Source organism: Seriola dumerili, unplaced genomic scaffold, assembly GCF_002260705.1.
Source record: "Seriola dumerili isolate Sdu_G_001 unplaced genomic scaffold, Sdu_1.0 BDQW01000216.1, whole genome shotgun sequence".
In the NCBI taxonomy this organism is placed as follows: domain Eukaryota; kingdom Metazoa; phylum Chordata; class Actinopteri; order Carangiformes; family Carangidae; genus Seriola; species Seriola dumerili.
In genome coordinates, this window is record NW_019174471.1 from 5,377,789 (window position 1) to 5,521,063 (window position 143,275).

At 40.1% G+C, this 143,275-nt stretch overlaps 8 protein-coding genes across 11 annotated transcripts; 3 read left to right on the forward strand and 5 right to left on the reverse strand.

The window, feature by feature from the left end:
• Positions 1–4,378: 4,378 nt before the first annotated feature.
• Positions 4,379–9,651, reverse strand: nrros (negative regulator of reactive oxygen species). The gene is made up of 3 exons (XM_022754059.1): positions 9,420–9,651; positions 7,580–7,694; positions 4,379–6,443 (listed from the first exon to the last, which is right to left on the reverse strand). Exons 2-3 carry the CDS (start codon positions 7,679–7,681, stop codon positions 4,485–4,487), a joined length of 2,061 nt encoding a protein of 686 aa, XP_022609780.1. The 5' UTR covers positions 7,682–7,694; positions 9,420–9,651; the 3' UTR covers positions 4,379–4,484.
• Positions 9,652–14,084: 4,433 nt separating this feature from the next.
• fbxo45 (F-box protein 45) lies at positions 14,085–17,247 on the reverse strand. Its single transcript, XM_022754127.1, has 3 exons — positions 16,711–17,247; positions 15,504–15,860; positions 14,085–15,342 (listed from the first exon to the last, which is right to left on the reverse strand). The coding sequence occupies exons 1-3, from the start codon at positions 17,035–17,037 to the stop codon at positions 15,157–15,159; spliced, it is 870 nt and encodes a 289-aa protein (XP_022609848.1). The 5' UTR covers positions 17,038–17,247; the 3' UTR covers positions 14,085–15,156.
• Positions 17,248–17,803: 556 nt separating this feature from the next.
• fam168b (family with sequence similarity 168 member B) lies at positions 17,804–24,428 on the forward strand. Of its 2 annotated transcripts, none has more exons than XM_022754128.1 (7): positions 17,804–17,883; positions 21,029–21,120; positions 21,236–21,322; positions 21,775–21,917; positions 22,100–22,301; positions 23,230–23,354; positions 23,442–24,428. In XM_022754128.1, exons 2-6 carry the CDS (start codon positions 21,051–21,053, stop codon positions 23,340–23,342), a joined length of 615 nt encoding a protein of 204 aa, XP_022609849.1. In that variant the 5' UTR covers positions 17,804–17,883; positions 21,029–21,050; the 3' UTR covers positions 23,343–23,354; positions 23,442–24,428. The 2 variants fall into 2 exon arrangements, with proteins under 2 accessions (XP_022609849.1, XP_022609850.1); XM_022754129.1 differs by having other exon boundaries at positions 21,239–21,322.
• Positions 24,429–25,676: 1,248 nt separating this feature from the next.
• Positions 25,677–33,209, forward strand: rbbp8 (RB binding protein 8, endonuclease). The gene is made up of 19 exons (XM_022754114.1): positions 25,677–25,766; positions 26,886–27,021; positions 27,145–27,187; positions 27,716–27,811; positions 27,887–27,978; positions 28,839–28,911; positions 29,226–29,407; positions 29,531–29,626; positions 30,118–30,191; positions 30,299–30,366; positions 30,553–30,814; positions 31,099–31,270; positions 31,400–31,482; positions 31,886–31,985; positions 32,129–32,296; positions 32,415–32,457; positions 32,648–32,735; positions 32,818–32,959; positions 33,054–33,209. The coding sequence occupies exons 2-19, from the start codon at positions 26,922–26,924 to the stop codon at positions 33,152–33,154; spliced, it is 1,983 nt and encodes a 660-aa protein (XP_022609835.1). The 5' UTR covers positions 25,677–25,766; positions 26,886–26,921; the 3' UTR covers positions 33,155–33,209.
• A 409-nt stretch (positions 33,210–33,618) lies between these two features.
• On the reverse strand, positions 33,619–39,359 carry tmem241 (transmembrane protein 241). The gene is made up of 15 exons (XM_022754108.1): positions 39,138–39,359; positions 38,467–38,513; positions 37,898–37,975; positions 37,721–37,802; positions 37,500–37,577; positions 37,327–37,352; positions 37,015–37,066; positions 36,824–36,872; positions 36,524–36,569; positions 36,357–36,392; positions 35,651–35,685; positions 35,408–35,477; positions 34,460–34,553; positions 34,174–34,238; positions 33,619–33,773 (listed from the first exon to the last, which is right to left on the reverse strand). Exons 1-15 carry the CDS (start codon positions 39,207–39,209, stop codon positions 33,710–33,712), a joined length of 894 nt encoding a protein of 297 aa, XP_022609829.1. The 5' UTR covers positions 39,210–39,359; the 3' UTR covers positions 33,619–33,709.
• A 1,448-nt stretch (positions 39,360–40,807) lies between these two features.
• Positions 40,808–58,789, forward strand: nsmaf (neutral sphingomyelinase activation associated factor). Of its 3 annotated transcripts, none has more exons than XM_022754046.1 (31): positions 40,808–40,889; positions 43,998–44,084; positions 44,894–44,972; positions 45,322–45,383; positions 45,646–45,682; positions 45,886–45,936; positions 46,358–46,429; positions 46,559–46,606; positions 46,735–46,787; positions 46,953–47,082; positions 47,217–47,288; positions 47,378–47,486; positions 48,743–48,919; positions 49,043–49,122; positions 49,217–49,307; positions 50,131–50,194; positions 50,533–50,584; positions 51,242–51,362; positions 51,570–51,701; positions 51,782–51,824; positions 51,909–52,075; positions 52,325–52,460; positions 52,809–52,867; positions 53,103–53,170; positions 53,247–53,314; positions 53,412–53,535; positions 53,962–54,045; positions 54,961–55,111; positions 55,759–55,861; positions 56,103–56,212; positions 57,257–58,789. In XM_022754046.1, exons 1-31 carry the CDS (start codon positions 40,852–40,854, stop codon positions 57,349–57,351), a joined length of 2,763 nt encoding a protein of 920 aa, XP_022609767.1. In that variant the 5' UTR covers positions 40,808–40,851; the 3' UTR covers positions 57,352–58,789. The 3 variants fall into 3 exon arrangements, with proteins under 3 accessions (XP_022609767.1, XP_022609768.1, XP_022609769.1); XM_022754047.1 differs by having other exon boundaries at positions 52,349–52,460; XM_022754048.1 differs by lacking the exon at positions 40,808–40,889 and adding an exon at positions 43,749–43,796.
• An 85-nt stretch (positions 58,790–58,874) lies between these two features.
• On the reverse strand, positions 58,875–72,614 carry LOC111228208 (cyclic nucleotide-gated cation channel beta-3-like). Its single transcript, XM_022754023.1, has 17 exons — positions 72,608–72,614; positions 70,833–70,932; positions 67,868–68,019; positions 67,468–67,767; positions 67,164–67,372; positions 66,974–67,024; positions 66,241–66,327; positions 66,080–66,144; positions 65,089–65,211; positions 63,337–63,478; positions 62,998–63,157; positions 62,828–62,925; positions 61,294–61,377; positions 61,037–61,155; positions 59,584–59,736; positions 59,268–59,397; positions 58,875–59,136 (listed from the first exon to the last, which is right to left on the reverse strand). Exons 1-17 carry the CDS (start codon positions 72,612–72,614, stop codon positions 59,113–59,115), a joined length of 2,004 nt encoding a protein of 667 aa, XP_022609744.1. The 3' UTR covers positions 58,875–59,112.
• Positions 72,615–74,627: 2,013 nt separating this feature from the next.
• On the reverse strand, positions 74,628–86,824 carry LOC111228209 (cyclic nucleotide-gated cation channel beta-3-like). Its single transcript, XM_022754025.1, has 16 exons — positions 86,714–86,824; positions 85,230–85,396; positions 81,144–81,304; positions 80,475–81,004; positions 79,314–79,364; positions 79,147–79,233; positions 78,984–79,048; positions 78,397–78,519; positions 77,064–77,205; positions 76,516–76,675; positions 76,251–76,348; positions 76,080–76,163; positions 75,632–75,750; positions 75,314–75,466; positions 74,821–74,971; positions 74,628–74,648 (listed from the first exon to the last, which is right to left on the reverse strand). The coding sequence occupies exons 1-16, from the start codon at positions 86,822–86,824 to the stop codon at positions 74,628–74,630; spliced, it is 2,223 nt and encodes a 740-aa protein (XP_022609746.1).
• Positions 86,825–143,275: the final 56,451 nt, after the last annotated feature.

Here is a 143,275-nt window from a genome sequence, read left to right on the forward strand (position 1 = left end):
GGACAGGTCAACTAAATTAATACAATAACTAACTTACTTACTCATAGTGCCCACCATGCTCTAAAGCCCAAGTAATTGTGCAGTTCTTTTGTTTAATATGTAACCTAGGTGCGTAAAAGAAAGCAACATACAGTGCTGCTAAATGAAAGCTTTTTTTTTTTTTTCTGAACCACGCCTTTCTAGATTTGTTGGTTGTGAACACGTCAACTTCAGACTGATCTTCACTGATTCTGAACAATTTTATTCAAAACTGTTTCTGAAATGTTTTACAAATTCAGTTAGAAAGTCTTCTGAGCACAAGCAAAGAGTAGATTCCTGCTCCCCTGGTGTTACTTTGGCTTCTCTCCTGACCCATTCCACAGTGACTTCCAGAGGAACTTGTAGGCATATTGGCCTTACTTGACCTTACGTGTCACAAGGTTCTCCTCTCTGAGCAGTTTCATAAAATGAGCCTTTAAAACCTTCAGTAAAATTTCAGTTGTCACTTTTAGTCAGTTAACTGATACAAAGAGCTCCCTGGTTGATTGGTAAGTCCAGTTCTAAGCGCCCCATCATTGCCTGTCATAAGAGCAGGAAGGGTTAAGAGGAAGTGGAGTTTTGCAAACTGACTGTTGACATACAGAAAAGCTGCTTGTACAGTATATCATTGGGCAATGATTTCATTTTCCAGTTTCCATTAACAAAACTTCACCGACCTAACTGCTAACCTCTGATCTTTGCAGCCTGTGATACAATCCTAAGAACAAAAAAACAAATGGACAGTTAACTAAAGCATCACCACAGCTGGGTGAGATCTCAAAAACCAGTCCTCATGAAACCACAGGAGCAAGCTTAACTTTCCAGCAGAACAGTTTTCTACGTTCACAAACCTGATAGTTCTCTAATCTTTCACGTCTTTATCTCTCTGAATGCAACCCCACCCGGGTGGATAAAGTAAGCCCTAACCAATTCACACATCAGATGAGTGATAGCATGCCTGAGAAAAAACACTTCCTCTTTCATCAGTCCTTATTTTCTTTCATATGTTGCACAGAAAACAGAAAATACTTGTTGACATCTGCCATTTGAGGCCTCCATAAAGTTCGTTTTAAGCACAGGGATTCTAAATAAAAGCAAAAGTTCACCTTTTGCAGTGTATCTTCAGCTGATGTGTCACTACTGTGGATGGTCCACAAAATAATGTGTGACACTTTTTTAATCAGCTTCACATCAGGCGGCTCCACTTTCCTTCTGACAGAATGTGACAAGCCTGTTCAAGTTTGTCTGAGTTTGAAAACAAATGTAAGTTTGATCAGCTGTCATCAAAAAAGTCAAAGCAGGAAAAAACAGGGTGAAAAAGATATGATAACCTGAAATCAAGAACTGCTGCTTATCTGATTGCTGAAGAGGCTTGTTCACTCTGTGACAGGCAGCCACCAAATTATCAGATCGCCACAAAGTAAGCTGTGTGTTTATTTAGCCATGCTACTGTGTCGGCCAGTCAGTTGGTCCATCAGTCAGCCTGAACATTCATGGTCCCCAATCGATGTAACCTACTGGTATCTCCTGACTTTTCCTCTAGTGACACCATGAGTTCAACGTTTGTGGCTTTTAGTGATAAATCTTGGCAGCTACTGGATAAAATTTCATCCATATCAGCCGCGGATATATATACACACACACCTGTTCAGAGTGTATTGTACATGTTAAACATCAGCTGGCAGTTATCATTGTCACTGTGAGTAGGTTAGCATGCTGATGTGAGCATTTACAGTGACTTCAGGAAGTATTCAGTCACCTATATTCCCACACTTTATTCAGTTGTAGATTTAATTGTAAGTGGATAAAACTGCCATTTCTGCCCATGAAATAACCCATTGTGACAAAGCGAAAACATGTTTTTGGAAATGTTTGCATATGCATTAAAAATGAAATACTGAAATCTCTCATGAACAATTCAGACTCTTTGCTGTTGGTCCAAACTGTGGTAAGGTGCTTCCTTACCACAGCTCAATTATCCTTGAGCTGTGTGTAGAACTTGACTGGAGTTTACCTGTGGCAAACTGAACTGATTGGACATAGACAAAGGCACACACCTGTATAAGGTCTCACAATTCACACTGCACACCAGGACAAAAAAACAAGCAGGGAACTCTAGTTATCTCTGTTGTCCTTTATTTCATTGTGACATTCATGTTGAAACACTCAGTTGTGCATATTCAGCTGAGACAGCTGGCTCCAAGTCATATCCACACATCACCTCTTTCTCTACAGACCACACTCCACCAGGCAACTCAAGATGCACACCCCACTCAAGATGTTCCACTGGATCATAATAAAGTTTGTAATCAACAGACTTTCAGACATCGCAGTCAACACTAATTACAGTTTTTGATTTTTTTCATCTTATTCTGTACAGCCTTTTGGTCAACTTGCATTGTTTTTAAATGTGCTTCATGAAAAAATGTGACATGACTTGTTCTTTTCACAAATATTCACTGTCACCACAGACTAATTTACATTCATGCATAGTACACATGATCATGGCAACTTCTGGTATAATGTATCCACATATCTCGATTTTAACACGCACACACATACACACACACACACACACACACACAACTGCTGTCAGAATGCAACTCAAATGAATCTTGTTTGACCGCTTGAAGCCAGATTTCACTTCTCCATTCAAATTTGCATTTATCTGTGAGAAAATGTGACCACTACTTGAAAGAAAAAAACATTATTTCACTCAGCCACACCACTTGTAGAAAGTATTGTGGTGCATATTTGGTAAGTCACCTCAAGTACAGACCCCATAACCACAGCTGAGCTGTTTTATGAAGACAAATAAACTGCATCACTGTGTGTTTGCTGTATCATATACTTTATATATGATATGTAAGTGGTCACTTGTGTCCCTGACCACCACTGAATATGGCTTGTGCAATTGCACTTAGTGCATTCACACATCCTGTTAAGTACTGTGCAAAGTTATGAAGGTTTGGCCGCCATGTTGTGTGAATGCCCTCTAACCCATTTTATTTGGCTTTCTTCTGACTCCTGACCTAATATAGCTGAGTAATCAAATGACATTCTTCTTGGTCAACAATCTGTGACCTGTGTCAAAGTGCCTTCTGCACATGATGGTTTCTGGGCTGCAAGTCTTTCCCAATCCTTTCCCAATCCTTTCCCAGTGTGATCAGGCTCTTAAGCCTTTGGTTGGGCCAGTAGCAGTATTTCATCACTCCATGTCCATCTTTTAATTTTATATAACCTGCTGCTCATTTCCTGACAGACACTGAAAACCTGGGTTTGCACCTTTAAACTTAATATCTGCAAGTAGTGGTGGTTTCCAGATTCATAATGAATCCAGAAGTGCAGGATGAGTCATAGTACACATTACTTATTGATAACTGAATTGTGGTAGAAAATGAAAATCCTTCAGCCTTCGTATCAACTGCTGCCCTGAGTTGACTGGATTTCTTTTTTTCTTTTTTTTTTAACCCGTGCTTAGATCTAATCCTGCCTGTCCTGCAGAAGAGTAACAAAAACTTGCTCTAATTTATGTTGACTCTAACTAATTGACTGGCAATTTTGTATTGCGAAAGATGTGTAAAAGTTATGGTGCTTCAAGGCTTTAAGAAAGCTCCAGTTTCTCTTTTTTATGTTCCAACCACCATGACCCTGAGCATCACCACAGCGGTATTTTGGTTACTCTCTGGTTAGGCCTCCAGCACTCTGCACAGCTATACACTGATCTATCAGCCCTCTCACTCCTGAGTAACTACACACATGCACTCAAAAGGAAAGACATGCATTGTCATTCCTCTCTCTGCAACACACTGCTGATACTGTTCCCTGTTTAGTACGGTCTGTTTATGATGGTCTCTGTACACATTTGTTTAAACACAGTGGCCTGTCACTATTTTTCTGCCAATTTTTCACAGCAAAATAGACAAGGAAGTCTCAATATATGTGTCCAAACCAGCCTACTGATACACTGGAATTTCATGTTGATGTTGCATCTGAGTCTCACGGATGGGAAGGAAACCTCAAACCCCTCCTCTTCAAGATACAGAACTGGGCAGTTGCTGCACATCTTAGCAAAACAGGAAATTTCATGTTTCCTCTGCTGCTTATAGCAACAGCTTGCTTCACATTACTTCTGCATATGTTGACACACACACATACACCCACACACAAGCTCTCTCTCTCTCACACACACACACACACACACACATACACACACACACCCACAAGAACGCAGCCACATTTTTACATCAGGTTGTCAGGATTAGGGCCTGGTTTTGAACCGCACTTCAATGAACCAAACAGAGGTATGAAAGACTGAATACCGTGTTGTTTACATACCAATCATACAATTGTTCCTTCATCAAGGGGTACAGTTTTACAATTAATTAAATTTATTTCCAAAATACATTCAATTACAGTTCTCAATAATACACTGTACAGACTACAGTTGTGTGGCTTATAAAGTATCAGTAAGAAGTAGGCTTCAAACACCTTTTTTTAATTGATTTTTGTAGCATTTTGGGCTTGAAGGTGAGGAGAACGATAATTGAAATGCCCACAAATGAAAGACATATGGGTACAAAAAGCAGAATGTACCAGAATATAGATTCCCCACCTTCTTCCCAACACACAGATGGCTGTAAGTGCTGTACTGTGTGTATGATTTGAACAGGATCTTCACATTCAATTTCTGACTGTCCAACCATACTGATTGTCTTTGTTGTTACAAATGTCCTGAACCACTCTGTTTGGCAGCAGTTGAACGGATTTCCTGTGAGGAAAACAATGTGAAGTTTTGGAGCTAATGTGTTAGCCAGACCTGAGGGGATAGTGGACAGTCTGTTGTCCCTCAAGTCGAGCACTTTCAGGTCAAGATCTAGGAGTGATGGGGGAAGATGGTCAAGAGAGTTCCTTGAAATGTTTAAAAACTTCAGATGTTTGTAATGGGAGAAGTCAAAGTCTTGTAGGTGAGTGTTTCCTAAACCTAGATGCTGTAAAGTTCTGCTGAGACTTTGTATTGATTGTTGGACAATGAGTCCTGGATTATCGGACAGTTCCAGGTGCGTTAGTGACAACCCTGTGAATGCAGACGATGGGATTATTTCAATGTTGCATCCTTTAAGATAGAGCTGCCCAAGGGAGACAACATTTCTCCAATCCACACAAGATGAGATAGTTTCTGTTTTGATCTCATCTTCTTCAGAAGGACAAACGTCAATGTTGTTATAGCTGAGATCCACTGACCTGAGGCTTGGCAGTGAGGAAAATAATTTCAAGGGTAACCACTCAAGATCATTCAGGCTCAGGTTAAAGTAAGTCAGATTGCCAAGAGTGGTCAGCGTGTATTCATCTGCTACAATCTGATTCAGCCTGTTGTTGCTGAGGTCCAATTCATACAAGCTGCCAGAGAACTGTTCTGAAGTTAGATTTAAGGTTTCCAGACAGTTTGTGCACATTCCAAGTCTGGACAGCATAGGCATTTTCTGAATGAATCCTCGGGGGAAATACCCCACCTGGTTTCCTCTTAGATCCAAAATCTCAAGAGAGGAGATGTCACCGTGAAGACTGTCATCCCACAACTTAGCAGTCGTATTGCTTGTGTACTTTTTCAGATTGTAGAACTCAACAGTTGTTGTTGAGTTTGGGAATGTGGAGTTGTCTGCCAAGTGTTCGTAGAACCGAATGCTGTTGTGGGACAGGTAAAGGTTCCGTAAATGACTATGGCTGGGCAAAAAAGGAAAGAAGAGCAGTTTGTTATGTGATAGATCAAGTGTCTCTAGCTGGAAAGTGTCATTGAGGTCTTGTCTGGAGATGAACCACTCAATGAAGTTGTGGCTGGTGTTGAGTACCACCATCTGAGTCATGTGGAAGTCAGTTAGGCAAGGGAGATAGTTGAAGGCCAAGTTAAGCCTCTGGAGTTTGGGATTGCTGTCAAAGGCACCATCAATCTCGAACATGATGTTCCTCTGCAGGTCGAGTTCTTTGAGCAGGTGAAGGTCCCTGAACGAGGTCTCGTCAAGTCTCTGCAAGAGGTTTCCGGAAAGATTGAGATACTCCAACGACGTCAGATTTTGGAGAAGAGTGGCAGCCATTTCATCATCAAGTTTATTCTCAGACAGATCTAGAGCTCTAAGACCTGGTATCTTCTTTAATGCATAACTGGTTTCTGGGTCGCCAATATAAAGATTGTTATTTGCTAAATTGAGGCTTTCTAACAACTTTGAGTGTTGAAAAGTGTTTGATTCTAATTTCTCCAAACTGTTGCAAGCTAAGCTCAGGCTGTTTAGTGAGGGGTAATGGAGGAGAGAGTCATCTTGTAGTGTTTGCATGTGATTGTAGTTGAGCTGAAGCTCCTCTATGTTGCTTGGTAGTCCTGAAGGCACAGAGGAGAGCTTGGCATTGTTGCAGAGAGCCGTTGTTTGTATCTGCAGAGAAAAGGAGAGCACATAACTCAAATTTGTGTGTTACTGTATTTGTATGTCTTTTTGTGGGAGAGAAATGTTTGAGCTTTTTAGAAATCCTACAGAAACTGGATTTCTTTCAGGAACAACTCTAAAAGGTAGAAATTTGACTTTACATGCATTATATGTTTTACCTCAGGGCATTTTTATTCCTCAAGAATTGTTAATCTTGTCAGCTGATTATTTTACTAGGTTCAGGTAGAAAAATCACATGTCTGAAAGCAGCACTGTGACTGAGTGCAGCCTCACAGAGCAGTTAGTGAGGCTGTTGTCCTTATGATGTTTGACTATTTATCAGATTCAGTTGTTCAGTTCAGTTTTGATAAACCAGTTGATGAATTTTTCCTGGCTGACAGGTTGCGAAATTAAGAATGGTGTTTTTGATATACGTTATTTTATATATGTGTGTGTAAGTGTGTGTAAGTGTGTGTGTGTGTGTGTACAATTAACATAATATTAATGTATTAGTAGTAAATCATCGATTAGAAAATCTGGGGGTTGTGAGATTGTGAAAACTTTGCTTTGTCTTTTGAGATGGTGCTTCATTCAGTAGGAGGACTGTCAAACACCTATGTACCGAGCTTTCAAACCAAACCTTAATTATTAAGGACTTAATAATTGTTAACTGCTGATTTGACAGTCCGCCATTGTAAACGTTAATAATTTGTTAAATGGATTTGGTCTGGGTGGATATGGGTCTTCCTGATAATATGAAGATCTTTATCTTAAAATGATAAACCCTACACCTCATTAGAGATTGGGCTATACTAGTGGGAAGATGACTAATAATTATTTGGTAAATTAATCAAATTGCCAGTGGGAAATATCAGACCGTATATAATGATTTAATTTCCTGCAGGATGTTCGCATGAAAAGGTTTAGTCAACTTGTCTTTTACTGAAATTGTCCATCTGAGTTTGTCCGTGTGAAGACGCTTTTCTTAGTAACACTAGACTCACACTCTTATGTGTTTAAACATGTTTTAAACATTCATAAAAACCACATATAAATTGTATTCTGTATCCTGTTCCTCACACCTTACTCAGATAATTTCATGTCCAGCTTTTATTAAGCAGAGCTGAAAAAAAGAAATATCTTACCAGCTGGCATGGGCTGCGTTGTGGATGACTTGAGACTGCTGTCAGGATTATCCACACGGGTAACAAGCAAAGCAGGATGGGAGTGAATCCGTGGGCTGGCATTTTAACATCTTTACTGTTGACAAGATGACAGAAGGGGAGAGAAATAACGCTTTGAATGATGGCTTATTTTAGATTAGATATTTTTAACATATTATTTTTGAAACTTGAGAATACCTGCTGTTATAATTTAGTGTCATGAAAGGAGCAACATGTCCTCTGTGCATGAGAAGCTGGGGAAATCAATTGCTCCACCATAACTGGATTATTAAACGAGCAGAAGCGGCTTAACACTGAAGTGTGGAGGTCAAAGTGGTGGATGGGCACAGACATTTACATTCAACCCTGACAAACCTGGGCTCAGTTCTAGACTTTTCAGTCAACTTTTCAGATAAGTTTTTTATGACCTAGTCATAGATGACACATTTCTGCAGCTTTGAGCAAATTATTTGTGCCATATCCTAAACTTTACTTGTCAAACGTGAGAATGTTGCGTTCAGTTCATGTCTCTAATGGCGGCGGTATGTCGTCCTTATAGCGTCCACAACGTGTAATCTGTGGTTCATTTGGGTTGTATGTGGATGATATAAAGTTAGAGATAAATAATTTGAAAAAATGTTTTATATGTACAGTATATTTTTTATTTATTTAGACTTTTGATCCGGTCCCAGCCTGTGGAAATTGGTTAATGTTTTCTCTATAATATCAACTTTTATCCTGAAAACAGCTGCTGGACAATTTGGTAGAATCTCCCTAATTTCAGTTCAAACCACTGGGTGACGCACACTGAATGTGAAGGCCTTGTGTTCCTTTTTTTACTTGCGCACATTTGTAATCTTTGTATTGTAGTGGCCTGAAGAAAAATTCTGTTTTACGGGGTATCATTTAAACCCCCCACAGTGTTTTCTCTTTCATGTGAACAATTTTGTTCCCTTTTCTGTTTTCTATGATGACATTTTATCTCTGTGTTCTTGTCATTTTTTTGCTGTGTTTTACCACAGTTCAAATAAATACTTTATCCCAGCCAATTAATCTGCACGGCTAACAGTAATGAACAACACAGAGACAATAACACTATTCACTTTCTTAACTATGTTATCTGTTGTGGAGAAGAGTTACACACTGAAAAGACATTTTGCAGAATACCACTTTTTCTTTTTTCAGTGTTACTGGACTTTATAAAGGTCGTTTGAAAGAAAACTATCATCTATAATAATGACATACAAACTGTGATGACATATTCTCCTCTTATATTGTAAAAGTACACAGCATATGGTTCCATTCATCTGAATAATGATAAAAAAAATGTGATATGTTCATATGATATTGAGAGATATAAACTGAAACTAAAAATCAACATTATTAGACTGAAATGACATTGTGTCATTTGGATTTTTAAACTTTAGATGTTTAATAGTTTGCAATCCATAATTCATGGGACATTATTCAAATGCAATTGAGAGCCATTTAAGATTAATGAAGATTAATTATGCAACTTTTATTTCAGTATAGTCTGTAATGCTGGTTTAAGATTAAATTGATCTACATGCCAGAAAATGCTGTGCAAAAACTAAATGACATAAACATATTTTCCTATTGTTTTTGTTGACATTTGTTTTAGAGTCTTTATGACATCCTATATGACACTGGCAGGTTTTACTGTATGTTCCAAAGCAGGTGGTTAAATACACCAAAAACAAAACTTTTCAGCATTCATAATTTAGACAAAGCATGGGTTTCTTTTAGCTGTCATAGCATCTGTGCATACTGCATTAGTAGAGTGCACAGTGCATTTACTTACACTGGTGGTTAGGTGTAGATTTCCCAAGCCACTGATGGTTGATCTCCTGACCATATCGCTGGTTGACCCGCTGTTGCAGTGTGTGTTCTCACAGCTGCCTTCCTCTGCTCTCACTTGAGCAGTAATGCCTCTTTTTACTATTCACGGAAGCAGGCAGTCAACGGAAACCAAGTCACATGGACAAGCTGCAATCAGAAAGAGGTTCTCAAGCCCGGGGCCACAGGAAGGCGAGTGCAGGCTGAGCAGCTTTCAACCAACACTGCAGTTTTTTTTTTCTTCTCAACGCCACGACAGTAATTTTGTTATACTGTCAACTAAGGTTGGTAGCAGAACTGCCACCACAAAAACCCAATGAGAACACACCCTTCACACCCTCAGCTCATGCTGATCAGTCAACCAAGTAGAGAGGAAACCACTCAATGCACACACCCTTCCTGCCTGATTTTCTGGCCTTTCACTGCAACAGTCATCACAAAGCACACACATACACACAAAAACAAAATCATCTCTATGTATATATAGCAATGTACTGCAGGGTAACAACGCTCCTGTACCTAATAACAAAAGACAGGGAATCAAGAAGATGAGCGATGGATAACACAACTCATACCACAGCAATGTGATCTAGGGGAGAAATGGAGAAGTCCTCTAATATTTTATTTTCAACATTAGTTACAACATGGCTACTTCAAGTACCTTCAGTCATCACTATGTGTCACCCTTTCAGCTACTGAATGGACCTGAAGCTCTATTTTGTCATTTGGTTAAGTCCATTTATGAACTTGTTTTTAGTTGCCCATGGGTGCAAGAATGGGGAATTAGGAAACAGGAAGTGATGGTCCCGTCCTTGGAGAGCTGATTGCTTAGTGATCCCTTCCTGTTTTCACACTGGACATCTCTAGCTCTCACTTCTGACTCTGTTGTAAGTTTGAGAATTAACAAGATTTTCTTAGCGATAAGAATCCATGTTGAGGAGGATTTACTCTGCTTAAGTAAAACCAGAGAGAGAGCACATGAGCTGGTTGTACAAAGTGAAAAAACACAACAATAAGATGACCTGTGTTCACTGTCACTGTGTCCAGCCTCCACTGCTCATGTACAGCTAATCTCATATATTGCAAACATGAGGTTCACTGTGGGCCCACTAACATTAAGTTTCATACATAGGCTACACTTTGTCCCTACCAACCCTTGCAGTTTCTCCAGTGACCAGGAGTGACAGCAATACTGCAGAACAGTGGCAAGGACACCACAGAAGAAGAATGTTGGGGGCATTCTTGTGAAAGAGAGTTGAAGTTGTCATTCATGACCTTTGCTGCATGACCTTCTTCTATTATTCCATGTCATCTCTCTCCTGTCACTATCAAATAAATTAAAAAAAAACTGTAACTTAAAAATAAAAGAATAAACATTCTTTACGAGGTTCCTTGTGGAGTTTTTGACCATTAGTAGTGCTATCGAGCAGTTTAATGAGTTTTTGTTTGTTCTTGCGCACAGACATTAAGACGCAAATGCACGTGGGTAACGTGATACATGAAGAAGGAAAACACTGCTAGGAAGTGATCATGAATGTAATCAAACTTTTGAACTGCTCAGCTTTGTTTTGTGAGAAAGAAAAATCATTCTGCAGTATGATAGACCTGTCACTGTTAACCGCCCTGCCTTACATCTCTGGTCAGTCTCAGTCTGACTTGAAATAATATCTTCACAGTGGACATAAACTGTTACACGGGCATGGTCTACTGGCTTCAGATGTTACATGTACATGGTTTAAGTAGCTGTGTAAATCAGTATGTTCACTTCCACCTGTGGACTTGTGCAGTAGTGTGAACATGTGCAGCAGACGCGTGAATACCGAGAACTATTCTTTATCTGTTTCAGGACTTGAGGCCTCATCAACACATAGAATGAAAATTTGCATTCTATTTCTGAGAGCTGAGAGGATAATGTGGCAGTTGGGGTGTAAAGTCCCATGGGTGAGGGCGGGTGAGGGCGGGTGAGGGCGGGTGTGGGCAACTCATACCCAGCAGCAACAATGACAACTGCAAACAAGGATGAATTCTTAGTCTCTCAGGTTTAGTGTTTTTCTTTTAATTTCCTGTTTCACTTTCTTTCCTAACAGCAGATAGAGACATAATTCACATCTTCCACCTAATATCTTTCAAACATACATCACTTGTTTTTCAATATTATAAGCTTTAAATTTTACTGCTCTGCTGCAGATCAATGACAACAGATCCAGTTTTCGAAAACCTACTTGATACCAGATTTATTATTAAGCATAAGGTGGAAACCTCTATCTTCTTGAGACTTCCCTCTGCACATGACCGGGCTTTTCTGTGGTGCAAGGCACATATTTGTGTAATCATCTTGTCAAGTTGATCACTGTCCTCTTGTGGAAACAGGATGTATTACATTTTATAGGACCCCTCAAAAAAAATTAAGGTTCCTGAAAGTTTCAAGTCAGTCTTACACTGTTTGTGTTCTCAGAAGGATTTAAGATGAAGGAATAAATTATTTATGATGTAAAGATATTTCTAAAATTATATATAAACAAGTGCAAAAGCTCAAGTGTGACCTATAACACGGACCGTGGGACTGTGGTTTCTGATCTGACTGTCTCTCTCATCAGATCACTAGCTTCTCAGTTTTAAAGTGATACTAGCCTTTCCTAATGTTGTTAGAGGCCTGTTTGTTTTGCTCTGAAAAGCTGGATGTCAAAAACATGCTCCTAAATCCAGATAAAACTGAGATACTGTTCATTGGCCCAGCCCGACACAGATACCAGTTTTACCAAGTAACTTGACAACTGTTTGATTCCTCAAAGTCTGACAGTAAAGAATCTTTTGATCAGCACATTAAAGACATCTCTAAGATCACCTTTTGAGTCATATTTCACTACCAACCACCAACGTCAACCTCATGGTGGAGCTAGAGAAAAAAATCATCAATAGGATTCACATCGATGCAGGGATGTAATGGATTAATGTATGGGAACAAGGTCAATCTAAGGCATGTGTAACAGGTTTGATGGTGCTCTAAAGGAAACAGGTAGTGACACTGCAATTAGAAACACAGCCCGGAGGAAATCAGACTGACTGACAGACAGGCAGCGTTAAAACAAGTAAAGGTGAAGAGACTGACACTGATAAACAGTCTGAACAGCACAGAATGACAGGAAAGTGGAGAGACTGCTCTGTATTAGGAGACACTCAGACAGAGAAATTCAAAGACAAAGGGACCATATAAGGCAGCCACGCTCTTAGCATTGGACACACATATTCAATAAATCATTATCTTCTCCTATACACCGCAGCAGAACAGTGTGTCCACTGTGGTGTCTTTTGTCTCCTGCTGATGGAGACTGAGTGTCTGTGAGTGTGGCACTTTGGTTTTGTCTGTTTATCCTTAGTTATGATTCATGATTTCAAAACAAAAAGATGCTGCCTGAAATTTGTAAAATGCATCTCACAACAGACATACCAGACACATATTGAGAGCAGTAAAATGTTCCAGTCACCTGAATATAGCTTGAGTCCGGTGTTGCACCACCTTTATAAATCATTTTCTAAATGGTTAGATGAATAAAATATAGTAGCAATTTAGTGGGAGACTCCAGATAAAAATACCACCAATGTGAAACTTAAACTGTTTTGTTTGTCAGAGGAGGTGATTCAGGTTATTTTTAGGTCTTGTCTGTGAAAATATCTTGATGCAGTCTTTAAATTAGTATTGCTGAAGGCTGACTTTTGCTCTGCTAATGCAGGTTTCCTATTTTTGGCATATGTTCTTATATTTGTGAGGTCTTCCTGTTTACAGTTTAGTAGTGTTACTACAGCAGGTCAGGCATATGTGTGGCAGATACCAGCTTCCTGTCTTGAATAATAAGAGGCTCTAGGATTATTTTAGATATAAAAATAGGCTTTCTAACTGTTTATTCAGCCAACAGAAATATACTTATGATCCTAGCAATGTAAAATTTCAATATTTTTAGCTGTTGCTAAAAATATTGAAATTTAACAGCACATACATTATACATTGAAAGAGAACTTAAAACATTAAAACTAGAAAAATAATATACTCATTTAGTGAGATAATGTATATTATGATTTGGCGCTATACAAATAAAATTGAATCAAATTGAATTAAAAAAAGTGTTAATGACTAGATTCAAAATGGTGTCTGACAGTGAAGCTTAGCCTTATAACTTCCTGTTCTCTATAGTGGAGATCAGATGTATTTATATTCTTCTGTCTTCTGTGGAAACAGGTAAAAGATGAGAGCTGTGGACAGACTTCCTCTTGGTATAGTATATAGTAAATAGAGTAGTATATAATATAGACCATTACCTGACATACTTTTCATGCAGACTCACTCTCAGGCTGATGTGTGAACTGCCTGTGTTGCGCAGTTTCTTTTCATGCTGGAGGAACTAATGTATCTGAAGTGGTTCGTCTTGCATATTGCATAATTTGTCTCCATTCTTTACAGTAAATCAATGTCCTAAAGTAGCTCCTGCAGTTACTGTATAAGCATGTCATCACTAGCCTACACAATCCATGTATCTGCAAAACCTTTCATGGGCTAAGAAAAACAGTCCTGTTTTTCACCTTTGTGACAATGTATTTTTCACATAAATCAGTGGGATTTTGCATGATTCATTTATTTTAAGATTTAGGAATATTTCTCAACACGTAAAAGAACAATTTATCTGAACAATTCGAAATCACAAAATGTGGAGATACATGGTTTTTACCAGACCTTGACAATATGCAGTTTATAGGCTTGAGCTCTTTAGCTCTGAGTCTTCCTTCCAAAGTTCAGGGGACAGATTTGTGTAGCATGGGCTGGAAACATGTAGTGTAACTGGACAGCTGTGACTGCGCAGATAAATCGACAGGCTGTGGTATACAACCATCTGTGCTGCAAACACAAGCATCAAACCATCTTTGTTCTAAGAGTGGCACCTTATAGACTTTATTTTCAAACCCTATAACCATACAGTATCTATAGTACCATAGATAAAACCAATAAATAGTGTGTAATACTACAGTAGCACATTAAAAAGGACACACATTAACATGATACGGATATAGTTTCCACCATTACTGGCTGAGTATTTTAAAAGGGCAAATGATTCAGTCCATACACCAGTGTCCATGCACATGTGTGACAGTTGGTCCTTAAGTCCTCTGTTTGCCTTTATCAAAATACAACATTAGGTCACATTTGGCATAAAACCATTATAATCCAGTCACTGATTATAGTTCACCTGTGTTAACTCATACAACAGATAGCTATTCATAACAACGACTGTGTCACTTATTAAAATTATGTCTTAAAGTATTTGCCACAGTTTAGAAGAGTTTTGGCCTCATTCAAGCGGACAAAATATCAAGTAAATGTTCAGCACTGAATCACATGAAATTAAATTATGTTCCCCTGGTCTGTACATAAAAGGTCCAGCAGCTAAACTGTAAAAGTGGACACTTCCACGTGTATATGACTGTCCCCACACCCTTTTCCCTGTAGTCCAAAAACTGACTGGGTTCATGTGCCGCTGTAGTAGAAATGCCAACAGTCCTCTCTACGTATGTGAATAGAGTTATTTTGCTTGGAGGAAACATGACCACTTTTGACATGGTGCAACACACATGGTTGGCACTGTGTTGACAGTCAAAGTCCTGCACTCACCAGTGGCTTGATAATTTGAATGGTGGCACATGTTATTCTGCTTCTAGCCGTCCAGAGGTTTTCCCAAGTACACCATGGTGACCTCAGTGTTTCCGTATACTGCTGAGACAGCAGGGAATAGGCAGGCTTTGGGGAGTCCACGAAATGCTACTCCAAGAAACTCAAATCCTCTCTCGAAGGCTAACGTCTTGTCATCCATGTCTAGGATCACCCGAATTCTCTCACCAATCTGTGGACACATGATGACATGTTTGTGTTAGATTAAACGGACACCAGTACCACAGCAAACTATTTGGATCAATCAGTGCAAACGTTTCATCGTCATTTTAACAGAAGAATAATAGCCTGATGAGGATATGAATGACATGCAGACACAACTCCAGCTCCCACCTGATATTTTGGTGCATTGTTACACTGTGGGAAATTTCCATTAACCTCCCCATTATGAAGCAGGTTGTTGTCGACCAGGTTCCAGCCCCAGCTTTGGTCATCACTGCCCAGTAGAGCAACGTAGCCCTGGCACTGCATTGCTGCCCGCTTTGTGGCGATGCCTATCACAGCCACGGTGCCAAGGGGGCCTTCCCACCAGATCTCCCAGGCATGCCGTCCTTCCGAAAAGCCAATCTTGCCACGCGCACCATCCGTGCTCTGGGCAATAGGGTTGCGGTGCAGGGTAAAGCCGTTCTTCTTCACGTAAACATTGCGAGAGCAGTCATGGGAGCTCAAAGCATGTTGAAAGGCCTTGAGCTATAGAGGACAAGAAATGGATCAGTTAATTTACTGCTGTTATGGTTTGCAGAATCTCAGCTACAGTAATTGCATTTATTGGTGAATTCTAGAGATTTGGAAAACATCTGTTACTAGATATGGAGTCCTGCATATCCAAGTTGAGACACGGTCATGGATTTTGGTATTTCCACCATTGAGGACACAATGTGTTCCAACAGTCAGGGCTTTGGAGTTGAAAGTTTTTGTATGGGTGTTTCACAATGATCAACACAGGACTAACTGTTAATAAGAAAGAGCAGGTGTGCAAGGTTTCAATTTAAACTGGATTTTGGCATTTTAAAGTGTAGAGTCTGATCTATAACTGGATCAAAGTGAGGTCTAAGGACTTCCAAGATTCCTTGAGGCAATTGTACACGGTCCCGTGGAAAATAAAGAAATGTGTGCGACTGACAGTTCCATTCAGAGACTGCTCTAAATATAGGTTTAATTTTTCTATCATTTACCTGCATATGATGCAAAAGCTGTGATCTGATAAAATATGGGTCTATGGGCTAATGTGTGCTTCTGACAGCACCTTGTTCAGCCTGTTCCATCTTATCCTCAGTACTTTGACTCAAAACAACCTTGCACCAAACCCCATTTAAGAATCTGCCAATTTAATTCTTATGTCTTCATTTCATTCTTAAGGCTCTTTTGGCGTACGATGTTGTAGCATATTTATTTGTCCTGACGACGGTGTGCAGTTTGACTCACGCTGTAAGTGTTTGCAGAGCAAAGGTAACACTAAACGGGGAAATGTTCAAATGGATGTTGTGAACACTCACAGCCCTACCAACCGGACACAACAGTGGTACATTGGTAAACCTACTTTCCCCTTGTAGGTGGGCAGGTTACACAGGATGTCAGACCGCAGAGCCTCATCGCTCAGGGACCGGGTGCAGAGGCTGCGCCACACCTCGCTGTTTTCATCCGCGAGGATATTGTTCCAGTGCCAGCAGACCAGCGAACACCGCATCAAGTCAGACATCTCCAGATAGGAGAAAACATGCTCCAGGACCCGGGCTGGCAGCCTCCCGGCTATCCCCGCGCCTCCTCCGGCTGCGGCAGTGTAGGGAGAGCCGGCGGAGCTGCAACTAGCTGCCGCTGCTGCACCCAGACAGGAGGAGCCTCCTCCTCCACCGACGGCTCCAGACATTATAGTCCTGCTCCTCACCGACGACACCAGCCGACAGAATAGTTTGAGCTTACACCGAAGAATGATTACTAATTATGAGTTACATAGCAACATTTCCATGAAAACACACATAAGTCGCACTGGAACCACAACAGTACGGACCCTGCTCCCCCCACTTCAATGGCTGAATGGAAGTGATGCGTCAAGGTCTTGGAAGAGCAACTACACTCACTGTAATGTTAAAGAAATGAAACATATAGATTAATTAACAAAATTAGTAGTTGGTATAGATGTTACTTATAGTGGGTTATATCCTGGTGGGTTGATTTATCAGATGAAGAGAAACTCCTGCTCGAGTCAAATAAATGTTATGTCCTGTCAGGACCCCAGGGCAGCGCCGCCGTGGAGCTGACACGGTGTTGCAGTGACAGGATCCCGGACGGTACAGTATAGCAGTGTGACATTGTACCGACCATGGTACCGACCCTGTCAGACTAACAGCACAGAGGAACTGGACTTAACACAAATACCGGGGTTTCTAATAAACTCCAATTTCTGGCCTGTTACGTTCTTTTAATTTGATCCACAGTGCTTTTACTGACTGTGCTTATATTTAGAACTTAAAAATAAGGTTTAAATTTTATAAAAACATACAAACAACACATTAGAAGAAGAAAACAAAAATCAAATGATCACCTGAAAAAGCAAAGAGTAATATTAAATATTGGCAAACCACGTGACACTACTCGGAAGTGACGCGGGGTGCTCAAAAGAGTTCAGCAAAGCATCTGAGATCAAACCAGCATCAGCTACGTCTCATCTGACGGCAGAGGACCAGAGGGGGGGACAGACGGCCGGCCGGGACAGGTACACTAACTCACTTTTAGTTATTGTCCACATAAGAAGGTGTGTGTGTGTGTGTGTGTGTGTGTGTGTGTGTGTGTTTGTGTGTGTGTGCGCGCGTGCATTACCTGTGGTACTGGGACAAGCGGAGCTGCGGGACACAACTGTCTGTGTGCTCTGCGGCCTGTGGACAAGCTGCCCCCATTTATCCGCTGTCCGGGGCCGGTCCGGTGTTTTCCTGCGGTCAGACAGGTGAGCAGCAGGTCATTGTGGACGCAGGAACGTACCTGCAGCGACAGACACGCTCAACTAACCGCAGGCTGAGAGCTGAGCGAGACCATATTAACAAAGCCCCGTACGTACCTCTCCAGTTGTTCTGCTGACAGGTTGCCATCTTTATTTCTACAGGAACATAACGTCACCTGTAAATAAAACGCTGTGTGTGGTCGCGTGTGTCCTGAGGCTTGAGCTCTGCTCTCTGCTCTGTTGCTGCTTGTACGTCGCTGTGTGTTTGTTGTTATCAGTTTTGTGTTAGGAGCGAGATGACACAGCTTGTGTTGTTTGTCCTGATACGAGCTATTAGAGATTTGAATACACATGAACACCTTGTGGACAGCACGCAGTTACTGCTGCTCACTGTTCTGATGTAGAGCTATCAAATTGAGCTGCAACGTTTAGTCGATTAATTGAGTGGTTGATCAACAGATAATTAATCAACAACTAGAATTGAACCGCTGTAGTCATTTTATAAATTAAAATGCCAAACATATGCCCTTTCTAGCTCCTCAGATGTGACGATTTGCTGCTTTTCTCTGTGCTACATGATAATAAAGTGAATGTGTTAGAAACAAACAACATCTGAAGACATCGCCTTGGGCTCATGAAATCTGTATAACAGGTATTCTCAGTACTTTCTGAGGTTTTTATAGACAAAACATGTTGATTCATGGAGAAAACCATCAGCAGATTAATCGATAATGAAAACATTCCTTTGTTGCAGCTCTAATGTAAGTGGTTTCCATAAAAAGACTATAAAGTAGACTTGAGTTTGTGCTCACTCCATAACTGCCTAAGATACTAATATTCTGGTCACTAGACAAGAGTGGTGCATTTCATTTACTGTTTAAATTTTCTTTGTAAAGTGACGTAATGGTGTTTGGTGCACCGCTTGAGGACAGAATAGAGACAAAACTCTCCCCAAGTGTTTTTCAACTAATGAGCATCATGTGGAGTAGAAGTCAGGATCTAAGAAAGTCGTGTTATGCAACTTGAAACACAAATCTGACGTTATTGAATAAATGTATGAAACTGTTTTAGGAAACTGTTGAAATATCCATGAGAGTCAAAAGGTGTTGATTTCAGCTTTACTATACATTGTATTGTATACATTGTCAGATTACAGTAAAAGTCAAGTTAAGTGAACAGTAAGATGTTCTCTATGAGATGGAAGAGCTCATACCTTAAACATAAACTCAGCTGCGCAGTGACAGCTGAGTTTAAGGCATGTTTAAGGCAGCATCACAGTGCTTGCACTGAGTTAAATTAGGCGTACTGTGTAAAATATGAGACCAGCTCTGACTAAATGTTGGATTTGCAGTTATGAATATGTGTGGACAGCACATGAAAGATAAAGGAACAAAAGTGAATATCTGTTGTGACTGTGACCTGGCAAGGTCATCCCATATAAGCCGCTGGTATTCCTCACTGTTCTCCTCACTACATAATTATCTCATGTCCTCAGTACAACACGTTTGTTGCTTCACATCATTCTGATCACTGAAATGAAAGACTGATCTGTCTAAGTGCTGTCATGATGCATTCTTTACGCCATATACATTTAGTAGGTTTTTTGTGCATAAGTGATAATGATATACTCTCTCCTGTCCACTAGAGAGAGCTACACTAATGATGGCTACAGCTTCACTGTGAAAAGGGCAAACAAACCAAGCTACATTATTGAGATTAGTGTGACGGTTTTGATGGAATTAATCAAGAGCCTGTTATGGAACAATGAGTAACCATTGCTGACCACCAGCAGAGTTGGGGGAACATCTACACTTCATCATGCTTTGCTCTGTTCCATGTGTCTGCGTGGTCTGATTGGAAGATGTCAGGTCCATTTATACAATAGATAAATAATTGTAAACGACTTCTGTTCTTCTGTATTTGACTTGCTGAGGCTAAGCAGCTTTTGATTGCAGAAGGTTTAATTAGGATCAATAATGACTGCAGTCTGCTCTGTCTTCTGGTTAAATGTGACACAAGCTGACTGTGCTTGTTAGTTCATTTAGTTGTAGCAGTGAGGTCTCGGCATTGACTCTGTTTATCATGCTAGTGAGGTGTGTTTTAGATATTTTGTTACCACTTCTTTTTGTGTCTGACGAAGAAAGTTTCTCACTGACTGTGGAGAGCTGCTCATGGATCTGTGATAGATTTACCCAGTTGATCTTTACTTTAACAATGGGGGAATGAAGTCTGATGAAGCCTCTTTTCTGTTTGTTCCTGAAAACGATTCGTAGCTTCAGGGCTTCAAAGCAAGTACAGCAACATCTGGTTAGCAGCTTTTAAAGACTCGGGTCGAAGCTTCACAACTGATTTTCATAGTTTTAGTCTTATGTGAGCAATAAAAGTCCTTTTGTTCATTAAATGTAAATGTGACTGTGCAACATGTGACATAAAATTATGAATAAATAAACTGCCTGGATACAAAATATGCTTGTTGACACTGTATATGAATATATCTTACACCAGTAAGGTAGTAGCTTGGACTCAGTGTCACTGTTGTCTGATTTGTTTTAATCTCAGGGTTGATATTCATGTAACATTTCATGAGTTACAATGTGATGTGACTGGAGAATGAGATTTATTAAATCATCTGATTACTGTTATTCTCCTCTCTTTTTATGCCACTATTGTCCATCACATTAGATCACATAGTTTATCTGACAAACTTCCCAAACTGTCAAACTGAATGAAGCTTTTTCTGAAGATCTTTGAAGCTTCAGATGTACTCTGGCAGGCGGTTGTCTTCAGCCGATCCAAGCTGTTGAATCAACAATGTTGAAACAGTGAATTCTCAGCCATGCTTCATTGTCATATGCTCATCTCTACTCTGCATTAAATTTAACATGCCATGAAATTCATGTGGTCTATGCTTCTTTCATTGCAGTATCTGTGACGACGTGACCATAATGAATCCAGTGTACAGCCCTGCGCCAACAGGGGTCCCCTTTACCAATACTAAGGGTATAGGGTACCCAGGTAATTTAATGTGTTGATGTGTAATGGTTTAAGAAAATTTCTCACTCCCAAGAAATTATCCTAAATGAAGAAATTAACAAGGACTGACTTTTTGTTTTCTCTTCTCTGGGTGAAGCAGCTGGATTCCCTGTTGGCTATGCAGCAGCTGCTCCAGCATACACTCCCAGTGTCTACGCAGGAGCAAACCCAGCTTTCCCCAGTGGTAAGAAGGGCATTCTACTAATAAAATATAGAGATAGTGAAGACTCATACTTCATACATTCTCATATACCACTGTAGTATCATTAAATGAGGCCTGGCTGATAAGCAGAAAAATGTGACAGTTGAGCAAATGATTGAGTCTACAACTAGTGGGTAAAATGAAAGCATTCATTCTGTAGCAGTGTAGACAGACATTTATGTTTACTGAGCTACAAGCTCTAAGTTTCAGTCTGAAGACCTTTTTTCAAGCTGTAAAATCAAACTGCAAGCATTTGCCACCTGACTCTGATATAGAGAAAATCAGTCAAACTGCATTAGTCATACTAAAAAAAAAAGAAAAGAAAAAAGAGTCAAATCACTCCAGCTGCTCTTCATCCACAGCCGGTTACTGGAAGAGACTTGTACATTTGAAAATTGTCAGCACTAATGTGAAGCGTCTTCCTCCCACTCCAGGCTACGCTCCAGGCACTCCTTTCAAAATGTCCTGCTCTCCCAACACGGGGACTGTCCCACCATACTCCTCCTCACCCAACCCCTACCCTGCTGCTGTTTACCCTGTCAGGAGCTCCTACCCCCAACAGAACCCATACGCACAGGTCAGTACGTTTATGGTTTCAATTGCTGACAGACTTTGCACTGGTTCTGGCTTTAAGAAGTTTCATGGATTGGCCTCAGGCTGGCGCTATAATTTCTAATCCTTGGATGTTTTTGATGTTGCTGTTTCATTTTCTTGTGAATAAAATGTCACATGTCTTTATTCCTTTCTTCTGTGATCCAGGCATTAATACCCTCACAACAACAAGGCACTTACTATACACAGCCGCTGTATGCTGCTGCACCGCCTCATGTTATTCATCACACAACCGTGGTCCAGCCGAATGGGATGCCTGCAGCCATGTATGCCCCGCCAATCCCTCCGCCCCGCCCCAACGGTGTTGCCATGGGGATGGTGGCCGGCACCACCATGGCCATGTCTGCTGGTAAACCACAGTGTTTTATCAATCTAATGTTTAATTAAGTTTTATATTCACTGTTGGTCGTCATGCCAACCAACCTCATTGTTTGCTAGTGAAATATTTTATTAGGATTTTTTTGTAACAGATGCACAGGCGTCATTCATTTTATTACATTATTGTGGATTTGAAGAGAATTTTTTTTCGAAGTTGGAGATGAAGGAATTCAAATACATACACACATGAGCAGAAGACATCTGGCAAAGGCTAAAACTGAGGGTTTATTGTTTCTTTAAGAAGCAACATGATAACATTATGTGAAAACTATGTTCAGTATAATTTCTAAGTGTGAGATCACTATACACAGGTCAGTTGTGGTTAAAGATGAAAGAATCTGTAAATGTTGTGAAGTAACTGAAGTTAAAACAAATGATTCTCTATTGTCTTGTGTAACATGATTTATGATAAATATTGCTTAAAAAAGTTCGTTTCAGACCTGATTTGATTTAGACCTGAGGATGGAGCTTTAATTTAATGGCTTTTTGATCATGCTTTTGCATTATCTGAATATATATTTTCTAAAGTGTGGAACAGGAGGATCACCTATGATCAATAAAATCCTCAGACTTTACTTTATATAGATTACAGACTATTTACTTATGAACATGATAAGATATACCATGTTTGACATTGATGGATGCATATTTATATTTAGTGTCGTTTTGGATGTGTTTGTTTAAATCTGCGTATTATGTTTGTGCCCATGCGGCTGTGTTCATGTATTTGTTATTTTCCGATGTTGGAGATCTCCTGCTCCTGTGTGTCAGATATCCATATTTGGATGATGTTAATGTGTTATGTTGTTAGATACTGGTAGATAAAATAAAATTAAGTCAGTCATTCTTTCACATATTGAATAGAAAATATGGTTAATGGTGTTCACTCTGCTTCTCAGGAACTTTGTTGACGACTCCATCACCAGCGCCTGTTGCCCCCCACCCAGTCACGATGCCCACATATCGGCCTCCTGGCACACCCAGCTACAGCTATGTGCCCCCGCAGTGGTGAAGAGAGGGAAGCGTGAGTATGATGCGTGGATCTAAAACAATTCACTAAAGATACATGCAGATTTAAACTTTGTATTTCTACGTGTTGTTCTCCCTGCAGGTCAGAAGATGGTAGATATGCATTCACACTCTACTCCAGTGTTTTTTGCTCTTGGTGAAGACCTGTTCTGCCAGTGTCTGCAACCAGTTACTCTTCTTCCAGCATAATGTGAATCTAAAACACAACTACATAGAAAGAGGCCCATTCAGACAGGGGGGAGGTGAAGAATAGGCTCGTCCCCATGACCCCCTCTTAACGAAATAAGACTGCATCCCACGCCACACCCCAGCGCCAGCACCCCTACAACCTGCCGCATATCTCACATCAAACAGCAAAGCCTCCATGCAAACTTTTTGTGGACTGTCATGCAGGTTTTTATAGTTTAAACTCTTAAGTGGTGAAAAGGGAGTTTGGAATTGTTTTATTTTGTTGTTGTTTTTTTTTTTAATTTGGGAGAAGCATACGGTGTTGAATGCATGTGTATATATAAATATATGAAGTATTGCTAGCTCAGTCTACCTGCTGTGACAGATGCAAAATCAACAAAAGGCACACATCCAAAGGAACTTAAAAAAGTAATAATCTGCAATGCTGAATCACCAGTGACCATGTCTTATATGTGAAAGAAAAGACAAGAAACGTTTCTTCATGCAAAAACATACCTGCACAAATCAGTGCAGACTAAACTGTACTATTTTCACTGCTTTGTGTTTTGGTAAGTGATGCTAGGTTTTTATTGTTTCTTTCAGTGATGCAGTATATGCATTATGTCTTACCATTTTTGTATTTTAGGAGAAAGGTCGAACTTTGAGTTTATGCCTCTGACTGATGGCCATACCTACACTTCATCACTTCATGTGTTTTATTTTTCCTGCCACGCCACTTGTTTTAGGAAAAAAAAAACCCATCTGAAGCAGCTTTTGTTTCCTGCTTGAAACACTTCTGTGTTAATTCACTTATTTTAGCTGCAAATATTAGTGGTGGGGAGCAAGCAGAGGATGTTTTTTTTATTTTTTATTATTTGCACCGTGTGTGTGTGTGTGTGTGTGTGTGTGTGTGTGTGTTGTGTGTGTGTGTGTGTGTGTGTGTGTGTGTGTGTGTGTGTGTGTGTGTGTGTGTGTGTGTGTGTGTGTGTGTGTGTGTGTGTGAGAGAGAATGAGAGAGAGAGTCTATGTGTTTGCATGAAAGGACTAAAATAAAAAACCATTAAGAATGTTGCCACAGTGTGACATGCTTTGTGTTTTTGACCTATATGTTACAATAATCAGTTTGTCCTTAGGTCTGAAGCACTACATCATGAAATCACTGCTAACTGTGTACATGTTAGGGAAACATGATGTGGTTAAACTCCATTTGTGAAAAGTATTACTGAGTGAAGGCACTAATTCAAAACCGTTCATAAAGATATCTGACCTTTTGACATCGCTCGCTCGCTGTTTTACCTCAAGGTTCCAGGCTGACCCACATATCACTGTTTCAGACATGCTTTTCTATGTTGCCTCAGTCACCTCAGTTAAATAATATGTTTTGTAAATGTTATTTTTGTGATTTTGGTTCTTGTTTTGTATTCTAAAGAAAGACCAAAAATAAAAACAAATATCAGAATAAGCAGTGTTTCCCTATTGTGTATGTGTCGGTATTTTTTATCCCCAAAAAACACTTGGCAGGCAGATATGAAGTGCATATGTGTAAATTATTATCAGACTGATTTTCTGATATTTTACACACTGAATGGTTGTTAACTCCAGTTGCTCATAGCCGGTTGCAGTCTTACTGTTTTAATTGGATAATTCCAGGTTTTTTGTCTGTTAATTACTTGACATGCACACATACCAACACACCTGACTAAAGCAGTTTGATAAAGCAACTTTGAAAACAAATAGGCAATAAATGCAAACTAAAATAGTCCAGGTTCTTAGAATAGATTTAGGCTTTGGAGGATAGAGGACCCATTGTAGCTCAAACTGCCCTTAACTGCAAATTAGTGATTGAGCAAATCATATACACGCAAATGCTGTGAAGTAAATTATGACCAGAAGTTGGCAGTAATACAATAAGGCCGTTAAACCGATAGGTTAAACCCATGGATGTATGAAGAGGAAGGATTCCCAGCATGCAGCGGGGCGTATGCCTGAAAAATACCCTTAGCATTGACGTTACTTCACCAGTAGGAGACAGCAGTGCATTGAACCGTGCCCAGCTTGCCCAAAAGGAGAAGAAGAAGAAGAAGAAGAAGAAGAAGAAGAAGCAGTACGTCGCCGTTGGCGCGCCAGTTTTGAGTCTGTTGTGGACTTTCTCGAAACGGGAGACCTGATTCCTGACTGAGTTCTGAGTCGACGTTAACTTGTCGGCCTAACTGTTTTAGGCCGGATTAAACCCATCGGTGTAAGTCCTGTTTACTTTAAAGCCAGCGGCCATAACTGTCGTGTACTGTAAGATAACTAACGTCAGCGTTTGTCGCTCTATTGTCATTGTGGTTACCGACAGACTGTATATACAGACACTATATATATGTACTACATATATTGGTGGGTGAGCAAATGCGCCGTTAATGTTTAGCCTACTTTAAAACTGGACGAAGAAAAAACACGCACTTAAAACGAAGTGCGTGTTTTGTATTGTGCTTAGTATGTAACATCAGCCTTGCTTTGTGTCTGTCAGGTATCATAAGAAAGATAATTCACCAGTGACGTTTGACAGTCCTCTGGTAACACAGTGTTGAGGTCTTTCCTGAATCCTCTAAGACTCATCTAACTGTGTGGATAAAAATAATCTGTCCTCTGCAGGATGAAAAATCACGCTTGGGTCAGGGCCGGATTTACCTCCTGAGGGACCACAGGGGTAAACATCCGTGGGTGGCCCTCGCTGACCCCTGCTGTACATGTCACCCAGCACTCTAGAGCTGAAATGATTAGCTGATTAACTGAATAGGTCATTGACTGAGAAAGTCAGTTGGCAACAATTCTGATATTTGATTAATCACTTGAGTCAGTTTTTAAGCAAAAATGTAAAAAAATAAAATTATCTTTCAGGGGACCTGATGTTTACCTCTGTGACTCACGAGAGACAAACTGGGGCTGGTGTAACACTAGTATGAACAAAATACCTCAACAGAGAGTTGAGTGTAACTAGTGAGCCTTAGAATGGACATATAACAATGTAAAATTTCTCTGTGTATAGTTAGTTTAGATAGTTGTATAATATAAGAGACACAAACTGGGGATACTGGTAAACGAAATATTAACTGAAATGAAAAATAATTTCACTCTTGCCAAGCAAATATAAAGCACATAACATGAGGAAGGAAACAAGGCATGAGGGATGTTGGCAAAAATATTGTTGATGTCATTATAAAGAACTGCAGCTGGATTGACAAGACAGAAATAAGGCCATAGTGCTTGTAGTGCAATATAGTAGTATTACATTGAGAGACCAATGTGTGCATCGAATCATACATGAATACAGATATGTGATAAACACTTATCTTTTTGTGTTGGCTGGTAGTTGGAGGGCTGGCTGTGTTGTAGCAGTGACTGCAGGATGAGCAGCCCAGGACCAAGCAGCGGGACAAACAAATCAGTAGAACTCTTTGAAGAATTATGGAGACAGCTTGGCGAGTGCCACCAGAATGCACTTCAAGGTAACTGACCCCATGATGTACTGTGTGCATACATCAAGTGAATTTTCAATTTTCTTATCGGTTTGTGTCAAATACTGAAATAAAATGTACTCTGGGGTTTTGTGCATCTGTTGCTGTTCTCAGAACTGGAGGCGAAAGTGAGCAAGTTGAAAAAGGAGCGCCGTTTGTGAGTATACTGTGTCACTCTGCTTTTAAAAATAATAATGATGACCCTAATAACGGAAGCATTTTTAACCCTAACTTCAGAATATTATTTGTGAATGTTTAAATGTAGTCTTCTTGCCATTATCTATCTAGGAGTGTTTTCTCTATAAGATTAAAACAGAATACCTATAAATTTTCAAGAACAGGATTCAGCATTGTTGTTTTGTCCGACCAACAATAAAACCCAGAGATATTTGGTTTAAAATTGGTTATGCCAAAGAAAAGCATCAAATCCGAGGGAATCTCATATGCACTTTGTCTGTAACGTGTTATGGTCACAATGTCTTCTATGTCACTTTTTGTTTGTCACTTTCTATTTTTTCACCAATAAAAAAACAAATCTGAGGAGCCAATATTTGCAAATATTTGCTGTTTTTTGCTTAAAATATATAACGATGGGTCAATTATAGAAATAATTTCTGTTGATCAATTGATCATTTGATCAATTAATTGTTGCAGCTAAGACTGTCACTGTTCTTGTTTTCTACAGAGATGCCCAGAGGCTTGGGTTGTTTTACAATCGCAACCAGCAACTGAAGGAACAAAACACAACCCTGCAGGACACCATCAGTCTCCTTGAGGAAAGGTAACATCCTCCCAGACAGGTTAAGTTGAAATCATATGAAACATAAAGGCAAGAAGCTATGTTCACTGTTTCCAGGCTCCGAGAAGGAGAGTGTGATCAATGTGCCATCTTAGTGGAGAACCTGAAAAAGGACCAGGACCAGAATCTGAGCCTCATCACCAAGCTGAGTGAGTTGTTCTTATTTTACTGTTTGATAGAGCAGTGGCTAACTACAGAGTAACACTACCTGTTGTGAGAAAGAAAGAGAGAGCACACAGGTGAACCTCTTATAAAAGAGGACATCGAAAATATTTTGTTTTTGCAGTAACATTAACCTTCAGGACTGTGGTTTGTGGTTTAATGTGACATGTAATGTAGTTTCAGTAAACTGTTAATCAAGCCCTTAAATGGCCTTTTATTTCCAATATACAGCCTATCAAGTTTTTCAGGCTTTCCTTTTTAGCCTCCTTAGTTCTAGAGATGGTTACATCAGTCTGGGTTTTGATCATCCGACTGTCATGGTGCCTAGAGGAAGGATCCTCCTGACTTTAGCGACCTTTTTGCTTATCCTTGGAGATATCTCAACATCTAGTGGATGGATTGGCACAAAATTTTCTACAGACCTGCATGTTATCCACACAATGAATCCTGATAACTTTTCCTCTAGTGCCATCTTTAGGTCAAAATGTCAATTTGTCCAGTACTCTGCTCTTATGACCAAAATACTGTTCTTAGTGTTTAGTGCTAATCAGCAAATGTTAGCTTGTTAACACACTAAACTAAGATGGTGAACTTGTTCAACATGTTAGTATTGTCATCTTGAACATGGAGCTCAAAGCACTATTGTGTTTAAGTGAGGCCTCACAGAGTAACTAACACTATTGCAAAATCTCAGTCTTGTCTAAATATAGAGAAGCCTCATGAGATTTATGATTGTATTATGGATTTATGTTGACTATACACTGAACCATGAGATAAAGCTCTTGGTATGTTGAAGAGCATAACGTTAGTTGTGATGAAACTCTGTTGTTTGTGATTTGTTCCACAGAGAATGAAAGAAACAGCCTGGAGGATGAAAACAGAAAACTTCACGCGGAGCTGCAGAAATTAAAGATGTCTCTGTAAGCTCTTTAGTCTGTTAAAGCCGTGTTTTGTCAACATCTTGTCTGTTCAATATGTTCAATTGTTCAACTAAACAAAAAACAGCAAATTTTTCCATATTCTGTAAAACCTGCCCAAGACGGCTCCAAACCCTGCAGGTCCTGCCGGTCCTGCAGGGTTTGGAAACAAAAAGTGGTTTCACTTCTGCTTAGGTCTCAAGTCACCGCCATACATTTCTATAGAAGGACAGGTTGAGTTATTGATTTGTGGTGTTCTTTGCAGGAACAAGTTTCAGTTCTCAGTTAGACATTACTGTGTATATTTTGTTTTTCAGCTCAGAGCACCAACAGGCCTCACCCCCAGAACAGGAGGAAGGCATCATCCCAGACTCACCTGTCCTGCCGAGCTCGCTGCCCGTGGCAAACAGACTGAAGAAACGTAAAAATATCAACAAACACAGACACGTTCATTACGCGGAACTGCCTTTACCACAGCGTGAAAAATCACTCTTCAATGGTCAGTCTACTGTAAAGTAACCTCCAGACATTTAATGTCCTTGTCTGTTTTCTGAATCCCCTGCCAGAAGGCACCCAGTCTTGTAACGTGTTGTTGTTGTTGTTGTTGTTGTTGTTGTTTCAGAGCTGAATGAGGAGCCTGATGATGCCTCAAAGAATCCTGGGAGAGCAAAAGTGCTTGTACCCAATACATGTGAACTGGACATACCCCAAATCTCAGGTATGACATCATCCACTGTACTCCTGTTAAAAAATGTAAAAACAGGAAGGACGGTACTCGTAGTTTCTAAGAGAACAGAAACTGGAAACTGTTACTTTATACAGTATTTCTTCCCTTGAGTTATTTGACACCCTGTTGTGCTCTTAGTGGTTTTGTCTGCGCTCTAGTGCGTATATTTCTGACAGCTCCCAATGCAGCACCAGGCAACATTTATCCATACAAACACACCCATCATATCAGCTTAATTCACACACAGAAAACTCTACCTTGTCGGCTCTGACTACATCCTGGTGTTAGAGCCACCTCTCTACACAGAGAGTAGAGACTGATGAGTGAACTTTAAAGCAAAATATAAACTGCCTCTGAAACATAATCCATCCAGGGAAATTGGATTTAGTCCCACTGCTGTCATCTGATATGGGAGTGATGTACAGACTGTGAGCCCTGTGTTGTGACTGTTGGTTGAACATGTCTCTGTATCTTTTCAGAAGATGTGACTCATGATATGGAAGAGGTGATTGCAGAAACCTGTGCCCTTGAACTTCATCTTGACAGTGGTCACATGGTAGGTACGGTTCATACGGGTACAGTGTAATCACTACATAATAAATGATAAATGACATAAATTGAATTTTGAAACTCTTCTGCTTCCTTATTTTTTTCTCTGCTCAGAAAACTGAAACGACTGCAGGGCAGCAAAGCAGCTCAAAAACCCTCTGGAAGAATGAAATTTGTTTAAAGTAAGGATGACAACTGTCGGGACACATTCACTTGCTGAAGAGTATCAATCTGCAAATTCGTGATTTAGTGGTTTTAAATAATGACATATAAACTAAAAATGTACAGCCACGATGTGCAGAATTTGAAAAATTCAGGCTTGACCTGGAAAAACAGTAACACAACCATGTTGGTTTTCCTGCCTCAAGGCCTTACTTCTCCTCCCCTTCATCCACCCTGATCTACAGACCAGACTCAACCACAGAAAAGTCCCCGTCTCTTCTCCCCAGAGTCAAGAGGTTTTCAGAAGGTAACTCCATTAACAAAGCAAAACGGAAGAAGGAGGGAAGTGACAACAGTCAAGGGATCCAGGAGAAGGGGGACATACAAAAGGAAGGCAAACACATGAACAGACAGACCTCAACACCTTTGAGCAATCAAAGCTTCATGAAGCAGCCACTGGACAGTAAGGTCAGAGATGTATCTGAAAGGCTCATATGAATGAGTGTCAGATAGCAAGATGAATTGCAATACCATTATCGGGTGGTGTTTGTGAACCAAATCTAGTGTCCTGGCTTCTATATCCTGTAACCAACTGTATCCATCTTTTCAAAACTTTCAGCAAGTTTAGGTTTTGAACTAAATCTTTTTTCCAAGACTCTTCTGATGTGAAAAGGTTACATTTTAGCTGTTAATGAAACATTGAACAGAATAATTCTTCAATGTTGTTTTAAATATTCTTTAACATTAAACAGGTTCAGGCAGCACAAAATGGGACTTCCAGCCAAAGGCTAAATGTTTCCTGTGCAAGTCCTGCTTTCAAGAAACCAAATGGGAAGGTTAAAGGAGAGGGGGAGGGTGATGGTAAGAAAAGACACCCCCTGCACGATCTGAACGCTTCACATGACCAACATGAAGCAGAGAAAGGTGAGTTTTCTAACCTGCTACTGTCCTTTGTGATACAAATCATTTGAAGGACAGTCAGGTAGAGTGTTTCTTCATAATATTCAGTTGAATTTTAATATGACTGTGCTAACTGTGCTTTCTTAACTGAAGGGAAGCACAGAGTGGAGCCCATGTGGAGCATTGACCCTGCACTCAACATGTCCATGTATGACAGTGAGTGGAGAGGAGACGAGGTACAGTCACATGACCTGCTACTTAGCTACTGAGCCTTGTTTTAGCAATAAAGCTGCATTGTTCTGAACAAAGAGGATTATAAAGAGTCCTTCATTAAATATGAATTGGGTGAAGCATGAAGTTTTTCCAAATGTTAGGTCTGTTGACAAAACTTTTTTTAGGGCTGCAGTCTGATGTACTGTTAAGCAAACATCCTGTCAGCTGTAAAGTGACAGCCTGTGATTGCTGGTCCTATTTGCTAGTGAAGTTTTTCTGTGGTTGACACCTATCAGGAATCCATAGACTTCTCGTGAATGTGACTGTGCATGAAAAGTGAAAAAGTCTGAAAGACATTGGTGATGTCTTGTCACTGGTATTCATGTGGATATATGGAGTCTGACACAGGTTTTGTTTGTATTTTAGCAAAAAGAAACACAGTGTCATGGAGAACTGGCAGATACTGACTGCACCTGGGTCAGTCACAGCTTACTCCAGCATCGGGACAGGAGGGACAGTGTATCTGGTGAATATAAACCTCAACCTTTAGAATAACTGCTCACTGAAATGTTGTAATTGACACAAGCTGATACTGTCTTACCTGCAGAAACTGATAACGCGCTGTGATTAAAACGTTTTATTGACAGTTTCACGTGTGTTGTTTTCAAGGACTTGGCGGAAAGGCCAACGACAGTTTGGATATGATGTTCGACACTACAGCTTACGGGGAGTACAAGTCTTACAACAGTTCACACTTAGGCCAGAGCCAGCCCTGTGCCAAAGATGATGGCGATGACGATGATGATGAAGAAGAAGAGGAGGAAGAAAAAGACAGTGGTAGGGTTTCAGACTAAGAGGAACTGAGTGTGTGTTTGTCATCAGTTTGACCAGTATTTCTGTGTTTGTCATCAGAGGTGAGCTCTTGAAATTAGCTTGTGTTTGTTTCCCAAACTAGAACGAGATCCTCCTGAAAACTCTCCAGGTCAAAGTAAAGCACGGTGAGCCTTACTGTCTTACACAGTAGTCGGGGGGTATTCTTACTGGGCTTTGGTTGTTGTATATTTATGCTTTGTGTTACATTTGAAGGTTAACAGAGATGAGGAGAAGTAGCAGACAGACTTAAGTTTTTAGATTCCAGGCTCACAGACGTTGTAAGTTTCCCACCTATATGATCTCTCTCTGGATCAGACACCCAACATTTGCACACGTGGCAGTATTTCGTAAGAAAGACGAAAGAAGAAAACTGAAGGGCACTACCTGCAAGGAATGTGAAATTGTAAGTATTTTGACTATGAAGCTAAATAACACTGACATGTTTTAACAATGATTCTATTTAAAGTATGTTTTTTTTCCTCCAGTATTACGCCCATCTTCCAGAGGAGGAAAAGGAGAAAAAATTGTCTGCATGCTCAAGGCACCGTTTTCTTTACATTCCTCCTTGTACTCCTGAAAACTTCTGGGAAGTTGGATTTCCATCAACACAAACATGTATTGAAAGAGGTAATTTAACATTAAACCACTGTGATACATTAGCAGAACATTTTATCCCACATGCTCTGTCGCACTATCTTCACTTTCCTTTCCTTGTTTGTAGGTTATATCAAGGAAGAGAAGAATCCTCAGGTACGTTCACGGAGAAGACTACCACTCAATGCTTTTTTTTCCCCAAAGCAGGAGAGAAACCAGGAGAGCTGAAGAAGTTTTCTGTTCGGGACTGTTTGAATCGACCCATTTACAGCAAAAAAACATATGAAGAATGTTGTTATATTTAATTTCAACATGTTGTCTTTAACTGTAAAAGTTTGTTTCTGTAGATACTAAATATGCTTAGCATATGTTTAGATAAATAAAGGTTACCTACATGTCTATGGAGGGTTGTACATGCTGCAGTTCTTCATTCAGTCGGATTGAACATAATCAAGTGTTTAACTCAACGATATCAAGATCCTGTGAAGCACAGTAGTAACTACACTGTATATGAAGAACATGTTTCTTTTACTTTTACTGCATACTTTACTTTTACTTAAATCTAACTTTAATGCTTTTTGTTGAAACTTATTTCAGTCTTTGTTCAACATACAGTGTATCAGTTTACCTGTGAGATTAGAGTACAATGAAAAGACAGTATGTACACAAAGATTATTTTATTTGGTCAGCAGGTTATCAGAGTACACAGAAAAGATTAGAAAAATATTTTCTTTTAAATTTCTAGAAAAAAAAATCTCTTCATGCAGTGCACATTGTGGTTCATCACAACCGAGGTTCTCTGTCCGAATACACCAGCAGGGCCTCGCCAACATGGCTGATGACCACACTGTAACCAAATAATAAAAATACGAACAGTTTAATGATTCATCTTGTTCAAAGATGTTTGGAGGTTTCAGAAAGGTTACATTTAAAACATTTTAATCTGAGAAAAAGTAGTAAATAACTTAAGGTTGGACATAAAGAAATCTGAACAGTGAATCAAGTTACACCATGCATTTAGTTAATTAGATATATTTCAAATCAACGTTTCGCACATTTTTCTTTTTATTACAAAAAACAAACACTGGATTCAATAATAATTTCACATGCAGATATCCTTCAGAACTGTCACTTGGATCAGTTTATAGACCGAGAAATAGCTCTACTCACATATCAGACTTTTCTGACAGCTAAAACAAACACACCTACACATCACCTAGGGGGATTAAGGCAGCTGAGCTACTCACCACATCAAAGATGGAACATTAATGTCCATGGAGAAAATGAATGGGGAGAGGGACATCGCAGTAACCTGCGAAGAAAAGATTACAGAATATGACTACTTTTTATCTGTTTGATTTCACATAATCAACCATTTTGTTACAACATTGATGCTTTAAATCATTTAAGCTTTAGGTGATGACTCAGAAACATAATGATACTCTCTGTCTGACTGGTTAGTGTGCCATTCTAATGTATTTTACCATATGATCAGTATCATAACTAAATATAATAAAAATGTCACTAACGCACCTTTGACAAAAAAATCCAGATCCCAAAGTGCTCCAGGGACAAGCCACTTTTCAGTTTGACTGTGGCCAACAGCAAAAAGAACCCCAGCAGTGCACTGTGGTATAAGAGACAGCTGTGATCAAAGTTATGGCACTCAAAATAAATAACACCAAAACAGTTTAGTTTTAAATTAAAACACAGAGCTGTATCATTTGGACAAAAAGTGTGAGACCTTTACTGATAAAGGAGTATCTAGTATGAAAACTAAAATGAAAACTTTTTAGTACCAAAAATCGTTTCAATGTAGTTTTACGGCTCTCTCGGGCTTCTCTCTGGAGCTATAGCAACAACAGGTCAGTCGGGTGGCGACTGCTTTGTTGTGACATCACAACGTTACAGAAGTTCTGATGGCTTGTTTTAAGGCTCAGTTTCTGAATATGGGCTGTGTGTATTTCTCTGTGGACTAAGCGCGTTGATACTTACTAACTACATACTAACAGTATTAACATAGAACCAAGACCTATAATAGAAATCTCACTTTACACAATATCAGACCTTTAAGGTCTCAGGCTGCAACTCAAACATTTTTCCAGGACTTTATTACTCAATAATCAACTTTCTGTACAACCATATAAATTAGTGCTGTGTCTGTAGGCCTCCACAGGTTATAAATAGTTCACTGCTTCCCCTCTCTGAGATCACGTTGGCAGTCTGGGCTCTTCATCAAATGACAAATGGCACCTAAAATATTTTGTATTTTGATCCTGTACAATGTATTCTGTACTAGTGCTGTGATTCGCATTAACCAAGGAGATCATTTGGTGGAGCTGCTGTTCTGCACAAAAACAGTCTCAGTGCAGAACCCTGGATGATCTGATATTGATCACAAAAACCAAGCTCTACTGAATATACAGTAAATACAGAATCATGTGCTGACCAATTAGAAAAGAAACAAAACTAGAAAAATACCTGGCACAGCAACCACAGTGAAATGTGTGAGACTGAAGGGAGGGGAACTCCATGGCTCCAATGAGGTCACCTATGGAGAAACAAAGGTACAAATGTCGAAACAGTATGAGAGTTACAAAAAAAAAAGACCATATGAGAACATATAGTCTACTAAGTGATGCACTAATAAAGTAAAAGAGAAATGATTCCAGCTTTTTTATCTCAGCATTGAAATATGTACCATCTGTACAGAGTCATTCATACCTGTTGGATGAGCAGCCACAGCCAGCAGCAGCATGCTGTTAATTACAGGCAGGAGAAGCTTTATTTAGTGACTCATAAACCATGAAGCGGCACTAGGTAATATTTTTATGTTGTAATGTGCACAAATGGAAATCTTTGTCTTCTCACATGAAATGATTCAAAAAAATTTGTGGGTTTTTAACACAGCTGTTGACGAGTATCACCACAGCAAATAACTCACTCATTTAAAAGAGATTATAAGTATTCAAGTTTATTCAGAATGTTTTCATGAAGGTGATTAAAATAAATATAGGTTTAAATATAACAGGAAATTCCTGATTCCTGTACATCGACTTGTGCAGGCCCTTTACCCACACTCCTAACTCTTTTAGGATTCAGCTCTGTGATTAACAGAAAAAAATCTGAGTGTTCTTGTTAACATTGACTCATTGTGCTCCTCCTACAGTAAAGGCAAGAGAGGTACATGGACCATCTGCATGTTGCATCATGTTTTTATGAGGTGACAGTTATGAAATAAAAGAAATAAATAAGTAAATGAAATAAATATAGATCATTGATTAATTAACATGTCTCAACTTTGTCAGAATGTTTAAACTTTTAACAATTAAAGTGGCTTGCACTTATGTCTCTTTATATACAAAGTAACTTTAATGTAACAAAACACTTGAGCCTCAGAACCATGTCATTTATAATCGTTTATTCTTACCTGAACAAGTAGTTGATGCACTGTTGTTCAAGGTCACTAAAATGAAAGCATCACCAAAAGAGTGAGTCAGTGTGTTAGTGGGGGGTTGACAACTTTGAACTGAGAAACTGAACTTTATGTAAAAGAAGGAACAGAAGAGACACACACTCAGATGGGCTCAGACTTACCCCAAATTACTGGGCTTGTAGTGAACTTGAAACACCCTGTATGCACCTGAAACATCAACCAGGACACCTCAGGAATTATTATTTTATTTTATTTGTTATTGTCTTTGATCTATTTTACAGTTTTTAAATCTGTTCTATTAGTTTAATCAGTTTTATTCCTTGTGTGCATCAGTCTCAAACTGATTTTATACTCTCATCAGTCACTTGTAGAGCACTTTGACCTGCACTAACCTGTATGAAAGTTCCTGAGGAGGATGTAAGGTATGAATGTAAGGTATCAGCTGTGACTGATTAACTTACCAACACAGAACAGATGACCAACAGCCCACAGGTAACCTCTGGAGTCAAACTACAAAGAAGCAAACAAGTGAAGACACTAGATTAATACCACCAAACGAACAAAAACTACCTGGATTCCTTCAACCAAGAACAGTTCAAAATTCAAGCACCATTAATAAAAAATTCATGATCTGATTTTAATGTCTTAGTACCTGAGGAACATAGAGGGGGAGGTTGATGGCTGAAAGCAGCATGAGACATATGCTGTAGAGAGAAGAGCATTTAAAGATGCAGTCATGTAAGAGGGAACTTTGTATTTCTAATATAACATATGATATATCTGTTTATTACTGTTTTATTGCTGATTCAGAGCTGGAAAACTGGTTTCCATGCAAGTTTGTTCATCAACTTTATTAAGATTATCACCATTACTGTTGTTTTTCATGTGAGAAATGAAGAGTAGAGTATTTTAATCCCACCCTCTGCAACCTCTGTGTACTTGTCATAAAAGAAAAAGCACCAACCTGATAAATTTCAGCCACTGCATCTTCTGTTGGTGAAGAGAGAGATGAGAGTGACATGTCAGAGCACTATGCATTCATAGTCCGTAGCTGTGAAGACTAGCCAAGGTCATCTTCCTTCATTTGCTGCCATGAATAATAATACATACAGTACAGTATGTTATGCATGGACTCACCTCTCTATGGACAACCTTCAGAATTAAGTAACTGACAACATGAGATGAATTCTGAAGAGTGAAGAAATAAGGGATGTCCTGCACAGAGAGCAAATGGACGTCAGAGTTAGCTGATATGTCCAGCAGGTATGAATCCTGAACAAGGCCACAGTCTTTTATATCATTTAGAATATAGTTAATGTGACTGACATTATTAAAATGTAAGAGGTTATATGACGTACGATGCGTGATAAAGCCCTGGAACCAGCATATATGTTTCCTACAAACAGAAGGGAGGCTGGGAGCCACGGCAGAGCTGCTGATCTGTAACACAACATTAAAACATATCAAGCAAAGCTCTTAATAAACATGTCTGCTTGCAGCTGTATGTGAATCCTACAGTAGTCTGCAAAGCGTACCTGGTGATGCGGCTCATCTCCACCCATCCCAACTTCCCAAAGAGGAGAAGAAGAACAGCCCCAATAAATGTCTGCCATCTGAAAACATACATTTTTGTCCTATTAGTGAACATAAACCATATCAATCACTCATTTACATGATGCACACAAGAGGTTTAACATTAACCAAGATGTAGATTTAAAAATCTTTAAAAACATTTTTCTAAAATTAAACATTTTAAAGATTCAAAGACTGCAGAGGTGAAACAACTAGTGGATTAATCAATTACCCTATCTACAAAAAATAATTGGCAACTCTTTTTATAATCAATTTATCATCATTTGTTGACGACAGCACCTTGAGCTTCAGGAGACTGTCACAGTCATTTTTCCCGTTTTCTGGCACTTTAGAGACAAAAATATCATTGAAGAAGTGATCAGCAAAATTAATCAATAATGAAGAGAATCACTAACCACAGCGCTTATGAACTAGTACATGTATTTCCAGGTGTTGAGGTGAGGCTGTAATGACCAGGAAAAGGTAAAACATGAGTTGCTTTCACCTGCAGTATTTACCTTCAACTACTCACCCTTGGAATAAGGTTGGATACGTGAAATTTAAGACAGACAGGACGAACTGAAAAAAGAGAAAAAAGGTGCAATTCAACTCATTTCCTCCTGTGTGCTTTGCATAACTTTAACTTATAAATCTGAAAGCAGGAGTTGCTCCACCACTGACAGCCTGTCAAAATTCTGCCAATTCAAAATGTCCAAACCTACCCACAGAGGCCTCATCCCTTACTCTGACTTAACTCTGACTATGTTATTGATTATTGGTGGGCTTTTTTACAACTTCTTAGTTTTCATTTCCTGCAGTAGTTTTCTACCAAAATAAGAGTGGAGATGTGTTGCTAGTGCTGCTTTGATGGGTCACGTTCATGCCTGATCAGTCAAAGTAATTCGTAAGGGTCTTAAACCATGTCCACTTTATGGTTATAATTGATAATGAGGGTATAATTGTAATTTTCCACGATTTTCCAACAGATTTTCAGCACTGATCACCAGGAGCTCTTTATCCTGTGTTCAGGCCGCAGAGAAGTTTTAACAGTATAGCTGTGTCCTGGTTAAATAGTTCGATCAGTGAATAACAGTCTAGCTTTGACTCGACTGAAGAAGAATGTGTCTCCGACCAGGTTTTAGCGCCTGACAGCCTCATGTTATAATTGGTTTTCTGATCTCACTCCGCTGAACACTCTCTCACCTTATTGGTGAAATGAGACACAACAAAAACGAAGCTGAAGGCGAAGCCGCTCATGTGTCTCCTCCACTGCATGTTGACCTGCCGCCGCTCTGCAGCGAGGACATGATTCCTGACGAAAAGACTAAAGACTAAAGACTAAATGCGAAGCATGAAGCCTGTTTCAAACTACAGACGTTTCAAGATCGAAACTTCCCTCATCCTCCCGGTGACACGTCAAGACGTCGTCAGACAAAGATCGTCTATGTTGGGGATCCTCTCTAATGTGTGTGACGTTGCAGCTTCCTGCATGAGCAGGAAGAAGCCAGCACAGCAGGCAACTGGCCGGGGGCCCCAGACCTTCAGGGCCATAAAAGTCCACATCATTTCTGTCTACATAATTTGTTGACATTTACAACACTTGAATCAGTGGGTCCGTCTCAGTAGGTCCATCATTCAGGCACACTTCCCCATGTTGTGCTGGCATGAAAACAAACACAATATGGATGTGTCAGTCATCTGCAGTTAGAAAATATGAAATATGTGTGAAAGACAAACAGAAAAAAAATTCCACTAATATCAAATGTTTCAGTGGGCTCACATGGACCGCAGGGGTCAAATAGATGAATCATTCATCAGTTATTCAATTTAACCTACTCTGATAATCATCTTATTCACTGAATCATTTTTCAAGCAAAGATGCAAATATTTTTCCTTGTTTTGAACTTTGAGAATTTATTAACTCTCTCTTTTTATATCAATTCAAATATAGGCCTATTAATAAGTTTATTATTGAACTGAATAAAAAGGTAATAATGAATATGTTTGTATTTGTATTTGGGGTTTTTGGCCGAGTTATTTTAAGACGTGGAATCAAATGAATCCATGATGATGATATTTCAGCCCTAAATCAAACAGTGAGGAGATTACTGAGGCAGTTTATCCTCACGGAGATAATGAAATAAGTAGAAACAAGCAGAGATTTTACCAGCAGCACTGAAAGTTCCTTTTCTCATGAGTTTATTTGAGTGACAGGGTAAACTTATTTTTTGACATTAAAGGCACACTCCACTGATTTCACTCATGAAACCCAGTTTACTTGTCATGAGGAGTTATTCATGTGAAAACAGTGAAGTCTGAACAGTGGACAGAAAGCCTGCATCACAAAACGGGACGTGTTTAAAAGATGTGGGCGTTTGTGTAATGAAAGGTAGTTTTGAACTGCATTGTGGGAACTTTAGTATCGAATTTTTGGAGCTTAACACATAATAGATAGTGTTATGAATGAGTCCATGCTCAGTGCAAATTATGTTATAATTATTCAGATTATAAAAGCGTGAGTCCTACCGATGGATATTTAGATCTATTACCTATTACACCCATCACATTTCAGAGCATTGCACCAGTCATAATGTCATTATGATACACATATAATTTCATAACACGTATACAATACGTATACAACAAGTTGTTGTCAATCTTAAAAAAACAGTTAGATATGTGGAACTTTATAAATGATAAGGTAACATAAATAACTTTTCCAGGATGCTAGTGACAAAGTGAGGGCGCCTGCAGCTCTGCCACATTTCGCTCTGCAGTGCTGGTACCCCGAAACAGAGTCAGAGTGAAGCCTCTGTGTGTAATCTTTGTGGAGTCACGTGGTTTCCTGTGGGTTTCCGTGTTTACAGAGATCTGCGGCTGTTCGGAATTCAGTTTCTGGAGAGGAGAGTGAGCAGTCATGGCTTTTTTAAAGACGCAAGAACGGACTAAAGAAAGGTCAGCGATACTTCACCTGTCTGTCCCTGTCAGTGTTTCTAACGGGGGGTGGTTCTGTGTGTTGGTGTGTGTGTTGGTTTGTGTCAGTCCCTGTTAACGCCAGGCTGGGCCACTCAGCTAATGAGAGCTTCGCTGTCAGCTGTGTGATGCGCTGTTGTGACTGATGCACGATCAGCAGGGGTTCAGTCTACAGACTGACCGTATCCTAGACTCACAAAACCGGGTTTAAGTGTAGAAATGAGCCTAGAAGCTCCATCTGAATTGAGGGGAGCAGCAAAATTCATCGACAACAAGGTTCAATTCCTGAGATGTGAAGCCGGAGAGATGTGAAAGATGTGTTGTTGGCCCTCATGTTGGCCCTCATTATACATGGCAGTTTCATTATTTTCTCAGACACCCAGAATGGATTGATTGTGAGTAAATTGTTTGTTTTTTTTAAGAAAAGTGCTTCCAGTTTCTCACGTAAATATTTGTTAGTTTGTCAAATGACTAAATATAAATATAAACTAAATAAAGTTTCTCTGAATATGTTCACTCAGGCTTCAGGAAACAACGTTTTTCACTGTTTTCTGACATTTTATTTGTTTTATCAGATGTATTGATAATGAAGATCATTGCATTAAACAACCAATTAAATAAAACACAATTTTACAGCAAATGAGAAACAACTACAAATAAACAGTTCAGATCTTAAAACCAGTCTGACATGTAGAGTCCCTCTACATAACTGGGGCCACATGGAGAATGTGTTACAGCTGATATTCTACTTCAGTGGCACAAATTTCTGACAAATTTGTCAAATTATATAGACAGAAATGATAAGGGGTAAACTTGGGGCTTGGGTCTGGGGTTTTGACTTGTCTGTGATCCAGCCTTATTCCCACAATATATCTTATATCGACCACAGTGCATAATGGAGCACTTAACAGCCGTTGTGAACAATTGGAAAAGTAGCATCATGCTGAATAAGTCCATAGTGAATTACATATGAACCAAATATACCACAAGAGCAAGAGACTCCTTAAAAGCACTGAGTGTCCAGAAGGCTCAGTCAGTGCAGTTTTACTCAGAGCCACTTTGGCCTGTGCGCATGTGGACATATTTTTAGCACAAATGGGATTCCGTAGTCTGGGAGACGAGTGGAGGATAATGATGTGCTATCCACAGACCGCCGCTGGGTTTACAATTTAGATTTTAAAAAATCAGTGTGCGTTGATGTCTCATCTGTGATGTTATCCAGATCAGAAACAATCACTTTACTGTAGTCATGCACTGATCCGACTCTTTCCCTCCTGACAGTGATTCAGAAACCTCAGCTCAGAGTATTAAGTACTGACCCAATACCAGTGCTGTGTTTTCTGTGATTTATATCAGTATATTCTACCTGCATGGACCTCACCAGTGCCATTTTCATGTAAGGTAACATGAGGCGAGCGACTGCAGTGGCACTAAAAACTGAGCCCCCTCAATGAACTGGTGGAAACACTGAATTCTACAGTGAAATATGACAAAGAAACTGGAAACAAAACTTTTAAAGGAAGATTCAGGTATTTTACGACCTGGGTCTTATTCTTATTTATAGCAGTCCTGATGAATGAGTCGTGCTGACTTTGTACTTGCTACCGTTGTTGTAAGGATTCAGACTGAAAAAACAAACTCAAAAAACAATGTATATCAGCTCCCAGCAGTGTGAGGCTCCCTGAAGCTTTTCAGATAAACTGAAAACTGTATTTTTACGTCACTTGGATATCTGAGTTTCACTGTGCAGAGTTTGTTTTCACCTTAAATCAATCTGAGTTTAACACCTGGACGTACAAGCATAAGGTCTGGAGGTCAGTTATGGCACAGAATGCAATGAAGTGTAACATTGAGACTTGAAACCTCTAGGTCACAAACACTGTGAACAGACTTTTCAGTGACATTTTGTGTCCAGCAGTTTCACTTTTGAAATGAAAATATTGGCAAATTCATAGATTCTGAATATTTCAGTGAGTGCAAAGTTGTAGATGTAATTTTAAGAAATTTTAACAAGGTGACAAAAAAGTTATTATTGCAAGCAGGGGATTTTTCTTTATCTTGAAACATGACTGAAAGGGTCTTAAAACTTTACACAAGTCAACCATTTGTCTGAACAGAGGTAAAGATAGAAACCAGCTGTGGATTAAGTATTGTTAGCTGGAGATCTGCTTCCAGGGCAGCTACTGAAACACCTGCCTGTTTATCTGTCCACGCTGATTCATGTGAGCAAACTTGAGATTTAGCAAAGACCGATATGTACATCATCAGAGTGTGTCCCTGCATGATACTGTAAATAGGGGAAAACTGCCTGAAAAAGAAAAAGCTTTACTGCAGCTCCAGAATCTCTTTTTCTTACGCTGTATGTTACCGAGGCTAACCTTTTCTCCAAATCCAGAGCCAGAACTGATGATGACATTTATGCAGTCACTGTGTACAAAATGACGCTTGCATATTGAACAGCCACTGATCAAACCTGCAAATCCAGTACAGGTCACACTTAACATTCACATTGCTTTGACTTTCAGCACTGAACACAGCACTTTACATTTAAAAGCGCGTTTCTTAATCACCTTAAATTTTAGCTGCATTCACACGTGTAATTGAACAACAGTTTCCAGATTGTGTTTTTCAGCTGATTGTTATTGAAAATCTAGGTCGGTCTCACTGTCGTCAGTACCAGCAGTACTTATGTAGACAAACCTGTGACTGCATGAGAGGAGCACTCCTCCTGTAACATCATCAGACTGATGATGCACAATCTAATTCCAGCAGAACCAGAGATATCATCTTTCATTTTGAGCATTCTTCTCTCTTGTCGAAGCCTGCCTACATTACCCATAAAGCAAGTGGAGCCAGTGACATCACCTGAGGTCATGTATCTGACAAAAGGTTTTATTCAGCTGCGTTCCTATTTAATAACTTTGCTGTTAAGTGTTTGTCCCCTCTGTTAAAGACCTGTCAGTAAATGTAGGAGTGATCCTGTTTATTTGTTTACTTCAGTACTGATTTGACCCTGTTGTTTACAGCATGTTTAACACTGTGCAGTTGTCTCATGTCATCTCACTCTACTCTATTGTTGTTTCTCCGCAGATTTTCTCTCTTGCTGCTGGATTTGGAGGAGTATTACTTTGAACAACACACTGCAAACCACATGACAAGCAGTTCAAAAAAGGAGAGGTAATTTAGATTACTAACAGCAATGCTTCATCTGCTAACTAATGACTTCAAACACCACACAAATTACAAAGGCACTTAATTATTAAGACTGATTCTAAATGGTGGATGGAGTTTGTTGTGTCATGTTCTTAAAAATACCCACAGCCTCAGAATCAGTGGCTGAAAACCAGATTAGGTTTTAACTTGTTAGATGGGTTTATAGTGTAATTATAGTTTTATTTTGCTTTACTGTCATGGTTCAGGTACTCATGTTTGTCTATAGCCTCTGGATTTCATGGCAGTTATCCTAGTTTGTAAGGAACAGCTGTTCAAACACCATCTGATCCTTTTATGAAGGCTTGAGCAAACTAAAAACAACTCATAAAGCTCTCAGAACAAGGTTATTCACAGTTTAGTTTTATTGTCACATAAAAGCAAGAGGGATATTAGGGAAAGACTGATCAAGTGTCCACCTGAAACCAACATGAATCACCACAAACTTCAACCCTCTTTATCTGACTCACTGTGTCATTTTTACCCAACATTGTTCTCTAGCAGTAAAATAAAACAGATTTCCTAATACATATACAAGTAAATCAGTTTAACCTTAATTGTGCGCCTCCAGTCAGCACAGTATTTTTCACCATGTGCAAGACCAGAGCAAATTCCAGTTTGAATAATCTGTTAAATCCATTGTGGTTTAGAAGAAAAAATGTGTTGTTTTTTCCAAAAGAGCTGTTAAAATATGCAATTTCCTGATATCTATTTCCTTGTTGTTTGTATGATCTTTTCCCATCTTAATAGTAAAACATTCCCTATTTCCCTTCCAGAAAAATCAGAGGCTCATTTAAAGTCTGTTCCAGATCCGTCATATTTGATCCAGAGGATCTGACAGAGCCAATTTTAAAGGTTTGTTTTAGTAACATTTGTTATGTATGTTGTGTCTTTTAACTGTTGCTACCAGATACGTTTTTTTTTTTATTATAAGTCACCATAAATGAGAAATATTAGTAATAAAGTGTGAACATAGAAATCACGAATGTTATCTTCTCTAGGAAAACTGAAATTAACAGTGTAGTTTAAGGAAAATGAAAAAAAAGCTAATGCAGTGAAATTCAATCATATGTTCATATATTCATATAGTAGCCAGTGGTGGTAACACAGTACTGTGTTTTTTGCATGGAGGTTGTGTTGTACACTGTGTGTCCGCTTTTACTCTGGATGCAGTAACCAGGTTTGTAATTCTGGTTTTGTGCAGGTTCTTCTTCGAGACTGTAAGAAGATTGAGTTTGTGGAGGGAGAGAACAACCCATTCAATGAGTGAGCCTAGTTTCATGTTCACTCCAATCACTGATGTTTATTTAGTTTGTCAAACTGGTTTAGTTACTTCAAAATGTCAAGCAAATGTTAAATATACTTGGAGACTAATTTCACAGATTAAAGGACACACTTTATGTGATGTGTTCTTTACATGTTTGAATAAACTTTGGTTATGTTATTCAGTGTTTTTAAGCAGAATCACAAAAGTCCTTTTTAATTTCAATGTTTTAATTTTGGATTATTGTCTGTGTTTTCCCCACAGGCCGAGGCCACCTGCCATCTCTATTACATGTGGGCAGGTGAGTTTTCTTTACCATGGAGATGTGATGTGTTGTGTGCAGCATCGGAGCTCATTGCATGTTACACTGTAATAAATGGTTTTAGTCTGTTGTTTTATTTGAATTGTCCCTCACTTGCCTTGTTGTTATTATTTTTAATTGTCACAGCAGTGACTTGTTTGTGAAGACAGGTTGTAAAAATCCCATTTTCACTTTGACTCCAGGTTATTTATATCAAAGAAAGCAACGTGATAGCACCTCACAGAAATGAGAGGGTGAGTCTCCACAGCTGTTTGTGTGTCTGTCTGTACTGTGAAAATCTGTTAGTGCAGGATCCTGAAGGGCAGGTCTGTGTGTTGACCACGTTCTAGTCTGTGTCTGTCCATGTTTTCCCTCTGACAGTGCAACCAACTTTATCATTATCACAGCCTAAGACAGTGACAGCCATGGTCCCAGATGATCATCATTATTATTATTACTATTCCATATGTTAAATTGTCAGAAGAGTAAATTTAAAAGTTTGAGGCTAAAACTCCACTATTCTGCTCAGATTAAATTCCAACCAGTGTAATTATGTCAACATTAAGATCTCTAATGGTTTTGCTGAAGAAGCCTTTGACCCAAAAGATGTGTTCATGTGTTCAGATACAAAACTCACTTTGCAAATATAATAAACTTCTCTCATTGCTTTGTCAGGGAGCAAAGAAAATAATGTTTCAGCTTGAGGTTTGGAGCAAAACAGAAGATGTTGTTCAAACATTACTTCAGGTAGGCGACTCTTCCAACACAACAGTGGCTGGCGTCATCTGTTGCTGTGTGTGTTTGATAAACCAGGCTGTCAGATCTCAACTCATCTTTCCATCTTTCTGCTCCGTTTGATCCGGCCGCTTTTTGTAGCTTCACAGAGCTTCCTGTCTGGAAAAACTTGGAGACCAGACTGCGATGGTGAGTCACTTCAAGTACACTGCAGACCTCTAAAGCCTGAAAGAAGATGAAAGTCATATTCTTGCTTCCTTCCGTCTATGATTGTTTTATAATTAAAGTTACATGCATCTCTTCCTATGTATTTTTAGATTGCAGCTAATTTACAGTCACGTCTGGCGAGGTCATCGTTTGACAAAAACTGGTATGTTGACGTCTGACACTTTCACCTGCTGCTTTGACTCACATTTCACTGTTGTTTTTTATTGCTTTCATTCAATGTAATAATCAGATAAATGGCTCTCTAATACTGTTAGTTTCTGTCAGAGCATGCCGCTGTGTAGGATACTGATGTGACTTTGCTGTGCAGCTTTCAGAATGTGGCTGAGAAGCCTCACATGGAGTGTGCCGTGGAGATGGTCATGCCTCTGGTGTGCAATCCAGGCCACGTCTGCATCACTGATGAAAACCTTTACTTCCAGCCGCTGAATGGCTATCCGGTGAGCTGAGTCACAAATCTGAGTGGTTGGTGGTCCTGTGATACCTGCAGGATATTTAACTGCTCTCAGTAATGTGCTCAACAGTCACCTCATCATTAATTATTTTTATGAATTTATGTGACTTCTCATGTCAGGAACATGTGATTCAAATCAAGCTCCACAGAGTCAGGAGAATCTACAAAAGACGGCATGGTCTCAGACCACTTGTAAGTGACTAGAGTGGGACATCAAGTTAGTATATATGTACAGTAGGATGATTATATGTGTGTACTTATGTGTATTCACGTGTGCCCAGGGTCTGGAGGTGTTCTGTACTGAGAATGACTTCTGCTCAGACATCTACCTGAAGTTTTACAGCACCGCAGACAGAGATGAAATCTACTACTACATTGCCACTTTCCTGGGTGAGAAAACTCTAAGCCAGTAATGAATTGAACTCAAGGATGAACTGATTAGATTTTGGGGGTCAAAGGTCAAAGATCAAGTGCAGGGTGACCTCACAAAACATTGTTTTGGCCTTGTGAATGCAATATATCTAACACCTTGAGGGAATTTTTTTCTTATATGATACAAACGTTCACTTGTACTCTAGGACAAACTAATTACATTTAGCGGGTCAGAGGTCAAGGTCACGATGACCTCAGAAAATACTTTTTAGCCATAACTCAAGATGTCACACAGCAATTATGACAACATTTCACACAAATGGTTCATATTTTATATGAGTCTAGATAAACAGGGATGTAATCAATAATAAAGGATCCATCCATCCATCCATCCGTCCGTCCGTCCGTCCGTCCGTCCGTCCGTCCGTCCGTCCGTCCTGAAAGTAATCTGAGTGGTGGAGGCATACAACTGCGAGGTTGTAATTCTAGTTTCTATTGTGTAAACTTGTATTATTAAAGTGGCAGAAAAAGTAATTACGTATATATATGAACTCATGAATACATTTTTCAGGTCTTCACCTAAGGTACAGTAATGAACAAACAATCAAACAACAATTGTGTTGAACTTGTCCATGTTGAAAACATCATTCAAATATTCACAGTGTAGCTGGAAACAGTCTGTGAACCCCTTGACTAACAGTGGTGTCAGGAGTTATCAGACCTGGAGTCCAGACAATGGAACCAAGTTTGAGGTGTGGGTTAGAGACGCTTTGAGTTATTAAAAACACTGAAACATTTTGAGTTTGTTGTTCACAAGGAGAATCTGCTTAGGACTGAGGATGTAGAATAGTTGATTTGCATAAAGCTGAAAATGTTACGGTCATCTCAGAGAGTTCAGATATTCATCAGTCCACAGTCAGACAACCTGTCTATAAAGGAGATGATTGAGTTCTGTGGCTAAACTCTCCCATTGCATCCAGCTAAGATGATTCCTACAGCACAATGCAAAATGATCAGTAATGTAACAAAGAAGCTCAGAGTAACAGCTAAAGGCTTAAAGGAATCACTGGAGCTAGTTCACATCTATGTTCATGAGTCGAGCAGACACACGTCTTAGTTGCAGGGAGCAAAGAGTGCTGCCATAGACACCACAGAGGAAACTGCTGCTCTCAAAAAAAAAAAACATCCGTATGCATTTGTATTAATGCAGAAAGTGTTCACACACTTTTTCCACCTCAACATTAAAACCATTTGCTGTTCTTCTTTGTGCTCAGAAAACCACATAACGGAGCACACAGCAGAGAGTTACATGCTGCAGTGGCAGCGTGGTCATCTGAGTAACTATCAGTATCTCCTCCACCTCAATAACCTGGCTGACCGCAGCTGCAATGACCTCTCCCAGTATCCCATCTTCCCCTGGGTCATCGCTGACTACACCAGCAGACAGTTAGGTAGGTCAACAGGCCTCAGCCTCAAAATCTCCTGCACTAACTGTTGTGTGTTTGAAATGTTTTGTCTGTGAGTTACAGCTCAGTGAAGGTTTGGTTGCTTCAATAATCGCCCATGTCTCGCAGATCTGACAAACGCTGCCACATTCAGAGACCTGAGCAAACCAGTGGGAGCCCTGAACAAAGAGCGCCTGGACAGACTGTTGGTGAGACTCTGCCGCTTGTCGTGTTTCCTGATGTCATCTTATTTCTGGACTGAGTGTCTCCTCAGTAACCGCAGACCCATTCTCTGGTTCACAGGCTCGCTACAGAGGCATGCCTGAACCTCGCTTCATGTACGGCAGTCACTACTCATCTCCAGGCTACGTCCTCTTTTACCTGGTCAGAGTCGGTATGTCACACACCTGTCACACAACCCGTGTGGATCCACAGTACACACAGTTGTAGGTACTGTGGGTGCACAGCCTGCGACTTCTCTAACTGACAGATCTAAAACTGACATGCAAAAAACCACATTCCTCTTTTTACATTAAAACATTTTCATATTTGATGGAAACAGCTTTTAATGATGCAGTTCTGCCACTGGCTCACCTTCAGAAACTAGACTAGGTAGAATTATCTTCCATTGTAAATCTCAGTAAGTTTAAAAAAAAAAAAAAAAGACTAGATAAATGAAAATAGTGAATTAAACAGCCTTGCATTGGTCTCTTTCACATTATCTGTGGACCATCTTTCCCAACATTTGGTAACACAACTAAGTAGACTAATTGCACAGATAGGAGGTACAGCCTTTTCTGTTGTATTAGAGGTTCTTGCAACACAGAATCTGTTATGTTGCAGCTTTTATTGTCCCCAATGAAACACAAAGAGCATTCACCTGTGCTGCTCCTCAAAAGGTGGAACAAGCTTCAGGACTCCCTTCAATCAGACAAGTTTTTATCCCTAGAACAGTTTGACTCAGTTAAGTGATGTTTTATATGATGAACGCCCTTGTTCTTTTTAATATGTCTGTTTAATCTTCATTTGTTTTGTCTGTTCTGTATTGGCTTTTTCTTTGTGTTCGTTTTTTGTGAGTCATTTGTCTTGTGTCTGTACTATATCTATGTATAATTGACTTTTACACTTTCTACACTTTCTTGCTTTCCCTGCATGAGTGAATTAATAAATAAATAAAAATAGTATTTTATTCATCCATAACTGTGTTGTCCCCTCAGCTCCAGAGCACATGCTGTGTCTCCAAAATGGCCGCTATGACCACGCAGATCGCATGTTTAACAGGTACAAAATAATCTTACATCAGTTAAGTTCCTTCACTTAACATGAGCTGTGTTTCTGTTCTCTTGTCTTGACTCTGACTGTGAATTCAAAACTTTCCAGAAATCTGATACGCCATGAATTGTATATCACCACCAATCACAAATCCATACAGTACAGATTTACTGATGTTGAACAGTTTGTTTGGAACAACTCAACATAAGAACTGTAATAAGTGATAAATTACAATATTTGGAATGTATAAATGGTTTAATAAATGCAGTGTCATTAGCTTAAAAATATTGGTTCCATGATTTTGCATGTTGGTCTTAATTTACCTTAATCGTCTTCTTTTGGTACAGTGTTGGAGAAACATGGAAAAACTGCTTAGAGGGAGCGACTGACTTCAAAGAGGTAATGAGATGGATTCAGCACAGATATACCTTGTGAAATATTAGCGCTAAAATACCATCTTCAAGAAACATGTCATGCTAAAAACCATTAACTACAACTTGTGAAACTTGAGACCAGTTAGAACTGGTTTCTCTATGAAGGCAGCCAATATATTTCTGCATGATTCAATCAAACCTAAAAAATTCTAAATTAACACTGTCAGACAGTGGAAAATTTGAGAATCTTAGATTATATTCAGATTTGTTTCTTGAATATATCTGGAATGTTTGTTCACTTTGGTTCAGTGAACTCTATAAGAATATTGTCTATAACAGGTTGTGTTACTGCACCTGTTGTACCTGTTGTACTGAACCTGTACACAACTCAGTGGAACCAGATGACACAAAGAGTTTCAGTTCTGTCAGAAGCTTTAAAGCCACACACGCGCACACACACACACACACACACACACACACACACACACACACACACACACACCACAACATGTGTGTGTGTGTGTGTGTGTGAAATACTACTGTGTAGTTGTGTATGTTTAATATTGTACACAGTCCCTTCCAAATAGAATAAATAATTGTGAAGAGAACTTCAGACAGGGATGAGAGAGGTCTTGTCTCAGTGCACAGAATGACTGGTGTACATTTTTGTCCCACAATGCAGCTGATTCCAGAGTTTTATGGGATCGACTGCAGCTTCCTGGAAAATAAACTGAGCCTGGATTTGGGAAGAAGGCAGAATGGGAGCTTAGTCGAAGATGTCGTCCTCCCACCGTGGGCCTCAGGTAACTCTTGTTGACGATCTGATCTAAACTCTGTTGGACCCAGCTGTCATTTGCTCTTCATGTGTTGAAGTCCCCTCACCCCCCTCACCTCCACACCAACATCTACCCGACAACATAATGTCATCCTCCTGCTGCTTTAGTTTATTAATAAACTTTTATTTTGTCTGTGTGCTGTTATGTATTCTGTGTCTTCTGTCATGTTTCCAGATGCCACTGACTTTCTTCAGAAGCACAGGACGGCACTAGAGAGTCAGTATGTGTCAGAGCACCTTCATGAGTGGATAGACCTGGTGTTTGGCTTCAGACAGAGAGGCAGTGAAGCTGTGGCAGCTCATAATGGTAAAACACCCAGCAGCTGTTGTCAACGTCAAACCCACCGAAACTGAAAAAACTCTGACGTCTGTCTCATTGTCTTTCAGTGTTTCACCCTTTGACCTATGAAGGTGGCATCGACTGTGACAGGTATCAATGAAAACCCCTCAAGAGCTATTATTCCAAATCTTTTCTTTTGCATCATTTACCAAACTTGTCCATCTCCCTGGGAAGCATCGAGGACCCTGACGAGAGGATCGCCATGCTGACACAGATCCTGGAGTTTGGCCAAACGCCCACGCAGCTGTTCAGCGGCCCTCACCCTCAGAGGATCACACCGCGTTTTCACAACATCACTCGAAGCTCCAGCATCACCTCACCTGTCAGCGAGCTGTCTCCAGGTAGCACTGAAGAAACACTCACAGCTACACAGTATTACACAACATAACATCTCTGTTGGTGGGTTGTGATGCTGCCCTCCATTGTAGAACCCACATTGTGATTGAAGGGCTTAATTTATTGCTAATTCTAATATGGTAGAATCAGTAGAAGACAAAGGTGTGTCCAGTCATGACAAAAAGAAGAGCTTGTTATTTCCTTCAAACAGTTTTCATGCTATTTCCATCATGTATTTCCACATGTTCCTGCAGCGGTTTCCCCTGTGTTGTTTTCAGCCTCTCAGAGCGAGGACTCGTCCTTCGAGGACCTGACTGAGGAGAGCAGGAAGCTGGCCTGGACAAACATGGGTAATCTGACACTGGTCTCCAGCCACAAGATCCATAAAGAGTAAGTCAGGAGGCGTCCATTTGGCTGCAGTAATAAAATAGTACAAACTGAAATGAAAGCTCTGGTGCAAATATGAGGAAGTGGGTGAAAACCAAAGAGGTGACAGGCAGCTGCAGCGTTTTTAATAGTAACTGATTAAAATGTTAGGTGAGGACAAGTGGCTGCTGTGAAACTACTTCCTGCAGATTAGAAAAATAAGACAAAGCCATCTGCAGATGTTTTCTCCCATGTCAAAGTCCCTTTGTAACTGCATCTTCCACTCATCTTTGTCTTTGTGAAATCAAATAGTGTGACTGCTAAATGAACCTAAAAACATCTTCCCCTCCATGTGTTCTGCTAAACGTGCAGGGCTGTGACGGGCATCGCTGTGACTCGAGACGGAGCAGCTATTTTCTCCACATCCCAAGGTCTGAAAATCTAAAATCTTGGATTGAATAATAGAATAGATTATTGTAGAGATGCAAAAGGCTCAGAAGACAGCCTTTGAGGAATTTTGTGCAATAAAATGTATGTAAAATGTAACTGAGGTCCCAGAGGAAAAAGGTGTTTCCTCTGTATTGTTCCCTGAACAGCAGTACAGTGTCACCTGAGATGTTAGTAGAACTGTTCTTTGGTACTTGACTGTTCTACTCTTCATTCCAGACTCAACACTTAAAATGTTTTCCAAAGAGCTCAAGGAGTTCCAGAGAAGCATGTCCTTCTCTAACATGGTACGCAGCTCTTTACTCTTGCTCACCATCTCTCCTTGTGTTCCTGCTTGTGATCTGCCCTGACTCTGTTTTTCAGGCCTTATCATCATGTTTGATGCTGGCAGATGGTAAAACTGTGGCCTGCTCTTCATGGGACAACAACGTGTATGTACAGTATATGTGTATGATGTTTTTTTGTTTTTTGTTTTTTTAAACAGATTTTCTTCATTTTCCCACTAACTGAAACATTCCTGTCCCACAGTTATTTCTACTCCATTCCGTACGGCAGGCGGCAGGACACGCTCATGGGTCACGATGATGCTGTCAGTGAAATGTGTTGGTTTGATGACCGACTCTACACGGCGTCCTGGGACTCCACCATCAAGGTAAAGACTAAATAACTTTCATGAGATGATGCTATTCTCTGATGATGTATTTATTGATTTAGCTATGAAAGTATCATCATTCTGTCAAGTTAAGGGTCCATGAAAAATTCTAATAACACAACAGCATGGCATTGTTGTGGCAAACATTTATTCTTTTTAATTTTCTACTCCAGGATACAGTCTTCCTGGGTATTTAGAAATGCAATGAATTCATATATTTGTACAATATACGAAGACATGTATATACATATCACTATACTCTTGTAGAGAAGAACTAAGGCACTGTTTTTCCATGTACATGTATAATCTAAAATTATTATAGTGAATATATTAGTGTGAAAACCCTGGAGCTTATTTGACATTTTTTTTTTAAATACTGTGGTCATCTAAATGAGACCAGTGAATTGTGTTATTTTTTTCTCCCAGGTTTGGCAGTGTGCGTCTGATGGCTCCTCCAGTCACAGGAGATGCCAGTTTGAGCTGCTGGCTGAGCTGGAGCATGATGCTGGGGTGAGTGAGGGTGTGAACTCTATGTTACATGTGTGGGAATTTTGTTTAAAGTTGCATCACCGGTGGATGAAATTTAATTTATATTTTATATATTTACAGTATATTATTGACTGGCTACATACAGAGGAAATGGAACGTGGTGATGACTTATCATAAATCATAAACTGAAAATGTAATTTTTATAGTTTAGTCTTGTTTAAAAAAAAAAAAAAAAAATGCAATAGTGAATAATGTCACACATTTTTTCACAAATCCACCCAAAAGAGTTAAAACCAAGTCATCTTGAGAGATAAACATGGTGGTGGCAATGAAGATCACACAAACACAAGTTATGTCTTTATTCTTAATTCTTTATTTGGATCACTGTTACCTTCCACACAGTGGTCGCTAGTCTTCCTGGGATTCACACACAAAAACAAATGAAACAACAAATGAAAAAATTATTAAAATCACACTATATCAATAAAGCAGAAAATAACAAAACAACCCAAATACAGAAATAGTTAAAATAACTATAATAACTCTTCATTTAAAATAATAAACAATAATAACAAAATCTACTCTTGGTCTGTCTGATGTAAATGGGTAACAGATTGCAAGCAAAAGAAGCAGTTCTCTTCATACAATTTGCTTGTGGGCTCAGCATGATCAGATGACCAGTGCTCACTTGACGTGTATTATACTCATGACAAAAACCTGTATATACGAGTTTTTCGACAAAAGAGTGAGGTGTATTATTCCATGTAACATTTTGCATAAATAACAGGAGACAATATTTTAATTTTGCCTCTACCGGTAGCCATGATAAGCATTATGCATCTCACACACATTAGTATGAAAAGAACAATGAAGAGCTAACCTGGCTGCTCTGTTCTGTATGTCCCTGTTGCTTTTGTGCCCCCTCCCCATGCTCAGGTGAACACCATTGGTCTGAATCCAGCTGGGACTTTGCTGGTGTCTGGCTGTAAAGACGGGACCGTCACAATCTGGGACACCAGCAGCTATGAAACACTGCAGCAAGTCCACTGCCACACTGGAACAATTCACCACACAGCGTTTAGTCCTGGTATGAGTTAGACCATGATTCTTAAAATTCAGCCTGATGTGAAACTGTTATATAACTGTATGTAATCTACATTGTCAGCCATGGCAGAGGGTATAATGATAGAGGCATGCCTTTGCAGAAACCTTATTTAAAGACACACACATGGTCTTGGTTCACGCTGGAAGGTTTCCAGTTCAATGACTGGGCTTCTTGATTGGTTCTCTGGACTTCATTAGACCCCAGAAACTGCCTTTCAGATGGAGGAAAAGAACAATTGCCTTGAAAGGTGAATACAGAACACAGTAACTGGTTCTGCATTGCTCTTTAAGCACCTTAATGTTTTGTACCTACAAACGCTTTTTAAGTGCTGGCAGCAATTTGATTAATTCATCTGTGTGGGTCATACAGGCCTTTACTTCCAAAACAGAGAAACTGGGTTATAAATGCCTGGTATAACTTACAGTGTCTGTCCTGGCAAACAAAGAAACAGCTGATCATGACAATGATCTAGGATCTGAACATGATCTAATAAATCAACGCTTTTTTGGATGAACAAAGCTGAGATGTGACACATGGCAAATCAAGCCAACAGCTGACAGTAAAACCCTCGAGTGACCTGGAAACCCTGAAAGATGTTGGGGTAATGACTTCATTCTTTGCTTCCTCAGATAGCCGACATGTTCTCAGTGTTGGTGCTGACTGCTGTATGAAGGTTATCGATGTCCAGACAGGGATGGTGATCTCAAGTGTAACACCTGAGGAGGAGCAGAGGTACGATCACACCACCTGCAGAACGGCAAAGGCTCCCACCTCAAGTTACAGTTACACAGAGCAAGAGGTCACAGTGTGCGATGCGCCTTAGAAAGCCTGAGAGTCACACATACATCTTGTTTGATTCCTTACAGAACTTTCATAACTTTTAATTTGACTCATGGTTAAGTTTGGAAGAACTGAGCTCTGTACACGTGTCAGCCATTTAAAAGGCCAGTCTTCTGTGTGTGGCTGTCCTCAGGTGTTTCCGCTGGGATGGGAACTCAGTGCTATGTGGGGGACAGTCTGGTGACCTGCTGCTGTGGGACCTACTCAGCAACACAGTCACCAAGAGGATCCCTGCACACTCAGGTATAGCTTACCATCCAACACCTCACCTGGTTGAAAGTCTGTGTATGTCTTATTTCGGTACCACTATAAAATAACACTGCCCTTGTAAAGGATTTATAAATGGTTTATAATTGGGTTTTTAATTTGTTTTTTAACACTTTATAAATCATAAATAAACAACAATAAACAAGTTATAACACAGTTTATTTATTAATGAGTTACTAGTATTTATAACTGGTAAAAGGAGTTTTATAGTAACTGATTTTACCCTTTTACCTGTTTATAAATGTTTGTAACTCATTAGTAAGATGAATGAATAGTAAGCATTAACTTGATCTTGCCAAATAGTGAGCCCGAATCAATGTATGAAAACTCTGTTATAACTTGTTTATAATTATTTATTTATGATTTATATAGTGTTAACAATCGAATTGATAACCTAATTTTAAACCATTTATAAATCTTTTATAAGGGTAGTCTTATTGTAAAGTGGCACTGTTATTTCTTACATTGGGTCACTGATTGTAGTGTTACATTAAGCCTTTTAAGTGTAACTGTTGTCAAATCAAATGAATTGTAAGACACTTTCACTGTTAAACCAAAACAAATAAGATGATATTTTAGACAGTTCACAGCCTGTCTCAGTATGTATGTGTGTATGGCCTCAGGTATGTGATTCTGCTTGTATCCCTTCTACCTGCATGTTGTCATTGGTTTTGAATATGACTAAAGACAAGAGACAGGCTGGATGAGATTTTTTCTCCATCAACTTTTCAGCATTTCTTGCCTGAAATTCTGAAGCTTTAGCCGCATCGTTACAAGACAACAGCATCAGTGGCCTCTGGCTAGAGACCAGACCAGTGGAATTCCCACTAGATGTGCTCTAGTCACACACAATGTATGATGCAGAAGATGTCAGTAGAAAAAACTATGATTAAGGGGTAGAGGTGTTACTCTATATTTGTAGTTTGTGCTTGAAAAAACAGAAAACGTGTCTCTTTCAGAAATGAACTGATTATCAGTTTGTGCAACAGGTCAAAGTAAAGATGTTGTTCCTTTGCCCAGGTGCTGTCACAGCCATATGGATGAATGATCTGTGCAGCACAGTGATCACAGGTGGAGAAGACAGACAGATAATCTTCTGGAAGCTCCAGAGTTAAACAACTATTTGTGCACAAAGACTTCCAGTGTAATATACTCAGCAACACAGGCCGAGCATACTGCAGAGAACCTGAGAACCTGGATAGAGACTCATGAAACAGCTGTGAAGAGCTGAAAATGTGCTCTGTCACAGAGTACACAGAGCAGCTGGAGGGGGGTTGACGACCAATGTCTCAAATGTTCTCAATCCAAAACCCAACTAAAGGTCATAAATAGTCACGTTAGTCATCTGTGCTATTTGTATATTGAGAGAAAATGTCCAATTGCAGTTTTGTGCATGTGAGCAGGAAGCTGAACAGTGTATATCATGCCTTATTTTGCAGCCTATTCTACATGTTTTATTTTTCCCATTTATTATTTGCTGTGTATCATGTTACAGTTTTTTTTAATAAGCGATCATATTTCTGTAGCTTTATGTGTATTTTATCATGTGAAATGGACTCAGAGCTTCCTACTGCTCAGGTGTTATAACGCTTACCTCTAAAAAATAATCTTCTTTTGTTAGTTTCACAAGCCTCAGAGATTCTTACTGACAGATTTTTACCCTAAATTGCATGTGTTGCAAAAAGCAAGAGATGTTATTAATAATATGTATTTACAGACTGGCTCAGTTTTCTGGTGTGGACACAGTTCTTTCAAACACCAAACCATGAAAAACAGTATTAACCATGTTACCAAGTGAATAATTACAATCACACGGATTTATCCGAAGACAGTTCACCAAGTGTTTTACAAAGATGGAAGAGAGCAAAATAAGAATCTGCAGACATCGAAGAATAAGGAGATGCATGAACTGTTTCAGCGAGAAGTGAGATTTTAAAGTCATAACCCAACACAAATGAAACACTCATCTCATATAGACATGAAAGTTGTCTGCGCAAAGTTTGTACTGTGCTTCTTCCTGGAGAACACACACTGTGCACAGTTTGGATTCATGTCAGTTACAGTTGATTCCAGTGATGACAAGTTTTCAGGTCGGAAAAAAATCAACAGCATAAACCATTTCTCTGATCTTATTTCAAATTTATGCTTCTCTCTGAATTCTGCCATAAACTGACACAACATGCTGCGTCTGTGCCCTGATGTTTGTCTGCAACCAGCATTTGCCCTCATTTTTAATCTGACAATGACGAACGGTCTGAACATTACTGACTAATCAGTTTTACTTTTAGTACTGTAAACACTGAGACCATCATTTCTTTCATGTGCTTTCCAGAGATCATCTGTCAGCTGAACAGCTTCATGACAGTAGGTGGCACTCTTTGGCTGTTTAGCCATGGGAGCACCAAACTAATTGACTACAGCAGGGATCCCAGTCTGAGGTGGAGATAAGCTCATCCTTTAGTAATAAAACTGAGGACACATTTGTAGTAAACATTTTTGTTTGAAAAATGATGCACAGCTTACAATATTGTTCAATACACACATGAAACATAATGTTATCCTTCCGATTTGGCTACTGGCACTGATCAGGTGAAACTTAACAGACACTTCTGTCCCTATTAAAGAGTCTACAAAAACGTTTACAGGTGGATATCATTAGATTATAACTACAGTCCTGTTTCACTTCTGCTTCTGCAGCCTGGTTTCAGAACATCTTTTTGGTGTCCGCTGATGTTTGAGTGAAGAGTGCCAGATCATATAAAAACAAACAACTGAACCACTTTGGCCTGTAAATCTGACTTTAGTAGTAGTGTCTTTCAGTAGCTGGTGAACAGTGGATTACACAGAATGATATGGTTTTATCACACGTCCCCTTCTCATTTCTTCTCAGCTTCAATTTTCTGTGGACAAAAAAAAAGAACAAAAGCAGGGCACATTACGCTCACTTACTCACTATTGTGATGAGATAACTGGACCCAAAGTCATCACTGTGTCTTTAGTTATTGCTATGTATGAATAAAGGCGACTTTACCTTGAGTTTGCGGAGGTTGGCGAAGGCTTTGAGCAGCTTGGGCGTTGGTGGTTTTTGTCCAAACAGAGTCAGACCCTTCGGCTTATCCTCGGCCTTAGCACCTGCTGGGCCTTTGGCTTTGGTCAGTTTCCTTTACAATCACACAGAGATGATCCTTTATGGGCTGCTTGTTACATTTTTATGTAGTCTTTTATACAGTGTAAAAAGGATTTGACTCAGTTTTTTAGCAGGATAAATCAATTCATACAGTTCTTGACTAAAACAGCCATAGTCACAAGAAAACTTCTGTAACTGTTGCTCAAGCACATTGACTCACTTTCCCTTCCTGGCCAACACTTTCTGAGACTCTGGGTAGTGGACAAGGATGTCAAACAGGTCCTTCTTCTCCAGGACAAAGAGGTTAGCGAAGCCATGTGCTTTGACATTAGCGGTGCGCCTGTTTCCTCCATCTTTAGCAGATTGTAGTAAGCTGTTGGGGGTGGAAACAGAAATAAACCATGTGTCCATGTCCAATATCACCGGCTGTCTTTGCTTGGAAATTTTTAAGTCTCATCTGAGAAACACAGTGAATTCAGAAAGTGTTCAGACCCCTTTAATTTTTTCATTTTTTTTTTTTGGTAAATCCTTTAAGCTAAAAAATTCTGTGAAAACAGAGCTTTTTTGCAAATATCACACTAACCATGCATATTACGTATTCAGACACTTTGTTATGACACTGAAAATTAAGCTCTGGTGCCTCCTATTTCTCTGGATCTCTGGAGCTGAGCCAAAGTGACCTTCACGTTCTTGTCACCTGCTTGTTCAGTTTGGCCAGGCAGCCTGCTCTAAGAAGAGTCCTGGTTGTTCTTAATTTCTTCCATTTAAGAATTATGGAGGCCACTGTGCTCTTGGGAACCTTAAGTGCAGCAGAAATTGTTTTGTAGTCTTCCTCAGATCTGTCACTCAACACAATCCTGTCTCTGAGCTCTGCAGACAGTTTCTCCTCGTGGCTTTTGCTCTGTTATACATTGTCAGCTGTGAGACCTTGTATAGACAGGTGTGTGTCTTTCTAAATCACGTAAAATCAGTTGAATTTAACACAAATGGACTTCACCTGAGCTAAATTTCAAGTATCTGAATACTTATGTGAATGTGATATTTCAGTTTTCTCTTTTTAATACATTTGCAGATTCACAGATTTTTTAAATTGTGTTTCAGGGTTAAGGGTTGGGGATATTGAGTGTAGATTTATAAGGGAATATTTTTTATTTTTTTATTTTTTTATTTTAGCATAAGCCTGCAACATAACAATGTGAATAATTGAAGGCGGTCTGAACACTTTCTGAATAGACTGTATAACAAACAGACTGTACAACATAACATCTTTGTTAAGGTGATACTGTTCAAAACACAGAATTGAGTTTGCATGATGTAGGTTCTCTTTTAGGTTATGCAGACCTTGATCCAATTAGCATCTCTATCATATGTTACAACAAAGGTAGGACTGCAGCCTGAAAGTTCATTATCACATCTGCTCACTACAAACTGACTTGGAAAGGTAAAAATTAGGTGTTGAAATTCAGTGTAAATTAGCTTTGTTTCATACAAGAATTATATGACTGCATCAGATTTAACTGAAACAAATATATAATGTTTATAAGAATTTCACTTATATCCATAAGTAACCATTTATTGAATGATAAAATTCTAATGAGACCTATTGAATGATTTTAGTCATTTTATATTAGGTTCCAGTGGTCATAGATCACTAAATACTCCTGCACACGAACCTGATTTCTCCAAACACAGAGCCGGCCTTCAGTGTGACAAACACAATGCTGTTGTCAGGTCCTCCCACCACCTGCACCGCTCCACCTTTAATGATGTACATCTCTTTGCCGATATCACCCTGCACACACAGAGGTCAGCAGTTCTCTCACATAATGAAACTCTGCTTAGATTATTGGGTGCTTGCTTCATGATGATCATTAAAGTGTATCCTTTACACACACACACACACACACAGGCAAACACAGTATATACCCACTTTCTTTACAACAAAGTCTCCAGGTAGGTAGATGATTGACTTCAGCCTCAGCAACATGTCCACGAGCATCTGCTGGTCACAACCCTGAGGAGACAGTATGAGGTTCACAGTTAGTTTTTTAGCTCTGTGTGATTTAACCTTCTCTCCAGCAGCTAAAGTGACTTAGATTTTGAAGGCTCCATTTAGTGCCTATGCATGAAAATAAAATCTTATTGATAACCATTCACTGAAATGTGTCACTCAGTATTTAGCAATACTGCAAATACTTGTTGCTCTGTTTTCATGTTGATGTACGGCCCAAATGCTTTAGTTCACAATTCAAACCAAATTAAAGCTGCAAGCAGCATTATGCGGGCCCTGGCACAGATGCTAAGCTCAGGCATTATGTTAATTAATATTAAGTGTAAACCAGACCATCAAAATTTCATGTAAATCAAATGATGACGGACAGGTCCTCCAATGAAAACTCAAAAGCTTTGCAACATCGCAAAGGTCTTAAAATAAGATTGACCAAATATGATGTTGATCTCTTAATTCTCTTGGAGGACTTTGTTAAAGTACATGACCTTTAAATTGCAAAAACAGCGCCAAAATTGCAAAAATTAAATTCAAAATGGCAGACTTCCTATTTGGTTTAGGCTATGGGTGCAAGAGGCTTTTTTGTACGCCTTGGCATGTTTTATGTTCCTACAGATTTTCATGCATGTAGGTGAAACCACATGGGCAAGAAGGGCCTCGTTGAAATTTTAAAGGGGGTTCTGTCGAGTCATTTTGCCACACCAATGTGCAAGAACCATAAAACATGTAAATTTTCACTACGCATTGTGGTATCTTGAGGTGCTGATGTGAAGAAGTGATCACCGCTGACATGTCTTTACTTGCAATCAAAAAGAAGTTTATTTACAAGAAAGAAACAGTGTCAAAAATGTCGAATCCTGGAGCATCTCTGCCAATGTGAGATCTCTCCTTTACCGTCTCACAAACCCCTCTATTTATCTGTCTTATCCCACCTTTGGAATGTGCACTTCTTCCAATAAGAAGAAGCCTTCACCCAAATGGTAGACAAGATCTGGTCTACGGCCTCTGGTCTCTGGCCTCTGACCTTTTAGGCCAGCATAAACCTCCCACATCCTGAGTCTTTTGTACCGTATCAAACAGAAAACCAATGGGTAAACAGTTTTGCCTCCTAAGGCACATTCCTTAAATTCAACTTACAATAAGTGGTTCAAGGAAACCTTTGACAAAGCCTTAATTGACACCCTTCCTTAACTTAAGAATAAAACATACATAGAAGAAGAACATACAACAATTTAGAATGTTGAAATAGAAGGAAATGTAGTGGATAATACACTACAGCATGACGCACCATTTGGTTCTCCTGCCCTAATTAAAATAGTCTCCTGATTTCATTCATTTTTGGTATATTATGTCGAGACGATGGGAACCCATGTTATAGCTTATTGTTTAGTTTTTTGTTTTTGTCTCTCTCCTCTAACGTAAGACCACACTCCTGACAAAGTGAATGCTCAGTCACCTGAAACAGTGCGATCTTCTGAAAAGTGGCCAGGTTGATATCCACAGCAATGGCGATTCTCATCACCAGAGGCATCTTGTCCAGCAGCTCTGACTCATCTGGAGAGGACAGACAGTGGATATGAGTGGATACCTGGATACATTTTTGGGATAAAGTTTTTTGAGACTTACCCAGCATGCCCTGAGCGGCCCACGTGTAGTTGTACCAGGTCCGGACTCTGTTCTGGACTAGCTTGGGGATTGTATACGTGTTCATGTAGGCAACACAGCCATCCATTGATGCACGAAAATACGTCTCACCTGCTGTTGCTGCTCCTATGACATCTCTCATCTGAAAGAAAGAAAGATGGAAGGGGTTAAGGGGAAATTATAACACCACATACTAGATAAAGAACAACACGAATTTGAAACACTAAATGGCTGAATAACTGCAACAAATCTCCTGGTCTTGGACAGTTGTCACACGAAAGACTTATGAATAAAACTTATGCTTAAAAACGATCCTCCTACCTGTCCAATCAAACTGGAGAACACAAAGACACCAGTGAAAAAGTTAGCCATCTGAAAGCTAATCTCAAAGGTGGTCACAGGCTCTGGAAGCCCCCCGATGTTGATCAGACTACGGACAGCATAGTAGTAACAACGCAGGTACCTGGAGGGGTAAAAAAGACCCAGGTTACTGATGGACAGAGACAACTTGCATCTTAATTTTATTTTGATATATTTCAGTCATGTAACATGAAACTTTTTTTTAGTCAGTGTGGTGTCCCCTTCTTTCTCCAGTCTTGAGTCAGATTGTGACAGAGTTTGGAGAAATATGTGGAATCACAGATGAAGCTTAGCATTAATTCAAGCAGGAAGACTATGTCTATGCTGCTTCCATTCACAATTCTCTCGTTTAGCCCTCTCTCACCCAACTCCTTGTAATCAGCTGACTTTAGGTGTTAGGCAGCCAATCAGATTGCTCCACGATCTCAACCAGCTAATCATGTTGTCCCTGTCATACTTTAAAATTGGTTCTCCTCGGGGCGTCGAGTAGCTCAGTTGGTTGAGCATTCGCCCCATGTGCAGGCTAAGAGGCTAAGGTCCTTGCTGCAGTTGGCCCCATTTCGAGTCCCGCATCGGACAGCTGCATGTCATACCCCCTCTCTCCTCCACCCCATTTCCTGTCTCTCTCTACTGCGCTGTCAATAAAGGCATAAAAGGGCCAAAAAAAATAAAAAAAAAACAAAAAAATTGGTTCTCCTCTCTCCTGCTGTCAGCTGTTATTTCAGTGTGTTTGCTGCGACCCTCCTCGACCCCTTTCACCTCCAGTCCTCATAACCAGTGTAAATTGCTGCGACCATCTCCACTCCATCCACCTCCAGTCTTCATATCCAGTCAGGCCGAGCTGATCATCACTCCTCATCACATTCGGATCACCACCTTCTCCGCTTCCTATCTCCAGGACGACCATCAGTGTCTAGACCATGGGGTGTTTCCCTATATGTCACACACTCTCACCCCCTTTTTCAAATATGATGACATCTTGATTGGGTCTAACGCTAAAGACTCTCTCACTTTTCCTCTCGTTTTGCAGATTGCAATTTTCATTCGTTTACACAAATTAGTCTCTCCTGATTGAAACGATCATAATCATAATATTTAATAATACTGATCATGATACAGTCATAGTGTTAGACTGGATAAGGTTACCTTTTCTTAAAGCATGTGTAAGTGTGCCTGGCTTGGGTGTTGTGCTGCCAATGTCCAGAGATACTTTGTTTTTAGGGAGGTTTCTAGGGTTTTAGTAGGTTTGGTCATTTGCTCAGCATGGTAAAGCCATGTGGATGTTGTTGAATGATGGGAGAGAGAGAGAGAAATTCTCTACTCCCCATATAGCAGAACTGGGTCATCACTGTCAGGTGGCTTTCATACCTATAATATGTGATGCATTGCATTGTAGAACTGTTAGCAAAAAGTATTTTCTTCATCCTATCATGGGGAGTTTTGAGGATGCTATATAGTTCATACATGCCACACTCACATAAAATGACTCTAAGTCAGTAAATATAGTGGACTATTTGGCAAACAGAGAGATTGGCCACAATAATTGAGAAACTGTGCATGAAATTTGAACCATGGACAGAGGCTCAGCATGGGATAGGCTGTCAGTGTTTCAGTACCAAGGAGAGAGACTGTTTCAGCACCACAGAAAACTCCAACACTAACACCAGAATGAATTCTAATCACAAACAACAAGACAAAGGGAGCTCAACATACGCCGTGCCGTTTCCGTCATACACCCATGTAGTTGTTGCAAGACCCTGGTGCAGTGACGCGACATAGTACACACAGGCGTTGAGATGGAGCATGTAGAGCAGGTAGCCTGTGGTCCGAGCCACTCTGCATCAGAAAGACAGTGACATAAAAAGAGAGGGTGAGATGTTGAAATATTATTTTAGTTTTCTTATTCATGTTAGTGGATCCTTCCACTCTGACAAATAGAATTCCTTCTTTGCGTTGTGAATCGGCAAGAGACTGCTGTCAGTGCATGTCCCACCACTTACAGACTCTAGAGAGGCTGCATAAAGGTATCCTCTGCCTTGATAGATAGATTAGACAAACACTATGAAATGGGAACTTTTCTTAATGGGCCTTAAAGTTGTTTCTGCAGCTGAGCCTCTTGTGACAGTGGTTATTATATTTCTTATATCACACAGCCTTGTATTCTTTTGTTTTTTGGTTTCATATTCTGTTTTTTTTCTTTTTTTCTGATTAATGCAATATTGTAATGCTTAAACTACAAAGTCTGTGTGTGTATGCACAGTACATACTGTAGGAACCTAGTACACATGCATCTGCATCTAAGTTCATATGTGTATGTATAAATACTGAATATGTATTTATGTTTGTTGATCAACCTTGTAAATTATATGTTTGAATGTCAGTAATACAAAAAAAAAACAAGCTACATGGGTAACCACATTTGCAGGCTGTGAAAACATCAAAATCCATCTTTGTTCTTTTTTCTTTTTTGTCTGTAGAGGGAAATTTTCAAAGTAGAATCTTTATACGTATATAGTAATTAACATGTACTAATTACTATATACGTATAAAGAATCTACTTCCAAAGAAAAAGTAAATTCCAAAGGAAAATGGTTCAGAAACTGTCAGTACCAAATAGTACAGTTCATCTAAGGTTCACACACATTGGACTGGGAACTGGATAAAAACCAATATGAATCTGCTCCATTGATCCATGAGCATTTACCTCCAAATGTAAGCCTTTGCCATGATGCTCTCAAGTCGATCGCTGAACTCAAAAAAGGATTCAATCTGGAACACACAGGAATCACACAAGAAATGTAAAGTTTTGTATGCTTTTTTTTCAGTTACATTGTTACTAATAAAAAGGATCAGCTGCCTGCCTACCCTGATGAAGCGGTTGATTCGGTACATGGAGGAGAATTGAAAGTGCAGGCAAAGAAGGTCGAAGGGTAGGATGCTGGCTATATCAGTCTGCAGAGACAGGAAGAACACAAGTTATACTACTTCTGTACCTGTGAGGTTATAGTGACTAATTCTGGGATTTCATCCCAATGACTCAAAAGATTAAAGTATTATGATTATTCACTTCAGTAAAAACACCAGTACAACAATGTTATGATTCTCCATTACAAGTAAAAGTCTTTCATTTCAACTTTCACTTGGCTAAAGTACAGATTTCATTTTACTGTTTTACAGTATGTGGAGTTAGTTCTAACTGCTCTTTATACTGTTTAGTCCAATTGTTTCCAACCTGGGGATCGGGCCCCTCAAAGCCCTCATGTTGCTTTTTTTGTGAAATATCAGCTGATTTAACCTCATATGTTACCATATGAGGAGTTTAGAGGAAGTGATAACAACTCAGACGTCTGACATGTGACAAGGGATGCTGAATTAGACTGCTGTTTTTAAAAGAGGTCACAAAGCCAAAAAACCTTGGAACCACTGGTTTAATCTGTAAATACATTTCATAGCTGTTAAATGTTAAAGGTTAATCAGTAAAACATACAAAATTTCCCTCTAACATGTATTGGAGTAAAAGTTTACAATGGAATAAAGTACAAGTACCTCAAACCTGTAAGTACAGTAAGTAAAGGTGGATGTGTTTTTACATTCTCACCTTAAACCGTTGCGATTTCCGATAGTGTACCTTTGTCATTGCTCTGTCTTTCTGCAGTGGACAGACGATTTGTGTTAATTACACACAGTGTTACATTGCACAGGTCACATAAAGCTACCAAAAATTCGGCTGTTGCAGACACAGGTTAGAGGTCATTGACAGTGATGCCGCAGAATGCTTTGTGACTTACAATGATGTCGCCGGCTTTGACAAACTGCAGTCGGGGCTGCCAAATCACGATGTCAGTAACATTAACTAAGTCACTGAGGAGGTCACAAAATATCCAGAAGGGGTTGGCAGCTGGAGTGTGGTAAGGGAACGCCAAACGGGCAGAGCAAAGCCAGACATTATAGTTGTATGCAATTGCTACCACAGTCAGCCAGGTGATATAGCGACGATCTGGAGACAGAGAGCCAATCAGATTTCAGTATTTACATGTGTTTATGTGTTCAGTTAAACTGGGCTGTCAGATGGCCTGCTTGGACCTCACCTACCTGTGAAAGGATCTATGGTGGTTCCCAGGACTTCATCCATCTTTTCCTCGATTGGATGGAGTAGGACATCGAAGCAGGAGCAGCTGATGTCTGGGAGGATCTTTGCTTTCTTCCTGGCCTCCTCCGCCAGCCTCTCTTCCTCTGCTTTCTTCTCGGCCTCCAGCCTTTTCTCCTCATCCTTCTTCTTCTTCTCCTCTGCCTTTTTAGCTGCCTCCTCTGCCTTCTTCTTATCTGCCTCTTCTTTTGCTATCCGCTCCTCCTCCTTCAACTTGATGTAGTCATCCTTCTTCAGAATAGGTGCTAAACAGACAAAGAGAGTGATGGTGGGTTAAGTGGCTTTTCCATGTCTGTGAGCCAGTTTTCTGTCTCTGTGCTTTCCAGATATTATGTCTTTACTTACTGACAGGTGGGGTGATTTCAGGAGAAGTGGCATAGGGATCTATGACTTTCTCTTTGAGCATATCTGTCCGCTCTTTTAACCTCTTGACCAAAGTTCTGAGAGTGTCATCTGTGAAGCGGTTGTAGACAACAGGTGGAGGAGGGGCATTTTCACTGAAAACAGATGTAAGAAAGAAATACCATGGAAAAGGTGGCATTAAATTAGAGAAGAGCAAAGTGAACTGGAAAATAATTCAGAAAGCAGTAAGAGAAGTAGATTTTCAATAAATGGGATAACATTGGTAGTTGTGTGGCAGTGCAGTTCATGTTATTGTTGTCACTATTAATCTGCTGTTAAAGGAGAAAAAGCGAGCAGACACAACTCTACATAAGCTCATTAAGAGGCTTTAGCTTGTTAAGAGAAATTAGCAACACTTTTCCACTTTTATCTAAACCTCTCAGAAAGAACAGAATTTGAATAAAATCCAGAGACAAGGATCAGTTACTGACATGCAAAATGTGGGAAAATGTGACACTTGTCATTGACACTTGGTCACATGACTGGTCGTTTGCGGTCATGTGACCGGGTGTCAATCAGGAAGTGATAAAACGCCGGTTGCCCCAGTGGAAAGCCCCTTTCCTCCCGACTTTGCTCTCCCTCTCATATGGGGTGACAGGCAGACATGAGGGTCCTGTTCGTCAGGTTCAGGATTGACGTGGCCATTGACGCCCACTGTGGCAGAGGTGCACAGAGACTGGACCAGGCCAGCCACTGTTTTCTACTGTTAATTTGCTTTTTTTGTTGTTTATTTTGATTTGTAGGCTTGAGGCATTTAGTATTTTCTAGCATGATTGCTGTATTGTATCGTAGTCATTTTGGATGGTGATGAAAGCTAATGTTTGTTCTCTTCGTATCTACAGTTTGACTTTGTGAAAGGCTGGGTCTGCATCAACACACAGCCCTCTTCTTGTGGTGGGACCGCACGGGTGACACTCTGTAGTGGTGTGTATAGTTGTCGTGACACTGCATGTATTCCATTGCGATAAATCTATAGAATTTAAATGTGTAATGCTATTTAATGTGTAGTGCATGTGTGTGGTGGTAGCTCTGTTGTCTCCCTCTTCTGTCTCCCACAGTCATTTTTATTGTTGCTGTGTAGAGCCGACCCGCCCTTATTGTGAAGAGAACTGATTGATTGAACCATCAGCGGAATTGTTCGTTTCTTATTGCCTCATCCCTATATTTTATGGAAATTTTATTTATCTATTGTAATAAAACCAACTTAACTTTTACACAAGATACGCCTCTGGTAAATTGTTCCTGTTCGGGGAAGTCAGAGTGGGTCACAACTTGTACGGGAGATGTTAAAGGTTTAAGGGTTCCTCCTGCTAAGGGGCAGGTGGTGTTGTCAGTGGTGTTGTCAGATATTGTCAAAGGTAAATCTTTATAAAAAAAACAGTAGTACCAGGTACTACAAAAATAACCTACATTTTCAAAAAAGTGTAAAAATCATCTGCAAAGAACAAAATAAATTCTTTGAAATCAATTCCCACTTGCACATGAATGCTACCTCTTTGTTTGTTCTCAGTCACAAACAACACTAATCTGCTAAGCTTCTTTCCTACTTTAGGAGTCACAGGCTGCAAATCACAGTGTAATCATGGCTACTGCTCCTGAAGCTAATACACAGTATCTCCACGCACTGCATTTATTCAGAGGGAGGTTGAAACAATGCAGACCTCGCAGCCATTTAGACGTGTGCCAAGTGCCCATCTGCACAATCAGCTGAAAACACTCATGTAACTTTTACCTTATGTGTGGAGCTGAAACAAAGGTTTAGATTTGGGTGGCAGATATTAACAACAGTCATGTCTCTAGCTTCTGAATGCCACCAAGTCAAAGTGAAATACTTTACATCTGATAGTTTATAACTATAATAACTGTCTGATGTACATGCATACCTGGATATCAGAGTCATGAATTGTCAGGTATTCTTAGTCAGGTCAGGTTTATTTGTATAGCTGCTAACCGTAGAGTCCCATAGGCCTCGCATCTTTAATATTATACTATAATATAATATTGATGGTGCTTAATGATTCAGGTAGTCGGGTAAATGTTAAAAACAAAATCCTCTCCTCAACAAATCTCTGATCCACTATGAGCTGAGTCTGCAGGCAACTTAACAGTAGTATTGATACCAACTATGGCATCAAACATTTCCAGATGTTCTAGATCAGTCTGTGTTCTTCCTAACACACTGTTCCGCACCTACAGTGGATCAGGGATTATTAAGCATTTTTATGACAGAGCGACCAAAGCACACTCAAAAACACCAGTTTATCAAGATCCAGTCTCATAGAGCCACAATGGAAGGTTCTGTGCCTTTGTTAATGCTTTATGAAAACAGAGGAAATATTGGTGATGGCAATCACTAGTGATATTATAAGATGAGATGCAGGTCCATCACATTGACTGAAAACATTCACCTGCTATTTTGCAAAAATAGATGAGACAGACTGGTGCAGTGTGTGAAGAGATAAAGAATCTCGCACTATGCAAAATCATGTGTTACATTTGGAATTGCAAGCAAATAGTTGTGCTGGCTACTATGTGCTGCAAGATTTGATGAACATCTGCTTTAGTGACTCCACTGAGGTAATCAGGTATGTCGGAGCTTGGTCCCCTCTTTCACACACACTAGCTGAGCACTGCATCAGTTTATACCTTCAGTGCTCCTTTCAGCCATTTCCCACCTGCTCACCCTCAACATCTCAACAGCTGACCATCGGTCACCTGATCTTTGAAATGAAGACTATGATTTAATCGTATTCATTCCCATGATGTCATGCACATTATTTGCTATGTTACCTGTAGTCATGAGCAAAAAGATCTAGTTCTGTAATGTACTAGAGTTCTCTACTCATCCTGTCTGGGGCACCCAAAATAATAATATAATATAATATAATATGTAGTAATGTATTCTTACTCCTCAGCCCCTTCTGGATTGGCAGGATCAGCAGGATCAGCAGGAGCAGCTGGAGCAGGAGCAGGAGCAGGAGCAGGAGCAGGAGCAGGAGCAGGAGCAGCTGCAAGTAATTGAAAACACAATGTAACAGTGATGTCAGCTCCTAATTGGCCTGAAGACAAAACACCGAACCACGAAACCGGTGTTCAATGACTCTCTTTCATAACCTGAAACCTCTCAGCTCTGAATTACAGATTAGCATTGTTGTAAGAGAGGAAATAGTCGTCCTTTTCTTTTGCAATACACAGATCTCTGGAGCTCAGCCAAAGTAACCATCACGTTCTTGATCAACTCTCTTACCAAGAACTTTCTCCCTGATTGTTCAGTTTGTCCAGGCAGGCAGCTGAAGAGTCCTGGTTGTTCCAAACTTCTTCTATTTAAGAATTATGGACCACTTTGCTTCTTCCTTCAATGCAACAGTTTTTTTTTGGATCCTTCCCCAGATCTTAGCTCTGCAGTCAGTTTTCAGTATGGGATATTGGGTGTAGATTGATGAGGTAAAAAAATGTTTGTTTGTTTTTCATTTTAGCTTGAGGCTGCAACATAACAACATGTGAAAAAAAGTGAAGGTGTTTCCGAAGACTTTCTGAATGAACAGTACATCATAAAATAAGACAACATAAGACTCTGTAACAGAATCATGTTCTGCATATTAGAACATCATGTCATCATTGTAGTAAAACTTTAGGCTCAAATGTCATATTGATGTGCACTGAAAGACTCTCCATGACACACACACAAGCCTTTACAGTGCAAATGTAGAATGCATACATCACACAATATATGTTGTTGATAGTTCCCTCATGCCCCTGTGCATTACGTTTATGAAGAAAATAGTAGACATGATGTTTAATAGTCTGTGTTAATGTATCCATCAACCACTAAGGTCTGTATGGCAGATGCTGTATTTACAGTAAGTATTCTGCTCTAATGGAGTTCACAGGTCTATTAGACAGTATTTATCTGCCAGAAAAATCACAGACACTGGAGGAGGATGTGTTAAGTCACACTAAGACAATCTGACTCTATTACTCAAACACTTGTGTAAAGCAAAGCAAAGCAAAGCAAAGCAAAGCAAAGCAAAGCAAAAACAAACACCAAACACGTTTCTGCACATGTAACACTTCATGTGATGCGACTGTGCCTGCAGATGACAATTACTGTTAGTATAACACCGAACATAGATAAACTAAGAACAAATAAACAAATAAACTATTCACCTGGCTTTGGCTCTTCCTTCTTAGGTTCCTCCTCTTTCTTTGCATCTTCTTTCTTTTCCTCCTCCTTTTTATCCTCCTCTTTTTTTTCTTCCTCTTTCTTTGGCTGCTCTTTTTCATCCTTCTTTTCAGGAGGCTTTTCTTCCTGTAAACACACAACAGTGGTAACAGTAGGCACATGAAAGTGCAAAGACAAACAGGGCAAAGCCCAACCTTAGGTTCTCAGTCTCATATATTTTGTTTCCAATGAATATTGTTAACTACAAGTCCAAAACTGCTCAAGTGCCAAAATGTAATTTAATAAATCCAGGACCAGTTTTTATTTAAATATTTGCTAATGCATTTAGCAATCACCCTTACAATTCATCCTTCTTTTCCTCAGCGAAAAATACTGCAGGTATTCAGCCCCCTGAAAAAGCACCGCAACAGTAAATCCACAGATCCACCCTCCCTGCTGAAGCTGCATCTTCTCCACATTAGTGCCAAGCTGCTTTAGAGGATTTCACTGATCTGAGTCACCTGCCATGGCTCACCTTAAAAGTACCTGTATGAGCCCAAGTGACAAGCAAGTAGCAAGAACCTGACTAGTTGAATGTTTGGGTTAAATGTATAAAAGCTGTTTAGGGAGCAGTCAGTGCACATAAATAATTTGTATGAAATCAAATTAGCAACTGATAAAATGTAATGATTTTATAAATGTAAAGCTAAAACAAGACTTTTAAAAACATCCCTCTTGTCCAGATCTAACACTAAGACTGCTAACACTCCATCTTCAATATCTTAATTTTAACTTGCAATTATTGAAGGTTACTTGTGGGTTCTGCAAGGCTCAGTGTTGGGCCCATCATTTATTTTTCATATAAAAGATACAACTTTTGAATACAGAGGAAAAGGAGCTGAAATCTAAATCAGACTAAATTCATTTTGGGGAATCATGCCACACATAATGCACATCTGAAATCTAATTTTCTAAAATTAAGCTTTATACTGTTCCTTTAGCCTATGGATCCATATATAACTTCCTTTGTGAAGTGTGGCGACAACATATTAAACAAACACAAATCAAACTGTCATATCTCAAAAGGGAAACAACAACTTCAGCCTTTTTCAGACTGCAGAAATCTTTGTTAAGTTTTTTAAGAAACTTTTTTCCTTTCTAGATAGTTTCTTCCATAATTATTGATCGTAGACTGAAATAAATTTCAATTTCAGTTTCTGTATTTGAGATATTAGAAAGAGAACAGGTCTTACCTTAGCTGGTGGAGCTGCAGTAGCAGGGGGGGCAGCAGCCTGGGCAGGGGGAGGCTCAGGAGCCGTAATCAACTTTTTCAACCGGCTGAACATGGTAGGCTTCTGTGTGGGCTACAGCGACCAGGCCTGCCCATCCACTTCTCCTCCTTGGAAACCAGAATCCCAAGGTCCTCCTTGTGCAGTGCTCGTCTCACATCCAAACAACAGACTGAGGCAAATAAATATCTTAAACTCATTAATTCCCTCTGGGCACTCCTCTTACTCCTGGAGTCAACACCAGATCAGCTGCCTCAGCTGCCAATCACAGCCAGACAAGACAGCAGTCCTCTGGCAGTGCTGGCTCCATTTAGAAAAGCCTTATAATATTTAACACAAGTGTGTAATCAATGATCACACGAAAAGATCAATTAGTGAAAGTGAGTTGGGGGTGGGATATAATTTCATTATTTCAAACTGGATTTTAAGTTACTGAAACTGATGAAAACAACTTCCAGTTTCACAGGTAATGTTTCTGAGTATTAAATGATGGAATAACCAGTGAATGTGGTAATGAAGTGGTAACGGGATCAACGTAGCTGCTTTAAAATTAGTACTGTACTGTACTGAGGTCATTTCAGTCACAAATGCAGAGGCCACTTAGTTAATTAGCCCTCACTATGTCCCTGTCTGGCTAATGGGATTAGAGAGCACCTTTCTCTCTCTCTCTGAACTGTACAAACACAAAGCCGACAGACAGATACACAACAAGCAAACAGCAAAGGATGACAATTCATAGGCTGAAGCAAACTTGAGAAATCAGGGGATTATTTATTTAAGCAGATATAGACAGAGATTAAACTGATCAAGCATTACTGACACCAGTTTTTAGAATGATGGGTAATTTTTGCTAGGCTTTTAGAACTACTGTGGGTTGCCAAACTCAATATAAAGCCAATAAAAGCAGACAAACAAAAGAAATATAGATGTATACAGTATACATGCAGCAGTGTCCACTAGGGGCAGTACTCTCTGGATTCAAACACTGCTCATCTTATCACATCAAATTGGAAACATATGTTTAAATGTATTTGTTATCCTATTATGGTCAATCATGCTTGTGTAGTTCCAGGCAAAAAAAAATTAAATAATGTTTGACCCTAGGAAATGACAGGAGCATTTGCCTCAACAATGTGATATAACAGAAAAAAAACACTCAGTACAAAATATATTGAAAATAAAGCCGTACACTCACTCCCAAAAAGGAGTTATATAGAAAACAAAGTCCAGATAAACACACTGCAGTGCGTTTTCACTGGCCACCAGCAGCCATCTGAAACACAAAGAACACAAAAACAAGGCAAAAACATTTACTGTGTTAAAAATATTCCTCGGAGAAGAGAAGAGAAGAGAAGAGAAGAGAAGAGAAGAGAAGAGAAGAGAAGAGAAGAGAAGAGAAGAAGATGTAGATACTTTGATTTGCCAGATAAATAAAGTGTAGTTACCTTCATTTTGTCAATGATTTTTCTGTTCATGTTTCCTCCAAAAGCACGCAGCAGTTTGGGTGTCCCTGGTTTGGGTCTAAACAGCGTCAAGCCTTTCTTCTTATCCTCTTCTGCTTTAGCTGCTGCCGGACCCTTGGCCTTCATTAGTTTCCTACACACACACACGCACGCACGCACGCACACACACACACACACACACACACATACACTGATTTATATAATCTGAAATTGCAAAGCTTCAGAGATTTTCTCTTCTTTTTGTTAGTGTGAGTGTGAGTGTGAGTAAACTATTTTACTTATTCCTTATGGTGTTGTTTTATAAAGAATATGACCAATTGCAAAAAATAGTAGGTTGATTAATAATAAAAACAACTGGGGCATTGACTGTGTGTGAGGACGTGATCAGTCTCCAGAGAAAACAGCACAGGAGACAACCTCTGTCTACTGTGATGGCCTGATGATAAAAACCTCTGCCTTCACTCCTCTGACTCACTTTCCCTTCCTGGCCAGCACTTTCTGAGACTCTGGGTAGTGGACAAGGATGTCAAACAGGTCCTTCTTCTCCAGGACAAAGAGGTTAGCGAAGCCATGTGCTTTGACATTAGCTGTGCGCCTGTTTCCTCCATCTTTGGAAGACTGCAACAGACTGAGAGAAAAGCAACATTATATTACTCAGTATTTCTTGGTGGTGTTCTCTGTCAGTGGATTATAAGTGAACATCTTCTGATTAAAAACTATTAAACATATCGGCTGATGTCTATCACAGTGTGATTTTTTTTTTCAGTCTTACAAAACATGAACTTCATCTCACCTGATTTCTCCAAACACACAGCCAGCCTTCAGTGTGACAAACACAATGCTGTTGTCGGGTCCTCCCACCACCTGCACCGCTCCACTTTTAATGATGTACATCTCTTTACCAATGTCTCCCTGCAGAGGCGGAAGTGGATGTTTACACAAATGATTTACTGAAGGGAAGCAAAAGATCAGTTCCTATGTTTTTGAATTAAGGAATTGACAATATTCATGCCAAACAACTTAAACTTTGAAATCTAGCGAGGTCACATGATAATAACATAAACTTACTGATGAATAAAGAAAGACTCTGGTCAGTCTCTGCTGTCTTAAATGAATATACTATAGTATATTAGCTAGCTTGTCTCAAAGCTGTAACTGTCTCTCTGAATTCAAGTAACAACCGTGCTTTAACAATGATTCAACAACTTTTAAAATATGTATCTGTAATTTCTATGACTCACTTTCTTCACAACAAAGTCTCCAGGTAGATAGATGATGGACTTGAGCCTCAGCAACATGTCCACCAGCATCTGCTGGTCACAGCCCTGAGGAAACAGTATGGAGATATTCAGCTGATATCATGTCTGCAGTTTGCCTGTTCACCTTATTTATGTTCTCTGATGTCACCGAACCTTGAAAAGATCAATCTTCTGAAAGGTCACCAGGTTGATGTCAACAGCTATGGCAGTTCTCATCACCAGAGGCATCTTGTCCAGCAGCTCTGACTCATCTGGAAGCATCAAGATGAAACTGAAAAAAATTATTCTGGGGCCAAACTGGGCTTCAGGTCAGTCTGGAGCTACATAGGGAAGTAAAATCAGGATTGGGCGGTTTCCTTTCAGACCTTCTGACATTCTAGAAATATTGAACAGAGCTCTTTGTCCAGTGTCTACTGACCCAGCATGCCCTGAGCGTCCCAGGTGTACGTGTACCAGGTGCGGACTCTGTTCTGCACCATAGTGGGGATGTGGTTGGCCACCATGTAGGTCACAGTGTTGTCCATGGAGGCTCGGAAGTACGTCTGTCCCGCTGTGGCTGCACCAATGACATCTCTCATCTGAGGTGACAAGACGTAAGGTGATAAAACATAAGGAAGCCTTCCGGTAACTTTCATGACTACTCCTGTCAGTTAGACAGGAGAATGAATAATTTCTTATCACATTTAACAAGCAGTTTGACAGTGAAGACTCCACAGGAAACCAGTGAAAAGCAACAGCAGTTGGAATGGCAGATGATGAGGTGTTGGTGTGGTGTTAAGACTAATGATTATCAGTCACATGACAGGTTTCCTTCATCTATCACTACACCACTACATTAATGAGACCAGTAGGAAAAGAGATGATGACAAACTGATTTACAGATGCTAATTTCTACCAGGATTCCAGATGAGCTGAGGATACTGAGGCTGTGACTCATGCTACGGGCACAAGGTGTCTCTATGTTACCTGTCCGATCAAACTGGAGAACACAAAGACGCCCGTGAAAAAGTTAGTCATCTGAAAGGTAATCTCAAAGACGGTGTGGGGTTCGTTAAGACCCCCGATGTTGATCAGACTGCGGACAGCAAAGTAGTAAGAACGCAGGTACCTGTGGAGAGGGCGGGGGTATTAGAGTGGCTGTCACAAACTATACTCAGTGTCACTGGACTGTTTCTTAGATGAAGAACTGAATGTTTGTGCGTGTGTGTGTGTGTGCATTAGTTTCAGGAGGAGCGCATCACTGTAGAGCTCAGACACTTTGAATTGAATTGTTATTTCACCAATTTTCACAAAGTTTAAGTCCCTTATTCTCTTGCTACCAAATTGTCATGAAACCACTTAGGTTGCTTGAAAGAAATAAAAAATACTTTGTGACAATTAGATAAAAGGTAAACCAAAAAAAAAGAAAGAGAAAAAAGGAAAAGGGCAATAGTCATATAAAGCCAGACATGCCATCCAAAAACAGGTAGACCAACTCATCACTAAACATGAAAAAGATTAAATATATTAGCAAAAAACTACCTGGCCAAGAATGATGGACATAAAGAATGCCCCAAAAATGTAGTTAGTCATCTGAAAGATCTGTTCGAACATGGACTCTGGAAATGGCAACTCAGCAATCATCAGCAGGGACTTCTCCGCATAGAAGAAGCAGCTGAGGTAACTGCAGCAGCAGCAAACACGAACATACAATACAATTCAAACTTAAAGTTATTTTCTTTGGATGGCCAAAGATGTCATAAACAGAGAGCAATTAATTTTTAAAAGCCTGTTGGAGATGGATGAGTTTTTAACAAATAACTAATTAAGGCATAGATCATTAATTAACATTGACATTTTACACTCCTGTAGCTGAAGTTACAGATTCTATCGTAGCTTGGGAGCAGGTCCCCCTCTGCTCTGATCACACTATTTGGCACCAATTGCTCAGCTAATCAATGAACATATTTCTTTTCTCTAACATCATTAAAAGGAACAATAGTGCATGGATTTATTGTGCTGAAGAGGTACATTACCAAATTGTTCATATTTTTAATTCAGCCAGCACCAATTTTTTGCAGTATCAAAGATGTAGTTCACTTATTGTGAAATTATTCTGCACTTCATTAGTGGGTTGATTAGACTTTTTGAGGAGGAGATTTTAATGAGACAGATAACTTTACTTTGACATTAACTGTGTGGTAAGTAATCGCTTAAAACTGAAATCTATACATTGACATGTCATTTTACAAGAGTGCATCATACAGCAAAGGCAATAGAAAGTCCCATATAAGCAGGAATACAGAGGAACTGTACTTACGCGCTGCCTTCGCCAGAGTAGACCCATTTAGTTTGGCCAATGCCCTGGAAGTCTGAGGCCACGTAGTAGAAGCAGGCGTTGAGGTGAAGCACGAAGAGGAGATAACCGATGGTGCGAATAACTCTAACAGGGGAGTGAAGAGGTTACTGCATTACTTCTCTCTGTTACTCTTTGCTCACATTCCCTTCAGTGCCTACTTAACTGCCAGGATGCCATAATGAGCTATTGTTTCCTCTGGAAAATCACAATATAAGTGGTTTACTATAGAGAGGCAGACAACACAAGAATAAACATATTTCACCAATACAGTGGAGGTGAATGAATGTAGTTTGTGGTACAACATTAAAAAAAGAAAATTCAACAATAACAAGCAGAGTCATTGTTTCTGTGGATGATCCATATCCACTGAGGAAAGAGACCCTGTGAAAACTGTCCACAGCGCAATCTGTGGAAACTCCTGTCCTACCCACCATAAGCCATCCTTCGTGGGTTAAAGGCTCCTTATAAATGACCGACTGTATGAAGTGTGTATGTTAACAACAATAATAGCATTATCATAGCTGCTGACTTCCTGTTATGTGACTTACCTCCAGATGTAAGCCTTGGCCATGATGCTCTCGAGACGATCACTGAACTCAAAAAATGTATCTGCCTTGAAAATAAGAATGAGAGATTCAACAACAACAACACGCAAACAAAGTGGCTTCAGTATGTTTGTCTGGTTCAAAGTGAAAACATGAGTGAATTTACCTTCAGCAGACGATTGGCTCTGAAAATGGATTTAAATCCAAACTTGAAGTAGAGCAAGTCGAATGGCATGAGGGACATCATATCTGTCTGGTAAGGAGAGACAGTATGAGGTCACTGATGTCAGTTCACACTCAGTTTCAAGGTTCAAAGAATTCAGGTTACAATACCTTGAATCTCTCAGTTTCTCTGTAGTTTTTCTTTGTCATCACTCTGTCTTTCTGAAAAGGAAAAAAAAGGCATTTTAAGGAATAAAATATTTTGACCACACCAGGTCATGAGGGGCATGTTTCACAAAGATATGTCAGACTGGTCTGTAGTGTTAGTCCAGTCTTAATTTTACTTACAGATTGTCCAATGCAAGTCAGACCATTTCACAAAAGTACATACTGACTAATTTTAAGACAGAAACACAAGACCAGTGGTAACCATGGTCTTACCATGACCATGGTAACAATCAATGACACTTGGGCTGAGCAGTAGCACCAAACAACAAAAAACAGGATAACATGGCTCATAAAATGTGGTTTGCTAACATTGTTATGGAGAGAGCAATGAGAAGGGAATGAGTTTTGACAAACTGCAACTATTTTTTTTCAAATCACATTTTTCTTTTTATTGTTACGCTCTTCATACACTCTTGTAACTGTTGAATTCTTCCTTAAGACAAACACCTTCTGCTAGGGTAAACAGAGCTGAGGGCTTAGATGTGGTTCCTCGGTTGGCCATTTTTTTTATTATGAAAAAAAGTCTTAATTTACTCAGAATTCATTGTACCATAGTCCAATATAAGATAGTCAAAAACTAAACTGCTTTCCGCAACATACGAATTTAAATGTCTACCTGAAGTCTGACTGTTTGTTATATCCAAGCCACAGTCAAAGCTTGTCTTTGTGCTCTAGGTCCTCATCTGGCAAAGGGCCAACATCACAAAGAGGGAGGGGTATATAGATGCCATTGCCTACATAATGCATGGCAAAACTCAACACATGATTAAGATCAATTCATTATCAATGCTTGAAGAAAATAAAATATGTATCCAAAAATGATTTAATAATTTGTGAATTGATTGTTGTAAAAGAGAGAGTCAGAAAGAGAAACACAGCAGAGCATAGGTAAGCGACAGGGCTGGGGCTCTGCGGGCTTCATATCAAAGTTCTCATTAGAATTATTAAAAAGTAGATCCCTCATAGATACTTTCATTGAATATGTTGTCCTGTAGCCAACCAAAGCATAGTACTGAACGTGCACCCTCTACCAACAGTCATTTTGTCGCATCTTACTAGGTCATTCTCAGTGACCATCACCATTTAGTACCATTTCAGACTTACTATGATGTCTCCTCCTTTGACAAATTGTTTGCGAGGCTGGAAGATGATGGAGTCTATGAGGTAGATGAGGTCAGCCACTAAGTCTAGTGCAAACCAGTAAGGGATGGCGCTCTCATTGTGGTACGGGAAACACAGACGAACCGTCACGAACCAGGAGTTGTAGTTGAAGGCCAGAGTCACCAGGCTCAGCCAGGCAATGTAGCGGCGGTCTGTGAAAGGGTCCATGGTCATCCCCAGCACAGCGTCCATCCTGTCCTCGATCGGCTTCAGCAGAACGTCCAAAAAACGCCAGGCAGCTTCAATAATCTTGGTCTTCATATTTACCTTCTCCTCCTCTTTTTTCCCATCTTTACTCTCTGCTTTCTTTTTCTCCTCTTCCTCCTTCTTCTTCTGCTCTTCCTCCTTCTTTTTCTTCTCCTGCTCCTCTTTCTTCTTTTTCTCAGCTTCCTCCTTCTTTATCCGTTCCTCCTCTGCTTGTCTCTTCCTCTCCTCTATGACTTTTGTGTAGTAGTCTTTGCGTAGCAGAGGTGCTGAAAGGACAGTATCAAGACTGAGTGTGCTGAAATATAATTATATATATAAGTTCAAGTAACACACATCATTTGAAAACTGTGAAGCTGAGAGCGGTGTCTATCCAGATGAGTAGCCTAATGTTGTATCTGTACTCACTGACAGGAGGGCTGATCTCAGGGGAGGACGCATACTGATCAACCACTTTCTCCCTGTAGAGCTCCAGTCTCTCTCTCATCTGTTTGATGATGGCTCTGAGCTGCTCATCTGAGTACTTGTTGATGACGATGGCTGGGGGCAGAGAAGGGGCCACTTCCTGTCTGAAGATGGAAAATACAAAGAAAGGAGCAGCTATTCACAAACATCAGATGGTTTACTAGATGTTTATGTGCTGAAAAAAGTTCTTGAAAAAAACTTTCCGATGATTAACATGTTTGTTTTGTCATGTTATGTCTTTTCCCATCCCTGCCAATTGAAATAACTGAACAAGTTAATTTCTCAGTCTATCTGGATGGGTAAAGAGACACAAATAAAAATAATAATAAAAAAAGAATAAAATAATGCAGTTATCAAGAGGCAAAGGAGGTCTGACAATGCCAGATCTGAGAGACTACTGTTATACTATTGAGCAGCTCAATTAAAACCTTTGGTGCGCCTTTGTTATTTACTTTTCAAGATGTAAGGAAATAGAAGAAGGGAAACCTATAGGACCACCAACATAAGCCATGATAGCAGAAGTAAATTGATAGACAACCGTGCTGTAGACAAAAACAAAAAACAACCAGATACTCCAACATTAGAAGACTGGTTAAACAATGATTTATGAAATCTACATAATAGAGCGATTTTCTATAAAAATGTAAACAGAGAAATTTATGGGCATGTGGTCAAAATGAATTAGATTCATCATCTCACAGAGAGCAGACCTGCTTTAATTGAAATAGCCATCTCCACTGGACTACTAAGGAGACTGTGTTTATAAGGAGCAGATTTCTGTGGATTAATGAACATGTGTGACATTGTTTTGTTAAAATCTTCATAGTTACTCAAAGTAAAATGAAAACCATTATTTAGACAAGGCTTAATGCAATCATTTGAGTTACATTCATATTATTATGTAAATGTGATTTATGTTTTTCAATTGTATTTTAAACTTGGACTGAGAATGACCTGTCTAATAACACACACACGCACACACACACACACACACACTCACATGCAAACTACACACACACACACACACACACACACACAATTCTCTAACCCCATTAGACAAGGGCTCCCCCCTCCTCACTCACTCAATCCCACTTCATCCCTCCTGTGGCTGATTTTATTAATGTGAACATTAAACAGAAGAAGAAGTCAATGAAAGCAGCAGCTGTGGTGTCACTCATCTCCACATGAACTGGTTTTCACATGATTTCTCAGGTTAAATAAAGACATTAAGACTGTGAAAATAAAGTTTTAAATGGAAAGGCTCAGCTGACTCAGGCACAGTAAATGTCAGCCCCAGGAGAGCAGACAGAGGAAGGTGGCGTCTGCGTTTATGTGTCGCCTCCTAGTGGACAAACATCAATAATACATCTAGCTGTTCAGGAGGAACCAGGAGAGACTTATTTGTTTCCAGTCATTGCACATAAATCACCACAGCACCACAGAAATGATCTTTCGTGTGTTTGAATTAGCTCCTGAATCCATTAAAACATTCCATTAATAGTTTACAACAAACAGGAAGGCACGACGACTCAAAAGATGACACCAATTACTTCTCACTGACACTGGTGCACTGCACTGATGTGGAGCTGAGTGCTGAGAAGTTTTTTTTTTCTTCATACAATTTGAAAGAAAGTTACTCTACAGAGAGGGAGATGCTTTTCTCAGTTGACAAAGCCTGCAGCTGCCCTCTTGTGGCAATCAGTCGCAGAATCATATGGGAAACTTCCACAGATTTAGGCTGCAGTCGAAAAGTGTTAGGGCTCCTAACTGACCTAATTGAGTGAAATGACCTGGAGGTATCTAGGTGTCAGCCATGATAAGAGCTGGTCAAATTCTCTAACTGCTGAGGAAAGGAGCATCAATGCTTCCTATCTTATCTGAACTTTCTTTCACGAAAGTTAATGCCGTCCCTTCTTTCCTTGCAGCGGCAAAATTTAAAGAACCAAACCCTTTTAGTTTTAACCCTGCAGACCCATGAAGCTGTAGGAACAACAGGGCACCTATCATGTTTGTAGGGCACCTATCATGTTTGTGGCATGATCCAAAACTTCATTCAAAACTAAAATCCATATGCTTGGCTAAGCTCCAAATCCATAAATATAGATTTGTGCTCTTTGAAATCTCTCCAGTTAGAGAATCTTGTAGAACAAGCATATCAAATTTCATCATAACAAAATACTATATACAAAAATGTTGTTTCACTAAATCCCCCCATTGTGGAATGCACTAAATCATTTTTTTCTACTTGACAAATGTATAAATAAAAGGTAAAAAGTACCCATGCCAAGAAACTCTATGTCTGAATATGATTTACTCCGGCCCCTCAGTTCCTTATTTTTCCTTATTTAAAAGATTATTATTTCACTGTCTCAACTTTCTCTATTTGTGTATTCTTTTCTTATTATCTTATTTCAACATATAATTTGTTTGTTTTTGTGGTTTGGAAAGGAGTATATATTGTCCAAGTGTTTTAGATAAAGTTGAAGAGTTAAAAAGAAGTACAGTTGGATTCCGTCAGCTTTGTGGTTGTCATTTCATTTTGAATTCTCCGTCACATCTTTCCTTGACCTCATAAGGTTTTCCATTGAGGTCAAGGAGAGGGATTTTTTTTTTTTTTTTTTACTTTTCGACTGCAGCCCTTACCTGCTCTAAAAGATACAGCTTTTTCCTCTGCTCTGTGTCCCTTTAAGTGTAAGCCCACATTTTTACTGTATCTTCAATACAACACAGACAAAAGATGTTCAGTACTTTGCACAAGAGATTTCATTATAATGGAATAAACTGGTTGTAAGACATGAGAATATGGTTGTTTTCAAAGACTGAGAAATTAGGCAAAAGGTCACAGATGAAAAAGACGATGAAAAATCTACATCCCTTAAAAATGAGAAGAAAAAAGGAAAAGATGTTACAGTAATTGAACCTATAATTTAACTTCAGAGATTCAGACATCTACATCCTAATGTTAATTAAGTCTATCAAAAATATAAACTTATAGTTGTAAGAGGTGTTTTTCAAAGCTACTGTTTTACAATCCAAGACCATATAGATCTAGCTCAAAGAAATGTAGTTTTTGGAATAAAGGTCTGACTCAGATACCGCAAAATAAGCCCAATCCGGTCTGTCCTGCCATTAATTGGACAACCAGTGTCTGAAAACATGCACACATTGACATCTTGATGGATGCCGCTACAGGTAATTGTTTGCTTATAGTGTTCTTGTAATGTGACACATTATATGATAATATCTTAATCAACAAACACTGCCTTGTGTTCATCTGAAGTACCTGAGATCCTTTTGTAAGATGCCAATAATCAGCCCATACCAGGCTAACCCTGCTGTGGAGAACAGCAAGGGACATCAAGTTTGAACTCCTGACGATCTTGTGCTATTTATTCCTTGTGTCACTCAAGCTCATGGCTGACACCTCTACCTGTACCCTCATTCTTACAGCTCCTCCTTTGTTATGCACTGGTAAAACATTTATAACATGTCTCCTCATTTGAAAAAGTTACATGTGTTTACAACTGTAGGGATCAGTTGAATTTGTCCTCAGCCTCCTTGGTTTTCATTACTGGGCCAGAGGCAGCCCTGGTGAGCTTCTTAAAGCTAAAAAGCTGAAAAGCTTTTAATCCACTTTCCAGTCATCCCTCTGTTTATATGCATGTAGCACCAGGGGATAAAGATCTCACATGCTGTATTCATCTCTGATGGCCTTCTCTGTCTCTCCCTGCCATCTTGCCAAGCAATCTGATTAATTAGCATCCAACTGCTGATTAATTTGATACTGGTCTGTGATGTCAGTGTCTTGGCAGGAGTGTGTTTTGGTAAGCTAAAGTGGAGTTTGGGGGTGGGGCAGATACTCAAGGGATAATGCAATATATCTGCTTGCTTTAATAGGCTTGTGTCATATATTTAATGCATCCACTCTGCAATTAAATGTCTGAAAACAAATTAGTTAGAAAAACACTTGCCACTGTCGATGGCAGCGTTGCTAAAACAACAAGAAACTACGGATACTAAAAAGGGTGCAGGACTTGCCCTCCAGGTCCAGCTTGATCAGGGTTAGTTGGAGCTGCTGTAGGGCCTGGTGCTGGAGCCAGGGCTGGAGCAGGAACTGGGGCTGTAGCAGGAGCAGGAGCAGGTGCAGGTGCAGGGCCCGGGGCCGGAGTTGATTCTGAGAAAGGAGAAAAATCAGACTTTATATTACCTTTGGACTTGACTCTTTCAGTGCATTTAATTCTGGTCTCAGGAATTGAAACAACCAAATATTACAACTTGTACAAACAGCTGCTGCTGTTGCCACCGTGTTTTTGACATATTTTAAGAGACTTCAGACTTCTATTGCATGTATTTAAAGCCTTGCATTTTATCATTTTAACATATTATGTAATTTCACCTTTTATGTTTTTTATTTACCTTCCTCTTCCTGTTTTACTGTAAAGCACTTTGTATCTCTGTTTTTTAAAGGTTTCATACAAATAAAATTACAATCCTCATCATCATCATCATCATCATCATCAATATTGAATTGATGAAGGATATGATGTGTCTAGCAGTTTAAACAGTACATGAAGCAATGAGACAAAATACATGTGTTTTATCATGTTTTTGCTTCGGTACTGCTCTGGTAAAACACATGCCTGAGACATACTGAAGCATTTTAATAAGTTACACAACATATTGTTCTGAAGGCTCCAGAAGGAAGACTCTCCCCAGTATCTAACCACAGGCTTTGGCCCAAGGGAGGCAGAAGACAGAGAGCTAAAGAGAGCCCATCTGGCCCAAAGCAAAACAAAATAGGACGTACAGTAATTCAGCTTCATTTCGGCCTCTCAGATGAACGATTACTTACCCTGCGGTTTGTCCACTTTCTTGGCGTCATTGTCCTTATCACCTGCCTTCTCTTCCTACACAATAATTCAACATTTTCAACAAAGTCAGATGTTTGGCTTCATTACCCAAACCATGGTCATTAGAGAGACATCCAATTCAAAGAGTATTTTTAAGGAATAGCGAATTTAATGTTTGAGAAATTGTTCCCTTGCCTGATAGACACTTTTGAAAACAAGCAGCGTTTGAGATGAAATTAAATGAAAAGTGCCCATTGGGCAATGAGTGGTTTCAATAAGGTCTGTGTAATCAAACAGTTTAATTTGATTCTTTGTTGGCAATCCATTCAGCATGGAGCAGCTGAATGGATGGAGGAACAGATAAGAAGTCACTGCTGTTATGTCAGGAGAAACAAATGGAACAAAACTTGCTGTATTACATGCTGGACACAGTACTTAATTTTTTTGTGGCCATGATTTCAGTCTTGGCTACTGCTGCTGCTGTTGTTACTGGCACAAAGTGAACATTATGAAAGCTAATCAACATTTGTAAAAATACAGAAGAATAAATTACCTCTCGAGACAGTAGATATGAAAAAAAGTATCCAAAAACAACTTCAGAAGATTGAGACTATATATATATATATATATATATATAAAACACCAACACAACACAGGTCTTACCTTGGCTGGAGCTGGGGCTGGAGCTGGAGCTGGGTCAGGAGCATCTCTGGTGGTCCCAGGAGCCGCTGGCACCTGCGGGCCACTGAGGAGGCCCTTCAACTTACCAAACATGTCTAGAAACCTAATAGTGCATCTACTGTTCTCTGCAAGTGGCTGCCTGTATGAGGGGCAGGTACTGATTCCTCAGGACCTATAAGATCCCCTATGTCCGGGCTTCACCCTCCCTTTTCTGCTTGTCTACCTTTTTTTCTCCCCCTCTTTAACAGCACCTCACCCTAATAACCACTTTGATGGTATTACTGCTTTTAGCACCACTAATGCTGTTGCACAGATAATAGCCCCCACCCTCTCCAGCAACATCTAAGCGCATCACCATCTCATGTAAGATCCCATTAGGCTTATAGGTGACCACTAAAGCAGAATGCATGTGTGTGCAGGTGTGACATACATACAAACTGCGCTTACCATTGCTCTATTATGCTCTTAAGTGACAACTGCTTCAACACACTTTATTGAACACAGTGCAGCACATTTACCATCTTACTATAAGCTTCAGCTGGATACAAGACAAGGGAAAACAAAGGAAATTCACCCATGCACACAACACTTTTCCTGCACTTTTGTTGGTTATAGTGAAAATTCATGACTCAGTGTGATGAGGGACATTTCCATCAAGTCATTACTATTTTATTAATGAAACAAGGATTTTCAGATATGACACAAGTGAGGTTTGTCCAAGTGGCAAACTTTGGGGCTGAAAAAGCGCCAAAAACTGCAGTTCCTCAAATGGCCACTAGAGGCTGGCTCCAAAAGTTAGTCTGTCTCCATAGACCATAGTTAAAATGCCAAACTTTACAGCAGAAATGTTTACAGCCTGGTAAAAAAAACAAAAAAAACCCCACAGTTTTGTTCTCTAGCTATACCTAATTTCCCTTTTCATGGCAGCTGTACAGGGATGAATATTTATACAACTCAAATTTTATTACGGCTTAAAGTTATACATTATTGAGGGTGAGTCGCTATGAGTCACAGGTGTGTTGGGTCTGAGCTCTACCTCATGAGCTGGACACTAAATATGTTGGATTTCGGTTGTCTATCAATTTATTGGCTATCATAAATTAAGAAAATATTAATATTAAAAATATTAATATTAAATAATAACTTTAAAATTAATTAAAGTCCTTGGGGCACCAGCCTAAATTAATAGGCAAAATAGCCAATATGGTTTCAGTCTCAATTCATTACCAGTAATCTGGAACTCTGATTAACAATTAGAGTTTACTAACTATAACCAAATTACCAAATCAACAGTAAGTTAAAGTTGAAGGATTGGAATTTTACAAAGTAGAGGTTGGCAATATTCATGCTTGTGCAACATTAAACACACCAGTAGTTATACTTAAAGGCATTTATTTACAATGGAGCAGAGTAAAACACAATGTCTAATCTAGTATATACAGGTGTGTGTATGTGTGTGTGTAGGGGTATGTGTGTGTGTCTGTGGGGACACAAACAAAGGCAAGATGGCCGATTCAAAGTGATCACTGTGACCACATGACCTGAACAAAGAAGACTACACAAGATGGCAGTAAACAAAGAAACTACTCAAAATGGCCGCTGAGACCACCTGGTGTGTGTGGGAGGGAAGGTGTGAGTTTCTTTGTTAGCCTAGCTCATGTAATCTAAAGGTACCAGGTTAGAGGGAGGAGGTTAGCTTCATGCAGGTTCTAGAACTGAGACGTACTACTATGTGTGTGAACATACGAGTACCCGATTAACTGTATGACTGACCACAACCTAAGCAAACATTACAACAACAAGACATCAATCAACAAGTACATTAACAAAGTTAAGACTTCTCCTGCTTAGCTATGCTGTGCTGTGCTATGCTGAACTGGGAAAGGTTAGGCCCAGTCAGTTAACGTAACCCAGTCCTTGGAACAAACAAAGAGGTCCTTTCCAGTGTTGTTGCAAAGTCCAGTGAGTTGGGAGGCTTCCTGGTGGAGTAAAGTCCTGTCTGGCTGTGTTGCTTTGGTGTTATCTCCTTTGTTCTCCTCACAGAGTTAGCTGTTCCATGCTAACTCTGCTATGACTCCTGTTGCTTGGAAAATCAGCTGGCCTTGTGTCGTAGCTGCTGATTCTGAAGAGGACTCGGTTCACTCTGAGTTAATCCGAAGCAGGTCGCTGCTGTTGAGGAGAAGAGTGTTTGCAGGCTGCTGGTAGCGGGCCGGCGAGAGAGCTGGTTTCTCAGGTAGCAAGGCTGACCTGGGCTGGGGCCTTGTTGCCCTTTGAGGAGCCGAGAGGAGAGAGCAGGAGCTGCTCTCCAGAGCAAGCCAAGAAGAGAAGAGAGAGAGAAGAGGGACAAGAGATCTGGTTTTGTTTGGTGACACCCTTGGGGGTCACATGTCACATGCTGACCCACACTGGCTGGCCAGTAAGGTCCGTGGGGGGAAGGGTCATCCCCAGGTGTGAACAGTGAGGAACTGTGGAGTGTGAGTTCCTTTGTCCAGTGGAACAAAGAAACATCTGGTCTCTTGAATGATGAGTCCCAACAGGTGGCACGCACCGAAGTCTCAGCTTACCTCTTTTTGGATTAGTCAGGAGTTAGTAACAACCCTCCCCCTTACGGGAGGTTGGTGAGTTTTTACTCTACAATGTAGCATTGTTTTTATTATTGTGTCATGCAAAGAATTATGCCCAACTGACAAGACACTATTAATTCACACAAGCTAGGATCAGAATGTGCACACACATTTCCAAACAACAGAGAAAGTCCAACAATAGAGAAGCAAATTCAACATCTTTCACAATCAAATCTTCAGAACTTCATTATTTATAACAGAATTCATAAATCGCTGACAAATGAATACTATATAGTACTCTGGGACCAGACTAAACACTCACTGAATAATCCATCTTTCCTTCTTCTCTAAGCTTTTGAGACAAACTTGAACACATCAAATTTAAAGAGCAGTTCCAGTTTTTGATCTTCTGTTCACAAGAACATTTGAGGGTTTTCATGGAAAATTAACTCTCATAAATCATCATAATTTGAAGAGTACAAAAAAAAAAAAAAATGAGACCCAGTTTCCACTTCACCCAAATCCCACAGCTCACAAAGTCTGTTTTTCTCCTGAATTTTTCTGATTCGACCGACGTCAGTGAGCAGTGGAAGAACAGCAGCTTTCAGTTGACACTACAGATCTTTGGCTTCTTGAGATGTAACACAGATTCAGGGCCAAACTTTAGTTTGATATGCACATATGTCATTAATTTGACAATATTTTCAAACCAAGCTTACTTTTAATAAAGTTACCATTACAACACAAATTATCCCTAGATCGATACACAGCAAAACATCATCAAAACCCGAGTGAGGCTTATTCGACCACAGAGAACTGTGTGATTTACTCCACATCAACACCTTCTTCTTTTTATAAAAAGCCCGAACAAATAACTTCTAGTTTATATATAGTATATAGTATAGAGATAGAGAGAGAGAGAGAGAGAGGGATAGAAGGATAAAGTCCTGGACTTATTTCCATTGTTGCCCCTGGTGTTTTCACAGTCCATCAACCTTTGTACAAGATGGACGCAGGTGTTCACTGTCTGACATGAAGATGAAATTTCACTTTATTAGGGAGTGATCCTAGAGCTGTCCCAGCAGAGTCGGCAGTATTTCCAACTTCATCAGTCATCAGTTCATCAGAGAAAAATATTTATATTGTTGTGTTTGGATCCCTTGAAGTAAGCTAGGCTACTTTGCCTGGATGTGTGTGGGTGGAAACGACAAGGAATCTTCGGTTCATGAACTTTACTTAATTTAAGCAGGTGAGCACAGAACATACAGCATTTTAAATCAGGGACCTATAAGCATTTCAGCTGGGCTATGGACTTTATAGCTTGTGCACAAAACTGCAAGCTAGCACTGTTCATGAAATGAGCTGCGGGCACCATTCAACCTCAACACTGACTAAATATCGAGGAAAATCTCATTGTTTTCACACCTGACCATGTCACACTCACTTACCAATCAACATGCTACATTTAGCAACAAGCAACACATTTTGTAAGGAAAGGGGGGCAATATTATCTATTCTAAAGCCACAACTAATTATTTGTATAGTCAACTCCACACCATGAAAACATTAAGCTGATTTCATAATCAACACGGTACAAGTAGGGGGAAACTATGAATGTGGCTATTTCAGCTAATAAATCTCTCTTCATTGTCATTTTCATTATCTTTGCATATTTTCCTGTTTTCATTTTTCACTCATTCGCTCCCTTGTCGTTAAGAATATATTACACCACTATCGCCCACCCCCTCAGCTCATATTCTGCTGTTCCATTCCTCTTGTCACGCTGAGGAACAACCAACAAAATGCAGCGATGCAGATGGGGCTTGACTCAGTCGTGGGCTTCGTGTAATGTATCTCAGAGTGTTCTCAAGGATCATTGACTTGTCTGGGACAGAGGAGAGGGGAGAATGAGTGGAGGAGTTTTCGATGCACTTTTTCATGCCTCTCCATCTTTCTGCTGTCCAGCGATGCAGGGAGATAGGTCATTAGATGCTCTCCATCTCTTCCATTAATCTAATTAAGCCTTGGGGGTTGGGCCTAGCCACGACATCGCTGTGAAAGAGCTTGATACAAATTAGAAAGAGGAACACAGGATGTTTTTTGGTGTTTTTACTCACTGTGCACTGAGGGAAAAGCCTTTTAATGCATTTGTTTGTTGTAGAAGTTTGAGTGTCATTCTGAGATTAGTCACACTGAATAGAATTTTAAAAGTGTTCAGAGGAGATGGACGACTGCAACTGCAATATAATATTGAATTAAACCCTGACCTTTCACTTAGCCCACACAGCCCTGACTCCGGTGTACAAACAATAGATGACTCTCACCTGTCAGTCACCAGCAGAATGACAATAGACTCTGAAGGTGTAGAGGTAAAGAGGTAAAAGATAGCTCAGAGTGGAGGAGGCTGAATTCTCTGGTGGCCAGTGACATATGACTCACCACTCTAATTGGTGTAATACAGAGCTGCTCTCCACAAGGGGCCTGGAAATTATAACGAAGTCTAACCGAGGGAGGCCAATTCATAGTGATCACAATGGCAAATGCCACTCCTATAACAATGGCATAAAAATCAAGCACTGCTCAGTTACTTTGTGAAGGGGAAGGAGAGAGAAAAAGGCAGTGTGAAGGAGTATTTCAGTTCATTGAAAAAAGAGCACTTATCCCAGTTTTGTTCTGTGTGAAACATTTGTGACCAGACTTTTTGTCTTGATTTTTTTTTTTAATGTATGTTTATTTTTGACTATAGCTGACTGAAACATCTAGCTTTGGTTTATCTGAAGCATTGAATATGTTGTGACTGAGCAGGTGAAATTTCATGAAAATACAGAAATTGTTAGTTGGTTATTGGTTTATAGTTTCTTTCAAGTATGACATCCCCTTCTCATCTAATTCCAGCTCTGATGAGAACAGGGTTGTTTGCCTCTGATCAAACCACAACACACAATGAGAAGATTAAAATTTTAATAAATAACAACTAAAGGAGTTTATCTTAACCTCAACTCTGCATGTTGATTACTTGGTCATGAATATTTATTGTTCCAGAGAAATCTTAAGGATTTCAAACCTACTTTTCAGGGGCTTTACACTCAAACATTATTTTTCCCAGGCAACATCATGATGCATGCTAGAGAAAACACTCAAATAACATTACACTTGCATTAACTGATTTTTTTGGCACTTGCGGGCAACAGAAACAAGTTATAAACTGAACACTGACATGTTAAGTTGATATGTTGAACTTGTTATCAAATATTGGATTGCTTCCACACGCAGCACCTGACGAGTCCAATATTCCCTCTCTTTTAGCTTGGTTTTTGGTCTCTACCAACTCCTGAGTTAAATATCAGGCTTTTTAGCTGCTAAATGCTCCACTATGTTCACCAGATGCTCTCTGACTGTGTCTGTCTGCTGTTTGCTGCTGAGCAGGTAGTGGACAATTTTATCACAGAGCACAGATATATCACAGATATATCAGTATCGGTGCATATATTCTCCGATATGTGCTGTTATGAATAGGAAACTTTTACTCAGAAGCAATAATGCAGTGTTAATGCTCGGGTCAAGTCAAGTTATATAGGCAGCATTTCAATGTATATTTGATCCTCATTCATTCATTCATTCAAAAAAAAATTTTTTTGTTCTTATGTTTTTTATTTATATCCTGGAGATGAGGCAGCCCCAAAAAGGTGAACAGCCATCCTGTACTCCTGCTGTTCCTTTTCCAAATCTTCCACCAAAGGAATTTCAAATAATTCCAGGATTCTGGAGTGACAAAGAACAGATAAAACATTCTTTCAGTGTCACAGATAATGGCTACGGCCTCCTTCCTAAAGCGAAAAAGAACTCCAACTAGAGGATTGATTAGGTCTGGCCCAGTTAGTAGAGTGTCATTGAGGGACACATCGCCAAACTTAGCTGAGGAGTCCAATACCACTCAGCTTATCCGGTTTTCTGGGGTGATAGATGCCATGTTGAAGAAGGTACCAATCAATCTCTCCCTTGATTGTTGCAGGAGCTGGCTCTGCATCGCCTTTGTTAATTACTTCCTCCATGAAGGTTTTATATTGTTCATGGTATTGTTTATTGGCCTTTAACTTCCTTTTTAAACACCGAAGGTGAACTGCAGCTAGTCTCTTGTTGTTTGGTAGACTGGGTGGACTGTTGTCTTTGAAAGGAAGGGGCATCTCATAATGACCTCTCTCTTTCTGTGTGATGTCACTGAGGAACTGGATGAAGTGAACATCATCTTAAGACACATATTTGTCTTCATAAGTTCTTTCAATGAAGTTCGATTCCAAGGCTTTTAGGACATCTGTAGCTGATGGAGGAGTCATTTCCTTTACTGTGACCCGATGCACAAAGCTCTTATTACCTTGTCTATCCAGATGAGGTTTTAACAAGCCTATTATGCTCCACCTGAGTGCTGATCTCTGTGCAAACAGTTCATTTTCACGGCCTATGACAAGTTCAAGAGGAGCCAGTGCTGATGGACAGTCATATCCAACTAAAAGCCCAACATCACAATCTTGAAGTGGTGGCAATTTGTCTGATAAGTGTTTGAGGTGAGGCCATAGTAGTGCTGTTTTCCTGGTTGGGATGTAAGACTTATCTGCAGGGATGAAGTCACATGTGTAGGCCTTGTATAGGTGGATGTAGTTTTCAGAATGGAGCCCTCAAACTTATAGACAGTGGTTGTTCTTGCTTGCTATGATCATGTCAATGGCTGTCATAGTATTAAGTTTCAATTTAAGCAGTCGAGAGTCCATTCAGTTTGTCAAGTACATCTTCTAAGACAAATGTTGCATCACTCTGCGTGTCAAGTATTACATAAGTGAGTACCTCTTTATGTGGCTCTTGTGCTAAAGACACAAAGATTGGAACAATACCTGAAGTAGCAGAAGTACGTTGCGTTGATGTATGGGACACAACCCAGTGTGTTTCCTGACTTGCATGGTCTTCTGTGTAAGTGGAGTCATTTCTTGTTGCTTCCACAGGTCTTTGTTTCCTCTCTTCATGCAGGCATGAAGACAGCTGATGTACTACAAGTGTATCTTCTTTTACAATCTTTGGTAGTGTGTCCTTTCCTTAAGCATCCAAAGCACAGTCGCTTTTCATGGATGAATGCCCTTTTTTCATCAATAGTCTTTGCTGCAAATGTGTGACACCTTGAGATGCCATGTGCTTCATCCTTACAGACACAGCAGGGTGATTTATCCGTCCTGCTGGACATTTCTTGTCTTTCTAGGATGTAATTCTTTGCCTGTGTGCTTGTGTTGAAGGCTCTCTTTAGCAACCTCCTTATCTGTAGACTTGAAATTCATCGCGAGTGGAGATGCAATAGGGTTACAGGCTATCCAGACCTCTTTGTTCAGGAATTTTGTGAAGCACATAACATTTGGATGGCTTCCAGATGTGTCAAGTTCATCTATAAAGATTCTATTCCCCTTATTCACAATCCACTCAGGTAATTTTTTCAACAACTAATTTCTAATTAATGAACTAATTTCACAGTCATTTACAGTAATGTGTGTGATAATGTGTGATCATTCAGTCAAACCCCAGAACAACTAGACTAGATGCATGACAGTGGCCCATCAAGTATTAGAAAGGTGGTTGGACCCAAAATGTCCACAGGCCACAGTAAGTTGTGAATCTTCACTGCTTGGCTATCTGGAATCAGGATGTCACTGTAAATTGTTAAATTGTTGAACATTATATTCACAGTTTCCACAGTGATTAAAGAAATAATCCTTAAAATCCTTGTGGGGGTGTTTGGGTGGTGTTTTGGCAATGGTGTTGCTAAGCACTGTGATATTTAGTGGCATTTTTTGCTGTTCTGCTTTTCTCTTGAGAAAGTTTATCTTTCACAGGTGTAGCTGTTTATCCTTTGAGCCACGATGGCTGTCATCACTCGTGCTAAATACCTAGGTCTATACATCTCCTTACTGCAAAACCCACAGTAAACTTTTCATTTATACCTGTGCACCAAAAGTATCTCATGTGATGCAGTGGTTTAGACATATGTCATATTTTCCTTTATGTCAGTGCACGCTCTATGTTCTGTAAAATGATCTCTTATTCTCCTCTGGTAAGAGTTTCTGAAGCCTTAACTGTATAATCTACCCATGTGTGAAGTATTTGATCACCCAAATCTAAATTATGACATGTCAGTGTTCAGTGTGGCTTGGGAACTGTACTTAATTGTGATAAGTGAATATCTGAAAAGATAAAATGGGCTGATTGTTGGTGCTATATGAGGTCTCAGCCCTGACTGTTGAGCACTGCATTACTGCCTCCTACCAAATGGGGGCAGAGCATACTTTCACATCTCCCCTCTCCACTCCTGTCCAACAGATGATGAAACTATTTTGATTAGAATTATCCAGGTGCAGCAGAGAACCACTCTGAGCTCCAGGAAAGAGTAGACACCAGTGTGACTTATGAGCATTTTAGAGACGGCAACATCTGGTGTCACGACAGAAGCTGTCCCAGGAAAATAAAAAGAGCCACTAATTCAATGTCACAACCCTGAGAATGAATCCTTAACATCTGATTCTTTTGGATGAGACATGTTGGGGCACTGACTGAGACTGTTGATACTCTAGGTGTCCAGCTTGGTTTCCAAAAACACATTTTTAAATAAATGATGAAGTATTATATTGTTTGGGTTAAACAGAGGAGACACATATGATAAAAATGCTCCACTTAAATTCTTTCTCAACATTAAAAACTTTTTTAAATGTTGAATATTGTTTATCCTGATGTATGTATGTCCATCCATGACTACTAAATAGTCAATTATCATGTGCATCCTGTCATAGGATGCACATGATAATCATCTTGTCATATTTTTTGTCTCATGTCAGTAATTCCCTTTAAAATCTACTGGACTATTGAATGGAAACTAATAATATTAATCAATATAGAGATGACCTACATGTTGAGGTGTGTTTCAGCTGCTAACTGAAAGCTGAGGGAGGGTGAGATGAGGTAAGGAGTGCAGCCATGGTCGTGTTTTTATTGGAAGTTTAGATGCATTTGATTCCCTGACATTCCCATTGTCTCACTCTTTCCATTTCATTTCTTCCCAAGGTTGCAGTGTGCTCGTTTATTGGCTTTTCCTGGTGAAAGTGTGTGCGTATGAGTGAGAGAGAGAGTTTGAGTTTTGAGTGCATGTGCTTCTTAGTGAGCATGACGTGCCTGTGTGTGGTGTGTGTGCGGCATGTGCACAGCAGTGAGCCACAGAGCACTGAGGTGTGTCATTGAGAGGGCCTGTGGGGCTTAATGCCTGGCCGCATGGTGTGCACATTAATCTGAATGAAGGCACAAAGTGACAGGTCTGTGATTTAGACTCCCCATTAAAGCTCACAGTCACATGCTTTCCTCAGTCACAACAGTGGGTTGCAGGCTGGGAGGGATGGGCTGGCTGCTCAGGTGCTGTGGGCCATCCACTGAACACTGAGGGCTGGGTGGCCAGGTGGTTGATAAGCAGGGATATGCTAACACTTAGCATTTCTCTGCTCAGTGATGCTAAATGTCTCTAGTGGCTGTATTTATTTATATCTACAGTATGCCTGCATTGATTTTTCACTTTCTCTGTTTATATTCTGCTCATATGTGAAAGATCTGACTGAGTTCACAGTGCAAACTCTTCTGCATCTCATCAGCAATGATAATCATATGAGAAACATTTGTGCATCCAGAGCTGCTGTGAATTGGACAATGAACGGTGAGAGAAAGAAAGAAAGAAAGAAAGAAAGAAAGAAAGAAAGAAAGAATGAAAGAAAGAAAGAACAGCTCCGGCCATCGCAGGGATGAAGAGAAGAAAGATGGCCAGTCTGACAGATGACAACTGGAGGCTCTGCCTCTGACACTGTGATCATTTCTCATGAATGTTAACAAACCAATTTCTCTTTTCTCTTTTTCATGCCAGTGTCTGACACACCCCTTGGCACCAATCAAATCATACATGACAAGGCTGTCAGCTGGCATTAAGCAACAGGTCTCCTCATCATAACACTTTCATCCTGACAAAGGTCAAGTTGCTGAAAAATATTACTCCCTGGGCCAAGACTTCCTGAATTAGTTCTATAGACTGAGGCAGATATGAGGAGATGAATCTTTAATGGTATTTGTCAGGAAGTGGACATTACAGCAGCAAATAGCTGCAAGATATAGAGAAAGCAGAGAATATAAATATTGGTTCACAGATGAGGCATGTTGTAGAGGTCTGTACCACTGAACTGTGTTACATTAAGAGTGATTACAGCATAGATTACAACACTTTGGAAAATAAAAACATGTTTAACTGAATAAAAAGATGGTCTTTCTCTAAACTTAACCAAATTGAACCGGAGCAAACCTTAACTACTGCGGCCTCACATGGTAAAACAGATGTAGATACATGCTTTGGAAGACATAGAGACATATCGTCCAGATGATTGGAGCAACAGATCAGAAACGAGCGAATACAAACAAACAACATATTATGTTGTTAAAGGAACGGACGACTGGTTGTAGAGATCTTCTCTATGAAATTAGTTTCTTAACAGCATTATTCGCTGCAGATAACAGAAGTTTGGACCAAAAATAAAGGAACAACTTAGAATGTGACTAAATACATTTTAGCAAGAGATGAAATCTGATTAGAATTTCAGGATTGCCATATTTCATTTCACTCATCTTAACTTAAAAGTGTCCATATTTCTCTTTTCTGTCCCTCAACATTGATGCTACACTGTGACAGAGAAAGAAGACTATAGTTTACGTCCCTTGTTTTTTGTTTTTTTGGGAATAAACTAAAGAAGTATAGTTGATGATCACCAACAAATGAACCACCCCACAGAAATGGAAACTGATTGCAAAGATAAAACATGACGTAGACACAGTGAAGCTTAATCTTAATGTCTCTGTGAACGAGAACGGAGTTTACTCTCACCTTCAGTAACTTCCCACACTCAGCTCTGCCAGTGTTTTATCTGCCATTTCACCACACAAACACACACTTACACACATACACACACACATACACACACACACACACACACACACACACACACACACACACACACACACAAGCGTGTGAGAACAAGTGGAGGAAGGTGAAGGTTAATGAAAGGTGTGTCTCTCATCTTGTCTTGTGCCACCCTCCACAGATGGAGACACTGATAATACCCTCCCTTTTCCTCTCCTCTCTGGGCCCTGGCTGCATTCTGGCCCCGGGCTGACTCCCTGCTGAGCTCCACTTCCTCTAGATAAGAGCTGCACCACCAACTATCTTCATATCTAGGCTATGGATGCCAACTGTAATCTGTCAGGTCTGTGTGTGTGTGTGTGTGTGTGTGTGTGTGTGTGTGTGTGATTTATTTATGAAGAATATAGGACAGGCTAGTACTGTGGCCTGTGAGACTGCGTGTACATGAAACAAGGTAATGAGCAATGCTATAAAATGCATTTTATGCGAAAACAAAATCTCCTCAAGATAAAACAGCTGTGGGAGAATGACAAAGGGAAGCTGACCTCAGGTTAAGGATACATATTATGTTTCCAATTGCTGTTTTCAAAGTGATAAAATTTTATTTTTCTTGTGATAGTGTTGTCATGGTGAAACATATGAGCACACTTCAGTGCTGCTTTTATTTGCCTTGACATTTTTTTTTGATTATACTGAATATTTAATGTGCTCACGTGAACTACTGTCTATTCTGGACAAATGTTATCATATTCATTTCTTCATATTTTATATTTTATTTCTTCTTCAGTCAGTCTACTGAACATGACTGGCTTTCCAACTTCTTAGACTGTGTGCAGACACCAGCAGCACAAATGAAAAGGAACCAGAGGCCAAAAACAATGTAATCTGTGACTTCCTTTTCCCATATTGTCTCTGTGATGTATCACTTCCCAGAAATCACCTCAGTGGAAATATGTAATCAGTGTATTTTGTGGGGGAATTTCTAAAGCTGTAGTTTCCCTTTTTTGTAGGTGGTGGTTTATCTGTTGCCTGTTGAGTGTTGGTGACCATCTATAACCATCAACTATAGCTGTTTTTTCTTTTAGTTTATTCCAAAACAAACATGGGACATAAACACATTCTTTTCTATGGTGTTCACATGTTCAGAAGCTCTCAGCAGCTAAAATCTCTGTTACAGTGTAGCATCATTCTAGAGTGATGGAAAGGACAAACATGGACATGTGTGTAAAACAGTAATTCATTTTTAAGTTAAGAGAACAAAATCAGGAGTGAATCCTACATTCCTCATAACGCAACTCATCATCCTCAGGGATATACTTTTAAGACTTTGGAGGGCTCATCCTAAGCCACATAATACGATAAAGTGATAGTTGGGGTGAGAGGTACATAGATATAGTCAGTGTATTACCTGCAGTAAATTCAAATCAGTGCGCTCCCAGTTCAGAGAAGCAGCTGGGAACACCAGCATAGAAGCTGAGTGATGTGCTGCTGTTCTGTAATGCATTCGCAAAAATGTGTAGGGCATGTTTTAAAGTGGCTAAAATGCTTTTTTGCAGATGGCCCCGTCTACAGCAGTACATTACTCAGCTCCTTTGCTGGTGCTCCTGCTGCTTCACTAAACTGGTAGGCCACAGATTCAAATCTACTGCAGGTAATAAACTGACTATAGGTATCTACCTAGCACAACCCCACATCAGATAATCCAAACTATCTATGGAAGCCTTCTCTTTTTGACAATTAAACTGAAAGTGTAAACTGGTGGAGTGCCCATTATATACAGTAGTGAAGCGGTCTCTGTATCCCTGTGTAACAATCTCAAAAAATCTCAAATATAATCCTGTGGATTACAGGGGTCACAGAGTTCTTGCTGAATCTGGTCCACAACACCTCCAGGAGCTTTGACAAAGCATCCTGTTCCTCTGACTCTTGAAGCTGGTCAGACCAACTTTGCTCATACCATCCAAACTACTGTACACTTCCTCCACCCTGCACCTACACTTTCTCTTCCACTTGGCTCACATCACCACAGAGGATCATTCTAAACTCTGTCTTCTCAGTCTAATCAAATGAGTGGCATAGACAGACTGTGGTGTAACCCAGAGTTTGATGTGTGTACCAGCAAGACTGTGGAGGACACTGAGTACTGGTGCATAACAGATTTAAATGTAACATAAACACGTTTTTAGGAGCAAAGTGCTAAATATCACATTAATTTGAGATCATAGTGAAATAATTTCCATGTTGGTATCTCTTTTTCATGTTTCAGTCCAGCCTGGATATGTATACTGTGTGTTTTGTATACATGTATACATACTATTCAAGACCACTCATCCATTCATCCATTTTCTTCACGTATTTTCCCTGGTGCTCAGATATCCTTGGAATGGAGCCTATCCCAGAACACATCAGGTGAGAGGCAATGTACAACCTGAACAGGTCTCCAGACTATCACAGGGCCAACCCCCATATAGACAGACAATTATCACACTAACACTTACGGGTAATTTAGAGTCTCCATTTCACCTGACCTGCATGTCTTTGTACTGTGGGAGGAGACCCAAGCACCCAGAGGAAACCCAAAGACCTGGGAAAATATGCAAACTGCAGCCAGCTGGTGAATCTGAACCCAGAAACTCTGCCCAACACACATACAGTGCTGTACTGTACATCTAAAAATACACTTGTCTACATCAGTCAGATCCACATGCTGAAGCTACAACAAACAGGCACATGCTGAACACAGGGCTCATCCCCTCTGTCGTCACTTGACAGTAAGAAGACGACACATACAGTAGTTTACGAACATCATGTTTTATTTCTGGATAATGACTTCCTTTAAAACAGTATAAGTTCAAACACTTCTGGATCTCTCACCACCACATGGGGCTGTCAAAGTATGAAGCTGCCTTTTGCAACTTTAATGTGCAACTTCAAAAACACAGTAGCAGAGTTTCTGTGAACTTCACAACCATGTAAGCTCTTGGAATTCACCCTGCTGAAATGTGGAAAAACTGCCAGTGTTTCTGACTGCTGAGTAGGCCTCCTGGTTCCTGGAGGAGAGGCTTCCATTGTTGGAAGAAAAGCAACTGAGTGAAATACTGAATTTATTTTTAATAAACATTTTGATTTAAAATGAGTGAGTCTGTGGGAGTTTGCCTGAATCTGTTTCATGCAGACACAAGTGGAGTCCAGGTATAATCTGGCTCAAACGAATCGCTTGACTTTTACAACAGACCTGCTGAAAGGCATTTACTGTGTGTATATATAGACGTGTATATGTGTGTGTGTGTGCATATACAGTACTGCTGACCTTATATCAAGTCCAAGTACATTGCAGTTTTTTCCACCTATGCCTGCTGCCTCACCAGATTTTCACTCCCAGGGGGAGGGAGGGGTGCATAGTCCCAACAGTAGCATGTACACACACACACACACACACACACACACACGTTTCCTGTGCCTCATTCCCGTGAGAGCCTGACTATGTGCCAGACAGGAATTGTATACATTGTCCCTCCCCCTGTCATCCTGCTGGGACGCAGCACCTGCCCCGACCACGGCGGACGATGCGTCTTTTCTGGGACAGGATGGGATGGGTGTCCAGCCCCCGGAGCTCAGGGGTAACAGCCAGTGGGACATGAGCCCTTGATATGTGAGCTCAGCGGAACTCATGGCTTGTTTTCTGATGGAAGACATGACTCCAGTAAAGAACCTGCTTTGTCTGCACTTTCACACAGTTTTTCTATCTGATTTCATCTATTTGTGTTTCTGTATCTTCCTCTTAGTCTTTTTTTCCAGTTCCATTTCCTCTTTCCAACCATTCTAGCATCAGGACAGTAGTTGGGTACTAAGGTACTGCTTTCCTCCGTGGTAACTTCTGTGTCTCTCCTCATTGTTTCTGAGTTCAGCTGTTTTTTTTTTTTGTTTTTTTTGCAAAAGGCGTTAATCAGTGTAACAACAATTTTCACTCATGTCCTTAAACATCCAAAATTACCTGTTTCTTCTGCTGTAGTATGATCCCGATTACTGTTTTACAATAATCAAGGTCTCCTGTGGAAAGAGATAAGCTCAAAAAATGTGTGACTAAATAATCTCAGCATAAAGGTTCTCTAACCAGCTATCAGTGAGCTTTCAACTACATGTCACAGTCACCTGAGTGAACCAGCTGCATATACACATGAAGACTGTGAGATGTGGTTGAAAGCTCCATAAAAGACACCCCAGGTGATTATTGTGTGAGGATTATGCTTTTCCCAGGTCAAGAATGAACCTCCTAGCTCAGCTCAGAAAATGTAGGGAAAGCTCCAGAGTGAGGGAAATTAAAGTGTGCTGCACTGCAAATTTTAAAATATGCTTCTCACCTATATATTATTATATTATATTTTTAGTAAAAAAATAAATGCAAATTGAATCCTTTTTTTCCCCCCATTTAAAAAAAATGAACTCTATCTACTATTGCACCACATTTCATGCTGGATGCATACAAGACAATAAGAAATTCATAAAAATAATAAAACTATAAAACAATCTTGTATTACACCAGATCTCATCACACACGTGATGCAAACCAGAACAGTGCTCTACAGCCATGCCAGTGGCTCTGCGAGGTGGTGCTGTAAGCTAAATGCTAATGTCAGCACAATGACAATGCTAAAATGCTAATGTTTATCAGTATAATTTTTACCTTGTTCACCATTTGAGGATTAGCATATTTCTGTAGCATGCTAACATTTGCTAATTAGCACTTAACACAAAGCACAGCTGAGGCTGATGTGTTATTAGTTTTAGAGGGATTTGGTCATAAGGAAATTAAAATTTAGACCTGGTGATGGCGCTACATGTAGTCAGAGGATCACAGCAGTCTTTCTAAGAGAGAAGTTAATGTCTGTACCAAATTTCAGGACAACCATCTAACATTTGTTGAGATATTTCACTGAAAAGCAGAAATATAAATCTCATGTGGGTACGTGAGAAACAGTCAGCAGATCACTCAGTCAGTAGGATTCATCCTCTGTGGACCACGAATGTCTGGACAAAATTTGATGTCAGCCACTGAGATATTTCAGCTGCTTGCACGGCGAAAACATCTAGAGAAATTCATGTCCCTGCATGAATCAATCATGTAATAAAAAAAATAAAAAGTAAAGAATAAAAAAAATAATATCACAATCCCATCATCATCAATTAATGTCAGCTTGTTTTTGTTTGTGGTCCAATTAATAAATAAATCATTACCATGATCATCATGACTGAGGTGTCCTATAGTATTCAACGGCGCTGCTTCAGCAAAGGAATAACTGTACAAAGGTGAAGAGAGAGGACAGAGAGAAGCCTGCTGTAATGTCGTTAATGCTGCTGCAAACTGTCACAACACTGTATGACAGACGACTTATCAGCTGGGTGAAAAAAGAAAAAATTATTCAACAAATATGAAGCTGGCAGACAGCCTGCTGTCTCTGTGTGGTACATTGCAAAGGCAAGAGAAGAATTCTCACACACATGCAGAGGACACACAGTTACTGCATGCCATTCATTTTCCTGACTTTCTCCCTGCCCTCTCTCTGCTCTTCTTAAAACCATCTATTATCTGTCTATTCACCTTCACACCATTATCCAAGATCTTAAATCTTTATATATTATATGTTTAATCTTTACTAGAAGGTAATGGAAGGTGGTCCTATTTAGAGCAAATAGAGGATTAACGCAGCACTGGGGATCCATATTGGAGAAGCAACCTCAGGGAAAAACTGCAGCAACAGAAGCAATAAAGTATTTATTAGCAGCCATAGGGATGACTACAATCAACAAATGGATATGGAAATACGATAGCCAGCTTGCTCTGGCCTTGTGTTTGTATGCTGAACTAAAAGCTGTGATCAATAGTAGTAAGTCCTGTGACTCATAGTATAAAAGCTAAGCTCACTGATGTGCCTGTGTTACCTGACTGCTGTGTTTCTTTGCTCCACAGACAAAGGAACTTACTTCCCCACAGTTCCTCAATGTTCACACCTGGGAACAACCCTCCCCCAGGGACCTCACTTACCAGTCAGTGTTGGTCAGTGTGTGACTTGTGACCCCCCAGGGTTTCACCATACAAAACCAGATCGCCTTCTTTGTTCGCTCTCTTCTATTCTCGGCTTGCTCTGGAGAGCAGCTTCTGCTCTCCCCTCTTGGCTCTTCAAAGGGCAACAAGGCCCCAGCCCAGGTCAGCCCTGCTACTTGAGAAACCAGTTCTCTTACCAGCCTGCTCACAGCAGAATTCAACACTCCTCCCCTCAACAGCAGCGACCGGCTTAGGATTACCTGAGAGTTAACCAAGCTCTCTTCAGAATCAGTGGCTACAACACAAGGTCGGCCAGCTGATTTTCCAAGCAACAGGAGATACAGCAGAATTAGCGTGGAACAGCTAACTCTGTGATGAGAACAGATAACAGCTGAAGTCACACAGCCAGACAGGACTTTACTCCACCAGGAAGCCACCCAACTCACTGCACTTTACAGCAACACTGGAAAGAACCTCTTTGTTTTGTTCCAAGGACTGGGTAACATTAACTGGCCCGGCCTAACCTCTCCCAGCACAGCATAGCACAGCACAGCTAAGCAGCAGAAGTCTTTGTTAATGTACCTGTTGATGTCTTGTTGTTAAAATGTTTGCTTGGGTTGTGGTCAGTCATACAGTTAATCGAGTACTTATATGTTCACACACATACCTGTAATACTTCTCAGTTCTAGAACCTGCATGAAGCAAACCTCCTCCCTCTAACCTGGTACCTTTAGATTACATTAGCTAGGCTAGCAAAGAAACTCACACCTTCCCTTCCCCACACACTAGGTGGTACATTACTAGGTGGTCTCAGGGCCATCTTGGGTAGTCTTCTTTGTTCAGGTCATGTGGTCCAGTGACCACTTTGAATCGGCCATCTTGCCTTTGTCTGTGGTTAGACATAGTGTTTTTATTCAGTTCCATTTTAAATACGTGTCTTTAAGTATAACTACTGTTCTGTCCTTGATGCATATGCTGTGCATGTATTGACAGGCAGCTAAACGCCTCACTCCAATCAAGACTCTGGATACAGTTTTCCCAGGTTTATTGACAGAAGTAAAGGGTGAAACTAAAAAGGAAAAACATATGAATCAATCAAAAACATGTATATTACATCATCACAGATGTGTAGACAACCAAATAAAATATCACCTGCATTTGCATAAAATTCACAAATAAATCTCTTGTGCCAAAAATGTTGCACATGTATCTTGAAGATACTTCTTACACAATTACCTGTCATACTGGTACACCATCTTAACCACAAAATAGCATGGCTAATGACAAAAGTATGCTGGAGAGAAAATGCAAGATAAAATGAATTCCTAATGAGCAAATAACATACATTTTACCACATGAATGACGACACATGGAAGCAAAATGCACATAAACATAGCAACAATACATACTGACGATGCAACCTCAAACAAGATGTATGCAGGAGCGGCTAATTACAACATGTGCTGCCAAAACGTCTTTTCTCCGCGATTCTGTTAACTTCCTGGATAAAGTTTTTAATACAAAATTAACAAAACACTACCTGCTGCACCAAAAAGAGTCAGCAGGTGGCAGTGTTGCACTCCTAATGCTCCTATTTATACAAAATACATTGAAATTAACTACATCAAGTGTTCTTTCCTAAATCAAACATTAAAATCTTATCACAACCAAAACAGAACACTCCCCGCCTGGCGTAAATTGACGCCACTCTTTTATGAAACGCAAACAGTATGTCCAGTCTTTATGGCTCTGGGGGGATAAGGACAGCCATTTCTGTGATAGGTCTGGTAAAGAGCTTGGTTCCATCTGGCCTAGCCACCTTTATCTCCACAGTGTGTACTTAACCATCGTTGCTGGGAAACACCTTGGTTACAAGTCCAAGAGACCACTCATTTCTTGGGGATTGAATGTCTTTCAGAACAACAACACTTCCGAGGTTCACATTTGGTTAACTAGACTGCCATTTGCACCGGGTTTGGAGTGTTGAGAGAAACTGTCATCTCCACTTGTCCCAGAAAGTATTGGCGAGATGCTGGACTTCTTACCACTGGTGCTTATAGAGATCAGAAGCAACAAAGCTGCCAGCAGGGGCCGAGAAAGTCTTCTCTGTGAGGAGAGCAGCTGGGGAGAGTATGAATGGGTCAGCAGGATCCGTCGACACTGGAACGAGGGGCCATGCGTTTATAATGGCAGACACCTCTGCCATAAAGGGGATGAGAACCTTGTGAGTGAGTTTTGTGGTTTTGAGCTCAAAGAACATGGAGTCTAGATTTCTCCTAGCCAGATCCACCATCTTTTCCCATGAGCCACCAAAATGGGAGGCGTGTGGGGGATTGAAAGTCCATGAACATCCCTGTCCTGACAAGTAAGTTTTGACTGCTGTACTGTCTATGTTCGAAGGTATCTGGAGTTCCTTGCAAGCACCAATGAAATTGGTGCCACAATCTGAGCAGATGATTTTTACTGGACCCCTGATAGCCAAGAACCATCTGAGGGAGTTGATGAAACTTGATGTGTCAAGAGATTCAATCACTTCGATATGAACTGCCCTCATGCTCAAACATGTGAGGATGATAGTCCATCTTTTGTTTTGGATGACACCTCTTGTATGTCGTGTAGAGACGCACCAGGGGCCTAACACATCCAAGCCCACATTTGTGAATGGGGGGTCAGTTGAGAGACGTTCTGCCAGGAGATTGGTCATTTTTTGAACACTGAGGGGGGTCCTTAACCTTCCACATCTTACACAGTGGTGGATAACATGGCTCACTTTCTTCTTACCACCAACTATCCACCAACCTGCTGTGCGAACAGCTCCCTCTGTAAAGAGTGGACCTTGATGGAGGGTCTGTTCATGATAATGTGTCACAATGAGGGCTGCAATGTGATGTTGGCCGGGAACAATGAATGGGTTCTTTTCTGCTTGACTTAGATTCGCCTCACTGATATGACCACCAACCCTATGCAGGCCTTGGCTGCCTAAGAAGGGGTCCAGATTTTTAATGGGACTGCCCTTAGGAATCTCTCGTTGTCCCTGAATACACTTGATCTCTTCAGCATACAGCTCCTCTTGCACTGATCGCATGACAATGTTTTTAGCTTGTTCAGACTCTTCCACTGTGACTCCTGTTCTACAATTGTGCCAGCCCTTACAAGGACTGCCCTTATTGATGTTTGGCCTGAAAGCATGAGCAATATGCAGTAAACGAGCAATGGCGCAAAGCAGGGAGCTCCAGCAGGAAAACTTGGTGAATCTTTGGGAAACAAGTAGTTTCGCACTAGTTGTGGTTTTCAGACTGGAGAACTGGGGTCTGATGTCAGTGTATGAACTGGGTTCGACAAGGTCATAGGTGTCCTGAAAGGCACTTCGATTATGGTTGAGCAGGAATTTTGGGCCAATGAACCAGTTAGTGAGCATGAGTTGATGTGCAGGAACAGATCGTGTTGCGTGAACCGCTGGATTCTGGTTAGTGGGCACGTAATGCCACTGATCTGCTCGTGAGGACCTCTTAACCCAAGTCACTCGATTTCCAACATAGATGTTAAAGCGTCTGGTCTCGTTGTAAATATATCCCAGAACAACTTTACTGTCCGTATAGAAATGGGTGTTATTCAGCTGAACATCCAGCTCTTCTGAGACCAGATCAGCCAGCTCAACTGCTAGCACAGCTGCACAAAGTTCTAATCTAGGAATAGTTTGTTCAGGGCGTGGTGTCAGCTTTGCTTTCCCCATGACGAAGCCAACTTCACAGTTCCCCTCTATATCAGTTGCCTTCAAGTAAGCCACTGCTGCAATGGCTTTGGTCGCATCCAAGAAGATGCAGTTCTATGCTTGCAGCTTCTGAAGGTGAGATGTTAGTGTATGTTCTGGTGATTGAGAGGTTAGACAGTGCTCTCAGAGACTCTTTCCAAAGAACCCATGACTCCTCCATCCCTTGGGCAGTGGGGCATCTCAGTCACTATTATCTGCAGTGAGGTCTGTGAGGATGGATTTGCCTTGGATTGTGACGGGTTCTACGAAGCCTAGCAGATCATAGACACTGTTTATGGTAGATAGGACACCATGTCGAGTGAAGGGTTTTGTCTCATTAGACACGTTAAAGGTGAAGCAGTCTTTCTTAAGGTCCCAAAGGAGACCTAGACTACGTTACATGGGCAGTACGTCTGCTTCAAGATCTAAATCTTTGAGATCTTTTGCATGAGCTTGGGATGGGAAAGCTGCCAGGATCTCTTTTCTGTTGGCTGCAATCTTGTGTAACCTCAAGTTCGACTTGGAAAGAATATCATGAGTCTTCTGCAGTAGGGTCACGGCCATTTCCACAGTAGGAAAAGATTTAAGACTGTCATCTACACAGTCACATGTCACAAATTGCTTAACGTCTGGGTCGAAGTCTGTCTCACTGCACTGGACAGACTGGTGTAAGCCAAATATCGCTACTGCAGGAGAAGGGCTGTTTCCAAAGACATGGACCGTCATCCTATACTCTGTGATGTCGTTGCAGAAGTTGTTATCACGGAACCACAGAAAGCGGAGAAAGTTCCTGTCCTCTTCCCACACGTAGAAACAGTAAAACATCTTCTCGATGTCTGCTGTAAAGGCTACAGCTTCTTTCCTGAAGCGTATCAGGACACCAAGGAGTGAGTTGTTGAGGTCTGGACCTGTTAGTAAGACATTGTTAAGTGACAGTCCATTGTACTGTGCACTGCTATCGAACACTTCTCTGATCTGTTTTAGCTTCTTGGGGTGATAAACCCCAAACAGAGGCAAATACCATCTCTCCTCGTTTTCCTTCAAAGGGGGGGCGATCTCAGCATGATCATTTTGGAAAATCTTTTCCATGAAGGCAATGAAATGGTCTCTCATTTCTGGTTTTCAAAGTTTCGGATCAGAAACATGAGCCAATTCACAGTAGGGAGAACTAGGGCCATTTTCACTGAACATTTCAAAAACTTCTGTGCGGATGAGTGTCATAAATTGCATACAGCCTGATCACCTGGTCTGGGTGGCCTGCTGGGTACACCTTTACAAGGCAGATTTTAGAGCATGACCTGTCAGTAAGGTTCACACCACAAACTTAGGTGCATTTAGAAGTGATTTCACTCGGCAGGGTGGCATCCTGCTCCCCGCCATGCTCTGCATCAGGGTCAGCTTCTTTGCTCCAGGGAGCTGGGCCTGGGTGGAGATCTGTGTTGTGATTCTCATTGCCGCATTCAGAGCATTGTACTTTGGTCTTAGAATGTTTAGCAAAATGTGTTGAAGAGGCGTAGCATCTAAAACAAATACTGTTCTCTCTCAGAAATGTCCTGCGTTCCTCAATGGGCTTCTCACGAAAAGCTCGGCATTTCAGGAGGGCATGGAGTTTTTTGTGTACTGGGCACAGTTTATTACAATCATCTGTCTTTTTTTAAATTCCCATATGACTCATAGCTGGGGTTTGAAAGCACCTCTGTTTTATGTACAGACACCGCTCTCTGTCTGTTCAATTTCCAGGAGGGTTTCTCAGGTCTGGAGGCAGTGTCGGGATGAGAAGCAAAGTTAAAGCTTGGATGACTTTTAATATTAGCCTCTTGGCTAACAAAGTCCACAAAAACGTTGAATGGGGGAAAAGAGACGCGGTATTCACGTTTGTAGTTTGCACCGACTGAAACCCACTTTTCTTGCAGGTAAAAGGGCAGTTTTTTCACAATCGGGTTTACACTCCTTGCAGAGTCCAGGAAAGTGAGGCCAGCAAGGTCTCCCTCCTCCTTGGCGCTCTGGAGCTCCATGAGTATGTCATTGAATTTTCTGAGCTTTGCATAATCTCTGTTTGTGATCTTTGGAAAGCTGTCAATTTGTTTGAACAGAGCATCTTCAATTACCTCTGTTGAGCCATAGCATTGTTCCAGCCTCTCCCAGATCATTTTTAGTCCTGCATCTGGACAGTTGATGTGTATGGCTCTGATGTGTTCAACATACTCAGTAGATTCTTTACCAAGCCACGTAAATAATAAATCTATCTCCTCACTTTTCGTCAGATCTAGACCCCTTACTGCATTTGTGACGTTCATGAAATGTAGGTCACATTTTATGTAATTTTATTTGCTTTATTTTGAAAATATTATTTCTGTGAAAGAAATATGTTAATATGTGCCAAAATGGTCAAATATTGTCTCTTGGTAAGGGCAAAAGCCTTCTTTATATGATGCACTTACAGCTATTTAGTGTTACCAGCAGGAGGCAGTGTGGCGGTTTGCTTCTCCTCTTGGACTCTCCTTGCGAGCGGGCTTTTGTTTACTCCCTCATTCTACTGAGCGAAGCTGCACTGAACAGAAGCAATGGTCGCCTTTCTCATTATTTCTCCTGTTTTACAGGTTGGTGGTGTTTTAAAATTTGTATATCTACCTACACTTGTTACTATACATTTACATAAGATGTCAGATTGATTTTGTAAGGATACTGAATGTGTTTGAATAGTTTTCTGAACAGGTGGCATCCATACGAGTTTTCTGTGTGTCGCGGGTGAGCCAAAACGGCGCCACTGTATATATTTTTTTTGTGACCGAATTACGTCGTAGTTTATGGCTCCAGCGCATTATATTTTGGGTTAAAAACTGTTCGGTTGGTACAGTATTTTGTTAATGTGTAAGTAAATTGAATGTTACAGTCATTGTTGGTATATTTGCATATAGTAAGCAGTTAAAATTGTTAAGTCTTCAGCTCAAGTCTTCAGCTTATACATTTATCTTGAACCAACAGTCATTAAGAGTAATATGCTAATTTCCTTTTATTTGCACTATGAGTGAGATTAAATGAGGGAACATGTGAGTACCTATACATTTTATATTTTATGGTATTGTTATCAGTGGTTGTGAACTAAATGGTAGCTCAGTTAACTGACTGAATGAGGATGTATTACTACAGTTGTACACTGAACTCAGGATTACTCCTTTTGAAGAAGTGGAAAATGTGTGTTTGATTGAGAAGCAAGAGGATTGTGTGGTAACTAGCCTATATGTATTTTGGTTTTGTTTCTGATATTCTGGATGTTGTATTGTTAAATGACATTTGAATATGAAACAATAAAAATACAGAAAAGGGATAACAGAGAAAGGTAAAGAGATTTTGCACATTGATAAATAAATTCTACTGAGCGAAGCTGCAATGAACAGAAGCAACGGTCGCCTGTCTCATTATTTCTCCTGTTTTACAGGAACCTTATCTGTCAACCGGTACTCAGCCTGAGACCTGTGACACATTCTCGAAGGAGCGTCTCCAGGCTCTGTAGTTCTGTGGCTTGTCATTGAACTGAAGAAGGCCTGTTTTTTTTAAGAGAAGGGAGGCCTAAATCGGGTCCGCTGCTGTTTCCATCTACTTGTGAATAAACAGCGGCCTCTGCTTCTGCAACAGCTGTAGCTGCCTCTTTCTCACATTGGAGGAGTTCAATAGATGCTTTTATTTGAGCCTTTTCTAGTTTTAGACGTGTTTCTTTCTGAGCGAAGGTAAGACGAGTCTTTGCTGCCTCTGCTTTTGCTCTTGCCTTGGCTGCTGCTGAACCAGTAGAAGAACATGAGGCCCGAGATCTTATTTCAAATGATCTGTTAGACATGATGGCGTTGATAGTTTCTGGTGAGACACTGCCGTGGTAGCCAAACTTAGCTGGTACGTTGTGGCGTCTTAGAAGTGTCTGCTGTTAGCCCAATCAGCGTTATCTTGTCCGCCAGGATGTTGTCGTTTCACTGTTCTGTCCTTGATGCATATGCTGTGCATGTATTGACAGTCAGCTAAACGCCTCACTCCAATCAAGACTCTTGATACAGTTTTCCCAAATTTATTGACAGAAGTAAAGGGTGAAACTAAAAAGGAAAAACATATGAATCAATCAAAAACATGTATATTACATCATCACAGATGTGTAGACAACCAAATGAAATATCACCTGCATTTGCACAAAATTCACAAATAAATCTCTTGTGCCAAAAATGTTGCACATGTATCTTAAAGATACTTCTTACACAATTACCTGTCATACTGGCACTCCATCTTAACCAAAAAATAGCATGGCTTATGACAACAGTATGCTGGAGAGAAAATGCAAGATAAATGAATTCCTAATGAACAAATAACGTACATTTTACCACATGAATGACAACACAAGGAAGCAAAATGCACATAAACATAGCAACAATACATACCGACGATGCAACCTCAAACAAGATGTATGCAGGAGCGGCTAATTACAACATGAGCTGCCAAAACGTCTTTTCTCCGCGATTGTGTTAACACTTCCTGGATAAAGTTTTTAATACAAAATTAACAAAACACTACCTGCTGCACCAAAAACAGTCAGCAGGTGGCAGTGTTGCACTCCTAATGCTCCTATTTATACAAAATACATTGAAATTAACTACATCAAGTGTTCTTTCCTAAATCAAACATTAAAATCTTAACACAACCAAAACAGAACAACTACTGTTGTGTTTAATGTAGCAAAATTGTGAATGTTGCCAACCTCTACTTAGTAGAATTCCAATCCTTCAACTTACTATTATCTTACTGTTGATATGGTAATTTGGTTATAGTTATTAAGGTAATTATTAATTAGAGTTCCAGATTAATAGTAACAATTTGAGACTGAAACAATATTGGCTATTTTGCCTATTAGCTTAGGCTGGTGCCCCTGAGGACTTTAATTCATTTTAAAGTTATTATTTGATATTGATATTTTTAATATTTTCTTAATTTATCATAGCCAATAAATTAATAGACAACCGAAGATCCAAAATTTATGGTGTCCAACTCATGAGGCAGAGCTCAGACCCAACAACTTACTGCCAGACAGGGAGGAGGCAAGACCGGATCAGTGTGTCAGTGATCAGTGTCAGTCAGTCCATACCTCAAACGTGAAAATGGAGTATTTCAGATGACTCCCTATCCGAAACCCTAACCCCGTAGATATAATGCCTACAAAAAAGTGACATCAGGAGCTTTTTCACCACCCAGGACATCAGTAAGAAGTAGAGAAATAACCAGCCAACACCCACATTGATTTAAAATGAAACCTGCTATAGCTACCTAATGACATCAGCCTTACATAATTAGATAGTTACTGATACCGGTGAATCACTGGATTAACAGCGTTTTACTGTTACTGTTTACTGGTAGGCCTACTGAATATAAAAATGTTGATGTTGGATGCAAAAATGAAAAATGTTTTTTCTCTCTTTCCCTTTAACAAGTTGTTTCCTAAATTTTACTTTATTCTAATCTACCTTAAAACCTTTTGATTGACAGCACTAAAATGCCTATTTGTTTTGGAGGGGTTGTTGTGTCCCTTCCAATGTTGAGACCAAAACTACACCGTTGTGCAAGCACAATATGTATTGTTTCTTTGTTTAAAATGATGTGCTAGTGTCACTGTAAAGGCTTTTTCACAGAAAAGATTTTGACACATCACTGTAGGAAAAGCACACAAGTAATTTCACTTATGTTGCCTAATTAGGTCTAACACCTGTGTGGGTGATGCTCTCTGTGCAGAGCCTTTACAGAGAGTGGAGCCATCGTTAATGTTACTAATAACACCTGAGCTTTTCCTACTGTGTCAAAATGTCTGCTGTGATAATATATAGATATAGATATAGATATAGATATAGATATATAGAATGCAGTTATCACCTAACAAGACCGATTGAGATCTTTGGTGGCCCACTTGACCACCAAAGTTATCAATTGACTTGATGGCATGACTCAGGAGGTAGGGGGGTCATCAATCCCTAGCTCCCTCAGAGACTGAGGGCCTGATTTACTAAAGCTTTGCGTGCGTAAAAACGTGCACAAACGTGACAGCACGCGCAAACACATGTTGATGCTGATCTACCAACCGGGCGCACTGAGGATTGCGTCTGTCAGTCGGGCAAAATAACACGCGCTATCCATTTTGCGCTTCTGCCTTCATGAATATGCAATATAGGCGTGCCTGCCAGAACGCGTGAAATATTGGGAGGAGTAGATGCAAATAGAATCGTTTTTGCGCACGCAATGTGATTTACCAAACCTCAAACTAATTGTGCTGATTATTTTTGCGTCTATATTTAGCACGTTTGAAAGTCAAGTCTTAGGCTACCTGGCACAGCCGTGTGCACAGATGGCTGCGGTCATTGTTGCAAGGAGGCGGCGTAGGCACGACAGGCAACGGAGAGAACGCATCTTTTCTGTTCGTGTCACTCTTTTTGGAATGGCAGAAGAAAAAATAATCGAGACATATCGGTTATCCGGTGATGCCATGATTGTCCTTTGAAAAAGAAAAAAACAAAAAAGTCATTCGTTCAGAGTTCAGAAAATCCTTAAATAATAAATGTTGCATCATAATGTCAAGTGTTTCTTGTTTGTGCTATTTTGACAAAACCAAAAACTCACATTTTTATGTACTAAAGCCCACTTTCTTTTAGACATAGGAAACATTTAGTTCGGCCCAGTTCCTGTCATTTTTTCATGAAACTTAAAACAAATTAAAACGCACACACTTCTGCGCCCCTGCTGGAACGCAAAAACAAAAAAAAAAACGTTTTGGCAATTACGCTTTTCCATTGCACAGCTAAAGAACGTTCATGACGCACGTTCATGTCTTATGTGGTGTACCTGAATGAATTAAAAATATTCCCAGTATCCCAGTAATCTGCTCATCACAGAACGTCAGCTGCACCTGCTATTCAATGGGAGACAGAGGGTCCTCCTCCGCCGGTCCCCCACCTGTTTTATTTGCCGATTTGTTATTCTGTGCGATTTTTTCCTTTGTTCTTCTACGAATGTCTTGCCACCTTTTCTTCATTTCATCCTGTGTTCTTTTGGTTTTCCCCACAGCATTAACCTTGTCACAGATCCCATATTGCGTTCCTCCTAATAACGGTTAAATTCCTTTGCTATAACTCAGAAATGTGCTTGTTTGCCTCTTGTACCAGCACCTCCAATTCCGGTCCAATTGGATCTGCTCGTTTGCATTCGCCACGGTGAACACCCTTAACTCGCGCAAAATCCTCATTTAAATAGGGCCGGCTCGATCACTTTTGCGCCTGTAGTCAATTGCGCTGTTAATCTAAGTAAATCACTCGCAAGGCCCAAACAGGCAGCGCGCGCAATCTATCCGTGTGCGCACGCAATTTAGCGCTCTTTATTTGGGATCTTAGTAAATCAGGCCCTGAGTGTCTTGAACAAGACCCCTATCCTTCTGCAGAACCCAGGCATGTCCCACATGTGTAATGAAGGGATACATCTAGTCCTACATTACAGATCATCAAAAAAGTTACTGTTAAAATGTTGTTAAAAATGTATACTGTAGTTTTCATTTCAAGATGATAGCCCTGCTCTTGGTGTGTGAGCAGTGAATGTATTATGTACTATCATCATGCTGACTACTCTCCTGATATGGCCATCCCACAAAATTACTCTCCCGGTAGGTGCTCATAGTTGCCCATTGGTACCTGAGCTCCCTAGCACCCACATAGTCAGTGTATGTCTGTACGTGATGGATGTTTAATACTAAGAGGCTGGGTAATATTTGATTTTACTGTTTGCAATTGTTTTCTCTTCCAGAAAGCTGTTTTGTTTGAAATGCTGCAATGCCACTACATTACCAGATCTCAGTGTTTCACCTGGCAAGTACAATGTTATTTCAAATAGAAACAATGAGCAAATCTACAAAAATAAGACCCAACTTATAATAAAGCAGAATTACCCTTTATTTCTGACCCCTGTAAAAAAAAAAAAGCATGAATCTTTCCAGCTTCTCTGTTTTGCCTCTTAGCTCTGGTCTTCCCCGGGTTTTCCCAGAAACCAGAGACCTACAGGACCACGGGTATGTTGAAGTATTTTAGAGCGACTATAAACATCCAAAGAAGTGAGGCCAGAACTCTGGGTGGGACTGATATCTTGTCTCATGAGCAAATGATTTAACCATCTCATCTCTGTAAGTGTGGGCTGTGTGTTAGATGAATCAAACCGAGTTGTGTGTTTGCGTGTTTTCACAGCGTAACATACGTCTGGACACTGAAAAGTGAATTATTATTTTGCAGACTGTATGGGAGTCAGATCAGCTGTCTTATGTGCAGTAGAGAAATGGTTGTAATGCAGTAGCGTATAGGAGAAGATGTGTGTAGGTGCAGTGCCAGCCCTGGAGATGGAGAGATAGCTGTAAAGTCTGTGCCAGCACTTCTCCTGCAATTGGAATGATGGAGTGAACAACACTGGGAGGCAAAGCGTCACTCTCCAATATGAGACAGGTGCTTGGAAGCAGCTTTGTAGCAGAGGCCTGCCCAGTGATAAAACCCTCTTGCAGCCATACAGTACTAGAAATACAATATCCCTCCAGATTACTTTCCCCCATCATTTTCTCCCTCCGGCTCTTACCTCATTTTATGCCCATCTCTCTTTTTTTTATTTAATTGTGTCTGACACTGTGCCGGGAGGGGAAAAAGAAGCAGGACATAAATATCACCCGGGAGTTCATCATGCTGTGGAAACGTCAACACCGAGAGAGGAGTGGAGAGACAGGAGTCGCTGAAGGAAGAAAGAAGGGAAGTTCCCTTCTCATCTGGTTCTGGCAGAGGAGGAGTGAGTCATCCTGTGGAGCGCCACAATGCTAAATGACTTTACCTTCCCATCCCACTCTGAGGGTGAACCAAGGTAGAGAGTGTTTCAGGGCCAGTCAGGTGCACGGAAATCCTATACAGCTTACTGTCAGGCAAGCAACCCTGGGTTTTATTTCAGACTTTTAGGCTAAGCAGTCATTTCAGGACTGAGTAAAAGGCCAAAGGAGGCAGCCGCATCAGTCATTACGAGTGCATGAACTCCTCACTCTACAATTGCCTATGGAGAGCCTCCAGTCTGGTGGTGAAACATGAGAGAGGCTGAGAGTTCTCCAGGGCACAGAAAATGACAGAGTACAGCTCAGCTCAGTCACCTAACGAAAGAGACAGAGGAAGAAATAGAAATGTTCAGGACAACATGAAAGCCAAAGTTGGTGAAACCTGAATCTGCAGCCTAAAGTGAGTGCCCCAACTGTTCTCTTATAGCAATAACCCTGAATTACACAGACATTACTCAGTATCAGGCAAACCTATAATGACTGTGCTTGCCAGAAAAAAAGTCTGGTCATTTCTTAAGAGAGACAGCTTTAGCTAATGGGAAACATCATCCTTCGTCAATCCTGAGCAGAGTGATATGATATGATATGACTTTATGGCTTTTCAACTGATGATGCCAGTATTTACAGAACAGGGCAGCCATTAATCCATACATTGTAACAAAATACGTTACACTAGCTAGTAACAATTTTGGATTACATTTGCTGTCATTTAGGATTGGAGAAATGCGTTAACATTTAGAAAAGATTCTGGTGGAAATTTAGGCCAATGTTTATAGCAGAGAAGGTCAAAACTAACTTTTCCCCCACCTTCATATCCCACTTCCCGAAGCATATTATTTTATGTTTGTTTATGTTTGTTGACAGGCTCACTTACAAGCCAAATAGCCAATCTAAGTGATCAAACACCTTATAAAAAATGTATAATTTTGTTTACTTGAATTGCAAAACCCGCTCATATTATCTACCAAGTGACTCGGTCACAACAATGTGATGGAGAGGAGATTCTGTTCTGCAAATCCACTACTAACTTTCGTTACACACTATGCCAAGTTAGCTTGGTGTATTGATGCACAGACACACACGTACATACAGAGGGGGGGATAGACAAACGCAGAGTGCAGAAACGTTATGTTAGTTTTAAGCCTGTCATATTCATTCCCCAAAAAGTTGCTGGTGAGTTAATGTTAGTGCTAGCTTTCAGACTCCTGTTAACGTAAACCCACTTGTTGAATTGAAGCTATCTCTAGCCCATTAGCAAAGGCTACTGACTGTAACTAATGTTGGGTATCTTCTAACTGTCAAATGAATCGCTTACATGTGTGTGACTAGAAATTAGAGGAGAGGTTCATAAATCCAGTCTTCATCCTCTGCCTCAGTTGACAGCAGGTGTTGCAGGCTTTGACCACTTGAGAATATACTATCTGGATATTAATATTACTGCTGGCATGATCATGTATGTAAGCGCCACTGATGAAGAAAATATGTTTATGGTATGTAATGTGCTTAACAATGGCAGAGCGAAGGCTCACCAACAAAAAAAATGCTTCATAGTTCCACTCGCTTACCTCCAAAAGCCATCCACCAACCACCCCATAATTGTCCCAAATGACAAATCTGATAAATGTCTTTGTTGGAGTGGGGGCTAAGCTAGTTTAACTGGTTGACTTGCAACAGTTACAATTCCCAACTAACTTTATTCACATTTTATCACTGAAAGACCAGAATCTAAATAATTATACCAACAGTAAACATTGTATATGTTATTCTGATATTTTAAATATTACATATATTGAGCTTTGAAAGTTAGGAGTTTAAGTCTTACCGTACCTTACCTTCTCTCCGTTTACGTTGTATCCAGCATTGGCACATTTCCCACTATATCAATGCCACAGCACCCACTGACATCTTCCTATTCAAAGTTCAAAGCTTAGTATCTTGATTGTAAAATGGTCAAGTTGACACAAGGGGAGCGCTAACATCATTCCACCTGCTGCCACATTGACAGGCTGCCTGCAAATGTGTCTGAAGGCATTTTTTGTTAATCGACCTCATTAGCACAGGCCATAGTACTGTACATAAAGATGGACGTAGCCTAACAAGATATGCAATGCTACCCATAGGTAACACCATTTTGGCAGTGCCCGACTCCAACTAATACCAGCCTAATCCAAAAATGGAGGGAAAAAAAGAGGTGGGGCATGTGTGGAGCCGAGACTCGCATGTCAGTTTAAATAACTGTGGTAAGCATACATTCCCGCTAGGATGGTTAGCACAGCTGGGCGTCTGGGCATGTTGCTCAAAGGCCAACCCAAGGCTAATTAATTTGCTGGCTCATTAGGTAGGTAAAGAGTCGAGCTAACAAGCCAAGTATGATGAGCACAGATACTGATACCTGCAAATTAGTGCTAATATGTAAATAGAATAATACTAGAATTTCACTTACCTAAAAAAACAAGATGACAAACTTCTTCACGGCCTCAAACTGTACAGCAAGGCATATTATCTGTCCAATATTTGCATGAAGAATCCTCCAAAAGGCACCAACACCACAAACACGACAAAGAGGTCATTCAGATTAGCTGAGGTGATGCCTACCAGACAGCTAGTCAACTGTGATGGCCTTCACCTGTAACTCAAAGCAGACTTTCCCTCAATTATGCATATATTTAAGTCTCATCTAAATGGGTGTGTTATAAAAAAGGAGGAAATTACCTATAGAGGTCAAAACCTCTAATAAACCATGTTTATTTCTGCTGTAAAGACAGGAATTTTAACATGGGAGTCTATGGGGATTGACTCACTTTTGGAGCCACTCAAGTGATCATTCAAGTTTTTGGCAATTCTGTGTTGGCTTCTCTTTTCAGCCCCAGAGGTTGCTGCTTGGTGCAAGCATCAGTTGATGATGCCAATTACCTTACAATGCCAAAGATCAGCTCGATTAATCCTTCGATTGATTAACTGGTCAACCACCAGTTTTTATACAGGATGACTGTTTAACTCAAATGTTGGTGGTTGACTACTGGATGGGAACACCACGAAGCTATTTTTCTAACTGTGTCTGTTGTGTCTCTGGTGTCCTTTTCAGGAAAAAAAGTAAAGTAAGATTTTTCAGTGGGTGACCTGGCTGAAACAGGGCCAGGTTTCTCCAAACAGCAGGTACATGGGCTGTCAAGCTACACAATTATTTTGTGTTTAAGGGTGCATTTTCTCATTGAAGAAGAAAATTAAAAAGCCAAACTAATTACAAAGCACAGGCCAGCATGGACTCTGCTTTTGATTTTCTCTGTAGCTTTACTTTGAAGGCAGATAACCAGAAGACAAATTACTTGAAAAATACATACATTTTTCATATTACTTTTAAAAAAAGTAATTACATAACTTAGGTAATTAGCCTAAAAAACCAGAGTAGTTTATGACATTACAAAATGTTACTTTAGTTACTCAGCCCAGCTTTGTCAGAGGTGTTGCATTTAAACTCAGAATCTCCTTCCCTCCTCTGTATGTAACATGTAGAAACAGAAAATGAGACAGTGTGGTTTAACAAGCAGCCAGCCTAGAGTCTCAAGGTATTTACTGACTATCAACAGCTAGCTTAGCCTTGGTGACTGCACTCAGCACTTCAGAAATCTTGTCTTCACAATGAAGCTGCAGGGTTCACAAGCCCTTCAACTCTGAGCAAAACCAATGAACTGTATTCAAGGGTTTTTTTTTTAGTTTGAAAAATAGCACAGCATCCTTGTACTGTGCTCTGGGCACCATTTTTTCTTGTCTGTAAAGGTTTACTAGAACACTTCAATTCTTTTAATCCAAATCCACCACTGAAAAAATCACAACATGATATAATTAGCGGATTGATGTATCACTTCCTTACAGTATTCAAGGGTGGACTAAGGCTAAAGGCTAAAGTCCAAGTTCAAGGCATTTATAGCTGACCAACATGTAAAGCTCTCTCAGAATGAGAAATAAGAAAACTATAGGTTCAAAAGCCATGATAAATATGGAGCACATACATTTTCAATACATAGAACTTAGGTCTAATTTTTAACCTATTTACATTTTATCTTGACAAACAAACAAAAGCAACGAGAAAAAGTTGCATTTTTGCTGCTATAAAAGACTATTTTTATTTAGTCTTGACAATATGGAGATCACATAATTTGTACTGATGTTTGCTCACAGAAAGAGGATTGATGTCTTATGTTATTTAGATGAATAAATGTTATCTCCCTCTCTGGTGTCAGAGGCTTTAGTGGAAAAGATTAAACTTTGTGGTTTCTTTGCAAACCCAAAAGAAAGAACAGTTATCTGACAGACACCTTTATTGAGGAAGCCTTGAATTTCTTCTCTTATCATACTGTACGGGGCAGATATTATTGCCAATAATAAAAAATGTACTCTGGCTGTTAGGTAATATAATAGACCTGATCTGTCTTGTATTGGATTCAGAAAAAACGGCCCATGCTTTCTTCCCTCTCTGTCCAATGTCTCACTGGCTCTCAGCTCTCTGCTGCGGAGCCTCATTTCAGTTGAAATATTATCACTATCATCTCTGTGCTGGATTTCTTTTTGTTGAGACTCAATTCTTTCTGGCAGAGGTTGGGCATGACCTCACATCCCGCTGCCAGGTCTCTGTTCCAGCTTGAAGACAGCTGCTGCTGCTGCTGCTGCTGCTCCTGGGGAAAACTCCATGTAAAAAAGAATTCTTCCTTCTTTGTTCATTTATTTCTTTTTTTGCTTGGGTTGTTCTCATCTTCTGGCACTCAAATTCTCTCATTTGTAACCAGTTGGTGGTGTCAGCGCATTAATCAAACCCAGTGTTCCAGTGGCTGAGTGTAGGGATTTGGTCCAGGCTGGGTGATGATGGTGGACATTGAGCCCTCTGGCTCTCAGTGCTCGTGCCTTGCTGGTGCTGTTGGTGTTTGGCTGAGCCTTCTAGAATAATATGGTTGTTAAAGTGTGGGAAGGGTTTGAAGTTTCTCTTTCAGTTCAGTATTTTTGTGTTTGTTTTTCACTTTGTCTCTGTCTTGGCTGCACCATACAAGTCATGCCTACAGTAAAAGACTATATCAGACTGAGGGAAGACAGGTACTTTAAGGACAGTGGAGGACATTCACCCACCTCTGGAGATGTTTTTCCCCTCTTTTCTTCTCACAATGCATTACCTAGTGACAGAGGCGAGCTGGCCCCTGCTCTCTTTGCCATGATGAATGGACCTCAGCACTCCACAGTAGCCACAGTGATTGGCTAATGCTGATAAAGCTCTAAATGGCTGTAGTAGAAATGTTATTTCCCCACAATCCCAAAAAGACTACTGCTGGTGAACCTGAAACCGAACCAGTCTGGCATATTCCACGAGACTGACCTTTAACCACTTCTTCAAAAGTGCATCAAAGGCAAGAAAAGGATGTCAGAAAAAAAGGAGAACAGCTGAGGCCATCACAGAAACAATCAAAGTCTCGAGATCCAACTGATGAAGCCAGTGAAGGCCGCCCCCCTCCTGCTGTTATCATGGACAAAAAGTGGCACTTTGACTTAGAACAAAGTTCAGCCCTAATCCCACCTTAGCCACTGTCATGGCCCTGTGGCTCCCTGCTCCCTAACTTTCAGCCAGATAGCTCTTATCAGCAGTGCCCTATCCCATTGATTTATGTCACCGACATACTTTGCTTTAGTGGCAATTTTCTTCTGCCACATTCACTGGTGATAGCGGGAAAAGGAAGGTATCTGGTCAGATACTGTTGGAGGGGCAGTGTGATAACAATGATTACTGTTCTTTGTGAGGTAAGGGCGAGAGGCTCTGTCCTTCGTTGGGTCACTAGCAGCAGGACTCTTTCTGAAACCGATACCCAGAAAGCTACACAGCAAGGTCTGGGCATGGTTGGACCTGAAACTAATCTGATCCAACACCTCAAGTATTGGCTGTGAATGCCTTTGATATGATGAAGCAGGTGGAGCAGGATGTGTGGAGGTGGAATCAGCATCACCGTGATTATTCATGATGATGGATTGATGATGGAGGGCTGTAATCTTTTCCAACAGTGATGGGCCACCAACACAAAGCCATTAACTCCAGAAAGTCAAATTACTCTGAGTTACACAGCAAGCTTTTTTAACCAAGGAGTCTGCTGAGACGTGTTCCAACATTTCTGATTATTCTTATGAAAGCACATGTAGCTGTCTCTCTGCTTCTCTGCCAACTTTTATAATGACCAGGCAGCTATTCAGAGCTTCCCTTCTGTTGGGTTTTGTCTTAGCACACATATCTCATCAGCTTTCAAAAGAATAAGGTTGCAGTTTGTACATGCATTTACAGCTATTGTATTTCAGTATATCTGACTAGAGATGTGCTGGTATATTAATATTAGTGTTTACCGTGATGAAACAATTTGAATGCAACAACACCGCAAACAGTTTCTAAAAGTACAACCACAGTAATGCTGCAATTTCTGTGATTATTGCTGTTTTCAGAGGGCGACATGAACACTGTCCTCATCAGTTTCATTTTGATTAGTGACATAGAAGAGCTGTTTTACCAGAGACAGAGCAGTCACATCAGGACCAGCAAACCAGGTCTGCCAGTGGCTACTGTGGTCGTACCAACATGCTGGTGCTGATGAGAGCGGCTCTATCCAGAGTGGATTTACTGAGCACTGAAGAGTAGTCACAAGGATACTGCATGTACTCTCTTTACTATATCCATTGTGTGAAGAAATTAACCAAGCCTGTTCCATTAAACTCAGACAAGGACAACACCTGTAACCATGGTAACTGTACACAACAAAGATGGTAACAACAGAAGCCTCAAAATGCTTCAAAGACATAAAAACAATGACATGAATTTAAGTGAGGAAAACTAGACTACAAAGTATTTAGTGTTGACTAAAAATAGATTAAAGCAAAAATCCAATCAAAATTTTACCATATATTTGTTTTTAAAAGACTAAAACTAAATCATTTAGCTACTAAAATGAATGCGGGTCATGTGTAGAGATGGTGTGTACAGAGGTAAAAGCTGGTAGTGGCTTGTAAGAGCTCAAACGGACTGTCGTCCAACGCTGTCATTTGATGTGCATCTTTGCAACTGTTCTCCTTTTGTAAATTATTTTAACTATTAAACACCCACATCTAATACTTACTTCAATGTTCTTGCACAGCAGAAAGTCATATGTGTTAGATCATAAAGTGTGATTGTGAAAGAACCACAAAAATTCCTCCATGTAAAGGGAGTACAAATGCAAGTACAAATATTCACTTTAATAATCAGTTTCAGCGTAGATGTTGCAAAAGTCTGTATGTAAATTCATCTGTTCCTGCTGCTTCTAACAGGACAGCAGCCAGATATCTGCTAGTTACTAATAGCTACACAGCAGGTAGGAACAGTCTGAACACAGTACTCTCATAACCAGGTAAAAAAAACAAACACAACAACCACAATAGCAAAAAGCCAAGAGAAAGCATGTATTACTATTTTCATAGTAAAACATAGCATCAGTGAAAAACATCAACAACTTCTGGCCTTATCTGAAGAGAAGTCATCAGTTGAGTCATTAGTTTAACTCCTGAACCATTTCTGATTCAGTGGCATTGAGTGACAACAGGTTTAGACGTTTCTGTATGATCATTAGTTTGTTTTTTATCTGTTGTGTATAAAACTCCATTCACAAATTAATTCTGCAGAGTGGAAAAACGTTTGCAGGTGAAGTGGCAAATGACTGCACAGCACATCAACCTGAGTTCCTAAACCACAGTCTGTTGCTGGTGCAGGGTGCTTAGCCTGTCTGTTGTGAAATGAAGATTTTTATTTTGTCACTGGACCCACTGTTGATATATTTGACCTGGTACACTTCTATGGGCTACTTTACATCAGAACAACATTCTAACTATACCACATCTTGTACATTTACTCCAATATTTTACATCCATTATCCAGTATCTACAGCAGACTGGAACTATTCACATCACAGTCTACAAGACTCAACACAATAAATGTAGCTGCCTGAACAGAACCTTTTCATGGTTGTTGTAATCGTAACTGAATTAATTCATGACTAATGAGCAGGGCACACCAATACACACAAAAACAGTATACCACAGAGGCACGTAACAGCTTTCTTAAAATTCATTGCAAACATAGTGTAAAGTGCAATACCACAATAACTGCAGCATGAACATGCTATCACATCCCTGCAGTTGTACCTCATCTCTTATGCATCACAGTTGTACCAATAATGGCAGCCCCCCCCTCCCCACAAAAAAAAAAAAAAAAAAAAAAAAAAAATGATTTGGTCAAATTGCAAGACAGAGATGGAAATTGAAACAGATAGGGAAAAAAAAATCTCTTAAGTGAAGACCAGCAGAGGATGATTTAAACAGAAAGCTGAAACAGACTGTCAAAGAAAGGGAGTGCAAGATGAAGAGAAATGACACTGAGTGGAACAAGAAAGTGGATGGACTGTGTCAGCAGCTGCTGGGTCAGGAGTTTAGATCATCATCTCTTTACTACCATGTTTTCCTAGAGTGACAAACTCTCTGGAGCTCAGCATCAAAAGAAGCTGTACAAGTCTCCACTCAGCACCACACTGCTGCAGCGTGGAGCTGACCCCTCCACTGTATCACGCACAATTGTGTGTGTGTGTGTGTGTGTGTGTGTGTGTGTGTGTGTGTGTGTGTGTGTGTGTGTGTGTGTGTGTGTGTGTGTGTGTGTGTGTGCCACAAATCCTTGACACTGCAGAAAATACCACCCCCCCTGCAAAAAATAATTCAACTCATCCCTGTACTCGCGATGATAAACTTTTCCACTGGTTAATTACAAATGTATGGAAGGATTAGAGGGGCAATTATTATTATCACTGGGAACTTTATGATTAGTGTCACCAAGCGTTGTATGAATATAGCAGCTGAAGCCTGAATTAATTAGAGATGTTTGTTTACTGTGAAAACAGGATGAAGACCAAGCTCTTCTAACCTTGAGGTATTAAGAAATGCATAGCTTCACAATTTCAGGGTTTTATTTCTCCTCTGAGCTGTGGAGTACAGAGATATTTTCTAAAACAAATAAGGGCTAGAGAAGGTTGCTGTCTTAAACCCAAAAGGAATCACTAATCATGTAAATCCACTAAGAATTTAAAATGGCTAAGGAAAAAGCAAAAAGTTAAGCTAAATTTGGGGAAATAATGTGATGAGATGTTAAAACTGTCATGACAGTAAAGTATTCCAACTCTACGTAGGACTAAGAGTCTACACCGCTGTGTCCAACCATTTCTTTAACTCTTTGACACTGATGATCTGATCACAGCCACCTTCCTCAGTGATTGGTCAGCTGTGTGCATGGTGAGAGTGGAGCCATGGTTTGGACCACAAACATCTGAACATTTGTTCTTTGGTTTATGACCAGGTACCTGCAGAACCAATTACGTCCCCATCAGTCTCAGCTGGACACTGAGTTTACTGCTAAGTAGCAAATGTTAGCATGATGACTAAACAATACCTTTTAAACATCAGCATGTCCGTATTGTCATTGTGAATTTTGTTGTAAAGATACATTTACTATATATTACTTAATTGAAATGCTTTATTCTTATGATAGTTTCATTATGGTGATTTTCACTGTGTCATTCCTGAGTTGTTATAAATGTTTCTGTTGCCTACACAGTGAAACCTCAGCCACATAAACAGTCCCCAGGTGCTTGTAGGAGGTCTTATTTTGCTACTCATTCAGACAGGAATGGTTAGACCTGTAGCGTACATACGTGGCCTGGCATCAGTCACAAGCCATTAAGGAAGTTCATTGTAAGGACATGCAGAGTTACGGACCCACAATTGACATTTTGCGACTTTTCCACCATCAAACTATCAAATTGATAGGAAACAGAGACAAAGGACCCCTCTTCCACAAACAGACCATGCTTTTAGCATGTCCGAACGACACAGAACCAGACCAAAGGTCAAAGGGTCAGCTCCAGAGGATTAACCAATAGACACCAGACAACTGGAGAATATAGACAAAATCTCCAGTTTGTAACAATAAGACTTTGTCTAATGATATTTGATTGTTTCTTGTATAGGACAAGTAACAACAAAAGGACTGATTAACACTAAGGTGTGAATCCTGGCCTTTCTGTGCCATGCATGAACACACACACCAACCTCCATTCCTCTGCCCCTCTCTAGATAAGAGTCATAAACTACAACCCACATTCCAATCCTGGGTAGTGACCAGCAGAACTCTCTTCACAGACACAGATCTAAGGAAGAATGTAAAATTAAATATCTAGCTGTTGAGATGTTCCTATGCAATAGGTTAATCCCAAACTTCTATCCCATAGAATGTTTGAAAGGTAACATGTAGATTTTAAGACAATGTCCTTCATGTGACCATACTGTCAGCATCCTTCACACGAGGTAACACACACTACATGACATCCAGAATGTCCATATTATTATTTTTACAGTCAAAGAACTGCTGTGTAATCCATATTTATATACTTTTAGCTTTGGGAAATGTTTATATTGTTGTTTGATCAATTAACCACTTGTATTATGATTAATTCCAGGTTTGAAGGATGTAATATGAAATCAACACTCCTATTACTCCTCTCTGCCATTATTAGTGCAAGTAGTTTTATATGTTATTTCACTTAATGTTTTGTGGTCATGGTGGAAGACGGATGTGCGAAGTTATAAGTAAACTCTAGATTTAAATTATTCCAAAGTTCAGTGGAAAATTACTCTCTTCTCCAAGTGGAAACACAGGAGAAGATTGGACGCCCCTTAAACATGCACCCGCCCCCAGAGGATAAAACAGTCGTCATCAATTCACACATGGTCACAAAAGTCGGCGAAGTGCAGAAAAGCCTGAAAGGTGAGAAGAGGTCAGATGTCAGTTAAGAAAAGTCAGAGGAACCCAGATGACAAGAAGATGCGAGAAGCGAGAAAAGATGCAGAAACTAGAAGCTGAGATCTTTGCTCAAAGCTCAGAGTCCCGGCTCAAAGCCCGGCTCTGTAGCCATGTAAACTCTTAGCTCTAAGCTGCTAGCCACAAACTCATGGCTCTTAGTCATTTTTGCACTTTTCGCGTCTTTTATTTTTCTTTGCCACAAGCTCCAAGTAACATGATTTTTGTCTACATGCGCGATCTTTTATTTTTATAAGCCAAGTCAAGACCAACTGAACCAAAGCAACAGAAGTGCCTCAGAGTAATTTTGTAACTTTTAATCATCATCAAGTTTTCCTTTTTGAAGATTTTGACAACTTTAGAGTCATCTGGTCAACGCCAGTCTCCTCTAAAGTTATCCAACCAAAGTGAAGAGCATTAGAGTTTATTTCGCATCAACCCGCAAGAGACACCAGCAGATAACATCTGCACAACTGCCTGCAGAGAAGCCGACCAGAAATCAAGAGTGCCCGAGACAGAAAGTCTCCTGGCAAACTCCACCAGAGCTGAATCGCTGAGACACCGGCAGAATCTGTCATCGTGATAACGGGACACGGCCTCCAGGAGAATCCACCTAGATCCCGCGTCTCCAGGGTTACCACGGCAACCACAGCCACCTGGGTTCCAGCCGAGGGTCTTCAGTTACAGTGCAACTAAAAGTAGGCCGGTCTTAACACTCTGCTCATGACTGGGTTGATGTCGAAATATAGCAATATTTAATGATCAAACCTAATTCGTAGATGTAGTATCATTAGCTGTATAGCCATACTGTATAGCCATAACATATTCTCTCCCACCATTGCCAACTCATCACACTGCTCAATTCCTTATTATTTTCATCTTTATGATTATTACACCTTGCATTTACTCTGTAGATAGTAGTTTAGTTAATAAACTCCTTTAATTACACCCAGTTGTTGTCCTGTTGTGTTCTTTTGACGTAGAGACTGGAGATCCATTGAATCGAGAAGTCACGGCTTCCGATATGAGATTGATAAATTTGGCAATGAAGTAATTCATTGTTGTCCTCCTAGAGGACTGGTGCCCCATTTCAACGAGAGTAAATCCTAAAATATGGCGTTAATGCTACACACCATACTTTGTTTGCGCCTGCAGCCACTGCAGGACCAAACCAAACCCACTGTTAAAGGCAACACATCTGGAGTAACATGAGGCCTATGAGACCTGCAACAGTCAGAGAGGAAGAACAATTCATTATCTGCAGGTCAGGGATTGAGACTAAAGAGGCTAGAGAGGTCAGTGAAAAAAAGGCTGGTGGTCACAGATCTAATTGGTGACAAGTCTCACACAGTGAAGGGAGCAAGGGGGAAAATTCATGCTGTGTAGTTTGTTGATTGAATATATTGTCTGCTCAGCCATGAAAACTTTTTACCATATGCCTATGCCACTAGGTTCTCAAAATGCCAGTTAGTGTTTGGATTATTATGCAGAGAAGAACATTAAATCCATGGTGTTCCTCTCATTTCCATTTTGGTGGACAGACAAAAACACCCCAGACTCCAGAAAAAAGACAAACCCTTCATATACTCCATGAATATGGTTTTAAGAGATTCAAACAGCACAGCTCAGCATTACTAAAGATTTCTTTGGCCCCAGTCTCATTGACAAACTGAGCTCATACACTCACACAAGGTGCAGTAACCATAAAGTAATTATAACTTTATGCTTCAAAATTGCAATAGCACCATTAGAAGGAAATGCATATGCCACAGGCTACTTATTCCCTGCTGGCTTCAGTGTGACTAGATGCATAAGCATTGGTTTAGCATGCAGGCTCTTCGAGCTTGTCTAGCACTGAACCTTTGAAAAAGCAGTGAGCAGAGCCCAGCAGAAGTCATGCATGAGTCTGTCGGGGAGGACAGATTCATCATCGACGAGCCTCACTCAGCACAGCAGGGAGGTAAGCTGTATGATGGAGTCTCAGTTTTAAAATGGTGATAATCAGAAATGCAGAAGTATATGGCGATATACTGACATTACACTCTGAGAGGATTTGGGAGACTTCTGTTTTGCTGTTTTGTCTACTTCAAGCAACAAATTCAAACAGTTTGGTTGTGACTGAACCAGTTGATACAGGACATGGACACAAGTGGGGATGATGACTGTGTAAAGATGTCTATCCCCAGTCATGATCAAAACTGAAACAATTCCTCAACACATCAGTGTGTACATGTCTCATCACCACACTAAAGCTGCGCCTGAAATGCAATAATTGGGGTTTTTCCAAGGGGTAACAGCAAAAAAGTGAACAGTGACTCAAACCTAAGCAAGGGCACACTCCTGTTAGATTACTTTACAATACACGCCACGTATGTTACAAAGGAGAAAATGTTACTGTCTTACCAAATGTCAATACTGGACGATTCTTGAAAACCTCAGGTTATGCTGAATGCCAATGTTTTTTTGTTTTGCCACACATTGCAGATGGTAACTATGGTATGGTTAAGTTTAGGGACAGACTGTGGTTATGGCAAATACAGGGTACACAACTTCATCCGTTGGCACTGAACGTTACCATTGGAGGCTAATCATAAGCTGCAGATTTGTCCACTACTTAGGGATACTGGTCTGTGCTGGCACAACTTTATAGAGTTGTAAAACCCTGTGTTATGACATAAGAAATCACTATGTAGTGTTTTGGTGTGTTTTCAGTCTGGAAGACAATGTTATTGTCTCAAAATATCTCCTGAATTAAGCTGGCACAGAAACATATAGTGATTCAAACACTGCAACACTGTCTGATCATCAATGAAACTGTTTGGTGGGAGGGAAAGATGTAGGACACCTGTGCACGTTCTGCTGTATCCTGTGAAACTGTTATATGACACTCTGACATTTCCATCCTCAGTGTTGACAGTGCTGTGGTTCCTCATCAGTCCCTTGCTAAACAATATGAGTCATGACTACAGAATTACATGTCAACATCCGAGAGCGTCAACTTGGGGACAAGAAAAAAAAAAAAAAAAACAACAGAGAGAAAAAACAGAGAAAACACAACAGAAAACACTTGAGGCTTAGATAATAGGTGTTATTCTGACTGACTGAAAAGAAAATGGAACAGTGGATTTATTTTGGTCTTTTGCAGAAGATGCTCAAATCACTCTTTCTCAAAACAACAGGATTATACCAACACTGGTATAAAAAGTCAGGCACTGGACTTGAACCCACAGTACTTTATCCAACAGCTATTTCATCTTTACATCTTCTAGTTAAGGAGTGAATGAACAAGGTTCTCTTGCTGTGACTGTTCCATTTTGAGGCAAGAATAGAAAGACACAGAAAGATATGATGCTCAGGAAATAAGGAAAAGAAAAGATGCTGTTGTGTGTGATGTGGCTTTTTAACTGCATTGAGAATACATGGTCACAGACTGGACAAACACAAGTTTCTGTAATTACACAGAGTGGCAGCCCGCACCCATGTGAGTAAATGAAAAAGAGAACACAATAACATCTCCCTATGTCTGCCTCAGTCTCCCAGCAGGCCACAGTGTGGAGGCGTCTGTGATTGATGTCTCTGACCAATGCTATGAGCAGGCAGCCACATCTGCAACCTAATTACACTATCATCATCACTGCTCTATGTGGTGGAGCAAAACACACACACACACACACACACACACACACACACACACACACACACACACACACACACTTTTCCAGTTCAAAGTCAAGTTTGAGGTTTCAATATGATCAAATTTAATTCTAACATCTGACCACAAGAAATCTCCCACTGACCAGAAATTGTTGTTTTCACAGTGAATATGTCTTAACTGTCTCCACAGTGGGATCTTCACTCAGTCGTGAGCACACCTTTTCTAAGTTGTTAAGTTAAGTTGTTTTTTTATGAAGACACTAACACCCTGCAGAGGTACTGCACTTGCTGACAGGGATGACACTGAGGAGAGACACAACTTTCACTCTGGATCATCTCATTAATTCATTTATAAGCCATGCCCCTTATCCTTTTATGGTTGCAGGTGGGCTGGACCCAATCCCAGTTAACATTGGGCAAGGGCGGGGTAAACCCTTGACAGGTCACCAGTCTATCACAGGGCTACTCTGCATCATCATCTTCTTCTATATGACAAATTTATTTTGTTTCTTTACTGTTTTTTTTTTTTTTTTTTTTTTTTTTACAAAGGCTGCAATAGATCCTCACTTTATTATAGGGCTGCTAGTTATGAATATTTTTTTATTATAAATTAATCTATAAAAAATAATGTTTTCTAGATTAATCAAATAGTTCTTTTGTCTATAAAATGACATAAAAAGTGTTGATTAAAATGTCCTATATGTATATATTTTGAGAGCTTGATTATTTCCACCAACAGCCCATAACCCAAAAATATTCAGTTGACTATCATATGTGACAAAGAAAAGCATCAAATTCTCACATTTGAGAAGATGGACCTTTGCCTAAAACGATTCATTATCAAAAATTGTTGTCAATTAATTTTCAGGCAATCAACTAATCGATTCATTGTTGTAGCTCTACTGTATTACTTTTATTACTACACTGCTGTAAAGTAAAGTGCATTTTAGACTGGACAAAAAACCTGCTAACATCTGCTAACATCTGGCTTTTGTCGCCAAAAGGGTACAATCGACATTGCAGTAGTCACGGGCTCCAGTTCCAATCAGCGGTGATTTCAACATGACACCCAAGTGAATGTGCTAATCTTTGCTAATTTTGGTGTAAAGTTACATGAGTGCATGGTATTGTACTGTGTGTTCATGTGATTTAATATCATTGTCATTTAATCAGTGTCTCAAAATGGTGTTTTACTGGTTCCTAAACCTCCTCAATCTATGTCCTGTTAAAATTAAGAAAGTGTATTTACTCATCACTGCTTGCTTGTATCTGTTATTTCTTTTTTTTACTTGAATAATTTTAAGTGTGTGTTTAAGTGTAAAAATATCCAATATTTAATGAGAACAAAAAGATATATTTTTCTGCTTTTTCTGTCCAATAAATCACCTTGTGAGCCCCCTGGTCCAGATCCCCAGTTCAGAACCACTGATTCAAAGCTGTTAATGGACATTAAAATACAAAAGGTGCTGTGTCCTAAATCCACTGCACACTAATTCTAACAGGGTTTTAAATATTTAGGAAGTCCATTCATGTTTTCACACTGCAAAAGTGATAAAATAACACCAAGAATACTCAAAGATGTTTATATGCACACTGAACTTGCTTGATTGCTGAATGTGTTGATGATGGACATGATTGTTCCACAGTGAAACACAAACAGAAACTGGAGGACCTACTTACAGCTGGAACATATTTGAAGTAATTGTGGGCAGGGGTGAAACAGCTCCAGGGAAAACACTGAAAAACATTTCATATTAAATCTTTGGACAAACATTTTACTTTCAAATTGATAACTTTCCAAAGTTGCTGATATCTGTGATGAACATCTTATTCCCTATTAGTACAAAAAGTCAAATTATTTATTTTAACTGTGTGTACAACTGCCAAAACTATACTTTAAAGATTAGTCTGTAGTAGTTTGGTGTGGTTCTGGGACACACCTAATATTTACATGTTTTTTCTATTAAACAGCGGCTCTGGACTGAAGTCATCGAAATCACTGCAACCAGAGTATTCACTGAAGTAGTTCAACTTTGGTGAACTTTTAACACAAATTCACCTCCAGTCCAAAACAGGGGGAAGCTATTGCACAGTAGAAGATTAGATAGATAGACAGATAGATAGATAGATAGACAGATAGATAGATAGATAGATAGATAGATAGATAGATAGATAGATAGTTTATCTATCCCCTAGGAGAAATTCATGTGTCCATTAGCTCATTGCTGATAATAATAAAAACTTATAATTAATAATAAATAAACAATAATAATTAAATGAGTCCACTTCCTTTGGCTGAGGTCTTGTATAGCCTGATGGAAGTGGAAACAAAGGATCACCTGAACCTCTCTGTTCTGCAGCGCAGTGAAATGAGACGTTTGCTGCACTCGAGCTGCTTCTCTATCCTGCCAGAATGTTGTGAAGAGAGTGGTTGGTATTGTCCAAGATGGCCTCCATCTTACATTGCATGCGTCCCTCCACAACAGTCCTGAGTGAGTCCAGACTCCTGCCAAGCACAGACCCAGCCTTTCTGACCAGCTTCAAGCCTCCTTGTGTTCATGTCAGACATGCTGCTGCCCCAGTAGAATGCAGCATAAAAGAGTACACTGGCCACCACTGACTGATAAAACATGTGCAGCATTTCATTTCAGATGTCAAAGGACCTGAGCTTCCTGAGGAAAAAGAGCCAGCTCTGCCCCTCCCGTAGATGGCATCCGTGTTCAGGGACCGGTCCAGTTTACTGTCCAGGTGCACACTTAGGTTTTCATAAGTGTGCACAACCTCAATGTCCTTCCCTCGGACATTGACTGGCTGAAGGGTGGGCCTAGACCTCTGAAAGTCGATGACCATCTCCCTGGTCTTGCAGGTGTTCAGAAGGAAGCAGGTCTTGTCGCTCCATTCCCTGAAGGCCATCGTCAGATCCCTTTACTCCTCTTCCCGCCTGTTCCTGATACACGCCACAATAGCTGTGTCATCCGAGTATTTCTGGATGTGGCAGGACTCAGAGTTGTATTTAAAGTCCGCCGTATACAGGGTGAACAGGAACGGAGCCAGAACATTCTCCTGTGGAGACCCAGTGCTCCTCATCTCTGTCCCTGGGACACAGTTACCCAGCCTGACGTACTGTGGTCGTCTTATCAGGTAATCAACAATCCAGGATGTGAAGCCAGGCTCCATCCCCATCCCTTCCAGCCCTTCCTGTGTTGCACCATTTTTATTTAACCTCTACAAGAGTAAAAACCAGTTAGGAGTCAGGGCCCATTTTTTGAATAAACTGTGTAAACTGACTGTTAGCACCAAGCCAAATGACATTTAGCACATTTGTCAGGTCCAAGAGCTTTATTCTCCCTCTTTAATAACATTTTATTGAACAAAATGTTGTGCAATGGTGACCAAAATGTCAGAGGAACTAAACAGAAGTAAGGGAACTAGAGAGAAACTCCAAGAGGAATAGTTTTGCTGTGTGAGGAGTAACTGGTTCCTGAAGATTTTTCCCAGTCTGGGTTCATGTCAGTTTCCCTTTAAAGGATCCAGAATATTACTGAACACATGAACTCAGGACTCTTCTGAATCATGTAAACACCCTGCAGTTTCTGTTGTGGCCACCACTTTGAATTATTTCAACTTAGTGTCTGAGACACCAGGGTCTGGTATAAATACTAGAATACCCATCAGCCTCAGTGTCAGAGGTGTGACTCAGCTGGAGTGAATTTAAAACTCTTTGTTGTTACAGCTGCTGAACTCTGTTGAAACTGATGACAGAAATTAACAGTGAACCAATTAAGCTGAAGATTCTATTTTCACTTCTCTCATCAGCAAAATCTTCAGCTCGCGCTGCTGTTAGCGGCTCATGTGACAGAAATTTAAGATGTGGGTTTGGATGTTTCTTGCCTAAATACACCTCGGAAGTTGTAGTTAACTTCTCAGCTGAAGCTTTTATGTCCACAAGCTTGTGGCTTTGACTGTCTACGAAAGAAGCAGATATTTTGTACTGACGATTAAAGCAGGAGAGTTTCATGTTGAGCCAGACTGTGAGTCATTAACATTGTCTGTGGGAAAAATGAATGTGAATCAGAGCGTCTGGGATGACACTAACATTTCACATCTCTGTTGTGACTGACTAAGGTTAGCACAGCTGAGCTGGCTACTGAGTTAACCATTAGCTCATGGTGTGACCACTGCTAAGAGCTACAGCATACATGTATGTGTCTGTCACATCTAAATGGATTTCTTCTTATTATAAAACATAAAATTTCTACTCTCTTATGTACTATATTAGATGTCACTTCAAAGATCACAAGAGCCACTATTTAACAGAGTTTGTTTGCTCAAAGTTCCCACAGACGGACAGACAGAGAGACAGTTACAGCTTTTCTGCTGTTTGTTCTCACAGCTGCTGCACAGTGGAGGAAAGCTCTGATGTTACTGCTCCAGACAGCCCCATTCCCCACCACTGCTCTCCATCACACCGAAGACACAAAAAACACATACAATCACCATCTATTATTCATTCTATTCACCAAAGCCATTTGAATACATCAGGCAGGCAGGCGGTTCTGTCTGTATGTCTATCAGCTTTAGCTGCAGGGAGGCAGGAGGTAAAACAAACAGAAGAGTCAGTCTGCCTGCTCACGCCTGGACAATCATGAGACATGGATGTTTGTGCACACATGCTAATGCATATCTATGCAAAAATCTCACTCACAAACACACACGCACACACCCACATGCGTACCATCACACTGCTCAGGGTCTCTGCATCACATTTTCTATAAGGTGAATTGAGCTTGAATATCAGGACAGCTGTCTGATTCCCCAAAAGCAGTCCCATCTGCCTCTGCTCCTTTTAATTATTCAGTCTCTATCCATCCATCTATAATTCACTCTCTCCGCTCCTCCACTGCTCTGCTTGTCCTCCATGTAGAGTCGGATGAATTAGGCCGAGAGGAAGATGTGCAGCGAAAATGGGAAGAAAATACAGGAGAGGAAAGCAAAACAGAGGAAGGGAGGAGGGAGGAAACAGAGAGGACAGGTGGTAGGTAAGTAGGAGAGGAATGAAAGAGATGAGAAACACCACAGGGAATTTCACCCATTTAGCCTCTGAAACGATTCGTCACAACTAAAGTAAATGAAACCCTGAAAAGACTCATTCCTCCTTCTGTCATCTTTTCACACAGCCTCTGACTTATGTGTGAAATCTGGGATGGATCAATTATTTTCATTATTGATTGGTTTCTGTTGATTACTTCTTTGATTAATGAATTCATTATTTAATGTATAAAATGTCAGAAAAGTGTGAAGAAGCCAAGGTGACATCTTCATATTGTTTGTTTTGTCACACTGTCACTGTTCACCTTTCATATACTGTACATTCCCATGGCCATGTCCACTATCACATTCACATATGCACACACATATTCATATGTATATATATATATATATATATATATATTTCCAGGTCACTTTTATAAACAATAAGTGAAATACATCTATAACATACAGCATACATACAGCATACAACATTATAATGTGAGATAGAGAGGAACTGAAATATTCAGTAATTCAAATCAGATGAGCCGGAGAAGAGGAGAGGAGGAACCTATGGGGCTGTGATTTCGGCTCCATCAGACAGTAATAGGCAGTGGGATCTGAAACTACTCCTAAAGAGATGTATTTTGAGTTCACACTGGCACAAAGGGACTGGCTGCCTATGTGGTAATGATTGAGCTGAGAAGGTCATTCCTCCACTGGGGAGTCATTGTTCCATAAGCTATGATTACATTTGCTGATTAAATTATGGGCTCTGGGTCTTTGGAAACCACTGAGCTAAATCAACAACACATTTAACACATAATTAATGAGAGCCACATGATCCATTGGTCAGACTAAACTGCTCATATAACCATACAGACAAAAAAAGCCTTCTTCTTTTCCAGCACCTAGGTCATTGCATCTTATTGTAATAAGCTGGTGCCAAATACTCCATTTAAAGTGTTTATTGCTCTTATGTTCTGTAATCAGCTGCCAATGTGACATGACTGTGCCACTTTAAATAGATTTCTAATGGAAATAAACATTTTAATAAACCATTGTGTAGGGTGCACTTCTGCTTGGCAACACTTCATCATCCAACAGTGCTTCTCTCCTGTTGTTGTAGTTTTAGCAGTACTGAGTATGTAATGTTGGTTTAGTTCATTTCACTGCACTTTAAACATGTTTAGAAACTGTTGCCTGTTGACTTCTGTTGCTTTTAGTCAAGGGAGAGCGGCCTTATCTGCACAGTACTGAGCAAGAACTGAGAAAGTATGGCCAGGTGATCAGTATCAAATCAGACACAACATTAACTGTGCATCGAGTTGAGTCACACTACTTGTTTGAATCAGCTGGTCATCACCTGAGAGTCCACACAGAAATCAAGACTATTAATAATTCCCATAATAAATCTTGGAACAAAAACATGATGAAAAAGAAATAATATTGACCTGATGATGGAAAGGGGTCAGGTGTCATGTGTACTGCTCTGCTGAGAAGTTTAGTTCAATCAAACTAGTGTCAAGACTACAATTGATAACAACATGTAAAATATAACTATCAAAAAATGATGGATATCGTGACCATTGGATTGTAAATGTAAGCTGTAATTCAGCTGACCATTATTTCTGACATGCCAGAGATTCATCTGATCATCCGACAGCAAGACTCATGCAATCGCTATTAATCTGGCAGGCTTCTAGCTGGTGAGTGCTGACATAAAAACCACCAAAATCAGCTGAGGCTCACCTGTTAACTCCATGAGCTGGTTGAAAACACTGTCTACAGGTGACTTTTTGAAACAATATTAAAATAAAATAATCCTGTAACAAGTCTTAAATAAGCCTGATGGCTACTGGGCTAAAACACTGAGACTAAAGCTGCATGTCCCAGACAAACTATCAGCATCCTCACCAGCGGTGATCCATGTGGAAGAAATGGAAATAAAAACAGCATTGTTCATATTGCATTGTCAAACTACACTGGAAAAATATAAGATCAGACTCCTCAAACCTGTTCAGATGCTAACTTTGACAATCAAGAGAGATGTCAGATTTATGCTTCAGAGAAAAGGCTTTGGATATAGGAACTAATGTTATCTCTGGTAATGAGATGATGAGTCTGAAGAGAAAATGTTTCTGACCTTCAACAGTCTGACAGGAGAGAGTGTGAGTCTGTAAATAAGAGACAAGACACACTAATGTGTGTTTTACATGTTACTGTGTTTCATATTTCACATCTATTAGAGAAAAAAAAGTCTCAGTGATGACGAGTCTCTTCTTGGATTAACAGGATCAGTGTCAAAGTGTTTCCTGTCCTCATGTTGGAAAATGGCAAGTCGTGTTTGAGCAGAAAAACACCAGTATAATCACTTCCTTATACTTTTGCTCTTGTATTTTTGTTTTGGAAAGGCTAAAAAAAAAACACCAAATAGCCTCGTGCTCACTGCTTCAACAGGCTCGACAGGTCTGCCATGTTTAGTAATGGACAATTACTGATTGTGGGAGAGTAAAACCAGGCGTAACCAATAAGGTGTGTGCCCAGCTTTAGTTAAAGTTGCCTGACCATCCCAATCTTCACATCATGGTTCCCATTTTAATGCATGACATGATCACTTTTTCTTCCCAGCACTAAAAACCACCCTCTTTGATGAATCATATCTACCTGCGGTGAAAACAACATGTCCCACTGAGACAAACTGAAGCTCTGCTGCAAATGAAAATACCTCGATTAGACTGACTGTTAACTACATTGTTGAAAACCAGGTTTGATTTATGAATCAATTTGTCATTGTCAAAGACTCTCAAAGCAGAGATGACAGCGCTCAGTGGATTTTCATTTGTCATCTCATGATTTGTCTCTGCTTTGATACTAGCCTTTTTCTCTCTCACATTCACAAAATTGCTTTCCCTTTGTCAGACCTGATAATCACTCGTGTATTGTAGTTGCTTAATGATTGGGATAGAAGTCTGATGCAAGAACCAATCTGAAGAAAAAAAAAATCCCCCTGCCTCATCTAAAGGTTATAAGGCAGATGTTGTCAGCCAGAGAATAATGACTGAATATGTCAGTGGTAAATGTCACCGGATACATGATACAGTTTGGACAAGACAACTGTTTTATGAAATCTCTGACAAATAAAGTAAAATGCACACATTTTATTAATGTGTATGTGTGTGTCTGTTTGTTCTTTGACACATAGACTCAGGCCCAATTGTTCCTCTTGGAGAGATCTGCCTCTTTGATGGTTTGACGTCTGGCTTTTATCTTGGTGGAGGCTGCTTTATCAATTGCTCAGAAAAGAATAACAAAAGCTGAATGGATATGTGCAGAAATCAAACTTGAATGACTGTTTGATGCCTTTGATGTTGGTCATACCATAAAGTCCCTGAGTGACGACATTCAGTCAGAGAGTAGCTTGTTTATGACTCACTCTCTGCTCGCCTCTCCTCCTCCATGTTGCTCGAGAGTATCTGCCAAATGTTGGATTTTATTTGATTCTAAAGAGTTAGGTGTGGCCCTGTTAACTAGACTCTGCAGAGGACTTTGACCCAAAGGACCCAATAATGAGATGTTCAATCCAAAAGGGATGTATTAATCATCTAAATGTTGGATGAATCAAAACATCATTTTCATTCGCATTATGTTTTTTTAGTTTTGAGGGGATGACACACTATTACAAAAATCCTCCCTGCATCAGAAATGACAGTGGGTGACATTACAAGTTTATCCTGTCATTCTTCTGTTCAGTGGCTGAGCAAAATGTGTGGAAAGATTCTGGATCTCTGGAACCTCATGGTGAAGCCAACATGGCAGGAGGTCCTAACCACAGATCCATAAAAATGCTCATAATGTCTCCCATCAGATCAGAAATGCTTTGTTGAGTAGTTCCAACTGCAAAAACTTGTAAGCTGTCAAGAGATGTTGCTCCTGCTTCAGTGTGTAAGATCTTAATGTAACACTACCTGGCTGCTGAAGGCCTGTTATCTGTTACTGTCAGTGACCTATTACTCTGCATTATTTTCCTGTCTTTCACTAAAGTTTCAGACCAGATGTTAAACAGTGAACAAACTAGAGTGCAAAAAGAAGAGTAGCACATAATCATACAAAGCAGCTAATCTTGATGCTATGGACCACATCACAATATTAAAAGTCCCCTGTTACGAAATGGAGCTGCTTTGCACAAGGATGCACCTGCATGTGCATGCCAAGATATTCTGCAATACACAAGCGAACGCAGTGAAGAAGACTGCAGCTACACATGTATGTAAAAATTCCGTCGTCTCATCTTTTTTTGCTGCCATGTCTGTGTTTAAGATTTTTCACTTGAGTCCCAATGGACACACTCCATCTGTCCAGGTAGGTGTATTATAATTCAATCTATTTGGACTTGCACTGCTAAACCTGGCAGAAAATGAGTGTATTGTATGCTGCTATAGCTTGCACAGCTGTCCAAGAGAGCACATCTGCTCACTCCATTGGAAATAATGGTCTGGCTCTGACAATGTTGAACTGGTACTTTTGATGTAAAACCCCTATCAATCCTGGGAGAAACAAAGCACTAACTCTGAAGCAGAGTTTGAATAACAACCAGTAATCTCCATCCATGTGTTTAGCTTTTTATTTACTAACACTGCTGAAAGTACATAGATACATTAATGCAACACTAAAACACAACCCAATAGTCTGGTTTTAAGGGAAGTCACTGAAACTGCACAACTGTAAAAACCCTGCTGTCATTGATAGAACCCCTACGGTCAGGGATAAAAACCCTGCGCATGGTGATAGAAACCCTGCTGTCAGTAATAGAACCCCTACTCTCAGTCATAAAAACCCTACTGTTAGTGATAGAAACCATGGCGTCGTTTATGGAAATCCTACTGTCAGTTATTGAAACCCTACTGTCAGTGATAAAAACCCTACTGTCCATTATAGAAATCCTACTGTCAATTATAGAAACCCCTGCTGTCAGTGAAACCCTGTTGTCACTGATAGAAACCCTGGCATCCTTTATGGAAATCCTACTGTCAGTTATTGAAACACTATTGTCAGTGATAGAAACCCTACTGTCAGTGATAGAAACACTATTGTCAGTGACAGAAACCCTACTGTCAGACTGTCAGTGGTACAAACCCTTCTGTAAGTGATATAAGCCCTGCAATCAGTGTTAGAAACCCTACTGTCAGTGATAAAAACCCTGCTGTCAGTGAAATAAGCCCTGCAGTCAGTGTTAGAAACCCTACTGTCAGTGATAAAAAACCCTACTGTCAGTGATAAAAAACCCTGCTGTCAGTGATAAAAACTCTGCTGTCAGTCACTAATAAAACATTTTTATCACTGACAGAAGTAGTAGTAGATATCCTAGTGCCATAAACTATCTCCCTTGGTTCAATTATGCAGTCAAATGGTTTTTCACACTGCTACAGTGCTGATGATACCCAGCTTGATGCATAATGGCCCAACTGTGTGGTGGGAAGGACAGGTAGATTTTCACTGGACATGTCCTCTGTCACTCAGTCATTTTGCTTCACACAACATAACATAAAAAGATGAGGTCCTATTTGACTGAGGATGCTGCTCAGCTCCTACAAGCAGTGGTAATCTCTGACCTTGACTACTGTAACACCCTTCTGCCATGGCTGCCAGCATGCTCAATAAAGCCTCTGCAAATGGTACTAAATGCAACAGCACATCTGGTCTTCAACCTGCCAATGACTCATATCACTCAACTTTTCATTACTCTCCACTGGCTCCTTGTTGTTGCTCGCATTACAGTAAGTTCAAATCACAGCACCCACCTACCTGAAATCATTCAGGTGTATCAGTTCATCATCTTGTTCACTACTATCTGCAAATGGACAACTATTCCAACCAAGGCAGGAAATCTCAGTCCAAACTCTTCTCTTCTCTCTTCTCTTTCTACTTCTTCAGAGAGTTCTCACCTAATATTCTGTCTGTCTGTCTCTCTCTCTCTCTCTCTCTCTCTCTCTCACTCTCTGTCTCTCTCTCTTTCCTTCTCCAACTGTGAATGTGTTAACTGTAACTGTACTTTCCTTTGCAGCAGTTACAATTCCAACAATGCAGCTGGGCATGCAGAAATAAATCTTGGCAGTGAAAATGGCAACAGTAGGATGTTGTTTTTATGGTAAAGCTTTTTTCTCAGAAAAAGATTTTTGGTACCAACTTGCTCCATAGCCTTGATAGAATTTAAGCACCAAATAAATACAGTAGAAACCACTGATCTATGAGTGGTAACTGGTGAGTAACAGCGGCATCCAGCAAAAGGTGTGAAGGGATACAGTAAGGTCTGACTGTTATATGGGGTACTTTGATCACTTCATTGAAGTTTTGTCCATCTCTGAACTTCTTGGTACATGTTTGTGTTCATATTGTGTGGAAGCTTCTATGTTTCTTGCTCCCTGGTTAGGGCCATATCATAACCAAAACAGTCTTTTTAAGGAAGCCTTAAACTTTTTCTTTAATCATGCCTTGGAACATCAATTTTGTCATACCAAAGCACTCATGTTTAACTTCACTGTGTCACTGATTAAACACAGGTAATTTAAATGTTCTTGCTGATATAAATGTTGAAAGCATTTCCTACAGGATACAGTATGTAAAAGAAGTGGTTCCATTTTTTTTCAAAACTCAAATACCACCAGTGGGCTTTTACCATACTTGTAAGGCTGTTTCCAAAACTCAACCAATAAAGTGTCAGTTTGATGATTTGTTCTTTCCATCACTGATATTCACACCTGCCACGTGTC

What these genes read in the sequence shown, in the direction of transcription:
- nrros (XM_022754059.1), bottom strand. Translation starts at nt 7,681, where the DNA reads ATGCCAGCCCACGGATTCACTCCCATCCTGCTTTGCTTGTTACCCGTG. An exon ending in AACGCAGCCCATGCCAGCTG is followed by an intron (nt 6,444 to 7,579) that starts GTAAGATATTTC and finishes TTTTCTCTGCAG; the next exon opens with ATACAAACAACGGCTCTCTG.
- fbxo45 (XM_022754127.1), bottom strand. Translation starts at nt 17,037, where the DNA reads ATGTCTGGAGCCGTCGGTGGAGGAGGAGGCTCCTCCTGTCTGGGTGCA. An exon ending in TGCCCACCTACAAGGGGAAA is followed by an intron (nt 15,861 to 16,710) that starts GTAGGTTTACCA and finishes TGTCCTCTATAG; the next exon opens with CTCAAGGCCTTTCAACATGC. An exon ending in ACAATGCACCAAAATATCAG is followed by an intron (nt 15,343 to 15,503) that starts GTGGGAGCTGGA and finishes ATGTGTCCACAG; the next exon opens with ATTGGTGAGAGAATTCGGGT.
- fam168b (XM_022754128.1), top strand. Translation starts at nt 21,051, where the DNA reads ATGAATCCAGTGTACAGCCCTGCGCCAACAGGGGTCCCCTTTACCAAT. An exon ending in TAAGGGTATAGGGTACCCAG is followed by an intron (nt 21,121 to 21,235) that starts GTAATTTAATGT and finishes CTCTGGGTGAAG; the next exon opens with CAGCTGGATTCCCTGTTGGC. An exon ending in AACAGAACCCATACGCACAG is followed by an intron (nt 21,918 to 22,099) that starts GTCAGTACGTTT and finishes TCTGTGATCCAG; the next exon opens with GCATTAATACCCTCACAACA.
- rbbp8 (XM_022754114.1), top strand. Translation starts at nt 26,922, where the DNA reads ATGAGCAGCCCAGGACCAAGCAGCGGGACAAACAAATCAGTAGAACTC. An exon ending in ATCAGTCTCCTTGAGGAAAG is followed by an intron (nt 27,812 to 27,886) that starts GTAACATCCTCC and finishes CACTGTTTCCAG; the next exon opens with GCTCCGAGAAGGAGAGTGTG. An exon ending in AGCAGCCACTGGACAGTAAG is followed by an intron (nt 30,815 to 31,098) that starts GTCAGAGATGTA and finishes AACATTAAACAG; the next exon opens with GTTCAGGCAGCACAAAATGG.
- tmem241 (XM_022754108.1), bottom strand. Translation starts at nt 39,209, where the DNA reads ATGCAGTGGAGGAGACACATGAGCGGCTTCGCCTTCAGCTTCGTTTTT. An exon ending in CAGTGGCTGAAATTTATCAG is followed by an intron (nt 37,067 to 37,326) that starts GTTGGTGCTTTT and finishes TTCTCTCTACAG; the next exon opens with CATATGTCTCATGCTGCTTT. An exon ending in TACAAGCCCAGTAATTTGGG is followed by an intron (nt 36,393 to 36,523) that starts GTAAGTCTGAGC and finishes CTTTCATTTTAG; the next exon opens with TGACCTTGAACAACAGTGCA.
- nsmaf (XM_022754046.1), top strand. Translation starts at nt 40,852, where the DNA reads ATGGCTTTTTTAAAGACGCAAGAACGGACTAAAGAAAG. An exon ending in TTGGAGACCAGACTGCGATG is followed by an intron (nt 46,607 to 46,734) that starts GTGAGTCACTTC and finishes ATGTATTTTTAG; the next exon opens with ATTGCAGCTAATTTACAGTC. An exon ending in TCATCGTTTGACAAAAACTG is followed by an intron (nt 46,788 to 46,952) that starts GTATGTTGACGT and finishes TTTGCTGTGCAG; the next exon opens with CTTTCAGAATGTGGCTGAGA.
- LOC111228208 (XM_022754023.1), bottom strand. An exon ending in TCAAAGCCGGCGACATCATT is followed by an intron (nt 67,025 to 67,163) that starts GTAAGTCACAAA and finishes TGTCCACTGCAG; the next exon opens with AAAGACAGAGCAATGACAAA. An exon ending in GTGTTGGCCAGGAAGGGAAA is followed by an intron (nt 59,398 to 59,583) that starts GTGAGTCAATGT and finishes GTGATTGTAAAG; the next exon opens with GAAACTGACCAAAGCCAAAG.
- LOC111228209 (XM_022754025.1), bottom strand. Translation starts at nt 86,824, where the DNA reads ATGTTTGGTAAGTTGAAGGGCCTCCTCAGTGGCCCGCAGGTGCCAGCG. An exon ending in TCAAAGGAGGAGACATCATA is followed by an intron (nt 79,365 to 80,474) that starts GTAAGTCTGAAA and finishes TTTCCTTTTCAG; the next exon opens with AAAGACAGAGTGATGACAAA. An exon ending in TACTCTGGCGAAGGCAGCGC is followed by an intron (nt 77,206 to 78,396) that starts GTAAGTACAGTT and finishes CCCTCTCCACAG; the next exon opens with GTACCTGCGTTCTTACTACT.